The sequence below is a fragment of the Mobula hypostoma genome, chromosome 28, assembly GCF_963921235.1.
Source record: "Mobula hypostoma chromosome 28, sMobHyp1.1, whole genome shotgun sequence".
Classification (NCBI taxonomy): domain Eukaryota; kingdom Metazoa; phylum Chordata; class Chondrichthyes; order Myliobatiformes; family Myliobatidae; genus Mobula; species Mobula hypostoma.
In genome coordinates this window covers 20,695,496-20,821,612 of record NC_086124.1, presented here as the reverse complement: position 1 = coordinate 20,821,612, position 126,117 = coordinate 20,695,496, and the positions used below count along the sequence as shown (strand labels likewise).

Here is a 126,117-nt window from a genome sequence, read left to right as displayed (position 1 = left end):
ACAATAGAATCAATGAAAGCCCACACCCAACAGGACAGACAAACCAACACTGCAAATACAAAAGAAAAAAATAATGGTAAATAAATAAGCAAAAACCCCTCTCAGGCATCAGACCCGATGAAGATGGCGGAATTCGCCATGGAAATGTTGGTTATACTCGATACCCGCACCCGTCTGGGAGCCTGAGAAGAGTTTATTCATCATATGCGCTTGGAAAGCATCAGATCTTTTTTCAAATAAATAAGGAATTAATCTTTAGGCTGTGGGGACATTTCAATGATGGGGCGAGTGAAGGTGAGCGAAGTTATCTCCTTTGGTGAAGAGCCTGCTGCTTCAGGGGTAGTAACTGTTCCTGGACCTGGCGGTGTGGATCCGGAGGCTCCTGTATCTTCCTCCTGATGGCAGCAGCGAGAAGAGAGCATGGCCCGGCTGCTGGACATTGCTTTCCTTGGACACAGCCTCTTACCACAGTCGTGAGGTGGACGCGCCCCGACGCTGGGTCGACTGGTGGATGCTGTTTTTCATGGCAGCCGAGATCCAGTCTCATTTGCCCATGTTTGGCCCTTATCCTGTTAAACCTTTCCCATCCGTGTACCTGTTCAAGTGTCTTTTAAATGTTGTTCATGTACCTGCCTTAACCACTTCCACGGGCAGCTCGATCCATATACGGACCACCCTCCGGCTGAAAAAGTTTCCCCTCAGGTTCCAATTAAATTTCTCCTCTCTCACCTTAAAACTGTGTGCTCTAGTTCCTGATTCCCCAACCCTGGGAAGAAAGACTGTTGTGCATTCACCCTGTCTGTAAACCTTATGATTTTATACACATCTATAAGATCACCCTTCAGTCTCCTGTATTTGTGAATGAAATCCCAGCCCATTCAACCTCTCCCCGTAACTCAGTCCCTATCGTCCCGGAAACATCCTCATAAATCTCTTCTGCACTCTTATCAGCTGAATGGCATTGTTCCTACAAAAACTGAGCACAAAACTCCAAAACTGAGATCAAAACTCCAAAACTGAGCACAAAACTCCAAAACTGAGATCAAAACCCAAAACTGAACACAAAACTCCAAAACTGAGATCAAAACTCCTAAACTGAGCACAAAACTCCAAAACTGAAATTAAAAACTCCTAAACTGAGCACAAAACTCCAAAACTGAGATCAAAACTCCAAAACTGAGATCAAAACCCAAAACTGAACACAAAACTCCAAAACTGAGATCAAAACTCCTAAACTAAGCACAAAACTCCAAAACTGAGCACAAAATTCCAAGTTTGGCCTCACCAACTTCTTGCACAACTGCAACATGATGTCCCTCATCCTGCAGTCAGACAATGGTGTGAAAAAAATCATCCAGTGAGTGGCAGCTCTGTGGGCAAAAGCAAGGATGTAATGTTGAGGCTTTATAAAGCACTGGTGAGCCCGATCACGTGGCAGCAACTCACTGCATAAAAGCACGCATACACAGTCAAGAGGTTCTGTTGCTGTTCAGACCAAAAATCAGAATGGGAAGGAAACGTGATCCAAGTGACTTTGACCGTTGGTGCCAGATGGGGTGGTTTGAGTATCTCAGAAACTGCCAGTCATCTGGGGCTTTCATGCACAACAGTCTCTAGAGTTTACAGAGAAGGGTGCAAAAAACAGAAAAAAACATCCAGTTCTGTGGGCGAAAAAGTCTTGTTGATGAGAGAGGTCAGAGGAGAGTGGCCAGACCGGTTCAAGCTGACGGAAGGCGACAGTAACTGCTGAGGAGCATCTCTGACTATACAACATGTCAAACCTCGAAGTGGACGGGCCACAGCAGTAGAAGACCATGAATAGCGGGGGGTACCTAATAAAGTGGCCACTGAGTGTAAATTGCCGGTGCTGTGTTAACAATGATAGACATCAAGACGAGGAAATTAGGGAATCCGACAAGGGAAGGAGAAAGTTTATTATCTGAGGATTGAGCTGGAGAGTCTTGTTAGTTCCTGAATTCTGGAGTTAGGGTCCTGGTAGGGTCACCCAGGGTGGTAAGGCCAAGAGGGAGGTTCCAGACACAGAGCAATCCAACCAGGACCACAGCAGTGGAGCTGGTGGAAGACGACGACATGTCACAACGGCTGTGAAGGCGGACAAAGACTGTTCTATTGAAGGGTCCTTAGTCATCTTGCATTCCATGCCCCACTCCGTCAAGGGCTGTGTGATGACCGCCTGTGCATCAGCCGTCCCACGTTAAACAAAGTCACGCGCAGTGGCTCTCCGTTCAGGGAATAACGCCATACTCGACCCGAGCGATCGCACTACTTCTCACTGACCCAAGTCATCGCACTGCCCTGACTGGTGAAGATCAGCATGTCAAATCTTCCCCAGAATACTTGCTGCTAACCCTGGTGGTTTAGCACAGTGGAAGAAAGCGTCCGAAGTTCAAGATGCTTATTGTTAAATAGTTTAAGTTCCTACCTGGTACACCTTGCTCCTCGACCTGACCGAGATAAATAACACTGTGACCTAATCAGTAGTTGCTTATAATCTGAATCAAGATGTTCCATCCAATTGGCCCGAACAATGCACTAATGAAACATCATTCTAGGTGAGGTTGTTACTGGATGACTGGCTAAAATAAAATCAATAAAAATATTAACACACACAAAATGCCGGCTTGGGGAGCTGGACCCTCCTGTTGGTGCTGCCCTCCAGTGGCCGCTCGGTGCTGCCCTCCAGTGGTCGCTCGGTGCTGCCCTCTAGTGGCCGCTTGGTGCTGCTCTCCAGTGGTTGCTCGGTGCTGCCCTCTAGTGGCCGCTCGGTGCTGCCCTCCGGTGGCTGCTCGATGCTGCCCTCCGGTGGTCGCTCGGTGCTGCCCTCCAGTGGTCGCTCGGTGCTGCCCTCTAGTGGCCGCTCGGTGCTGCCCTCTAGTGGCCGCTCGGTGCTGCCCTCCGGTGGCTGCTCGATGCTGCCCTCCGGTGGTCGCTCAGTGCTGCCCTCCGGTGGCCGCTCAGTGCTGCTCTCCGGTGGCCGCTCGGTGCTGCCTTCCAGTGGTCGCTCGGTGCTGCCCTCCGGTGGCTGCTCGATGCTGCCCTCCGGTGGCCGCTCGGTGCTGCCTTCTGGTGTGCACTCAGTGAAAGAACAACTGTTCTAGAACAATCTACAGTCACGCTGCTCAGGGACTTGGGCTGTATTATCTTTTTTCTTTGTGACTGTGCATCATTCTGAAATCATAACCATATGAGTTATTTGTGCTGTGTGCTGTTGGTAATGTGTTTTGCACCTTGGTCCCAGAGGAACAGATTCATTTCGCTATATCCACGTATGGCTGAATGATAATTAAACTTGAACTTGGAACTTGCTGGAGGAACTCAAGTTCAAGATGAAGTCAGCAGGTCAGGCAGCACCTATGAAAATGAATAAACAGTCGACGTTTCAGGTCTGAAAATGAAGGGGGAAGATGCCAAAATGAAAAGGCAGGGGGAGGAGGAGGAGGGCAAGCCAGAGGGTGACAGGTGAAGCCAGGTGGGTGGGAAAGGTAAAGGGCTGGAGAGGAGAGTGGACCATAGGAGAAAGGGAAGGAGGGGACCCAGGGGGAGATGATAGACAGGTGAGAAGAGGTAAGAGTGGGGAATAGAAAAGAGGGAAGGGGAGAGGAAAAGAAAAAAAAATCACTGGAAGGAGAAATTGAATATTCATGCCATGGGGTTGGAGGCTACCCAAACGGAAAATAAAGTGATGCGCCTCCACCCTGAGAGTGTCGTCATCGCTGCAAAAGAGGAGGCCATGGACTGACATGTCGGAATGGGAATGGGGAAAGGAATTAAAACTGTTGGCCACCAGGAAATTCTGCTTTTTGTGGATGGCTATCAGCAGAGTGTTCGGAGTTACAGAGATCGGGATAAGAAACTGCAGAGGGAGGTGGACTCAGCCTGGTCCATCACAGCCACACGACTCCCCACGATCAGTGGTATCGACAGGTGGCGCCGCCTCACAAAGACAATGTTTACCATTAAAGATCCCCCACCACCCGGGCCACGCTATCTTCTCGCAGCTCCCATCGGGCAGGAGGTACAGAAGTCTAAAGTCCCACACCGTCCAGGAACAGCTACTTCCGTTCAACCATTTGGTTCTTGAACAACCAATGTCACTCCCACAGTATAGCAACGATGTGACCACCTTATTCTACATACCGATCTTTTTTTTTGGGCTCTGCATTCCGGTGTTCAGTTGGTGCTGCTTTCCAGTATTTGCTCAGTGGAAGAGCAAGCTGGACCAGGACAACTCAGCTTTGGCGATGGTACAGTTTTTTTTTCTGAAATTGTAACCATATGTGCTACTTGTGTTGTGTGCTGTTGGCAGTGTGTTTTACCCCTTGGCCCCAGAGGAATTTTGTTTCATTTGGCTATATTCATGCATGGTTGAATGATAATTAAACTTGAAAAGTGTTCTTTCATAATTTGGGCTCCTGGACCAATGTGGCTTCACTCACCTCAGCACTGAACTAACTCCAGAGCCTGTGAACTCACTTTTGGGGGCTCTGCATCTCATGTAAAGGCAACAGCACCTTTATTTCCTGCGGAGCATGAAGAAAGCTCACCTCTATCCCAGGATACTGGCGGACTTTTACCGCTGTACCATTGAGAGCATACTCACCAACTGCATCTCAGTGTGGTATGGCAATTGTCCCGTATCGGATCGCAAAGCACTCCAGCGTGTGGTGAAAACTGCCCAGCGGATTATCGGCACCCAATTGCCCACCATTGAGAACATCTACCATAAACGCTGCCTGGGCAGGGCGAAAAGCATTATCAAGGATGCATCTCACCCTAACCATGGACTTTTTACTCTCCTCCCATCCGGTAGGCCACTATAGGAGCCTCCGCTCCCGCACTAGCAGGCACAGGAAGAGCTTCTTCCCTGAGGCTGTGACCCTGCTGAACCTCACATCACAGCGCTAAGCAGTATTACATCCATATTGTACTGTCTCAGTACTTTCATATTTGTGTGCTGTAGCACTTTGTTTATTCACAGTTATTTTGTAAATAACACTATTCTTTGCATTTCTGGTCAGATGCTAAATGCATTTGCTTTGCTCGGCACAATGACAATAAAGTTGAATCTAATCTAATGTCCTCAGTATTATTCGTTTATTTTTTATTACTTGAACCATTTGTCCTTTTATTGAGCATTGGATGTTTCTCAGTCTTACGTGTGAATTGTATTGTTTTTCTGTAAGTGCCCGCAAGAAACAAAATCTCAAGATAAACCCCACTGAGCACATTCACATGGAGAATTGTTGTAGGAAAGCAGTATCCATCACCAGGGACCCCACCCCACTCAGTACGTGCTCTCTTCTCATTAGGAGGGAGGTACAGGAGCCTCAGGACTCACACCACCAGGTTCAGCAATTGTTATTACCCCTCAACTATCAGGCTCTTGAACCAAAGGGGAAAGATGATGAAGGATTGGAGGATAGCCAGTGTTGTTCTGCTGTTTAAGAAAGGGTCTAAAAATAAACCAGGAAATTATAGACTGGTGAGCCTGACATCAGTAGTTGGAAAGTATTCTAAGGGATCAGATATTTGAATATTTGGAGAGACACGGACTGATTGAGGACAGTCAGCATGGCTTCATGCGTGGTAGGTCATCCGAATCAATCTTAGAGTTTTTTGAGGAAGTTACCAGGAAAGTTGATGAAGGCAAGATGATGAAGTCTTTATGGAATTAGCAAGACATTTGACAAGGTCCCACATGTGAGGCCGGTCAAGAAGGTTCAATCACTCAGCATTCAAGATGAGGTAATAAATTGGATTAGACATTGGCTTTGTGGGAGAAGCAAGAGAGTGGTAGTAGATGGTTGCCTTTCTGTCTGGAGGCCTGTGACTAGTGGAGTACTGTAGGGATCGGTGCTGGGTTCATTGTTGCTTGTCATCTATATCGATGATCTAAATGATAATGTAGTTGACTGGATCAGCAAATTTGCAGATGACACCAAGGTTGGGGGATGTAGTGGATTGCGAGGAAGACTATTATGGTTTGCAGAGGGATCTGAAGCAGCAGGAAAAATGGCAGATGGAGTTTAATGCAGACAAGTGTGAGGTGTTGCACTTTGGTAGGACCAACCAGAGTAGGTCTTACACAGTGAATGATAGGGGACAGAGGAGTGCAGTAGAATACAGGATCGTAATTCATTGAAAGTGACCTCACAGGTTGAAAGGGTTGCAAAGAAAGTTTTTCACAACAGTTTCTCAATACAGGAGCCCCTCAGGGCTGTGTACTGTGCCCTCCCTTACTCACTGTAATCCCCTGACTGTGTCATCACCCACAGCTCTAATCTGCCAGTTAAATTTGCCGATGACAAATCGATTGGCCTAATCTCAAACAATAACGAGGTGGCCTACAGGGAAGAAGTCATCTCCCTGACACAGTGGTGTCAAGAAAATAACCTCTCCCTCAATGTCGCAAAAACAAAGGAGCTGGTTGTGGATTACAGGAGGAATGGAGATGGGCTAACTCCTATTGACATCAATGGATCTGGGGTCGAGAGGTCAAACAGCTTTAAGTTCCTCGGCATCCACATCACCGAGGACCTCACATGGTCTGTACACACTAGATGTGTGGTGAAAAAGGCACAACAGTGCCTCTTTCACCTAAGACGGTTGAAGAAGTTTGGCATGAGCCCCCAAATCCTAAGATCTTTCTACAGGGGCACAATTGAGAGTATCCTGACTGGCTGCATCACCCCCAGTATGGGAACTGCACCTCCCTTAATTGCAGGATCCTGCAGAGAGTGGTGCGGACAGCCCAGCGCATTTGTAGTTGTGAACTTCCCATGATTCAGGACGTTTACAAGAACAGGTATGTAAAAAGGGCCCGAAGGATCAGTGGGGACCCGAGTAACCTCAAACACAATCTATTCCATCTGCTACCATCCGGGAAATGGTACCACAGCATCAAAGCCAGGACCAACAGGCTCCGGGACAGCTTCTTCCAGCAGGCCATCAGACTGATGAACTCATGTTGATTTGAGCGTACTGTACGTCTATGTTACATTGACTGTTCTATTTATCATAAATCACTATTATTGCACATTGCACTTCTAGATAGAGACATAATGTAAAGAAATAAAGTCAGATCAGTTTTGGCCCATTAGCCTTTATAAATCAAAGTATTGAGTACAGGAGATGGGTTCAATACCATTATCCCGCAGAGACTAGTGGAGAAACTGTCACTGCTTGGCCTTAGCACTGCCATGTGTCGCTGGATTCTGGATTTCTTGACAGAGAGACCACAGTCAGTCCGTGTTGGCAGGGACATCTCTGACTCCATCACACTGAGCACTGGATCCCCACAAGGCTGTTTACACTGCTAACACATGACTGTGCGGTCAGATTCAAGGAGAACCTGATCATTAAATTTGCAGATGATAACCACAGTGGTGGGGCTCATCAGCAAAAATGATGAAACTATGTACAGGGAGGAGGTCAAACACCCTGAGAGCTGGTGCAGGGATAACAACTTAATGCTTAATGTCACTAAAACCAAGGAGATGATCGTCGATTTCAGACGGTCTCAGCCTGAGCACACACCCCTCGGCATCAGTGGCTCCACAGTGGAGAGAGTGGAAAACATCAAGTTCCTTGGGGTGCAGATCTCGGACAATCTCACCTGGTCCAGGAACAACACTAGGATTGTGAAAAGAGCACAACAGAGATTGCACTTTCTGAGGAAGCTTAAACAAGCACCACTTCCCACTAACATCTTAACTACATTCTACAGAGGCGTGGTTGAGACTGTGCTGACCTTTTGCATCACAACCCGGTACTCCAGCTGCAGTGCTGTCGACAAAAAAGCCTTGCAGAGGGTGGTTAGGGGAGCAGAGAAGGTTACTAAGGTCTCCCTATCTTCTGTCCAAGACCACTTTCAGAGTCGATGCCTCCAGAAGACACGGTACATCATTGAAGACCCCTCACACCCTCTCCATGAACTGTTTGTTCTTCTGCCATCAGGCAAACGTTACAGGAGCATCAAAACTAAAACCACAAGGCTACTAAACTGCTTCCTCCCACAGGCAGTCAGACTGCTAAATAGCTGCTCTACCTGACTGTGCTTTTGGACACTTTTGACTTGCACTGGACACTTATAACTTGATTGACATGTGGCTGTTGTGTTTTACTATTTATTGTTATGTTTATCATTTAGTGTTGTGTTTGTTATGTTATGATTGCACTGCTCCTGGGAAACGCTGTCTCATTCTGCCCTGCAGGGCTGATGTACGATTAAAATGACAATAACATTTTTTTGAATCTTTGAATTTGAATATTATTTTGAGGTTGTGTAAGACATTGGTGAGGCCTAATTTGGAGTATTGTGTGCAGTTTTGGTCACCTACCTACAGGAAAGATGAAAATAAGGTTGAAAGAGTACAGAGAACATTTACAAGCAGTTACGTGGAAAGATTGAATAGGTTAGAACTTTATTCCTTGGAAGGTAGAGGATTGAGAGGAGACTTGATAGAGGTGTACAAAATCATGAGGGGTACAGATAAGTGCCAGAAGGCTTTTTCCACCAAAGTTGGGTGGGACTACAACTAGAGGTCATAGGTTGAAGGAGAAAGGTGAAAAGTTTAAGGGGAACACGAGGAGAAATTTCTTCACTCAGAGGGTGGTGAGAGTGTGGAACGAGCTGCCAGCACAAGTGGTGCATGTGAGCTCGATCTCAACGTTTAAGAGACGTTTGTGTAGGTACATGGATGGTAGGGGATTAGAGGGCTATGGTCCATGTGCAGGTTGATGGGAGTAGGCAGTTTAAATGGCTCAGCATGGACTAGATGGGCTGAAGGGCCTGTTTCTGTGCTGCACTTTCCTGTGACTCTCACTTCACTGAACTCACCCCATCACCGAATTGTTCCCCCAATCGATCTTTCTTCCTAACTTTCAAGGATTCTTCATCTCATGTTCTCAACATTTAATGCTTATTTATTATGACTGTTATTATCATTATTATTATTCTTTTTTTGCATTTGTGCAGTTTGTTGTCTTTTGCACATTTGGTTGTTTGTCTGTGTCTGTTATTTACAGTCTTTCATTGACTCTATTCTCTTTCTTTGTATCCACTGTGAATGCCCGCAAGAAAACAAATCTCTTGGTTGTACATGGTGACATGTATGCACTTTGATAATAAATTTGCTGTGAAATTTGATATGATACACATACTTTGATAACAAATTAACTTTGAACTTTGAATCCTGATTTCTGATTCACTGATATTTTACTTGTGAAGGCTGTTGTCTCTTGGGCTCTGTGCCTGTGACACTCCTGCAAGTATATTTCTGCAGACATGGACTCTGACAGTAAACTTGACTTTGACATTGAAAACATAAATCTACTCCTTACCTTGGTTCTAGCAGAGAGTTCTGAAAAACAGGGGCACCTCAGTGTATGAGGGTAGGGCACACCGTCAATGGTGTGGAGTGTCGAGGGACAAAGGGACCTCTGTATACGAGGGTAGGACACACACTGTGAATGGTGGGGAGTGTCGAGGGACAGAGGGACCTCGGTGGACGAGGGCAGGACACGCATTGTGAATGGTGGGGAGTGTCGAGGGACAGAGGGACCTCGGTGGACGAGGGCAGGACACGCACTGTGAATGGTGGGGAGTGTCGAGGGACAGAGGGACCTCGGTGGACGAGGGCAGGACACGCACTGTGAATGGTGGGGAGTGTCGAGGGACAGAGGGACCTCGGTGGACGAGGGCAGGACACGCACTGTGAATGGTGGGGAGTGTCGAGGGACAGAGGGACCTCGGTGGACGAGGGCAGGACACGCACTGTGAATGGTGGGGAGTGTCGAGGGACAGAGGGACCTCGGTGGACGAGGGCAGGACACGCACTGTGAATGGTGGGGAGTGTCGAGGGACAGAGGGACCTCGGTGGACGAGGGCAGGACACGCACTGTGAATGGTGGGGAGTGTCGAGGGACAGAGGGACCTCGGTGGACGAGGGCAGGACACGCACTGTGAATGGTGGGGAGTGTCGAGGGACAGAGGGACCTCGGTGGACGAGGGCAGGACACGCACTGTGAATGGTGGGGAGTGTCGAGGGACAGAGGGACCTCGGTGGACGAGGGCAGGACACACACTGTGAATGGTGGGGAGTGTCGAGGGACAGAGGGACCTCGGTGGACGAGGGCAGGACACACACTGTGAATGGTGGGGAGGACTGAGGGATAGAGGGCAGAGAAGGAGTGCCAGCAGCCGGGGTGAGGGTGGGCTGTGATGTGGGTGCAGCCCTGAGACACCAGGCAAGGTCATTTGATTCCAAACAACTGGTTTATTGATCATTACAGAATGTCCCTCTGGTGCTTCCCGCTCCCTCCCCTCTCCCTTCCCCCTTTCCCAACCCTGATTCCCCTCTCCCTGCCCCCTTCCCACTCTCAGTCCACAATAGAGACCCAGATCAGAATCAGGTTTATCATCACTCACATCTGTCATGAATTTTGGTTTTTTTTGTGGCGGCAGTACAGAGCAATGCATAAAATTACTACGGTACTGTGCAAAAGTCTTAGGCACCCGAGCTGTAAATACGCAGTGCTTGTAAAAAGTATTCACCCCCACCCCCCCGGAAGTTTTCATGTTTTATTGTTTTACAACATCGAATCACAGTGGATTTAATTTGTCTTTTTGACACTAATCAACAGAAAAAGACTCTCCAGTGTCTTTTTCTCTCTCTTTCTCCGTGCAGTGGCTTTTGGTCTTTCTTTCTTTAAGTGGATTATTTGGGTTTCATGCCTTGTGGCTGTCCGCGAGTAGACAAAGCTCAAGGTGTATAAAGCCTCTGCATTATATCCTGCTGTTGTATTCCATTTCTCTGAAAACGAAGCTAGCGTTGCACTGGCCTGCCCGATTACCAATTTAACTTGCAAGCTAACCTTTAGGGGATCCGGAACGAAGGCGCGCAAGTCCCTTTGCGCCCCCAATTTGCTCCCCGCTACTAACCCGCCCTTCCAAATTGGGATGATTAACAACTAAACAGTGCAAGAAAAGGGATGGAAGTGGCAACACACACAGAACGCCGGAGGAACTCAGCAGGTCAGGCAGCGTCTACGGGAAAAAATAAACAGTCGACGTTTTGGGCCAAGGCCCTTCTTCAGGATTGGGAAAGAATGGGGAAGATGCCGGAATAAAAAGGAAAGGTGAGGGGAAGGAGGCGAGCTGGAAGGTGAGAGGTGAAGCCAGGTGGGTGGGAAAGGTCAAGGGCTGGAGAGGAAGGAATCTGATTGGAGAGGAGAGTGGACCAGAGGAGAAAGGGAAGGAGAAGGGGTCCCAGGGGGTTTGTGGGCAGGTGAGAAGAGGTAAAAGTTTAGAGAAAGGATGAGTGGGAGGGGGGGATTTTGGTTACTGGAAGGAGAAATTGATGGTTATGCCCTCGGGTTGGAGGCTACCCAGATGGAATACAAGGTGTTGCTCCTCCAAGCCGAGGGGCTGCCTCATCTTGGCACGAGGAAGCCACGGGCCGACACGTCAGAACGGGAATGGGAATGGGAATTAAAATGTCTGGCTGCCAGGAAGTCCCGCTGGCGACTTGTGCTCGACCAGGCGGCCCCCCGATCTTCCAAGGTGAAAGCAGTTACCGAAGTTTGCCTTCGCTGGCGGCTAGCGGTGTTCCATGGGGGTCAGCGCAGGGGCCACGACGACTCAGGTTAGGCCGCTGACGGAGGAGCTGATGGAACCGTGGCCGGGACTGCAGACGACACCAAGGGAAGGGGGAGTGCGCAGGGACGGGAGGACTTGGACGAGTTGGGAGGGTGGGCAAAGTAGAGACAGATGGAATAGAGTGTGGGGTGATGCACTGTGGCGGTGGGGAGAGGCTCGAGGTATCAATTATTTTGTTTCAATGGGGGGGCGAGAGAGGGAGTGGAGGGAGATGGAGAGAGGGATGGAGGGGAGGAAGAGGGAAGTTGAAGGGGAGGTGACGGAGTGAGGTGGATGGAGGGAGCGGGGAGAGAGGGTGAGAGGGGTTTGGAGAGGAGGGACTGTGGGGGGGAGATACGGAGGGGGTGGGGAGGTAACAAGGTAAGGATGGAGGAGAGGGGACAGAGGGAGAGGGAGAGAAGGAAGGAGAAGGGGAGAGAAGGAAGGAGAAGGGGAGAGAAGGAAGGAGAAGGGGAGAGAGTGAGGTGATAGGGTTAGAGATAGCGGGAGGGAACGTGAGGCAGATAGAGGGGGAGGGGGAAGGGAGAGGGAGAGAAGGGAGGGGGAGGAGGGAGAAGGGAGGGGGAGGGGGAGAGAAGGGAGGGGGAGAGAAGGGAGGGGGAGAGAAGGGAGGGGGAGGGGGAGAGAAGGGAGGGGGAGGGGAGAGAAGGGAGGGGGAGGGGGAGAGAAGGGAGGGGGAGAGAAGGGAGGGGGAGAGAAGGGAGGGGGAGGGGGAGAGAAGGGAGGGGGAGAGAAGGGAGGGGGCTGTTCAAAAGGAGGTGACACAGATCATCTCATCGCGCAGCTCATCCTCGGCAGGGCCGGGGGAGGCCTCCTCGTCAGAGCAGGGGTGTGGCCCACAGTCCCGGCGGCAGGGCACCCGTGGGTGGCTGGCGCCCGTTCCGTGCCGCCATCCCAGCAGGTCGCTGGCTGCGCTCTCCATCTCATCCACCGTCATGTGGCAGGCGTCCGCGATCTCACGCTTGGCAAATGCCACAAACTTGGGGTCCCGGGCGTAGAGTTCTAGCCCCTCAGAGATCAGCACCTGGGGAGGGGGTGTAGAGAGAGAGTGAGATTGAGTCTGGAGGGGGGAGGGTAGGGGGGAGAGGGGGAGCGAGGGTGGGGGAGGGGGAGAGAGATACAGGGAAGTAAAAAGGGGGAGAGAAGGAGGGGGAAGAGGAGAAAGGGGAAGATAGGAGAGATGGGGAAGATGGGGAAGAGAGTGGGTGAGAAGGAGGGGGAAGAGGGGGTTTCGGGGAGACGGCAGAGAGTTTGCAGACAGAAGGGGAGCAAGAGGGGAACAAGTTAGAGAGAGGACGGCTGAGGGGTGGGAGAGAGAGAGAACCTGGAGAAAGAGGAGGAAAGAGAGAGGAGAAAGGGTTGAGAGAAGGGGTGAAGAGAGGGGTATGGGGTATTGGGAATTAGATCGAATGGGGCATTATATGTGCAGGGCATTAAAGGGACGGGACATTTAAGGGATGTACACTCACTGCCTCCACCAGGCTGTCGGCGCTCCCTCGCTGCCCGTGGTAGGGGATGTCGGCGGCCCCCGGCACCCGGAGGGTGGGCGCGGCGTAGGTGCGGTAGGCGGGCGGCTCCGGGCTGTACCAGTGGCTGTGGGCCGGGGAGGGAGCGCCCAGCAGCCCCTTGCCCCAGGTCTCCTGGGGCTCCAGCAGCACCAGCGGGGCATACAGCAGTCGACTCCTCTTGGGCTGGGGAGGGGTGGCCCAGCCATGGGCGGAACCCTGGGAGGAGCTCTCACTGCCCACGTACCCCTGCGGGAAGGGAGGAGAGGTAGCTGAGGCAAGATTGACGTAAAGATCACCTTGCACGTTCAAAGTACATTTATTGTGGAAGTTTACAGTATATACTTTATACATCCTTACAGGCTGCCACAAAACCAAGAACCCATTAAAAGCAAGAGATGACCATCAGACACCCAATGTGAAGAGAGAGAACGAACAACCACTCGGAATTGAATTTCACGACACCAGGCATCACTGCAGCCGACCCAGGGGTTCGCAGAGACCGATTCAGAAGGCTTCAGTCCAGCTCAGAGATGAACAAACCCCGTGGAACAGTGAGTCAAATCTCGCCTCTGACCATTTCAATCTGACCTGGCGCTTAACTCGTCCAAACCTCGGGCCGTCCCTTCCTCTGTCACTTGATCAGACCTGACCTTTCCAATTTTGCTTGGCTCCTAAATCGAGCAAACCTTGGGTCATTTCTCGCCTTTGGGCTCGGGCTCTGTCACCTTAATAGGACCTGACCTTTCCAATTTGGCTGGCTCCGAAATTGACCAAACCTCGGGTCTTCCCTCGCCTCGGCACCGCCGCATTGCGTGGCCTCCAGGTCTGCTCCAGCAACTCCAGTCCGGACACGCTCTGACCATCCTGCCCCCAGTGAAAAGCTCTGGTCACATCTGCAAAAATGCCAGGTTGTACGGGCGATTCCGTTCAACTCCGACGGCGAAGCCGCAGGCCACCGTCCGCGGCAACCGGTCGCCAGAAAACTGGCGAACAGCCGAGTATTCAGTTGTCTCCTTTGTTTCATCGCCCGCCAGCAAGTTGATGGTCAAACCAGCAGGTGGCGCCATCTTAAACCGGAAGCCAACGACCAGCGCAGTCCGGGGACGTGCCGGGGGGCCGCCCGCAAGGATCGCCAAAATGGCAGGCCCACAACTTACTAGCCCCAGCTCGAGCGCTGTTGTAACGCGGGAGGAAAGCAGAGCACCCAGACGATACCCACGCGGTCATGGGGAGAGGGTTCACACTCGGTACGGAATCGAACCCTGACCGGTGGCTCGGCAAAGCGACGTGCTCACCGTTCGGGCGACCTTGTCTGAGCTGACCGCGTGGTCAGAATAACTCGCCTCTTCAGCCTGCACGCGGTCCATTTCCTGCGCATCCACGTGCCCATCCCCACCCAGGGCATCCTCTCGTCTCGCCGCTGCCATCAGGAAGGTGTTACAGGAGCCTCAGGACCCACAGCACCAGGATCAGGAACACTTAACACCCCTCAACCATCAGGCTCTTAAACCAGAGGCAATAACGTCACTCAACTTCACTTGCCCTCATTGGAATGTCCCCATGACCAATGGTCTCACTTTCAAGGACTCTTCATCTCACTTTCTTGATATTAATTGCTTATTTATTTATTATTATTATTATTATTATTCTTTCTTTTTGTATTTTCCCAGTTTGTTGACCTTCTGTACTCTGATTGAACACCCCAGTTGGGCAAGTCTTTCACTGATTCTGAATGGTGGCAAGAGAGGAGGTGTAGGGACGGGTGTCGTTTACAGGGATACGTGCTGGGTGGGAGGGATGTATGGACCAGGGAGTCGCGGAGCAAACGATTTGCCACCATTCAGGGCCCCAAACAGTCCTTCCAGGTGAGGCAACACTTCACTTGTGAGTCTGTTGGGGTCATTTATTGCATCCGGTGCTCCCAGTGTGGCCTCCTCTACATTGGTGAAACCCAACGCAGATTGGGGGAAGGCTTCGTCGAGCACCTCCGCTCCGTCCGCCAAAACAGACAGGATCTCCCAGTAGCCATCCACTTCAACTCTGCTTCCCATTCCCATTCGGATATGTCCATACATGGCCTCCTCTACTGCCATGATGAGGCTAAACTCAGGTTGGAGGAGCAACACCTCATATACTGTCTAGGTAGTCTCCAGCCCCTTGGTATGAACATAGAATTCTCCAACTTCCGGTAATTCCCTCCCCCTCCCTTCCCCTATCCTGATGTCACTCTGCCCCCTCCCCCAGCTGCCTATCACCTCCCTCATGGTTCCGCCTCCTTCTACTACCCATTGTGTCTTCCCCTATTCCTTCTTCACCTTTCCTGCCTATCACCTCCCTGCCTCCTCTCCCCCACCCCTTTATCTCTCCCCTTACTGGTTTTTCACCTGGACCTTACCAGCCTTCTCCTTCCCACCCTCCCCCCACCTTCTTAAAAGGGCATCTGCTCCTTCCCCCTACAGTCCTGATGAAGGGTTCCAGCCCGAAACGTCGACTGATCGTTTCCACTGATGCTGCCCGACCTGCTCAGTTCCTCCAGTGTGTTATGAGTGTTGCTTTGACCCCAGCACCTGCAGAGTATTTTGTATCCAAAAACTAATCTCTCTGCCCCACTCTCTCCCTACAGCCCTGTGTCCGTCCCCAAACTAATCCACCTGTCCCACTCTCTCCCCACAGCCCTGTGTCAGTCCCCAAACTAATCCCACTGCCCCACTCTCTCCCCACCCCCCTGTGTCAGTCCCCAAACTAATCCCACTGTCCCACTCTCTCCCCACAGCCCTGTGTCAGTCCCCAAACTAATCCCACTGTCCCACTCTCTCCCCACAGCCCTGTGTCAGTCCCCAGACTAATCCCACTGTCCCACTCTCTCCCCAGAGCCCTGTGTCTGTCCCCAATGTAATCCCACTGTCCCACTCTCTCCCCACAGCCCTGTGTCAGTCCCCAAAATAATCCCACTGTCCCACTCTCTCCTCACACCCCTGTGTCAGTCCCCAACCTAATCCCACTGTCCCACTCTCTCCCCACAGCCCTGTGTCAGTCCCCAAAATAATCCCACTGTCCCACTCTCTCCTCACACCCCTGTGTCAGTCCCCAAACTAATCCTACTGTCCCACTCTCTCCCACAGCCCTGTGTCAGTCCCCAAACTAATCCCACTGTCCCACTCTCTCCCCACAGCCGAGTCAGTCCCCAAACTAATCCCACTGTCCCACTCTCTCCCACAGTCCTGTGTCAGTCCCCACACTAATCCCACTGTCCCACTCTCTCCCCACACCCCTGTGTCAGTCCCCAAACTAATCCCACTGTCCCACTCTCTCCCCACAGCCGAGTCAGTCCCCAAACTAATCCCACTGTCCCACTCTCTCCCACAGTCCTGTGTCAGTCCCCACACTAATCCCACTGTCCCACTCTCTCCCCACACCCCTGTGTCAGTCCCCAAACTAATCCCACTGTCCCACTCTCTCCCTGAATGCAATGTCGGTCCATGGAGTTTGCAAGTTACCGGCTGTGACACTGTGCGTCGAGGAAGACTGTGTTGCTGGTAGGTCCCCGGAATAGGGATATCATCCTTACTTTCTTGCCGAGCGAGACACTGGATTCGGAAATTCGGTTTCCGACCTGTGTGAGTGTAAGGAGAAGTACTCTTTTCACTACTACGAACTAACAGCCTCTAGTAACGGACACGGACTGTGGAGAGAGAGTGGGGCAGTGGGATTAGTTTGAGGACTGACACAGGACTGTGGGGAGAGAGTGGGACAGTGGGATTAGTTTGGGGACTGACACAGGGCTGTGGGGAAAGAGTGGGACAGTGGGATTAGTTTGAGGACTGACACAGGACTGTGGGGAGAGAGTGGGACAGTGGGATTAGTTTGGGGACTGACACAGGGCTATGGGGAGAGAGTGGGACAGTGGGATTAGTTTGGGGACTGACACAGGGCTGTGGGGAGAGAGTGGGACAGTGGGATTAGTTTGGGGACTGACACAGGACTGTGGGGAGAGAGTGGGACAGTGGGATTAGTTTGGGGACTGACACAGGGCTGTGGGAGAGAGTGGGACAGTGGGATTAGTCTGGGGACTGACACAGGGCTGTGGGGAGAGAGTGGGACAGTGGGATTAGTCTGGGGACTGACACAGGGCTGTGGGGAGAGAGTGGGACAGTGGGATTAGTATGGGGACTGACGCAGGGACTGCGGGGTGAGTGTATGGCAGTGGAATTAGTTTTGCTTTTCCCGGAGATCTGGTCTAATCGCTCTCTCCCTCCCCACCCAGTGAAGAGCTCTGCTCAGAAGAGATCCCCCACCTGGCGGTGTTGGCGGCAGTAACCGCCTGCGGGGCCAGTGTTTCCCCTCTGTCTGGACGGCAACCGGCCTGTGATGATTCTCAGTGCGTTGGGCCGCCGGCGGTGTCTCCTGCGCGCCGCGGTACGCCTCGTTCTCATCCCAGTCCATCGGCCTGTTGCGGGGCAGGACATTTTCGTTTAGTTACGGGACTGGACGACAGGGGGCAGGAGAAGAAGAAGAGTGCGAGAGAGGGATAGAGGGATGGCGAGAGGGTGGGAGGGAAGTGGAGGGGTATTGGGAAGGGTTGAGTGGGGAGACGGGGGTGGAGTCAAGGTGGATATGGATGGGAGAGGTAGAGACGGGGAAGAGGTCGAGGGGAGGGGGAAAGCTGCTGATGGATGAGAGGGTTGGAGGGCAGTTGGGGAAGAGAGGTGGGCACAGATTAAGTCGGTGGGGGAGAGCGGTGGAGAGGAACAGAGGGAGGTGAGGGAGAGGTGGGTATGGGGAGAGACAGAGTTGAAGGGGGCGAGAGGTGGAGATGGGGAGAGAAGTGGAGAGAGGGGTTGAGGGGGAGATGCAGTTTGAGAGAGATAAAGGTAGAGACAGACAGATGTGAGGGAAGAAATGGAGGGAGGAAGACAGATGTGGCGAGAGAGGAAGGTGGAGAGAGACTGAGAGAGAGAGGTGGGGAGGAGGGAGAGACGTGGAGAGGGAAAGAGAGTGATCAGTTGTGGTCGAGTGGGGGCAGAGAGAGAGAGTTGGAGTGAGGTGGAGGAGGAAGAGACAGATAACAAGCTGCAGGCTGGAGGAACCCATTGACTCGGTGAGATTTCCAGAAGGCATATGACACGGTACCACATCGCAGTTTATTGGGGTAGATAAACACTTGAGTTGTCGGACCTAATGTGGACCTAACGATGACTGGCTGGGTAGGGCAGGGGCCCACAGTTGAGACAAACGTTGGTGTGTTGTGGGTAGCGAGGAAGGTCGAAGGATAGAGCAGGAGATGGATTAGCTGGAAAGCTGGGCAGAGAGCTGGCAGATGGAGATTAATGCCGATATGTGTGAGGGTTCAAATTCCATCTGCCAGCTCTCTGAGTTTAGGAAGACAAACCGGGGCTGGATGTGTACAGTAAGTGGTGGGGTGCCAAGGACAGGGGTTCAGGTCCATAGTTCCCCGGCAGTGTTAACTCAGGTCGATTCGGTTGTGGAGAGGCATATAGTTTTCATAGGTTGGAGCAATGGATCATAAGGGTTGGGATGTTGCATTGCATTTTGACAAATGCTGCAACTTCGGAAATGTGGTGAGGTAGGAGCATTGTGCTGTGGGAGGGGCCGGCAAGGAGGCAGACGACACCCCCGCTCTCACCTCTCCCTGGACGCTTCGCTCTCATTGTCCTCGTCCCGGCTGTAGTAGCCCTGCTCGCCAGAGAGGTGGTCCTCCGCTGACCCCTCCGCTGGTGCCGGGTCCCCTTTCCGCAGAATCGGCGGGACGTCCTTCCCCAAGGAATCTCTCCTGGAGCTGGAGAGGGACGGGAAGACGTTCAGAGGATCAGGAGACCCCTCGAGCCCACCCACCTCCTCTTCCCACCCCTTCCCCAACAAAGGGGGAACAAAGGGGGAAGGGGGGTGTGGCTAGTCTGGGAGGGAGCGATGCCTAATGGAGTCGAACAGCCCCGTTGATCTGAGGCTTCTGAGGGAGAGGGTGAAGGGAATGGGGGGGGTGGGTGGATACACACTGACCTATTGGCGCTTCCCTTCTTGTTGGGGCTGTTCAGAGGCTCCTTGTCGTTCCCCTCGTGGTCCCCAGCCTGCCCCTCCTGAGGCGGGGAGCCACTGCTGATATGGTGGGGAGTGGCCTCGTTCCCGGCACTGGCACGAGCTAGGCTCACGACGGAGTGTGTGGAGTCTGCCGAAATCTGGGAACACCGCCTCTCCAAGTTCTGAAGGGTCGAGACAGAGTAGACACAGAGAGAAGCCCCCAACACACCATCCCATCACACACTCCCAGGGTCAGACACAGAGTGAATCTCCCTCCGCACCATCCCATCACACACTCCCGGGGTCAGACACAGAGAGAAGCCCCCAATACACCGTCCCATCACACACTCCCGGGGTCAGACACAGAGTGAATCTCCCTCCGCACCATCCCATCACACACTCCCGGGGTCAGACACAGAGTGAATCTCCCTCCGCACCGTCCCATCACACAATCCCGGGGTCAGACACAGAGAGAAGCCCCCAACACACTGTCCCATCACACACTCCCGGGGTGAGACACAGAGTGAATCTCCCTCCACACCGTCCCATCACACACTCCCTCCACACCGTCCCATCACACACTCCCAGGGTCAGACACAGAGTGAATCTCCCTCCGCACCGTCCCATCACACACTCCCGGGGATGACACACCTGGTAGGGAGCATCCTCCTCGTGTATCTCCTCCTCTTCCATCTCTTCCTGCAGGTCACATGATATTGCCCGGCGTATCTCCGGTCCAATGTCCTGCAGAGTCCGCAGACCAGCCTGCTCCCGGGGAGAGTGGGGGGGGGGGGTCGATGGGGGTCAACAAGATGGTGAGTGGAATCTTTCTCTGCTGCACCCACCTGTCTGTGGACTGTAGGCACAGCCCTTCATCAAATACACTTCTTGTTCCTTTGAGGATATCTCCTTCCCCACCCTCACCCCAAGACCATAAGACACAGGAGCTGAATTAGGCCATTCGGCCCATTGATTTATTTTCCCCTTCAACCCTGTTCTCCTGCCTTCTCCCCCTAACCCTTGATGCCCTGAATAATCAAGAACCTATCAACCTCTGCTTTAAATATACCCAATGACTTGGCCTCCACAGCCGACTGTGACAATCGGTTCCAAAGATTCACCATCTGGCTGAAGAAATTCTTCCTCACTCTCCATTCTAAATGGACATCGCTCTATTCCGAGGCTGTGCCCTCTGGTCCTAAACTCTCCTAGCAAAGGAAACATCCTCTCCACCACCACTCTATTGAAGCCTTTCAATGTTCGATAGGTTTCAATGAGATCCTCCCTCATTCTTCTAATCTCCAGCAAGTACGGGCCCAGAGAAATCAAACGCTCCTCGTATGTTAATCCTTTCATTTGTGATATCGTTCTTGTGAATCTCCTCTGAACCCTCTCCAATGCCAGGACATGCTTTCTTAGATACGGGGCCCAAAACTGCTCACAATACTACAAGTGCGCTCTGACCAACACCTTATAAAGCCTCTGCATTACCTCCTTGCTTTTACATTCCAGTCCTCTTGAAGTGAAACATCTACCTGTCCCCTCTATCTACTGCACTCAATACATGCTCAGTTAACTCCAGTACGATCGTCAAACATGACCTGCCCTCCAAATCCAAACCTCCACCAACTTTTGTGTCTGCGAAGCTACTGGTCAGTTCACCGATGTTCTTGTCCAAGTCACAGTAAGCAACAGGTCCAACCATCGGTTACAGCCGGCCGCGACGACCTGGCTTCAGTTGACTTGAGTAAACAGGGAGGAGTGCACACCCCGTCTGTGTCAGTGGTGCAGAGGGCGAGAGGGTCGAGAGCATTGAGACCCAGAGCCGAGAACGTCACCGATAACTTCTCCTGATCCGACCACGTAGACGGTGTGGCCAAGAAGTCTCGCTAGCGCCTCTACGTCCTCAGGAGGTGAGGAAATTCGGCCCGTCCCTGACAGCTACAGACGCGTCGCTAGCCTCCCCTCCATGGACTCTTCCTGCTGTCTCAGTAAAGTAGCCAGCACAGTCAAAGACCCCACCCACCCCGGACATTCTCTTTTCTCCCCTCCCCATCGGACAGAAGATACAAAAGCCCAAAAGCACATCCTGCCAGGCTCAAGGACAGCCTCTAACCCGCTGTTGAATGGACCTCTCATAGATTAGAAGGTGGGCGCATGATCGCCCAGTTTACTTAGTCGTAGCCCTTCACCTTGTCTGCCTGCACTGCACTTTCTCTGTGACTGTAACACTTCATTCTGTGCTCTGTTTTCCCTTTGTACCACCTTGATATATTGACGTATGGAATGATCAGTCTGGATGGCAATAGTGAACCCATCTCTCCTGACTTCTGGACAGACAGACAGAGGTTGGCATCGAACTGGGGTACAGTTAACACGAAGGTTGTTGATAGTGTAGAAAGCGTGGCACCTACTTTCTCAGGAGTTTACAGAGATTCAACACGACATCTATAACTTTGACAAACTTCTCCAGATGTGTGGTGGAGAGTATGTTGGTTGGTTGTATCTCGGCCTGATGTGGAAACATCAATGCCCTTGAACAGAAAATCCTACAACAAGTAGTGGATTCAGCCCAGTCTATCATTGGTAAAGCCCTCCCTCCTACTGAGCACATCTACGCAAAACATCATCAGAGACCACTCCACCCACCCAGGCCATGCTCTCTTCTCGCTGCCGCCATCGGGAAGAAGGTACAGGAGCCTCAGGACCCACACCACCAGCTATTACCCCTCAACCATCAGGCTCTTGAACCCAAGGGGATAACCTCAACTTCACTTGCCCCATCTTCGAAATGTTCCAACAACCCTGGACTCACTTTCAAGCTCTCTCCATCTCACATTCTCGATTTTTATTGCTTATTGTTGTTGGTTCTTCTTTTTGTATTTGCACAGTTTGGTGTCTTCGTCCCTCTGGATGAATGCCCAGGTTGATTCTGTTACGGTTATTACTCTACAGGTTTGTCGTGTTTGTCGTTCCTTTCCCTGCCTTGTGGCGCATCGGGGCAACCTTGCCGTTTCTTTAGAATTTGTATGTAGCTTACGAGGCTGAGTTGCTACCTCGACGCTCGACCCAGCACGGATGGAAAGCACGCAAGGTGCCGGCCCAGTTCGAACCCGGGGCCACTTGCCATCCAAGTCCGGTTTAGATGTGACTAAACCAGCCTGTTGTTTTGAAAATAAATCTCAGGGTTGTAAATGGTGACACGTATGTAGTTTGATAATAAATTTACTTTGAACGTTGATTGTGGAAGGTTACTATGAAACACTGACAGGACGCAGAGCTGGGCTGAGAAGTGGCAGATACAGTTTAACCAAGGAAAGTGTGAACTGATTCATTTTGGAGGGTTGAGCTTGAGGGCAGATTATGGGGTCAATGGCAGGATTCTTAGCAGCGTGGAGAAACAGAGGTCCATGTCCACAGATCCCTCAAGGTTGCCGTGCAAGTGGATAGGCTGGTTAAAAAGGCGTACGGTCTGTTGGCCTTCTTTAGTCAGGGAATTGACTTCAAGAGCCACAAGCTAACGTTGCAGCTCTATAAAACTCTGGCAGAACCACACTTGGTGTATTGTGTTCAGTTATGTCGCCTCATTATAAGAAGGATGAGGAAACTTTAGAGAGGGTGCAGAGAAGATTTACCAGGTCGTTGGCTGGATTCGAGAGAATGTGTCATAAGGATAGGTTGTGCAAGCTGGGACTTCTCACTCTGGAGCGAAGGAGGATGGGAAGAGACGTGTGTAAGATTGTAAGTGGCATCAACAGAGCGGACAGCTAGCACCTTTTCCCCAGAGCGGAAATGGCTCATACACGAGGGTGTAACTTTAAGGTGATTGGAGGAAAGTATGGGGGGGGGATGTCAGAGGTAGATTCTTAACAGAGAGTTTTGAGTACGTGCAGTGAACTGCCAGAGGACATTTTAGAAACTCTTAGATAGGCAAATGAGGGCTACATAGGAGGGAAGGGTTAGATTGCTCTAAGAATAGGTTAATAGAATAGGCTTTGTCTGCTGCTGGCGACCAAGGCTGAGGTCGAAGTGTTCGGCAGAGATGGTGCTCAGTACTCGGTGTCGGAGGGGTGATCGGAGGCTCAAAGTTTTCGGACGACTCAGAGTCGGACTGTGGTCGGGTATGGCAGGAAGAGTATTCTTCCTTCTCCCGTCTGCGTGAGATGTGGGTCATTTGAGAGACTTTGAACTTTTTTACCGTGCCCATGGCCTGTTCTTAATCAAGTTATGGTATTGTTGCACTGTTGTAACTATATGTTATAATTATGTGGTTTTTGTTAGTTTTCAGTCTTGGTCTGTCCTGTGTTTCTGTGATATCACACCGGAGGAATATTGTATCATTTCTTAATGCATGCATTACTAAATGACAATAAAAGAGGACTGTGTGTCCTCATGATCTAATCTAATCTAAATGGTTGCACAACATTGCGGGCCAAAGGGCCTGTATGTTCACCTGTTGCTCCCGGGAGAGGAAGGTGGGGAAGAAGATTGTGGGACCCTCCCAGGTCAGAGATGACCCACAATCACAACCAGACCCCTAGTTTTTGCTCCATATATCCTGTACCATCATTCCGGAATCCTCGACTCGCGAGGACGGCTCCAGATCCCGGATCCTGGGAGGGTGGAAAGGAGGGGTGGCAGCTGAAGTCTCAGCTGTTCGACTGGGAGCAGTGGAGGACCCACCTGCAGCGTTGTCGAGTTGCAGAGCTCGGAGTGGCTCAGCATCCCCTTCTCCTTCCTCTTCCTGAACTTCCGGAAGTAATCCTGGATCAGGAAGGTGGCGTAGAACTTCCCAACGGTAACTTCCTCGTCTGTGGGGCGGGGGGGGGGGGAGAGAGACAGAAAGAGAGCGCACCGAGAGAGTATAGAGGTTGAAGGGAGAAGGGGAGAGGAGAGAAGTGGAGAGGGGTGAGAGGAGGGAGGAAGAGGGATGTAGAGGGAGACAGGAAAAATGGAGAGTGCATGAAATGGACAGAGAAGGGAGGAAGAGAGAGGGGAAGGAGAGAGAGAAAGAGAGGGGAGCAGAGGGAGAGAAAGTGAGAGGGAGAGAGAAGGAGAGAGAGTGTGAATAGAGGGAGGGAGGGAGAGAGAGGGTAAGAGATTGAGAACGGGGAGAGTGAGGAGGGATAAAGAGAAAGGGGAAGAGAAAGTGGATGAGGGGCAATATAGAGTAGAGAAAGAAGGACAGGGAGAGAAGGGAGGAAAGGAGAGAGAGGAGGAGAAAGGGAATGTGAAAATGGTGGGTGAAAGAGAGTGATGGTGGGGGCAGAGAGAGGGGGTGGAAGAGAGAGAAATGGAGAGAATGAGATATATGGGAATGGATGAGGAGAGAGTGGTGGAGACAGAGACTGGCAGAGAGTGAGAAGGGAAGATGGGGAGGTGAACCCTGACCAGTGACCTCAGTCTTGATCCCAACCAGTGATGGGTGGAGAAGTGCAGAATGATTGATGGACAGCTGCCCAATGACTGGTGGAGATCTAGACAGGAATTGGTGGACTTGCTCAGTGATTGGTTGAAAGTGACCCAGAGTTATGTGGAAGTTGAATTCCAGTAATTTGTTCCAATAAGACTCTTAAATTTATCCAAAAGGGTTGAATTTTAAAACAAGACCAAGTAGAATGTAAAAAAGTACCAATTTCTTGATTACACCGAAAACATTTTTCAGATAGATTTGAATTTAATCTATTTATTTTTTGTGGTGTAATATATAATTGGTGTAAAAAATTATATTGTACTAATCTAAGTCGAACATTTATTGTATTTGTCATACTGTCCAGACAAAGTCTTGACCAATTTATTTCATCAATATTAATATTCAGATCTGTTTCCCATTTTTGCTTTGACTTATGGGTTCCTTGTTTAATTGTCTGTTCTTGAATCAAATTATACATACAAGAAATAAATTTTTAAATTTTCCCTTTTTGAATTAAAATTTCAATTTCATTAGCTTTTGGCAAAAACATTGTTTGACCCAGCTTACCTATTAAGTAAGCCCTTAACTGAAAGTAGCAAAAGAAAGTATTATTAGATATTTTATATTTATCCTTTAATTGTTCAAATGACATCAATATACCTCGCTCAAAACAATCTCCTATAAATTTAATCCCTTTTTGGTACCAATTATATAAAAGTTGATTGTCCATTGTAAAAGGAATAAGTCTGTATTATTTCTATTAGGTGATATTGAAGGGATAAAACCGAAACTTAAATTGAATAAATATCAGAAAGAATTTATAAAAATTGCATTGGCAGTAGCTAAGAAGACTGTAGCAGTTACTTGGAAATCTGATTCGTATTTAAGTATGGATCGTTGGAATAATGAAATGGCTAGTTCTATTCCACTTGAAAAAATTACTTATAATTTAAGAGATAATTATCTAACATTCTTGAATATTTGGCGCCCTTATTTACAAAAGATAGGATGTCATATTTAAGTGCTCCGACAAAGAATTTGGTTACTTGGGGAAAATAACGAATAATTATACCAAATTTATTTTGAATCCCATGGAGCGTGTGGAAACCTTCCAATACCCAGGCGGCTCTTCTTTTTTTTTCTCTTTCTTTCTTTTAGGTAGGACTATATATATGGGGGGGGAGGGTTAAGGGGGGGGTGGGTAGATTTTATCTTTTCATGTATTCTTTTTGAAAACTCAATAAAAATTATATATATAAAAAAAGAAAGTGACCCAGAGATTGGTGGAGAGCTGCCCAGGATTGGTGGAGGGCTGCCCAGGATTAGTGGAGGGCTGCCAAGTGATTGGTTGAGAGCTATCCAGGAATTGGTGGACCTGCTCAGTGATTGGTTGAGAGCTACCCAGTGATTGGTGGACCCGCCCAGGATTAGTGGACCTGCCCGGGATTGGTGGAGGGCTGCCCGGGATTGGTGGAGGGCTGCCAAGTGATTGGTTGAGAGCTATCCAGGATTGGTGGAGAGCTGCTCAGTGATTGGTTGAGAGCTACCCAGTGATTGGTTGAGAGCTACCCAGGGATTGGTGGACCTGCCCAGGATTGGTGGAGAGCTGCTCAGTGACTGGTTGAGTGCTGCCCAGGGATCAGTGATTAGTCCAGGGATCATTGGAGAGAGCCGCACAGCAAGTGGGCAGGGATTAGTGAAGATCCGCGTCGCGACTGGTGGGCCCCAGGAGGCAGAGTCTGAGCTACTGACCTTCAGGCGGCGGAATGATCTCGTCCAGGACCTTGGGCTTGGTGCGTTTCCAGATCTTACGGATCACGGCCCTTAGCTCGGTGTTCGCCTGCTCCAGGTTACCTACCCCATGAGTACAGACAGCAATGAGGCCCTTCTGTCCCAGGACATGGGTCCATCCCGCTCACTGAGACAGGGAGAGGTGTGGGGCGGGGGTCACAGAGACAGGGAGGGGTGTAGGGGAGGTGGGGGGGGAGTCACAGAGACGGGGAGGGGTGTGGGGGGGCTCACAGAGATGGGGAGGGGTGTGGGGGGGGCTCACAGAGACGGGGAAGGGTGTGGGGGGTCACAGAGTCAGGGTGGGAGGGGGTCACAGAGATGGGTAGGGATGTAGGGAGATAGGGGGGGTCACAGAGTTGGGGAGGGAGGGGGTCGCACAGACAAGGAGGGATGTTGGGGAGGGAGGGGGTTCACAGAAATGGGGAGGGGTGTAGGGGAGAGAGGGGGTCACGGAAATAGGGAGGGGTGTAGGGGAGTGAAGGGGTCATGGAAATGGGGAGGGGTGTAGGGGAGGGGGGGTCACAAAGACAGGGAGGTGTAAGGGATTACAGAGACAGGGAAGGATGTAGAGGAGGGTGGGGGGGGGAGTCACAGACCCACCTTCGGTTTTGATCTTCAGTGCAGTCCTGACCAGAGCGAAGAGGGTGGCGTTGAATGAGACTGTCCCGTCCGAGTTTAGGGGCATGTTCATGGCAACCAGTCGCTGCGTGGTTGAGGGACAAACAGTTGGTGCAGAAACAGGCCCTTCAGCCCATCATATCTCTGCCAACCCATCTGCACACATCTCGTTCCCCAGCACTGGGTCCGTCTCTTTCTTTGTCTCAGCAATTCAAGTGCCTGTCCTGATCCTTCTTCAATGTTGTGAGAGTCTCTGCCTCCCACCACCCCCCTCAGGCAGAGTGTTCCAAATGCAACCCCCCTTCTGGGGGGGGTAATAATCCCCTCTCAACCCCTCATCCTGAAGCCATGCCCCCTGGGTTTGGACACCTCTGTCACGGGGAGAAGTTCCCTACTGTCACACCCTGTGTTTGCCCCTTGTCATTCTGTCCACCTCTATCCCCCCTCAGCCTCATCCGCTCCAAGGAGAACAGACCCAGCCTCTCCGGTCTCTCCTTGTAACCGAAACATCCTGGGGAATCTCCTCTGCATCGTCTCCATTGCAGTACCTCCTTCCTGTAGTGTGGAGACCAGAACTGGACACTGAACTCCAGCTGTGGGCTGACCAATGGGTCATGAAGTTGTATCATCACCTCCCTGCTCTTGTACTGGGTCCCGGCTAATGAAGGCAGATACTGTATCCCAGACACACTCCTCACCACCTTAGAGAAGAGAAACGACTCGCTGTTCTTTGGTTCTGGGGTCAGAGACCCCCGCTCTGGGTTCCTGGGACCCCGGGGAGAACGTGACTGGAGTACTGTGGACAAATCTAGTCTCCTTCACCCTCTTCCCTCCCTCTCTCCCTCCGATCCTTCACCTTTCCCCCTGCTCTCTTTCATCCCCTCTTCCCTTGATCTACCTCTCCCTCTCTCTCTTTCCCCCTCTATCCCTCTCCTCCTTTATCCCAACTTACCCTCCTCTCCTACTCCCGTCCCCTCACTCCCAATCCCCCCTTTCTCCCTCTCACTCTCCTCTCCTCCTCCCTCTCCTCTTTCACTCCATCTTACCCCTCTTCCCTCTCTCCCCCACTCCCTTCCCTCCCTCCTACCCTCCCATCCCTCCCCTCCTCCCCTCCCTCTCCCCCCCCCCACCAACACTCACCTTGCAGGCCACCCGGTGGGGACACAGCTTCCCGAATCCAAGGGGGGGCTGGATCCTCCGGAGAAGTGTCACCACGTCCAGGTGCTTGATCCGGCCCCTGAGGTGGAGGGAGGGAGGGAACCAGGAACGCTCAGGTCCCGGGATAAACCACTGGGAGCTGGCCGGCGGCCCCCTCTCCCCCGCCCCCGACAACAGCAGGCGAAGGCACGACCCGACCAGGGCCCCGGGCAGCATCCTGAACTCTGCCCCGTCTCCGGGATTATCCGGGCAGCGGGATGGGTCACCTTCCCAACAGGAGGAGCCGGGAATCTGGAACGTGCCCCAGTACGGCGATGCTGTGCACACAGCAAGATCCAATGGGGGTTGGAGTCAGGAGGGGGAGGAACATCTTCACCTTGGATCCCTCCTGCTGCCTGGAGCTCATTCCTTGCCGCCCCTCCTGAAGTGCAGCACCCCCTCGACACTCCCTCCTTGCAGCCCCTCCCACACCATGACCCTTGACCTCCCCAACTCCCAGGGGTCGGTTCTAACCTTTTGTCCTGCTATTATGGGATCTGACTGTGCAGTAACCACCCCAAATCGTCGGCCCTGGATTGCCCTGGACGCGGAGGAGAATGTGGCCCCCCCCCCCACCCGGCTCCATCCCTGCCACCAAGCCGCGCAGCCCCCTCCCCCTCCTGGCGGGGTCTTACTTTGCCTCGGGGTCATACTCGGACCAGATCCTCTTGAACTCGTCCAGGTGGTGGGGGCCCAGGATGGACCAGTCACGGGTCAGGTAGTCGAAGTTGTCCATGATGACCGCCACGAAGAGATTGATGATCTGGGGAGGGGGGGACGATGCACAGAAAGAGTCCACAGGGTCAGGGAGTAAATGGCTCTCCCCTTCCCTCCAGTGCCCACCTCTTCTAACCGGCCTCGCCCTCCCAGGGCAAACGTTTAAGTTTTCAGGGATTAATTAGATCCGTTGCAGATTACAGTTCCCTCTCGCAGATTAATTTTTATTTTGAGATTTGGCACAGTAACGGGCCCCTTCCAGCTCAAGGAACCCACGCCGCCCAAGTAGTGATTAACCCAACCCACGAGTTCAGACTGTGGGAGGAAATCGGAACGCGCGGTCACGGGGAGAACGTACAAACTCCTTGCAGACTGCGGCGGGAATCGAACCCGGGTCTCTCACCACTGCGCCTGCCTTTCCCCCCCCGCCCGTACAGTACAGGCTTTTGGCCTATCTAATTCATCCAGTCCTGGCTTTCTGCCTTGACCCATCCACCCGCACCGAGACCGTACCCCACCTATCCATGTACCTCTGCAATCGGACCACTGCAGCCGGTAGCTCGTCCCACGCTCTCTGGGTGAAGTCAAACATTTCACCCTTCACCCTTAACCCACGACCTCTCATTCTCGCCTCACCCACCCTCAGCCGGAAAAAACAAACCCCCTCTACACTGGAGAGCAGGCGTTGAAGGTGAGATGGGGCAAGTTCGGGGGAGACGTGCGCGGAGCAAGTAGTTTTATACGGAGAGTAAATTGCGCTGCGAGAGGCAGCTACAATACCGACGTTTAGGAGGGTCTTTAGATAGGCATGTGAGTCTTCAGAGAGTGCAGGGATTATGGGCCACGTGCAGAAGGGTTTTATTTATCAAAATATTGAAAGGGACAGTGAAATGTGTTTGAGCGGGGCGATCGATGCGGTCTGGGGGTGCTTTGCGGAGGATGCTCTACCCTGCGGCCTGCAGTGGGCGACTGGCGCGACGCTGAACTGAACCCAAGCGAATACTCCTGGGCTTCCGGCTTTAAGTTTGATATTCTAGGCATTGTCCACCTGCTTTTTGCCGTTGGCGCTATTGGCGCATTGGGGGGTTTGATGTTTCCTTTGAGCGGGTTCTATGGTGTCCCCTTGTTACGGGAGGACGCACCTCAGAGCTGTATCCCGTATACAAACTTTGGCAATCAATGTACGTTGAATCTTTGCTTGTGTCAACGTTAATGCAGTCCGAGGATGTGCCGAGGTTGGGGTGGGGGGGAAGCCCACAGGCGTCGCCACAAATTACTAATCCGTACGTCCGTGGGATGTGGGAGCAGACCGGAGCACCCGGAGGAAACTCGCGCGGTCGGGGGAGGCGGGAACCGAACCCCGACAGCGGATCGATGGCGCTGTAAAAGGCGATGCGCAAACCGCTAAGGTACCGTGCCACCCCAGGCAGAAGGGATGAAGTGCCATTGGTTCAATTAGCTCAGCACAACATTATGGCCGAAGGGCCTGTTCCTCAACCTCCGATCAAAAGTCCTGTGACTTGGACATGGGGATGAAGGGCATTCATTGTTGTCAGCCTGTCCCAGGTCAGTGAATGCCCATCTGAGCAGAAGGCCCGGTCAGTCAGCTTGCTCAGAGTTAGGGTTGCCAACTTTCTCACTCCCAAATCAGGGACACTGGTGTTTACCCTGAGAAAGACTACCATGACCATGAAGCCTTGCACGGGCACCTGTGTGCGCATGCGCGTACGTGCCGATTTTTTTCTACAAATCAGTTTTGGTTTAATCTTCCCAATTCTATTAAGTGAAACTACACTGTACTTACATTATTTCTACTTTATATAGGCTGCGTATTTATCATATCATTCCTGGTTTTACTATATGTTAGTGTTATTTTCGGTTTTATGTGTTATTTGGTATGATTTGTTAGCTTATTTTTTGGGTCTGGGAACGCTCAAACGTTTTTCTGATATAAATTAATGGTAATTGCTTCTTCGCTTTACGACATTTTCGCTTACGAATAGTTTCATAGGAACGCTCTACCTTAGCGGGGGAAATACGGGACAAGGGTGGTCCCGTATGGGACAAACCAATTTAGCCCAGTATACGGGATGTCCCAGCTAATACGGGACAGTTGGCAACCCTACTCAGAGTGCAAGCCGTGAGGTCCCATTGTCAACTAGTCTGGAGGTGAATACCGAAGATCGAGGCCCAAAGGCCAACCAAAAGTCCGAAAGTTATAGCCTGGTGGTTTGAGCCCTGAGGTCTGGAGGCCCTTCCTGGAGACTGGACACCTGTCTGGGAGCTGGAGGCCTGTGCTGGAGTAGACACGTGCCCTGGAGACTGGACACCTGTCCGGGAGCTGGAGGCCCATCCTGGAGCTGGAGACCTGTCCGAGTGTGAGGGTGTGAGGAAGGGAAGAATGGGACCTGTTTTGCTGCTGTTGTTTTGTTGCTTGTATTCTCCATTTTGTTGTGTTCTGTGCTGTCGTGCCGAGCTCGAGGGGTGCCGGAATGTGTAGCAACACTTGTGGCTGCCCCCAGCGCATCCTTTGATGCGTTTGTCGTTGACACAACTAGTGCATTTCACGACATGCACTCAGAGTCTCCTTTAGTAGCTACACCTGTACACCCGTTCGTTAATGCAAACATCTAATCACATGGCAGCAACACAATGCATAAAAGCATGCAGGCATGGCCAAGAGGTTCAGTTGTTATTCAGACCAAACATCAGAATGGGGGAAGAAACGTGATCGAAGTGACTGTGGAATGATTGTTGGTGCCAGGCAGGGAGGTTTGAGTATCTCAAAAACAGATACTCTCACAAAAGTCTCTAGAGTTTACAGAGAATGGTGAGGAAAGACCAAGGAAAACATCCAGTGCGTGGCAGTTCTGTGGGTGAAAACACCTTGTTAATGAGAGCGGTCAGAGGAGAATGGCCAGACTGGTTCAAGCTGACAGGAAGGTGACAGTAACTCAAATAACCACACGTTAGAACGGTGGTGTGCAGGAGAGTTTCTGAACGTACAACACGTCAAACCTTGAAATGGAGGGGCTACAGCAGCAGAAGACCACGTTGAATTCCACTCCTGTACCCAATAAAGTGGTCATTGGGAGTACAGTCCTGTGCAAAGATCTCAGACACATATATGTACGTAGCTAGGGTGCCTAAGACTTTTGCACAGTACTGAATTTGTCAATGTGGAACGGAGAGCGAGTTTTAAATATGGCATGTTGGGAATGGCGAGGGTGGGGTGCTGCGGGAGGGGTGTGGGGGCAGCTGGCAGAGATGTTAAACCTGAGATGGAGTCTTTTTCAGAGACAATGTAATGGAACGGGTGAGTGGTCTTGAAAGGAGAGAACAGGCCGAACTTGTCTCCTAGAGGGGTTTAGACGAGGGGACTCGATCAGAGTCCAAGATCCTGAAGGGTGGGTGTGGGGGGGATTGGACCATACAAAATCTGAACAGAATCGGGCCATTCGGCCTATCAAATATGCTAGCCCATTCAACTACGACTGCTTATCGCACATTCGACCTGTAACCGTTAACCCCCTCAGCTGTGTTCAGTTCCGGCCACCCCATTACAGGAAGGATGTGGGAGCTTTAGAGGATTCACAGGGGATTTACCAGGATGCTACCTGGATTAGAGGGCGTCTCTTATGAGGAAAGGTTGAGCGAGTCCAGGCTTTTCTCTTTGGAGCGGAGGAGGATGATTTGATAGAGGTGTGACAAGACAATAAGAAGCAGAGATGGGTTGGGCAGCCAGAGACTTTTCCCAGAGCATAACTTCAAGGTGCCTGGAAGAAAGAGCAGGGAGGATGTCAGAGAGATTTTTGGACACAGCGAGTGGTGGGTGCTGCCAGGCAGATATATCAGGGACAGTTAAGAGACTCCTAGATAATCCTAGAGAGGTACGTGGCCAAGTGGTTAAGGCGTTCGTCTAGTGATCTGAAGGTTGCTAGTTCGAGCCTCAGCTGTGGCGGTGTATTTGTGTCCTTGAGCAAAGCACTTAACCACGTATTGCTCTCGTGTCTGTGCAAGGAGTGGCGCCCCTCACAGACTTCCAATCTGCGCCTTGTAAGGCATGAAAATGCCTGATGCAGGCCTCTCATGGTCTGAGTCGACATTCCCTCCCCTCCCCTCCCCTCCCTCCTAGACGGGTACATGGATGAAAGAAAACTGGAGGGTTAAATTGATCTTGAAGCAGGTTAAAAGCTCGGCACAACGTTAAGGACCAAAGGACCTGTACTGTGCTGTGCAATGTTCAAGATTCAATCAAGAAACTGTCGACCTCCGCTTTAAATACTCCCAGGGACTTGGTCTCCACGGCCGTCTGTGGCAATGAATTCCACAGATTCATCACCGTCTGGCTGAAGAAATTCCTCCTCATCTCTGTCCTAAAGGGACGTCCTCGTATTCTGAGGCTGAGCCCTCTGGTCCCAGACCCTGCCCCCACCCCAGGGTGGCATGGTGGCATCGTGGGTCACACGACGCTTTACGGCACAGGCGACTCAGGGGTTCGATTCCTGCCACTGTCCTGGAAGGAGTTTGCACGTTCTCCCCGTGACCGCGTGGGTTTCCTCCGGGTGCTCTGGTTTCCTCCCACAGTCCAAAGACGTACCGGTCGGTTGGTTAATCGGTCATTGTAAATTGTCCCGTGACTGGGCTCGGATTAAATCGGGGGATTGCTGGGCGGCGCGGCTCGAAGGACTGGGGCCTGTTTCACGCTGTATCTCAATACACAACCAAACAAATAAATAAATACCGGAAACATCCTCTCCACATCTACTCTATCGAGGCTTTCAATATTCAATAGGTTTCAATGAGATCCTCCGCCCGCCGTCCATTCCTTTAAACTCCGGGAGTGCAGGCCCAGAGCCATCAAACACTCCTCATGCATTAACTCTCTCATTCCCGGGATCATTCTCATGAACCTCCTCGGCACCCCCTCCATCCTTCCTTAGATAAGGGGCCCAAAACTGCTCACAATCCTCCAAGTGCGGTCTGACCAGGGCCTTATACAGCCTCAGCATCACATCCTGGCTTTTACGTTCTAGGCCTGTGGAAATGGTTGCCGACACTGTCTTTGCCTTCCTCAGCACTGATTCAGCCTGCTGCATGAGGACTCCAAAGTCCCCCTGCACCTCTGATTTCGGAATTCCCTCCCCAGCGAGAGCGAGGGGGGACCGGACTGAGAGGTGTAGCGTGCAACACTCCTCATGTGGGTGAACTTGGGGCAAGGGCGTCCCCCACTTAGTGATGAAGGGTGGGTCTCTGTCTCACATGGGGGAGATCCCTTCTCAGGAGTGGCTGGAACGCTCTCCCTCGAGGGGATGTGAGAGCGCGGTTTGGGAATGTGGAAGGGGATGGATTTGGAGGGGGATGGGGGAGGTTAAGGTTATCAGGTGGGGGGTGGTGATGGACAATCAAGAGGGTTATCGTCAGATATTGTAGAGTGGGATAGCAGGGTGTAGAGGTGCTGACTGGCCTCTTCCTGCAGATACAGATAGTTTTCACCGCTCAGTCGTTGAAAACTACAGCACAGAAACAGGTCCTTCGGTCCATCTAGTCTGTGCTGAACCATTTAAACTGCCTACTCCCATTGACCTGACCTGGACCGTAGCCCTCCATACCCCTCCCATCCATGTACCTATCCGAACTTCTCTTAAACATCGGAAATTGATCCCGTATCCACCACTTTCACTGGCAGCTCGTTCCACACTCTCACCGCCCTCTGAGTGACGAAGTTTCCACTCATGCTCCCCTTAAACTATTCACCTTTCACCCTTAACCCATGACCTCTGATTGTAGTTCCACCAAACCTCAGTGGAAAAAAGCTTGCTTGCATTAACCCTATCTATACCCTCATATTTTTGTAAATCTCTGTCAAATCTCCTCTTAATTTTCTACATTCTATAGAATACAGTCCCAACCTATTCAATCTTTCCTTATCACTCAGATCCTCCAGACCCGGCAACATCCTTGTAAATTTCTCTGAACTCTTTCAACCTTATTTACACCTTTCCTGTAGGTAGGTGACCAAAACTGCACACAATACTCCAAATTAGGCCTCACCAATGACCTACACAATTTCAACACAATTCTGGCAGTGTTTACAGCTCCTGTGCGAGAGGGTTCCTCTGGAGGTGGGGAAAGATCCCGGACTATCTCAGATGGTTGGAGTGCCACAGTCGGGGACTGGAGGGAATAAGGCTCGATCCCAGATGGATCAGGGAGGGCTGTGATGACACATCTCAGCCGTATCCCGCTGGGAATACTGTGCACTGTTCTGATCTGGTATCACTTTCAGAATACCGTGCACAGTTCCGGTCTCCGTATCCCACTGGGAATCTCGTGCACAGTTCGGGTCTCCGTATCCCACTGGGAATCTCGTGCACAGTTCGGGTCTCCGTATCCCACTGGGAATCTCGTGCACAGTTCCGTATTGCATCATTGCATTGCCCCTCCCACAGCACGATCCTCCCTCCTCATCACCCTTCCCACCACAGGGCCCTCCCTCCTCACCACCCCTCCTGAGAAGGCAGTCACCCGTACCGGGAGCAGGATACTGTCCTTCCGGGGAGAGGGAGAGAGAAAGAGTGTAAAAGGAAAAAAAGAGAGGAAGAGGGAGAGGGGAGAGCAGCAGGGAGAGGGAGAGAGAGAAAGGGGGGGAGGGATGGAGGGAGGGGGAGTGAGGCGGAAAGAGGGAAAAGAGGGAGAGAGGGAAAGGAAGGGGAGAGAGAGAAAGGGAAAGAGGGAGGGAGAGGGAGAGAGGGAGTGGAGAGGCAGAGAGAGAAAAAGAAAGAGAAGGGAAAAAGAGAAACAGAGTGAGGGAAAGAGGGAGCGAGAGGGGGAGAAAGGGAGGAAGGTTGAGAGAGGGGGGAGGAAGAGGGAGAGAGACAGAGAGAGAAAGACAGACAGAAAGAAAGAGAGAAAATAACAGAGAGGGAAAGAAAGAGAGAGAGAGAAAGAAAGGAGTTAATGAAAGAATTTGGGCCAGTGTCGTTGGGAAGTCAGTAGCACACACTCACCAGGAACGCGCACAGCATGAAGAAGCTGATGAAGTAGATAATGGCGAAGTTGCTTCCGCAGGTGAACTCCTCCCCCGGTGCAAAGTCGGACTCCGGGTCACACCTTTTGCCTGGAAGACTCGCCAACATTATCTCCTGCCAGGCCTCTCCTGTCGCACATCTGCCCGAGGCAAGTACAATGGGAGTTTCAGTACATCCTGATCCCGATGCCAGTCCCAATCCACAGATCCCTCACAAGGGATCCCGCGCAGGTTGATGGGGTGGTTGAGAAGGCGTTTGGTGTGTTGGCCTTCATTAGTCAGGGGACTGAGTTGAAGAGCTGTCAGGTAATGTTGCAGCTCTATGAAACGGTTAGACCACACTGCAGAATTAGGTTTACCATCACGATGTAGGTCGTGAAATTTGTGGTCTTGCAGCAGCAGTACAGTGCCAAGACATAAAACTGACTAAAATTTACAAAGATAAATACTTTGTTCCCAGACTGAACATCACCAATAGCCCACTCTGATCCAATCACGTTGTCATCACGGCCAGGAAATCTCAACAACGTCTCTACGTCCTCTGGAAGCGGAAGGAATCCATCATGTCCCCATTGACCCTCACCAATTTTCACTGACACACCACAGAAAGCATCCTATCGGGATGGATCAGGGCTCGGCACGGTAACCGCTCTGCCCGAGACCGCGAGAAACCGCAGAGAGTGGTGGACACAGCTCAGCACGTCATGGAAACCAGCCTCCCCTCCATGGACTCTGTCTGCACTTCCCTCTGTCTCGGTAAATCAACCAGCAGAATCAAAGACCCCTCCCACCCCAGACATTGTCTTCTCCCCCCTCTCCCATCAGGCAGAAGATACAAAGGCCTGACAGCACCTCCAGAGTCTCGAGCAGAACCTCTTGTACGATAGGATGGACTCTTGGCACCACAATCAACCTCGGTATGATCTTGCACCTTATTGGTTACCTGCACTTTCTCTGTAACTGTGACACTCTACTCTGCATTCTGTTATTGTTTGACCTTGCTCTACCTCAATGCTCTGTGTAATGATCTAATCTGTATGAACAGTGTGCAAGACACGATTTTCACTGTACCTGAGACAATAATAAAGCAATTCTAAATCCAAGTTCCTCTAGGCTACCGTAACTCCTGCCTGATGGTAGTGACGAGAAGATGACATGTCCCAGACGGTGAGGGTGCTTGACGGATGCCAACCGGGACAGGCTTTCGATGATTGTAGACCGGATATTGAACTTTTTACTGTTGGACTTCAGCCATATTCCACTGAGATACAACACTTGGCGGCGCGGGAGGTCGTTCCTGCCTGTGGCCATCGAACTTTGCAGCTCCTCCCGTGGAGGGTCAGACACCCTGAGCCAATAGGCTGGTCCTGGACTTATTTTCCATCTGGCATAGTTTGCATTTTGTTGTTTGATTGTTTGTGGTTTTTGTATTGCTATATTTATGCTCTATTCTTGGTTGGTGCGGCGGTAACAAAACCCAATTTCCCTCGGGATCAATAAAGTATATCTATCTATCTATATTCGTTCCAAGGAACCTGATGTTCTCAACCTTCTGGACCTCAGTACCGTTATGTCCATAGGAATGTGTGCACCGCCAAATGTGTCCCCCCCCACCACCTTCCTGAAGTCAATGACCTGCTCCTTTGTTTTTGCTGACCTTGAGGGATAGGTTGTTGTCATAACGACGTGATGACCTGAAAGAACTAAATTCTTCAGGTCAGCGAATATTGATGAGCCGAGGGCGATCGAAGCAGATGGAGCAAAGGTCTTTGCTCTTCAAAGTTCAAAGTAAATTTATTATCAATGTACGTATATGTGACACCGTATATCGCCCTGAGATTAATTTTCTTGCAGGATTTCTTGCAAGATACCTGCTGTGCAGTCGAAGGACTGGAGGCAGCCATTTTGTGAGACTGTTCTTGCAGCCACCATTTTGTGAACTGTTCAGAGCATCAAAGGTTTCTGGGAGAAGGAAGGAGAATAGGATTGAGAAGGATAATAAATTAGCCATGAAGACTCAATGGGCTGAGTGGCCTAATTTTACTCCTATGTTTTATGGTTTTTAAGGTCTTAAACTGAACTAGTTCTTAGTCATGGATGGGCCAATCAGTATTCATTGTATCTGTATTTTACACAAGAAAGTCTGCAGATGCTGGAAATCCAGAGCAACACACACAAAATGGTGGAGGAACTCAGCAGGTCAGGCAGCATCTGTGGAAACGAATAAATGGTCAACGCTTCAGGACTGGAAAGGAAAGGGGAAGATACCAGAATAAAAAAGTTGGGTGGGGCGAGGGGGAAGGAGAACTGATAGATTGCTTGGCGAAAGCAGGTGAAGATCAAAGAAGGTGTGGATCCATTGACCTCCGGGCTATTGGCTCCTGGTTATTGGTTTCCTCTGTGCCATTCTGTTAAAGTTAATACACCTTGTGACAGGTCCCTTAGGATGCTGACCCAGGTCAGTCAGATGTGTCCGAGCCAAAAAAATCGGAAGACAGCAGACTGAGCTCATCAGGAAAGCGATAAGAATGGAGGATTTCTGGAGGACAGGCAGCGACAACCCCGTGGAGGCCACTCAGTGCAGAAGTGATGTCCCCTCACCAGAAACGTGAAGCTTGTATTGGGATTAAGGGAAGCCCCTGGCCAGTGTAGACTCCCTGTGCAACAGGATCTTCGATTTCCACACTGGCAGACCCCAGTCAGTTCGGTTTGGCAACAACACCTTTTCCACAATCTCCTTCAGCACAGGCACTGCACAAGGCCCCCTGCTCTACTCGCTTTACACTTCGGACTGTGTGGCTAAGCACAGCTCCATTGCCAAATTCAAGCTTGCTGACGACAGCATCGTCGTCGGCCAAATCAAAGGCAGTGAGGAAGCAGCAGATGGGAGAGGGATTGAAATTCCGGCTGAGTGGTGCCACAAAAACAGCCTCTTCCTCGACGTCAGTGGTCGCACAACCAGGACTTGTGATATGCACCGTCTGCTCAAACAACCATCCGCCACCTGCTCCCATAGCTTCACGCCACCCAGATCGGTGGGGAGGGGGAGTGGTGGGGTTAAGTACATGCGACACCTTGCCCAAGGGTGACCTGCAGGCTAGCGGAGGAAAGGAACACCTTACACCTCCTTTGGTAGAGACCCATCTCCCACATGTATTTAGTTTAGTAAATTCAAATGTAGATTGTTAACTGGGCCAATTTATCTGTCAGTAAATACCAATTCTCTCTGTGACCAACTAACCACTATTATGGAGGATTAATACCTGTAACCCTCCAAGAGGACCTCAACCTCATTGTACGGTTTGGAGGCTTGCATGCCTCAACGACCCAGAGAGCTGTGTTGGCTGGAGTCAGGGCTTTACGGGTCACCAGTGCCTGACAGGTCAAAGGGTAGAGGTCAGACTGAGAGTGGTCCACCAATTCTTCCAGGTTCGGGGGTTCATCAGGGCTAACAAACCCGACTGGTCAGACAAAATTGTGTCCAACGAAGGATCCTTCTCCATCTGAGTGTGACGGTATTCCTGAGTCTCCACCCAGGACTTGCGTGTCTGACAGCAGTGAAAACCGAGAGGACGGTGAAGGAAGCCCTGAGTGCCAGCGGAGATGGAGGTCCCTCATTGCTGCTCTAAACACCAACGGTGTAACGGGCAGAAAGTAAGAAACACCTGTAACAACCACGTCACTAGGGACTCCATTTCCTACCCCTCCTCTGACTCGTCATCACCAGAGATACGACCCACTACGGTGAGTGCCATCTGCAAACTTGCAGATGGAGTGAGAGCAGAAACCGCCGAATCATTCAAAGATTAAACAGGGAATTGGTAGGTTTACATTGATTTTGTTGAGTATCTTTGTTCTACTGTGAATGCCTGGAAGAAAACTAATCTCAGGGTAGGGCATGGTGACTTTGTACTTTGTTAATAAACTTACTTTGAACGTTGAAACTGCTGAATCATTGAAAGGTCAAGACCATAAGACATCGGAGCCAAATAAGGCCCATCGAGTCTATCATGGCTGATTTATTATCCCTCTCAACCCCATTCTCCTGCCTTCTCCCCTTTGACACACCCTGTCCAATCAAGAACCTATCAGCCTCTGCTTTAATATACAATGACCTGGCCTGCACAGCCGTCTGCGGCAATGAATTCCACAGATTCACCACCCTCTGGCTAAAGAAATCCCTCCTCATCTCTGCTCTAAGTGGACATCCTCCTATTCTGAGGCTGTGCCCTCTGGTCCGCGACTCTCACAGATCGGAAACATCCTCTCCACGTCCACTCTATTTTAATATTTGACAGGTTTCAATGAGATCCTCCTTCGTTCTTCTAAACTTGAGCGGGTACAGGCCCAGAGCCATCAGACACTCCTCGTACATTAACCCTTTTATTCCCGGAATCGTTTTCATGAACTTCCTCTGGACCCTCTCCAATGCCAGCACGTCCTTTCTAAGATAAGGGGCCCAAAGCTGTTCACGATATGCCAAGAGCAGTCTGACCAGTGCCTTATAAAACCTCAGCATTACATCTTTGCATTTAGATTCCAGAATCAGAATCAGGTTTAATATCACCAGTGAAATTTACGACAGCAGCACAATGCAAAAAAAACCCCCCTATGAATTACAGGAAGTATATCTATATTAAATAGTTAAATTAAATAAGTAGTGTAGAAATAGAAACAAAAGAAGTAGTTTTGGTGCTGTTCATGGGTTCAATGTCCATTCAGAAATCAGATGGCTGAGGGGAAAAAGTTACTCCTGAACCTCTGAGGGTGTGTCCTCAGGTCCCTGGACCTCCTCACTCAAAATTAATGCTAACATTGCATTTGCCTTCCTTACCAGGTGAGCGTGACCGGCTGACGGATGTTAAGTTGCATGTCAGCAGGGCACGCCATGAATTTACGTTCCATCGCAAGAAATAGTGGCGCGTGGCCAAGTGGTTAAGGTGTTGGACTAGCGACCTGAAGGTCGTGAGTTCGAGCCCCAGCCGAGGCAGCGTGTTGTGTCCTTGAGCAAGGCACTTAACCACACAGTGCTCCAGTCCACCCAGCTGGGGGTTAACCTCGCGATAGACTGGCGTCCTATCCGGGGGAGAGTCTCGTACTCTCAGTCGCTTCATGCCATGGAAACCGGCATAAACAACGGCCTGGTGGGCCTTTAAGGCTCAGGACAGACTTTAAATTTAACTAGCACTCCTGTCAACTCCTCACCCTGGTACTCCCCGACCTGTTGGCCTCAGTACCTGAAGAGGAGGAGGACGGCCTGGGGGAACGTTTGAAAGTTGTTGTTCATGTTGATTGCTGTGTTCTCCTGTAAGGCGATCTTCCCGAAGGTCTGTAGGGGGGAGTGAGGGGTGGGGGGGTGATAAGGAGATGTTTAAAGGATCAGTTAGACCATTCAGCCCATCCTCACTGCTGTGCTAACCCACAGTTTTTCAAAAAATATTTATTTTTATTTGGAGATACAGCACAGTAACAGGCCCTCCGGCCCAATGAGACTGTGCTGCCCGATCACTCCCATGTGACAATTAACCCACCAACCGGTATGTCTTTGGACTGTGGGAGGAAACCAGAGCTCCCGGAGGAAACCCACACGGCCACGGGGACAACGTACAGACAGCGGCGGAATTGAACCGGGGCCGCTGGTGGCACAATAGTCATTTGCCCAGCTAAATGGCTTCCAGAAGAGCACGAGATAAAATAGGCGATCCCTCCTCACCGCCCCTCCCACTGCACGACGCCCCCTCGCCGCCCCTCCCATAGCGTGACGCTCCCTCCTCGCCTCCCATCCTGCAGCGTGGTGATCGCTCTTTGCAATTTACCTGCATTCCGATCACTGCGTAGATGAAGAATATCATAGCGATTAACAGAGCGACATATGGCAGGGCCTGTAGCAGGAGGGAGGAGGGGAGAGGGAGAGTGGGGAGAGGCAGGGGGAGGGGAGAGGGAGAGTGGGGAGGAAAGTAAAGAGGGAATGGCAAAGAGATGGAAAGAGGGAGGACAGCGAGGAGGGAGTGAGAAATAGAGAGTGGGAGATGGAGGGAGGGGGGATAGGAGAGAGAGCAGGATGGAGAGGGAGAAGGAAGGTAGAAAGATTGGGAGAGGGGAGATGAATAGAGAGGGTGAGAGATTTTGACTAACACAGAATCATCCAGGACAAAGGCAGGCCCTTCGACCCATCGAGCTTGTGATACCATTTAATTCCCTCCCACATTCCCCCCCCCCATTCCCACATTCACCCTACATTCCAGGTTGAACTCATTGCCCACACACAAGAGGTGGTGTTGGTCTGAGGGTGTATCAGTCCCTCTCTGATTCCGACGAGGCCAGAAGTCTGATGGAGGGTGTGTAGTTTCTGTAAGGAGGTTCTATACGTCTCCTAGTGGAATGGCTGGGGTTTTCCTGGGTGCTCTGGTTTCCTCGCGCTGTACAGGGCAGCTTAGCTGATGGTTGTAAATTGTCCTGTGATTAGCTTTGGGTTAAATTGGAACTGGCTGGAGGTCGCTGCGACAGCTACTCTGTGAGGCATCGTTAAATAAATTAATTAATCTCAATACACTCTCACTATATGATGTCAGGATTCCAAACCCAGCCCGAACGCTACTCCTCAGCTCTCCATGTTTATGAGTTAGAGATTCCCGGCAGCCAGTAGGGAGTGAGGAGAGGGGCTATTGCATTTCTTGGAACAGGTTAGGTGCACATCCTGGAACATTTCCCTTAAACTGACCGGGAATATCTTCCCATGGCTGCATTCGGAATAGAGAGCCAGGATCTGAAGCCCAGGTCAATCAAACTGTAAAAATGCACTCTCCCTTTCCATCTCCTCTCTCACGCTCTTTGATGTTTTCTATCTCTATCTCCCTTCCCTCGTTCTCTAAATATCCCACAATCTCTGAGCACCTCTATCACAACACCGTCCCATCACACACTCCTGGGGTCAGACACAGAGTGAAGCTCCCTCCACACCGTCCCATCACACACTCCCGGGGTCAGACACAGAGTGAAGCTCCCTCCACACCGTCCCATCACACACTCCCGGGGTCAGACACAGAGTGAAACTCCCTCCACACCGTCCCATCACACACTCCCGGGGTCAGACACAGAGTGAAGCTCCCTCCACACCGTCCCATCACACACTCCCGGGGTCAGACACAGTGTGAAGCTCCCTCCACACCGTCCCATCACACACTCCCGGGGTCAGACACAGAGTGACACTCCCTCCACACCGTCCCATCACACACTCCCGGGGTCAGACACAGAGTGAAGCTCCCTCCACACCGTCCCATCACACACTCCCGGGGTCAGACACAGAGTGACACTCCCTCCACACCGTCCCATCACACACTCCCGGGGTCAGACACAGAGTGAAGCTCCCTCCACACCGTCCCAGCACACACTCCCGGGGTCAGACACAGAGTGACACTCCCTCCACACCGTCCCATCACACACTCCCGGGGTCAGACACAGTGTGAAGCTCCCTCCACACCGTCCCATCACACACTCCCGGGGTCAGACACAGAGTGAAACTCCCTCCGTACCGTCCCATCACACACTCCCTGGACGGGGTGGGGGGACACACTCAGCTGAACTCTGACCTGGAAGGACTTGATGAAGGTCCAGAGCAGGGTCCGAATCCCTTCGCCCTTGCTGAGCAGCTTCACCAGACGCATCACTCGGAAGAGGCGGAAGAAGGTGATGGAGATGCGTGAACTGTCCTCCGAACTCTGGGTGGGGAAAGGGCGAAGGTCAGAGCGGGGAGGGGAGCTGGGTCTGGGATTAGAAAGGTTCCCGGCCCAGACATCAGATATGTACGGCGTTTGCAACCCCTTACACTGGTTCCGAGGGAGCGCTGCGCTGCGGGAGGGATAGTGAGGAGGGAGTGCAATGGGAGGGGAAGAGAGGTGGAACTTCACGTGGTGGGAGAGGTGGCGAGGAGGGAGTGCTGTGCCTCTGGGGAGGTGGTGAAGAGGGAGCACTGTGCTGTGGGAGAGGCGGTGAGGCGGAGGGAATTCCATGGGGTGGGAGGGGCGTTGAGGAGGAAGCATCACGCTGCAGGAGGGGTGTAAGGAGAGGGAACTGTGGGAGGGGCAGCAAGGCGAGCATCGTGCTGCAGGAAGGAGCTCTACTCTGTGAGAGGAGAAGTCAAGTGGGAGCGTCACCCTCTGATGCTCCATTGAGACACCAGTCCGGGATGGGCCAAATTGATTCGGGACGTTGGGGGTAGAGAGCCCCCACCCCACTGAGAACCCCACAGCCAACAACGGCAAGAAACGCACTGCAGATTCCCGTCGCGGTGTCCCGCCATGCGAATACACCCGCAACGGTCACAGGGACCCCACGCCAATGCAGCCGTGACTGGCCGAGAGGTGCGGGCGGCGAGGGAGGTCCCGAAGTTTGGGGGGCGGGGGGGTAACCCAATCCCAGTCGCTGAGCCCGACAACAGGGTATCCCACGGGGTGACTCAGAGGGTCTATGACAGCGCCGGGCGCAAGGTTTACCTCCCCGAGGTGCCCGCCGTTCTGGAGGAGGAGATGATGGAAGACAGCAGGTGATTCCGTGGATGATGAATGTGTCACGACGATGGTGGTGAGAGACAAATACGATGGAATTTAGCACGATACATCATCAGTATGAAGTTCACAGCGGCAGATTAAACAGTGGACACACATGACGTGAGAAGGTTACAGAACAGATCTGATCCGGGGGTTTGGTGGGGGGGTTTATATATAGGATAACAGATCCCCAGGAGTGGGTTACAGACTGGGATCTAATCCAGGGATTCAGGGGGTTTATATATAGAATAACAGATCCCTGGGAGTGGGTTACAGGCTGGGATCTAATGCAGGATACTCACATTGATCTCAGTAACTGCAATATCAACGACACTTCCCACCACAATCAAAGCATCAAAGGTGTTCCAGGCATCAACAAAGTAATGCTGTGTCCACGTAGTTATGGGAGGGAGAGGGGGAACGAGGGTGGAGAGGGGGAACGAGGGTGGAGAGGGGGGAACAGGATTGGAGAGGGGGAATGTGTTTGGAGAGGGAGGGAGAGGGGGAACGAGGGTGGAGAGAGGGGGAGAACAGGATTGGAGAGGGAGGGAGAGGGGGGAGAATAAGTTTGGAAAAGGGAAATGTGGTTGGAGTGGAGGGGGTGTGGGGGGAGGATGATACACCACCATTCAGAGAATGTCAGAGGCAAAATAAATTAGAGACAGAAAAAAAAGAGGCAGAGAAAGCCAGCAGGTTATTCTCAGCCAATGGTGGATTGTCCCTCCCTCCACCTCTGTAACCCCTCCCTCCCCTACACCCCTCCCTGTCTCTGACCCCCTCCCTCCCTACACCCCTCTCTGTCTCTGTGACCCCCCCTTTCTGTCTCTGTCACCCTCTCCATCCTCTACACCTCCCCCCGTCTACCAGATCCCCACCCTCCCCGTCTCTGTAATCCCCTAACTCAACCCCTTCCTGACTCCGTGACCCAATCCTCCCCTCCGTCTTTCCCCGTCTCCATCACGACCTCCCTGTCTATGTGACCCTCTCCCTCCCCGTCTCCGTGACCCCTCCCTCTCCAGACGGGGAAAGCCTTACCCTGGGTTTGAAGGCGGTAATTTTCAGGAACATCTCCACGGTGAAGAGGCCGGTGAAGACCATGTTCAAGATGTCCATGGCGTAGTTAAAGGGGTCGGACTGCTCGTAGTGCTGGGAGAGGGACGAAACGGCAAGCAACGTTACCCAATCCAGGGCCCGGTAGGGAAGATGAGGAGGAAGGGAGGGGGGAGAGGCCGGGGGAGGTGGGGTGCAACAAGGAGAATCGTGCAGGAGATGAGGGAGGGGTAGGGGAGGCGGAGTGTAGGTGAACATCCCGGGACAGAGTGGGGCTGAAAAGTTTGCTGGTGTATGGAGGACAAGGCTTCTCTTCTCCACCCTCTGTGTCGTTCTCACCACCGCCCACCCCCCCATTCATCTTGTGGGGTGGGGCAAAGAGAGGGAGGTGAGTGGTGCAAGAGAGGGGAGAGGGCTGACAGAAGGTGAGAGAGGGGGAGACAGGAGAAGCGTGAGGGATAGAGGAGAGTGTAGAGAGATGGGGGCCAGGCAAGGGGAGAGAGGAGGGAGAGTGGGGGTTAGTTTGGGAAGGGGATTGAGGGGGAGGGAGCAGGAAGAGTGGAGGAAGAGGGAGCTGAGAAAGGCGGTTGAGGAGGAAGAGGGAAGAGGGGGAGGAGAGAGGAGAGGGGGTTAGAGGGAGGGAGAGGGAACAGGGGGAGGGAGGCGGAGAAAGTGGAGAGTGAGGAGGAAGGGGGACTGAGGAGGTAAAGTGAGGGAGACAGAGAGAGAGACAGTACAGAGAGAAGGGTAAGAGGGGTGATGAGATAGGGTAGAGAAAGGGGGAGTGAGGGTGGGAGGGGGAGAAGGGGGCAAGGAGGGGAGGGGAAGAAGGGGAGCAAGGAGGGGGAGAAGGGGAGTGAGGAGGGGGAGGGGGAGTGAGGAGGGGGGAGAAGGGGAGCGGGGAGTGAGGAGCGGGAGGGGGAGAAAGGGAGTGAGGAGGGGAGGGGGAGAAGGGGAGTGAGGAGGGGGAGGGGAGAAGGGAAGTGAGGAGGGGGAGAAGGGGAGCGGGGAGGGGGAGAAGGGGAGCGGGGAGGGGGAGAAGGGGAGCGGGGAGGGGGAGGGGAAGGGGAGCAGGGAGGGGGAGGGGAATGGGAGCAGGGAGGGGGAGGGGAGAAGGGGAGCGGGGAGGGGGAGAAGGGGAGTGAGGAGGGGGAGGGGAGAAGGGGAGTGAGGACGGAGAGGGGGAGAAGGGGAGCGAGGAGCGGGAGCAGGAGAAGGGAAGTCAGGAGGGGGAGAAGGGGAGCGGGGAGGGGAGCAGGGAGGGGGAAAGGGAGAAGGGGGCGGGGAGGGGAAGGTGGAAAAGGGGAGAAGGGGCAAGGAGGGGGAGGGGGAGAAAGGGAGTGAGGAGGGGAGGGGGAGAAGGTGAGTGAGGAGGGGGAGGGGAGAAGGGGAGTGAGGAGGGGGAGGGGAGAAGGGGCAAGAAGGGGGAGAAGTGGAGTGAGGAGGGGAGGGGAGAAGGGGAGTGAGGAGGGGAGGGGAGAAGGGGATTGAGGAGGGGGAGGGGGAGAAGGGGAGTGAGGAGGGGGAGGGGGAGAAGGGGAGTGAGGAGGGGGAGGAGGAGAAGGGGAGTGGGGAGGGGAGAAGGGAAGTGAGGAGGGGGAGGGGGAGAAGGGGAGTGAGGAGGGGGAGGGGAGAAGGGGAGTGGGGATGGGGAAGGGGAGTGAGGAGGGGGAGGGGAGAAGGGGAGTGAGGAGGGGGAGGGGAGAAGGGGAGTGAGGAGCGGGAGGGGAGGGGGAGAAGGGGAGTGAGGAGGGGGAGGGGAGAAGGGGAGTGAGGAGGGGGAGGGGAGTGAGGAGGGGGAGGGGAGGAGAGTGGGGATGGGGAAGGGGAGAAGGGGAGTGAGGAGGGGGAGGGGAGAAGGGGAGTGAGGAGGGGGAGGGGAGAAGGGAAGTGGGGATGGGGAAGGGGAGAAGGGGAGTGAGGAGGGGGAGGGGAGAAGGGGAGTGAGGAGGGGGAGGGGAGAAGGGGGTGAGGAGGGAGAAGGGGAGTGAGGAGTGGGAGGGGGAGGAGGGGAGTGAGGAGGGGGAGGGGGAGAAGGGGAGTGAGGAGGGGGAGGGGAGAAGGGGGTGAGGAGGGAGAAGGGGAGTGAGGAGGGGGAGGGGAGAAGGGGAGTGAGGAGTGGGAGGGGGAGAAGGGGAGTGAGGAGGGGAGGGGAGAAGGGGAGTGAGGAGGGGGAAGGGGAGAAGGGGAGTGAGGAGGGGGAAGGGGAGAAAGGGAGTGAGGAGTGGGAGGGGGAGAAGGGGAGTGAGGAGGGGAGGGGGAGAAGGGGAGTGAGGAGGGGAGGGGAGAAGGGGGGTGAGGAGGGAGAAGGGGAGAAGGGGAGTGAGGAGGGGGAAGGGGAGAAGGGGAGTGAGGAGGGGGGAGGGGAGAAGGGGAGTGAGGAGGGGGAAGGGGAGAAGGGGAGTGAGGAGGGGAAGGGGAGAAGGGGAGTGAGGAGTGGGAGGGGGAGAAGGGGAGTGAGGAGGGGGAGAAGGGGAGTGAGGAGGGGAGGGGAGAAGGGGGTGAGGAGGGAGAAGGGGGTGAGGAGGGGAGGGGAGAAGGGGAGTGAGGAGGGGGAAGGGGAGAAGGGGAGTGAGGAGTGGGAGGGGGAGAAGGGGAGTGAGGAGGGGGAGGGGAGAAGGGGAGTGGGGAGGGGGAAGGGGAGAAGGGGAGTGAGGATGGGAGGGGGATAAGGGGAGTGAGGATGGGAGGGGGATAAGGGGAGTGAGGAGGGGGAGGGGAGAAGGGGAGTGAGGAGGGGGAAGGGGAGAAGGGGAGTGAGGAGTGGGAGGGGGAGAAGGGGAGTGAGGAGGGGGAGGGGAGAAGGGGAGTGAGGAGGGGGAGGGGAGAAGGGGAGTGAGGAGATATAGTGGGGAACACAGTGAGAGAGAGGGAGAGACAGTACAGAGAGGCTGGTGAGAGGGGTGATGAGACGGGGACAGACCCGTGTCCATACCTGCATAGCCAGGGTGATGGTGTTGAGGAGGATGAGGACAAACATGATGTACTCGAAGCCAGTACTGTTCACCATGTACCACACCTTGTACTGGTAGCGGTTCTTCGGGATGTACAGAAGCAGAGGCTGTGCCTTCATGGCGTATTCCACACACTGCCTCTGCACGGCACAGGTTGCAGGTCGCAGGTCACAGGTCGCAGGGCACGGGACAGAGAACATATAACAGAGAGCGGAGTCAGCAAGTCACTTTACAAATGCGGAAAGGTCTGCACAGGTCTCATCTGGAGTATTGCATGTGGTTCTGGTCGCCCCGTTATGGAAAGGGTGTGGATACCTTGGAGAGGGTTCCAAACAGGTTCAGCGGGTTACTGCCTGGATTAGAGGGTGTGAGCTAAATTGAAAGGTTGGACAAACTTGGGTTGCTTTCTCTGGAGTGGCGGGGCTTAGGGGGAGACCTGGTAGAGGTTTATAATATTATTCGAGGACATAGGTCAGGTGGACAGCAGAGATCATCGCACACACGCTGTGTAACGTCCCCCAGCTTCACTCTGTCTGACCCCGGGAGTGTGTGATGGGACGGTGTGGAGGGAGATTCACTCTGTGTCTGACCCCGGGAGTGTGTGATGGGACAGTGTGAAGGGAGTTTCACTCTGTATCTGACCCCGGGAGTGTGTGATGGGATGGTGTGGAGGGAGTTTCACTCTGTGTCTGACCCCGGGAGTGTGTTATGGGACAGTGTGAAGGGAGTTTCACTCTGTATGTGACCCGGGAGTGTGTGATGGGATGGTGTGGAGGAAGTTTCACTCTGTGTCTGACCCTGGGAGTGTGTTATGGGACAGTGTGGAGGGAGCTTCACTCTGTGTCTGACCCCGGGAGTCTGTGATGGGACGGTGTGGAGGGACTTCACTCTGTGTCTGACCCCGGGAGTGTGTGATGGGACGGTGTGGAGGGACTTCACTCTGTGTCTGACCCCGGGAGTGTGTGATGGGACGGTGTGGAGGGAGTTTCACTCTGTATCTGACCCCGAGAGTGTGTGATGGGACGGTGTGGAGGGAGCTTCACTCTGTGTCTGACCCCGCGAGTGTGTGATGGGACGGTGTGGAGGGAGCTTCACCCTGTATGTGTCTCTCTCCCCTGCCTTTTAGGTGGAAGAAGTATGGTTGACACCTCCACCCCTCGGACTGCAGCCTGCTCGGGTGTCCCAGCTGTGCCAACGAGATGACCGTGCGTGCAGGTGCGACGCCTGACGGGGCGGAACACCCAGCGGAAAGCCTGCATGGGGGGACGGACCTGATTCTTGTCGAGCTCGCAGTTCTGGTATTCCTTCTCGCCCTGCTCGCGGAAGGTGATAATGACGAAGCCCACGAAGATGTTCATCATGAAGAAGGCGATGATGATGATGTAGACGATGAAGAAGATCGAGATCTCCACCCGGTGGTTATAGATGGGGCCCACATCCTCTGCGTTGGCGTCAATGGCGCGGTACAGGAGACTGGCAGTAAGATGGGGGGTTGGTGATCACGGTACAGGAGACTGGTGGTATGATGGGGGGGGGTTGGTGATCACGGTACAGGAGACTGGCGGTAAGATGGGGAGTTGGTGATCACGGTACAGGAGACCGGCGGTATGATGGGCGTGGGGTTGGTGATCACGGTACAGGAGACTGGCGGTAAGATGGGGGGGGTTGGTGATCACGGTACAGGAGACTGGCGGTATGACGGGGGGGTTGGTGATCACGGTACAGGAGACCGGCGATGTGACGGGGGGAGAGGGTTGGATCTTCAATGAGCACAGTACAGGGGACGGTCGGTGTCACGGGGGGAGGGGTCACAGCAGAGTGGGGAGAGGGTATACACACTCACCCTGAGACATCATGTCTGCCTTTCTAGACAGGAGGGAGACGGGGGGGGGGGCGTGTGTGGAATGGAGGGGAGGTTTTGCAGAACTTACGCCGGCCACCCCTCGAAGGTGGAGACGGTGAACAGGGCCATCATTCCGGCTAGCACACTGTCGAAGGTGAAGTCGTTGTTATGCCAAACACGCTGCCGGACCATGGGCCGCGTCACGTCCCCGTCCTTGAACACGATGAAGGTGCCCCTGTGGGAACCGAGGCCAGAAGTGGGCAGTGTGAAGGCAGGCAGTCCGAGACGTGGCGTGGGGGTGGGGATTGTGGTGAGGAGGGAGCACCGCGCTGTGGGAGGGGGTGAGGAGGGACGCGGTGGGAGGGAATGTTGTGGGAGGGGATGAGGAGGGAACACTGCGGGAGGGGATGAGGGGAGAGCACTGTGGGAGGGGATGAGGGGAGAGCACTGTGGGAGGGGATGAGGGGGGAGCACTGTGGGAGGGGATGAGGAGGGAGAGCTGTGGGAGGGGATGAGGAGGGAGCACTGCGGGAGGGGATGAGGAGGGAGAGCTGCGGGAGGGGATGAGGAGGGACTGCTGTGGGAGGGGATGAGGGGAGAGCACTGCGGGAGGGGATGAGGAGGCAGAGCTGTGGGAGGGGATGAGGGGGGAGAGCTCTGGGAGGGGATGAGGGGGGAGAGCTCTGGGAGGGGATGAGGAGGGAGCACTGTGGGAGGGGATGAGGGGGAGAGCTGTGGGAGGGGATGATGGGGAGAGCTGTGGGAGGGGATGAGGAGGGAGCACTGTGGGAGGGGATGAGGAGGGAACGCTGCGGGAGGGGATGAGGGGGGAGCGCTGTGGGAGGGGATGAGGAGGGAGCACTGTGGGAGGGGATGAGGGGGGAGAGCTGTGGGAGAGGATGAGGGGGGAGAGCTGTGGGAGAGGATGGGGGGGAGCTGTGGGAGGGGATGAGGAGGGAGAGCTGTGGGAGGGGATGAGGTGGGAGAGCTGTGGGAGGGGATGAGGGGGAGAGCTGTGGGAGGGGATGAGGAGGAAGAGCTGTGGGAGGGGATGAGGAGGGAGCACTGTGGGAGGGGATGAGGAGGGAGAGCTGTGGGAGGGGATGAGGAGGGAGAGCTGTGGGAGGGGATGAGGAGGGAGCTGTGGGAGGGGATGAGGGGGAGAGCTGTGGGAGGGGATGAGGAGGGAGCACTGTGGGAGGGGATAAGGAGGGAGCACTGTGGGAGGGGATGAGGGGGAGAGCTGTGGGAGGGGATGAGGAGGGAGCACTGTGGGAGGGGATGAGGAGGGAGAGCTGTGGGAGGGGATGAGGAGGGAGCTGTGGGAGGGGATGAGGGGGAGAGCTGTGGGAGGGGATGAGGAGGGAGAGCTGTGGGTGGGGATGAGGAGGGAGAGCTGTGGGAGGGGATAAGGAGGGAGCACTGTGGGAGGGGATGAGGAGGGAGCACTGTGGGAGGGGATGAGGAGGGAGAGCTGTGGGAGGGGATGAGGAGGGAGAGCTGTGGGAGGGGATAAGGAGGGAGCACTGTGGGAGGGGATGAGGAGGGAGCTGTGGGAGGGGATGAGGGGGAGAGCTGTGGGAGGGGATGAGGAGGGAGAGCTGTGGGAGGTGATGGGGGGAGAGCTGTGGGTGGGGATGAGGGGGGAGAGCTGTTGGAGGTGATGAGGGGGGAGAGCTGTGGGAGGGGATGAGGGGGAGAGCTGTGGGAGGGGATGAGGAGGGAGCACTGTGGGAGGTGATGAGGGGGGAGAGCTGTGGGAGGGGATGAGGAGGGAGAGCTGTGGGAGGGGGAGGGGGAGAGCTGTGGGAGGTGATGAGGGGGGAGAGCTGTGGGTGGGGATGAGGGGGGAGAGCTGTTGGAGGTGATGAGGGGGGAGAGCTGTGGGAGGGGATGAGGGGGAGAGCTGTGGGAGGTGATGAGGGGGGAGAGCTGTGGGAGGGGATGAGGAGGGAGAGCTGTGGGAGGGGGGAGGGGGAGAGCTGTGGGAGGTGATGAGGGGGGAGAGCTGTGGGTGGGGATGAGGGGGGAGAGCTGTTGGAGGTGATGAGGGGGGAGAGCTGTGGGAGGGGATGAGGGGGAGAGCTGTGGGAGGTGATGAGGGGGGAGAGCTGTGGGAGGGGATGAGGAGGGAGAGCTGTGGGAGGTGATGGGGGGAGAGCTGTGGGTGGGGATGAGGGGGGAGAGCTGTTGGAGGTGATGAGGGGGGAGAGCTGTGGGAGGGGATGAGGGGGAGAGCTGTGGGAGGGGTGATAAGAAGGGAGTGCTGTGGAAGGGGGTGAGAAAGGAGTGCTGCGGGGGGGGGGGTGGTGAGGAGTGAGTACCGTGGGAGGGGTGGTGAGTGATGAGGAGGGAGAGGGGTGATGAGGAGGGAGTGCCATTCAGCAGGAGTGGCGGTCAGCGGGGAGCTTACTTACTTGCACTCCTCTGGAGTATGCTTGGCCTCGTCTGTACACCGATAAAATTTACCCTGTAAAAACACCAACAAACTTTGAGTTGGAATGAGACAGAGTGAAGCTCCTTTCACAGCGCCACGTGCTAGCAAGGGTAGGAACGAAAAATCAGAGCAGATTCACACACAAAGTGCAACGGTTCGAGCAGCATCGATTGGAGAGGAATAAACAGTCGACTTTTCAGCCCAACTTGATGAAACTTCGATTCTCTATTCCTCTCCATCCATCTGGCTTCACCTATCACCTTTTAGTTTGTGCTTCTTCGCTCCCCCTCCCCCGCCCTTCTTTCTTATCCTTCCCTTTCCCTTTCCGGTCCTAATGAAAGTTCTCAGTCCAAAACATTGACTGGTTATTTGTTTCCACAGATGCTGCAGACCTGCTGAGTTCTTCCAGCATTTTGTCTGTGATGCTCAATGTTACCGCTTCCTTCTCCTTGCCGGCAGCCATGAGACAAAGAAACCCAAAAGACCCCGTTAAAAAGAAGATCGTCAAACACCCGGTGTGCAGAAAGAGACAAAAACAAATCATGCAAAACAATGATCGCAAGCAAGTCGCATATCTGAACTGAAGTCCCAAAAAAAACCATAGTTCGGCACACAGTCGAGTAAACGTTGCAGAGCAGTGATCTGAACCAGCCCATTCCTCGCCTCAGGCCCTGACACCTTCAGTCTGGCCCAGCACCTAAATCGTTGTCTGAACATTGGCTTCAGTCGCTCCAATCTGCTCTGGGGCCTGGACCCCACCGCCTCAGTTTGGCCTGTGCCCGATCTTTCTGATTCATCATGGCGCTTCAATCGATCGGACCTCGAGTTTCCCTGGCTCTCAGTGACAGGCCTGCTCCCTCTCATCGCCTCGGTTCTGCCACGTTAAGTTGCCTCCAAGTCCAAAGGGAGGTTACTGGCTATTTTTTTTAAAGATTATGAGGACACGCAGTCCTCTTTTATTGTCATTTAGTAATGCATGCATTAAGAAATGATACAATTTGTTCCTCCAGTGTGGTATCACAGAAACACAAGACAAACCAAGACAAAAAAACTGACAAAAACCACATAATTATAACATATAGTTACAACAGTGCAAGCAATACTGTAGTTTGATAGAAGAACAGACCATGGACATGGTAAAAAAAAGTCTCAAAGACTCTCGAAAGTCCCATCATCTCATGCAGACGGTTGAAGGAAGAAAACTCTCCCTGTCATGAGCTACACACATCAAAGTTGCTGGTGAACGCAGCAGGCCAAGCAGCATCTATAGGAAGAGGCGCAGTCGACGTTTCAGGCCGAGACCCTTCGTCAGGACCAACCGAAGGAAGAGTGAGCAAGGGACCCGAAAGCTGGAGGGGGAGGGGGAGATGCAAAATGATAGGAGAAGACAGGAGGGGGAGGGATAGAGCCGAGAGCTGGACAGGTGATAGGCAAAAGGGGATACGAGGGGATCATGGGACAGGAGGTCCGGGAAGAAAGACGGGGGGGGGGGTGACCCAGAGGATGGGCAAGAGGCATATTCAGAGGGACAGAGGGAGAAAAAGGAGAGTGAGAGAAAGAATGTGTGCACAAAAATGAGTAACAGATGGGGCACGAGGGGGAGGTGGGGCCTAGCGGAAGTTAGAGAAGTCAATGTTCATGCCATCAGGCCGGAGGCTACCCAGACGGAATATAAGGTGTTGTTCCTCCAACCTGAGTGTGGCTCCATCTTTACAGTAGAGGAGGCCGTGGATAGACATGTCAGAATGGGAATGGGATGCAGAACCAAAACGTGTGGCCACTGGGAGATCCTGCCCTCTCTGGCGGACAGAGCGTAGATGTTCAGCAAAGCGGTCTCCCAGTCTGCGTCGGGTCTCACCCAATATATAAAAGGCCACATCGGGAGCACCCTGTCATGAGCTTCTAGCGCCGCAAACTTGCCAATACAGCATCCTGGAAGCACCCGACCACAGTCCGTCCGAAAACTTCAAGCCTCCGACCAGCTCTCCGACACCGAGCACCGAACACCATCTCTGCCGAGCGCTTCGACCCCGGCCCCGGCAACAGGCAATAGGCAAAGCTGAGGATCAGGGGCCTTCCCCTCCGGAGATCCTGGACCACACAGTAGCAGCGGCAGTGAAGCGGGCATTTCAGAAGTTTCACCAGATGTTCCTCCGTGCTCTCATGTCCGTCTCCATCAAATCAGGATTGTGCACAGCCCCTATTTAACAAATACGATATCATTTCGGAGCAGCCGCGCGCGCCGCCATCTTCTGTTTGCCAGAAAAAGAGCGAATAATAGAGTACTTGTTTTCCTTGTTTCATCAGCCAACGGCCTGAAGCCGCTGACATTCACCACCGCCATCTTAAACCCCAAGTAAAGGCACTGCCCAGAAGGCGGCAATGGCAAACCATTTCTGCAGAAAAATTTGCCAAGAACAATCATGGTCATGAGACCATGGCCACCCACGTCGTACAATATGACACATAATGATGACTGATTTCAAGATTCCAGATTGCTTAATGCCCTTTCCTGCACACAAGTGTAAAGGAGAACGAAATAATCGTTACTCCAGATCCGATGCAGCACAAAAAAAAACACAACATGAAGAGCACAATTACTTCCTGCAATTCATGTTTTTTAATCTATTATTATGTATTGCATTGTACTGCTTCCACAAAGACGACAAATTTCTCAGCACACGCCGCAGTAATTAAACCTGATTCTGATTTTCAAGAGTCAGGAAGTTAAACGCTGCAGCTTTATCAAACTCCGGTTTGGCCGCATCTGGGGTATTGCTTTCAATTCCAGTTGCCCCATTACGGGAAGGATGAGGAGGGTGCAGAAGAGGTTCACCAGGGTGCTGCCTGGAATAGAGAGTGTGAGTTGCAAGGAGAGGGTGGACAAACTCGGGTTGGCGGAGGCTGAGGGGAGACCTGATACAGGATATATAAATTACAATGAAGTGGAGATAGGGTAGACAGCTGGTGACTCTTTCTCAGGATTGAAGTACAGAATACGAGGAGGCATGCATTGAAGGTGAGAGAGACAAGTTCAAAGGGGATATTCAGGCATTTTTTTTACACAGAGTTCTGGGTGCCTGGAACGTGCCGGGTGGTGGTGGAGGCAAATACAATACAGACATTTAAGAGGCTTTCAGACAGACGCATGGACGTTCAGGTAATGGAGGGAGATGGGCATTGTGTGGGGAAAAGGGAAGAGATTAATTTGCAATCGTTGGTTTAATTAGTTTGTCACAGGTGTGGTGGGATGAAGGGTCCGTTTCTGAGCGGTACTGTTCAAAGTCCCAAGTTCCACACCGTCCCGTCTCACACTCCTGGGGTCAGACACAGAGTGAAACTCCCTCCACACCGTCCCATCACACACTCCCCGGGTCAGACACAGAGTGAAGCTCCCTCCACACCGTCCCATCACACACTCCCGGGGTCAGACACAGAGTGAAGCTCCCTCCACACCGTCCCATCACACACTCCCGGGGTCAGACACAGAGTGAAGCTCCCTCCACACCGTCCCATCACACACTCCTCGGGTCAGACACAGAGTGAAGCTCCCTCCACACCGTCCCATCACACACTCCCGGGGTCAGACACAGAGTGAAGCTCCCTCCACACCGTCCCATCACACACTCCCGGGGTCAGACACAGAGTGAAGCTCCCTCCACACCGTCCCGTCACACACTCCCGGGGTCAGACACAGAGTGAAGCTCCCTCTACACCGTCCTGTCACACACTCCCCGGGTCAGACACAGAGTGAAGCTCCCTCCACACCGTCCCATCTCACACTCCTGGTTGCAAATTGAAAAAAAGGGGTGAGCGGGTTTAGAAGCTGAACTGACCTTAAACAGCTGGACCCCAATGCAGGCAAACATGAACTGCAGCAACGTTGTGACAATCATTATGTTCCCAATGGTTTTAATGGCCACAAAGACACACTGGACTACATGCTGGGTTAGAGAGAGAGAGGAGAGAGGGGTGAAGGAGCGGGGTAGGGAGGGGGCGAGAGAATGAGGGAGAGACAGAGAGAGAGAGAGAATGAGAGAGAGAGAGAATGAGAGAGCGAGAGGGGAGAGGGAGAGGGGAGAGGCAGAGGGGAGAGGGAGAGGGGAGAGGCAGAGGGGAGAGGGAGAGGGGAGAGGCAGAGGGGAGAGGCAGAGGGGAGAGGGAGGGGGAGAGGGGAGAGGGAGAGGGAGAGGGGAGGGGGAGAGGGGAGGGGGAGAGGGGAGAGGGAGAGGGGAGAGGCAGAGGGGAGGGGGAGAGGGGAGAGGGAGAGGGGAGAGGCAGAGGGGAGAGGGAGAGGGGAGAGGCAGAGGGGAGAGGGGAGAGGCAGAGGGGAGAGGGAGAGGGAGAGGGGAGAGGGAGAGGGGAGAGGGGAGAGGGGAGGGGGAGAGGGAGAGGGGAGAGGGAGAGGGGAGAGGGAGAGGGAGAGGGGAGAGGGAGAGGGGAGAGGGGAGAGGGGAGAGGGAGAGGGGAGAGGGAGAGGGGAGGGGGAGAGGGGAGAGGGGAGAGGGAGAGGGGAGAGGGGAGAGGGGAGAGGGAGAGGGGAGAGGGAGAGGGAGAGGGAGAGGGGAGAGGGAGAGGGGAGGGGGAGATAGAGAAAGCGAGAGGAGAGTATGATAAGGAGAGAGTGACTCAGAGCAGGAGGAACAGAGAGAGGAAGTGAAAGCAGGAGGGAGTGAGGAAATGAAAGAGAGGAGAGAGAGGGGATGAAATAATAAGTCAATCAGACATTATGTACAACTCCAGATCATTACAGCCCTCACTCCGCCTCCAAACCAACACTCAACCCCCCAACTCTCTAACACCCAGAAACCTCCTCTTCACCTCCCGACTCCTCACCCACCTACCTCCCCTCCTTTCCATCCCCACCCCTCCTATTGCCCCCCCAAACCACTGCAACTACCTCCATCCTCCCTCAGAACCCCACACAGCTTCTGCCTTCTTTCCCCCAGCCTTCACACTCCCTTCCCATCACCTTTCGGCCTTGCCACACTCCCCTCCTCGCGCCCTCCAACCCCTTCTCTCCCATCCTCCCCCCTCCTCCCTTCCCTACCACCCGTTGCTCTCCCCTGCTTCCCCTTCCCCCTCCTCTCCCCCCACCCTCCAGTTTCATTCTCCCACTCATTAACCCCCCTTCTCCACCAGACCCCGCTCTCCATCGTGCCCCAAGCGTCTCCTCCTTCACCCCTATACTAACACACTCCCCACCCTGGAAACCAGCCCCTCCCAGTCCCTTCCCACCCACCCTTCCTCACCCTCCGTCTCCTCCCCACCCCTACCTCCTCTCTGTCGCGCACCAAACTCTCCCCATCCTTGCTCTCCCACTGGCCCCCTCCTTCCCCTCCCTCCCCCTCCCCTGCCCTACCTTCAGCCCCTTGGCTCTGTTGATGGCCCTCAGGGGCCGCAGCACTCGCAGAACACGGAGGATCTTCACCACCGAGATGGCACTCGACCTGCGGGCGAGATGGCGACCCGGCCGTCAGCGGCTCGGCTCAAACCCTACCCCACCCTTCGAGCTTTCCCGTCACCTCCCTCCGACAGCGTCGCTGACCCCACACAACTCCCACCGCTCCGCTACCTCCGGGAATTCCGACTCCCTGCCCATTCCTGTTGCTCCGTCAACAGCAGTTCCGGGATTTCTCCCTCCTTCCCCTCCTCTGCCTTCCACCCTCCCCACCTTTCCCCTTCCTCGATCCCTGCCCTCGCCTTCCTCTTTACTATTTACTTTGGGATCAATAAAGCATCTGTTTATCTATCTATCTATTTATTCTCCTTCGCCCTCTCCCCTCCAGCGTGCCCCCTCCCTTTCTCTTTCCCCACCCTTCACCTAGGGGAGAGAGAGGGGTAGGGGTAGAGGGGGTAGAGAAGGGGGCGAGGGTAGGAGAGGGAGGATATAGGGGAGAGAGGGAGGGGATAAGTAGGGGGGAGGGAATATAGGGGAGAGGGAGGGGATATGGGGGAGCGGGAGGTGATGTCGGGGGAGTTGGGGGATATCGGGGGAGTGGGGGGATAGGGGAGGAGGAGAGGAGGGAGAAGGGAAGGGGAGGGGGAGGAGAGGAGGATATAGAGGGAGGATAGAGGGGGAGAAGGGGAGGAAGGGGAGGAGAGGAGGGTAGATGGGGGTGGGGAGAGAGGAGGGTAGATGGGTGTGAGGAGAGGGGAGGGTAGATGGGGGTGGGGAGAGGGGAGGGTAGATGGGGGTGGGGGGGTACTTACTGTAGCCAGAAGGAGATGAGGGAGACGCTGACCACCAGCAGATCCAACATGTTGAATGCGTTCCTGCAGAACGAACCCTGATGCATAAAGGCTCCAAACGTCACCATCTGTCCCACACAGAGGGGGGGGGGATGGTCAGTGGGTTCCCGACACCCCCACACCCTCCCCCTCACCCCTCACCACACCCCTCCATGATCTTGCTTCATAGACCCCACCATCTCCTCCTCGTCCCAAAACCACCACACCCTTCCTTTGCCCCTCTCCCTCCTTTTGACCCCCTCTGCAATCCCGTGTTCCTGTTCCAGAAGCACCCACATCCTCCTTGTCCTGACACCCCCACACCCCTCCTCTTCTTCAATCCTGACTCTCTCTCCATTCTCTTCCCCTGTCTTTCTCCATCTCTCCCTTTCTCTTCCACCTCCCTGTCTCTCTCTCCTCCACTCTCTTTGACTGTTACTCTCTCTCTTTCTATATGTCTGTCTCCCTTTCTATATCTCTCTGCCCATCTCCCTTTATAGCCCTCTCTCTCTTACCCCTTTCTCTCCTTCTCTGTCACTTTGTCAGCTGCTCTCTCTGTTGCACTCTCTGTCTGCCTGTCTGTCTCTTTCCATCTCTCTCTCTCTCTCTCTCTCTCTCTCTCTGTAGCTATCTATCTACCTGTCTCTCTCTGTCAATTTCTGTCTGTCTGTCTGTCTCTCTTTCACCGGCTGATCTCATTAATTTGAGCACCAACACATTTGAAGGCTCTGACCCACACCCGATATTTCATCCGTCCCAGTGCTGCGGGAGGGGCAGTGAGGAGGGAGCGCTGCTGTGGTGGAGGGGTGACAGGGAGAGAGCGCGGGGCTGCGGGTACAGTAGTGAGGAGGGGGTGCCGTATTGTGGGACGGCTGTCGAGGGGGGAGCGCCGCCCCGCGGGGGGAGGGGTGTGGAGGGAGCGCTGCGCCGTGTTAGGAACATCCAGGAACGAGTGCACCGGCGAACTGCAAGCCAGATACCACCCCCCCCATTGGAAATTTACCAGAGGGATCCCAGAGGAAATGGGTTGTCGATATCACAATACCTTAAACAGGATCTCCACGGTGAAAATGGAGGTGAAGGCATAGTCAAAGTATCCAAGCACCTGAAAGAGGGAGTGTGGGACATGTCATCTACAACACCAGGGAGAGTATAACACTGATCTGGACTCCCTCTGAAAAAATGTCCTAATGGCGGGGAGACTCTCTCTGTAATGGGGTCCCTGACGGGAGGAGAGACTCCCTCTTTAACAGGGGTCCTGACGGGGGAGAGACTCCCTCTGTAACAGGGGTCCTGACAGGGGAGAGACTCCCTCTGTAACAGGGGTCCTGATGGGGAGAGATACTCCCTCTGTAACAGGATTCCTGACAGGGGGAGGGACTCCCTCTGTAACAGGGGTCCCTAATGAGAGGAGAGACTCCCTCTGTAACAGGGATCACCGATGGGGGAGAGACTCCCTCTGTAACAGGGATCACTGATGGGTGAAGAGACTCCCTCTGTAACAGGGGTCCTGACGGGGGGGAGAGACTCCCTCTGTAACAGGGGTCCTGACGGGGGGAGAGACTCCCTCTGTAACAGGGGTCCTGATGGGGGAAGAGTCTCAATGGACAGAAGTCTCAATGGACACACCAGTCTTTAGGATGGCTCCCACTACACAGCGGGGCGGGGGGGGGGGTTGGTTGGCGTGGTGATGCCTCCACCTCTCTACGACTGCCCCCACCCTCCACCCCACCTCACCAAGCAGCTCTCACGTGGTTGCGGAAGGAGTGTGCGCGAATGGGGTCCTCGGCCGCCAGCGAGACGCTGCTGAAGATGATGAAGACCAGGATGAGGTTTGTGAAGATGTGGTGATGGATCAGGTGATGACAAGCGACTCGGATCCTGCGATGGAAACAGAAGGGGGGGGGTGTACGTCAGGGAGGGGGTCATTCGTAGCCGATTCAGACCCAATGTGGGAGAGTCTCCCTCCGTAACAAGAATCTCTATAACTCAGTCCCTTGAGTCCCTTAATAGCATCTTCCCTTTAGCAGGGTGACCAAAACTCAACACAATACCCCAAGACAGCACGCACAAAACACTGGAGGAACTCAGCAGGTCAGGCAGCATCTATGGAGATGAACAAACAGTCAACGCGTTGGGCCGAGACCGTTCCTGAGGACCGGAAAGGAAGGGGGAAGAAGCCAGAATAAGAAGGTGGGGGGAGGTGAAGCCAGGTTTGTGGGTTGAAGTAAGAAGAAGGGAGGGATTGGTGGGAAAGGTAAAGGGCCAGGGAGGAAGGAATCAGATAGGGGAGGAGAGTGGACCATTGGAGAAAGGGAAGGGGGGGGCACCAGGGTGAGGTGATTGGAAAGTGAAGAGAAGAGGTAAGAGGCCAGAGCGGGAAAGTAAGTGAGGGAAATGGAGGGGGGAACAATACAGAAAACCTACAGCACAATACAGGCCCTTTGGCCCACAAAGCTGTGCCGAACATGTCCTTACCTTAGAACTACCTAGGCTTACCCATAGCCCTCTGTTTCTAAGTTAGAGAAATTGATGTTCACACCATCAGGTGGGAGGCTACCCAGATGGAATATGAGGTGTTGCTCCTCCAACCTGAGAGTGGCCTCATCGTGGCAGAGGAGGAAGTCACGCACCGGCATGTTGGAATGGGAATGTGGATGGGAATCCCCACAGGAAACACCTGCATCCACAACTGCAATGTAACATCCCAACCCCTGTACTCAAATCCCTGACCGATAAAGGCCAGCGTCCCAAACACCTTCTTCATGGCCCTGACTACACATGACACCAATTTCAGGGAACCACGTACCTGTACTCCTGGGTCTCTCCATTCTACAACACTCCCTAGGGCCTGACTGTTCACTGTGAAAGTCCTGTCCAGCATTGTCTTCCCAAATTGCGACACCTCACACTTATCTGAATTAAACTCCATCTGCCATCACTCGGCCCATCTGATCAAGATCCTCCTGTAAATCCTGACAACTGTCTTCACTGTCAATGAAATCACCCATCTTAATGTTGTCTTTAAGCTTACCAAACATGCCTTGGACATTGCGATAGGAAAGGTTCAGTTTGATATGAACCAGCTTGAAAGGTTATCTTGCTCAGCATGACCAGATGGGCTGTAGGACCTGCTGTTCTGCTACACAATGCTCTTCTCCCACTCACGCACTCCAAGGAAAAGCATCCCAACCTGTCCAACCTCTCATCATTCAGTCCCTCGAGTCCCGGCAACACCCTCATAAATCTCCTCTGCATTCTTTCCAGCTCAATGTCATCTTTCCTACAGTAGGGGTGGCCAGAACTGAAAACAATATTCCAACTCCAGTTTCACCAACGTCTTGTCAATGTAACGTCCCAACTCCTGTACTCTGTGTCTCATCCAATGAAGGTCAGTGGGACAAGTGTCTTCTTCACCGCCCTGCCTACCTGTGATGCGACTCTCAGGGAACTATGTACCTGTACCCCAGGTCTCTCTGTTCTGCAACAATTCAACCATTCACTGTGAAAGTCCTGCCCTAGTTTGTCTTCTCAAAATGCAACACCTCACACTTATCCAATTAAACTTCATCTGCCACTCCTTGGCCCACTTACCCTCTGCAAATCCTGAAAACCATCTTTACTGTTTGAGCTTCATCTTCAAACTTACTAACCGTGCCTTGCACATTCTCATCCAAATCACTGATATAAGGTGCCCCTCTATAAGGTCACACCTCAGCCTCCTACACTCAAAGGAATAGAGTCCCAGCCTGCTCAACTTCTCTCCCTCAAGTGCTGGTTCATTCCGAAGACAGATCACCCCCTGTGTTTAAAAAAATGTCCCTCAGGGTCCTATCAAATCTCCCCCCCTCACATTAAACCTGTGCCCGCTGGTTCTTGATTTCCCCAACCCTGGGGGAAAAGACTGAATTTACCCCATACCCCTCATGATTTCATACACCATTATAAAGTCACCCCTCCGTCTCCTAGAATCCAGTGAATAAAGTCCCAGCCTACCCAACCTCTCTCCATAACTCAGTCCCTCGAGTCCCAGGAACATCCTCGGTAAACCTGAGGCTGTCTACAAGAAGGGTCAGAGCCGTCTCTACTTCCTGAGGAGACTGAGGTCCTTTAACATCTGCCGACGATGCTGAGGATGTTCTATGAGTCTGTGGTGGCCGGTGCTATCATGTTTGCTGTTGTGTGCTGGGGCAGCAGGCTGAGGGTAGCAGACACCAACAGAATCAACAAACTCATTCGTAAGGCCAGTGATGTTGTGGGGATGGAACTGGACTCTCTCACAGTGGTGTCTGAAAAGAAGATGCTGTCTAAGTTGCATGCCATCTTGGACAATGTCTCCCATCCACTACATAATGTACTGGGTGGGCACAGGAGTACATTCAGCCAGAGACTCATTCCTCCGAGATGCAACACAGAGCGTCATAGGAAGTCATTCCTGCCTGTGGCCATCAAACTTTACAACTCCTCCCTTGGAGGGTTAGACACCCTGAGCCAATAGGCTGGTCCTGGACTTATTTCCTGGCATAATTTACATATTACTATTTAATTATTTATGGCTTTATTACTATTTAATTATTTATGGTGCAACTGTAACGAAAACCAATTTCACCCGGGATCAATAAAGTATGACTATGACTAAACCTCCTCTGCACTCTTTCCAGCTCAATGGCATCTTTCCTACATCAGGGTGACCAGAACTGAGCACAGTACTCTAAGTGTGGTCTCACCAACGTCTTGTGCAACTGAAACATGATGTCCCAACTCCGATGATGGCCAGCACGCCAAACGCCTTCTTCAGCAAGTCATTCCACGCCCCCGCCCCCCAAACCTCATTGTCAAGACCCCATAATTGGTGGGGAGATCTCAGGTGGGACACAGAGAGGTGTCAATGCCGAGGGCTACGTACGGGTTGGTGGAACTCAGGATGAAGAAGGCGCTTCCATCCGGAATGGGGATGATCTTCTCCTTGGGGGGCACGAAGCTGGATAGCTGGTCGGCAGCGGACTCCACCAAGCTCTCCGCCCGCTCTTCCTCGGTCTCCTCCTCGTCCTCGGCAGGCCCTGTGGAAGGAGGGAGAAGAGTGGTAGGGTGCTGGGCCTCCCTCGCAGCACGGCACTCCATCCTCGTGGCCCCTCCAGCAGTGCGGCGCACCCTCGACTACACCCTCCACGCCTCAGAGCAGAGCTACCTCGTTGTCCCTCCCGTAGCGTGGCGCCTCCTCTTCGCCGCACCTCCGGCAATGTGATGTTCCCCCAACTGCCCCACCACAGCAAAGAGTTCTCTCACCACCCCAAAGCATCGTGCTCAACGACACTCACACCCTTCAGTGTGTAGCTCCCTCACCACAGCTGCTTCAGTGCTGAGCTCCCTCGTTGCCCCTCCCACGACAAGGAGCTCCTACCTCACGACCCCTCCCCCAGAGTGGTGCTCCCTCCTCACCGCCCCTCCCACAGCACAGCACTCCCTCCTCACCACCCCTCCCACAGCACAGCACTCCCTCCTCACCACCCCTCCCACAGAGCAGTGCTCCCTCCTCACCGCCCCTCCCACAGCACAGCACTCCCTCCTCACCACCCCTCCCACAGAGCAGTGCTCCCTCCTCACCGCCCCTCCCACAGCACAGCACCCCCTCCTCACCACCCCTCCCACAACACAGCACTCCCTCCTCACCTCCCCCTCCCACAGTGACACTCCCTCCTCACCACCCCTCCCACAGCGCAGTGCTCCCTCCTCACCACCCCTCCCACAACACAGCACTCCCTCCTCACCACCCCTCCCACAACACAGCACTCCCTCCTCACCTCCCCCTCCCACAGTGACACTCCCTCCTCACCACCCCTCCCACAGTGCAGTGCTCCCTCCTCACCACCCCTCCCACAGCACAGCACTCCCTCCTCACCACCCCTCCCACAGAGCAGTGCTCCCTCCTCACCGCCCCTCCCACAACACAGCACTCCCTCCTCACCTCCCCTCCCACAGCATGGTGCCCCCTCCTCACCGCCAACTCCCCCCCCCATAGTGCGGCGTTCCCTCCTCACCACCCCTCCCTGTCAGCTCTGCGTCTCCGTGCTAACGGGGAGTCCCCCCGAGCCCCGGGACTCATGGATATTCCCGGAACACAGGGCCTGCATACTCGGACACCCGTGCCTGCACCGTAACCGCGGCAGTCACTGGCCCCCTCACCTTCAGTGTCACTGGTATTCACTCCGGCTTCCGAGTCTCCGCACGGAACCTCGGGAAAACACACACAGCACGCGTAGAATACAGCAGTATTACAGGTAGTACAGCGAAGAAACAGGCCTTTCGTCCCACTGGATCTGTGCTGAACACGATGGCAAATTCTACCCTGGCGTGGTCAGTACCCCATCATCTCCTGCATAGTTACATGACAGTCCAAGGGCATCTCCAACACCTCTGTTGTATCTGCCTCCATCACCATCCCTAGTGGCACATTCCAGATACCCCCCACTCTCGCTGTAAAGGAACCTGTCCCACGCATCTCCTTTAAAGTTACCCCCCCCACACCTTAAATGCAGGTCCTCAGGTATTGGGGAAGAGATATGGGCTGTCCGATCGATCTGCACCTCTTGTATTCTCAGCAAAGGCAGAGGGAGCTTCACTCTGTGTCTGACCCCGGGAGCGTGTGATGGGATGGTGTGGAGGGAGTTTCATTCTGTGTCTGATCCCAGGAATGTTTGATGGGATGTAGTAGAGGGAGCTTCACTCTTTGTCTGATCCTGGGAGTGTGTGAAGGGACAGTGAGGAGGGAGCTTCACTCTGTGTCTAATCCCGGGAGTGTGCGATGGGACGGTGTGGAGGGAGCTTCACTCTGTGTCTAATCCCGGGAGTGTGTGAAGGGACAGTGAGGAGGGAGCTTCACTCTGTGTCTAATCCCGGGAGTGTGTGATGGGACGGTATGGAGGGAGCTTCACTCTGTGTCTGACCCCGGGAGTGTGTGATAGGACGGTGTGGATGGAGCTTCACTCTGCGTCTGACTCCAGGAATGTGTGATAGGTCAGTGCAGAGGATGCTTCACTCTGTCTGATCCTGGGAGAGTGTGATGGGATGGGATGGAGCGAGATGGTAGTCATGAGACATTTTAACATCCAGGTCGATTGGGAAAATCAGGTTGTAATGGATCTCAAAAGAGTGAATTTGTTGAATGCCTAAGAGATGGCTCTTTAGAGCAGTTTGTCATTGAGCCTACTACGGGATCAGCTGTACTGGATTGGGTATCATGTAGTGAATCGGTGGCAATTATGGAGCTTAAGGTAAAAGAACCTTTAGGAACTAGTGATCACAACATGATTGCATTGAACTTGAAATCTGATAGGGAGAAAGTAAAGTCTGATGTAACAGTATTTGTGGGGTAAGGGAAATTACAGTGCTATGAGGGAGGAGTTGGCCAGAGTAAATTGGAAGGAGCTGCTGGCAGGGATGTCAGCAGAGCTGCAATAGCGTGCATTTCTGGGAAAAATGAGGAAGGTGCAGGACATGCGTATTCTAAAAATGAAGAAATACTCAAATTGTAAAATAGTACAGCCGTGGCTGACAAGGGAAGTTAAGCGATTATAAAAGCAAAAGAAAGGACATACAACAAAGTAAAAATTAGTGGGAAGGTAGAGGATTGAGAAGTTTTCAAAAACCTACAGAGAGCAACTAAAAAACTTTAGGAGGGAAAATTTGAAATATGAAAGCAAGCGAGCAAATAATATCAAAGTAGATAGTAAAAGTTTTTTCAAGTATGTTAAAAATAAAAGAGAAATGAGAGTGGATATAAGACCGCTAGAAAATGAGGCAGGAGAAATAATAACAGGGGACAAGGAGATGGCTGATGAACTAAATGAGTATTTTGCATCAGTCTTCACTATGGAAGACACCAGCAGTGTGCCCGATGTTGTAGTGTGTGAAGGAAGAGAAGTGGGTGCAGTTACTGTTACAAGAGAGAAGGTGGTCAAAAAGCTGAAAGACCTAAAGGTACATAAGTCACCCAGACCAGAGGAACTGCACCCAAGGGTTCTGAAAGAGGTAGCATTGGAGATTGTGGTGGCATTAGAAATGATCTTTCAAAAATCATTGTCTCTGGTATGGTCCCAGAGGACTGGGAAATTGCAGAAGTCACTCCACTCTTTCAGAAACGAGAAAGGCAGCAGAAAGGAAATGATAGACCAGTTAGCCTGACCTCAGTGGTTGGGAAGATGTTAGAGTCAAGTGTTAAGGATGAGGTGATGGAGTACTTGGTGACACAGGACAAGATAGTACAAAGTTAGCGTGGCTTCCTTCAGGGAAAATCCTGCCTGGCAAGCCTGTTGGATTTCATTGAGGAGATTACAAGTCGGATAGATAAAGGGGATGCAGTGGATGTTGTATATTTGGCCATTCAGATATATTGGCCTTTGACAAAGTGCCACACATGAGGTTGCTGGCCAAGTTAAGAGCCCATGGTATTAAAGGAAGGTTACTAATATGGTTAGAGCATTGGCTGAATGGTAGGAGGCAGTGAGTGGAAACAAAAGGAACCTTTTCTGGTTGGCTGCCAGTGACTTGTGGTTTTCCACAAGGGTTGGTGTTGGGACAGCTTCTTTTCATGCTGTATATAAATGATTTAGATGATGGAATAGATGGCTTTGTTGCCAAGTTTGCAGATGATACGAAGATTGGTGGAGGGGCAGGTAGTGTTGGGGAAACAGGTAGGATGCAGAAGGACTTAGACAGATTAGGAGAATGGGCAAGAAAGTGGCAAATGAAATACAATGTTGGAAAATGCATGGTCATGCACTTTGGTAGTCGACATAAATGTGCTGACTATTTTCTAAACGATGAGAAAATCCAAAAATCTGAGATGCAGAGAGACTTGGGAGTCCTTGTGCAGAACACCCTGAAGGTTAACTTACAGGTCGAGTCTGTGGTGAGGAAGGCAAATGCCATGTTAGCATTCATTTCAAGAGATCTAGAATACAAGAGCGAGGATGTAATGCTGAGGCTTTATAAAGCACTGGTGAGGCCTCACCTTGAGTATTATGAACAGTTTTGGGCTCCTCATCTCAGAAAAGATGTGCTGGTATTGGAGAGGGTCCAGAGGAGGTTCACAAGGATGATTCCAGGAATGAAAGAGTTATCATTCGAGGAACATTTGAAGGCTCTGGGTCTGTACTTGCTGGAATTCAGAAGGATGGCAGGGGACCTCATTGAAACCTTTCAAATGTTGAAAGTTTGGACAGAATAAATGCGGAAAGGATGTTTCCCATGGTGGGAGAGTCTACGATAAGAGGGCACAGCCTCAGGATACAGGGACGTCCTTTCAAAACAGAGATGTGAAGCAATTTCTTGAGCCAAAGGGTGGTGAATTGGTGGAATTTCTTGCCACATGCAGCGGTGGAGGCCAGGTTGTTGGCTGTATTTAAGGCAGAAATTGACAGGTTCTTGATTGGACATGGCATCACAGGTTATGGGGAGAAGGCCGGGAATAGACTTGAATGGTGGTGCAGACTTGATGGGCCAGATGGCCTAATTCTGCTCCTATGTCTTATGGTCTTATGGAGATACACCCTGTGTCCGATGCCGGGAGTGTGTGATGGGACGGTGTGGAGGGAGCTTCACTCTCTGTCTAACTCTGGGAATGTGTGATGGGACGGTGTAGATGGAGCTTCACTCTGTGTCTGACCCCGGGAGTGTGTGATGGGATGGTGTGGGGGAGCTTCACTCTGTATCTGACCCCGGGAGTGTGTGATGGGATGGTGTGGAGGGAGCTTCACTCTGTGTCTGACCCCGGGAGTGTGTGATGGGACGGTGTGGAGGGAGCTTCACTCTGTGTCTGACCCCGGGAGTGTGTGATGGGACGATGTGGAGGGAGCTTCACTCTCTGTCTAACTCTGGGATTGTGTGATGGGATGGTGTGGAGGGAGCTTCACTCTGTGTCTGACCCCGGGAGTGTGTGATGGGACGGTGTGGAGGGAGCTTCACTCTGTGTCTGACCCCGGGAGTGTGTGATGGGACGGTGTGGAGCGAGTTTCACTCTGTGTCTGACCCCGGGAGTGTGTGATGGGACGGTGTGGAGGGAGCTTCGCTCTGTGTCTGACCCCGGGAGTGTGTGATGGGACGGTGTGGAAGGAGCTTCACTCTGTGTCTGACCCCGGGAGTGTGTGATGGGACGGTGTGGAGGGAGCTTCGCTCTGTGTCTGACCCCGGGAGTGTGTGATGGGACGGTGTGGAGGGAGCTTCGCTCTGTGTCTGACCCCGGGAGTGTGTGATGGGACGGTGTGGAGGGAGCTTCACTCTGTGTCTGACCCCGGGAGTGTGTGATGGGACGGTGTGGAGGGAGCTCCACTCTGTGTCTGACCCCGGGAGTGTGTGATGGGACGGTGTGGAGGGAGCTCCACTCTGTGTCTGACCCCGGGAGTGTGTGATGGGACGGTGTGGAGGGAGCTCCACTCTGTGTCTGACCCCGGGAGTGTGTGATGGGACGGTGTGGAGGGAGCTCCACTCTGTGTCTGACCCCGGGAGTGTGTGATGGGACGGTGTGGAGGGAGCTCCACTCTGTGTCTGACCCCGGGAGTGTGTGATGGGACGGTGTGGAGGGAGCTCCACTCTGTGTCTGACCCCGGGAGTGTGTGATGGGACGGTGTGGAGGGAGCTCCACTCTGTGTCTGACCCCGGGAGTGTGTGATGGGACGGTGTGGAGGGAGCTCCACTCTGTGTCTGACCCCGGGAGTGTGTGATGGGACGGTGTGGAGGGAGCTTCACTCTGTGTCTGAGCCCGGGAGTGTGTGATGGGACGGTGTGGAGGGAGCTTCACTCTGTGTCTGACCCCGGGAGTGTGTGATGGGACGGTGTGGAGGGAGTTTCACTCTGTGTCTGACCCCGGGAGTGTGTGATGGGACGATGTGGAGGGAGCTTCACTCTGTGTCTGACCCCGGGAGTGTGTGATGGGACGATGTGGAGGGAGTTTCACTCTGTGTCTGATGCCGCTCCTTATAGCTCACCCTCTATAATCCAGGTAGTGTCCTGGTGACCCTCGTTTACTGTCTCCAAAGCCCGCACAAATCACAAGTTGGGCAACTGGAAATACAGTCCGTAAACAGGTTGAACAGAAATCCCAATGACCTTTGGGCATATCTGACCAAAGGTATGTTGTCCAAGTTAAATTGGGTATGGGTTAACCCACTGGAGATACAGGAACGCACCTGCGGATCAAAGCACAGGTAATAGATATCCCAAAAAATATCCTGCCGGGAATTCTGTGCACAATTCCAGTATCTATGTGTTAATTCTTTGTGAACATAAAAGGTGTTGTGGATGGAGGGGGTCAAATAGACGGGAACGTGTGTAGGGGCTGGTGGGGGCGATGGGGGTCACAGAGATGGGGAGGGGTGTAGAGGTGGGGGAGGGTCACAGTCGGTGAAGGGTGTAGGGGAAGGAGGAGGTCACGGAGACGGCGAGGGGTGTAGGGAAGGGAGTCGGTCACAGAGACAGGGAGGAGTGCAGTGAGGGAGGGGAATCACAGAGATGTAGGGGAGGGAATGGGTCATGGAGACGGGGAGGTGTGTAGAGGAGGGAGGGGACAGGTGTAGGGTCTGGAAGGGATCTCAGAGGTGGGGAGAGGCCCTTAGAGGTGAAGGAGATGGGGTGACGCTGGCAATGGGGTGAGACGACACTCCCTACCTTGATGTGCTCCTGCCCTTTGCCCAGATCTGTGCTGTTCGAGCTAACGGGGAGACACAGAAAGGATCACTGTCTGGGCAAGGCCTATCCAGAGGCCTCAGGCTTTGTCCATTTCTAGGCCACCCTCAGCCTCCGATCTCCCTCCCTCACACCACCCCCCACGAAATTCTGTCCTGGGACACGGTAAAGACTCCTCCCAAATTCCGTCACCACGGCAACCTCCGAACCCCCACCTATGGCTGCTGGCTTGGGCCTTTTCTGTGAATTTCAGTGTTGACACTTAACACAGTGCAACACAAATGCTTAGCACAAAGGACAAGCCTTTCAATGTTCACTGATCGTTAAATAGTTTATGATTTCCTACCAAGAGTGTAGATGTGGCCTAGGACGGCAACTTGGATGTGCAAGAACGTAGGGAGCTGCAGAGTGTGGCGGACTCAGCCCAATGCATCATGTGCCCGTCCCTCCCCACCATCGAGAGTATCTACAGGAGGGTGCTGCCTCAGGAAAGCACTGGTCATCGAAGAACCCCACCATGCAGGCCTTGCCACTGACTCACAGCTCCCGTCGGGCAGGAGATACAGAAGCCTGAAGCCCCACCCGCCAGGTTCAGGAACAGCTACTTCCCGTCAACCATTCGGTTCTTGAACCAACCAGTAAATCTTGAAGTTCAAAGGCGAAGGCGGAGTACAAGGTTAATGATAGGATTCTTGGCAGTGTAGAGGAACTCAGGGATCTCGGGATCCATGTCCACAAATCCCTCAAGGATGCCGCAGAAGGTGATGGGGTGTTTAAGAAGGTATATGGCCAGTTGGCCTTCGTTAGTCAGGGGATTGATTTCAAGAGCCATGAGGTAATGTTGCAGCTCTATAAAACCCTGGGTCAGACCACACTGGGAGTACTGCGTTCAGTTTTGGTCGCCCCATTATTGGAAGTATGTGGAAGCTTGAGAGAACATGCAGAGGCGATTTACCAAGATGCTGCCTGGATTAAAGAGCATGTCTTGTGAGAGTACGTTGAGCGGGCTGGGGCTTTTCTCTTTGGGGCGAAGGAGAACAAGAGGTGACTGGATAATGGGCTACGAGATGATTAGAGTGAGCGGACAGACAGAGACTTTTCCCAGGACGAAAATGGCTCCAACAACAGGGCATAATTTTAAGGTTATTGAAGGAAGGTATTGGGGGAAAGTGCCAGGGCTAGTTTTTTGTTTCCCACACAGAGTGGTGAGTGTGTGGAATGGCCTGCTGGGGGTGATGGTAAAGGCAGATACATTGGGGAATTTAAGAGAGTACATGGATGATAGAGAAATGGAGGGCTACGTGGGAGGGGAGGGTTAGATTGATCTTTGAGTAGGTGACAGGGTCAGCACAACATCATGGGTTGGAGGGCCTCTACTGCACTGTTCCATATTTAATTGAGGGCGTCGGTCAGAGTTGACCATGGATATTGTGTCCTAGCTCTCTAGATACGCAAGCCTGGGCAGTACGATATGGAGAACAAGGTGTTGCCCATGCATCTGGCTCCCCCTCTCCACGCATCTGATGAGCCCAAAGGAGCGGCAGAGACCGAGACAGTTTGGCACCAGCCGCGTTGCAGGAGTTGCCAGTCAGTGTTGAACTCAGCGTTGGATTGCCTTAGGGACTTCAGCTCCAGATTTTTCCCTCAGGGTTTACTCCCGAAGCCCTCCCCATGAGTGGGTATAGCCGCAAGGCAGCGGAGGTTTGAGATCAGAGTTTTCCTTCCCCTCGAGGAACCACGGCTGACGGGCCTCATCTGCCCAAAGCGACTGGTTTTAAGGTGCCAGTGACCCACCTTTGCCCCTTCTCCTGTCAGTAGAAATGGTTCCTCCGGGCTTAGTAGCTAAGCCACATGTGAAGGCCAGGAGCTGGACTTGGTTGTCAGAGGCTACTTGAGGTGCACACCATTGGGAGCATCTAATAGGTAGTGGGAGCTTGTCCCCATTACCACCCCCTGGCTATAACAATAGTAACCCTAATTAATCCTGCAGTCTAGCAACACTATGCAGGCTGGTGGCATAGTGGCATCAACGCCGGACTTCGGAGCGAGGGCTCCCGAGTTCGAATCCAGCCGGCTCCCTTGCATGCTTTCCATCTGTGCTGGGTTGAGCGTCAAGCTAGCAACTCAGCCTCGTAAAAATAAGAGAGCCTGCTAAAAAAAACATCGTCATGACGGCGTCCCGATGACTCCACTCGGAGTTAAGGGTTTTCTTCTTTTTCTTCTTCTATAGCAACACTATGATCACTTTGTGCTAGAATGGAGTTATTATTTAGTCTAATTATGTCCTTTCTTATAAAAATCATGAATAGTTATGAACACGAGTAAGTCTCCAGATACTGGAAATCCAAAGCAACACACACAAAACCCAACACTATCTCATTATGGTTGCCATCTACAGATACCAGTGATCTTGAGGAACGCACAAAAATTGCTGGAGCTCAGCAGGTCAGGCAGCATCTATGGAAGTGAATAAGCAGTTGACGTTTCAGACCGAGGCCCTTCATCAGGACTGGAAAGGAAGGGGGAAAACTCCTGAGTAAAATGGTAGGGGGGAGGGGAAGGAGGACAGAGGGAAGGTGATAGGTGAAGGTAGGTGGGTGGGAGAAGTGAAGGACTGGAGAGGGAGGGATCTGACAGGAGAGGAGAGGATAGGTAGGAGAAAGGGAAGGAGGAGGGGACCCAGTGGGAAGTGGGTAAGGAGAAGTAAGAGGCCAGAGTAGGGAATAGAGAGGGGAGGGGGGAGGGAATATAATTTTTTTTTACCGGAAGAAGAATTCATGCCATCAGGTTCGAGGCCAGCCAGACGGAATATAAGGTGTTGCTCCTCCAACCTGAGAGTGGGGCAAGAGAAGGCCCAAGACCGACATGTCGGATTGGGAATTAAAATGCTGGGCGACCGGGAGGTCGGGAATCATGAATAACTGATGCCTTTCTTGTGAATGCTGTGTCTCTGATACTGCTGCTGCAGGTAAGTTTTTCATTGTGCCTGTACAGACGTGAACTTGTCTGACGTTGCCGAGCTTGGCAATGAGATGGCATCACCGGTCGAGGGGACCATCCTCAGCATGCAGTTGTTGGCGTTTCTCCCTTCTTCTTCTATTTCCGGCTCTTTAGACGCATCTCGGCGTACTTCAGCCCTCCGCAGGATGTATAATTAATCATAGAACTTCAAGGAACTCAGATTCTCGAATACAACCTAGTCTCACGTATAAACTGAATGATAGACTCTTCAATCAGATGTTGATTCTCTTGATGGCCAAACAAAGATTGAATAGAAAACCAAAATAAATTTAAGCCAGATAGCATCTTGAACAGCATGCTTCGTTCAAATTTGTATCGATCACCGCTCAGCAAAACATGCTGGACTGTCTCTGGACTACCACAGTCACATAATCCAGTAGGATGTTTTCCTATTATCTTTAAATAATAGTTTAGTCCACAATGCCCCAACCTAAGTCTTGTTAATTTCACCATATCTCTACGACTTAAAAGATAACCTTTTTAACTGGTGGATGGTAACTGGTAGAAAAATAATGCCTGCCCCTTAATTTATTTTCCCAATCCTCCTGCCACTTCTTCTCCATACCTTTTTTAATCCTACTTCTCAATTCTTGTTTCTCTCTGGGACAGCTTGTGTTTATATAGACCCCCCCCACCCACCCACCCCGTTAGCCTCAGTCCTGATTGGCTACCCCTTCAGTTGACCTTTGAACTCTATCGGCTCACGTCTCCATGGCTCTTATTTAAGAGAGCACCACCAAACTTTGGTCAGGGAACAGAAGCACATACTTTATTCAAAGTAATCCAAATCAGTGGTTGCCCACAGAACTTCATCAGGAGACGCTTTAAAGAGATAAAGTCATGCTGACCTTACTCAACGCGCAGCCTTGCTCTACATCAACAATATCTCGACCGCTCGAACCCCACTGTGTCACAGTCGCTCACAAACCAACGGCAACTCTCCTCTGAGGAAGCTTGTCTCAAGAACCAAGGCAGCAGTAAAGACAACCGGCCAAAGCAATGCGGTGTATGGGACCGCCTGTGGAGACTGCAGCAAGAACTTATGTCGGCCAGACAGGACGTCATCTCGCAACCCGGCCATAGGGGGGCACAAACCGGCGGTACGGAGACATAATCCACTGTCGCTGGTCTCGGTACACGAAGACCGAGGAGGACTTCACTTTTACTGGGACACCGCGGAGGTTCCGGCGCAGGCACGGGAATTTTTAGAGGCGTCCTTCTCTTCTGATAACTCTGTAAACAAACCGAAATAGATGCCATCAAAGTGCCTCACCAGCATCCTAAACACGGAGCTGTGGATCTGACAATGACTCAGACACAGAAACAAGCAGATTTATCACTATTTTATATATTTTTTTATTTTCTGTAGAGATACTGTGAGGAGTAGGCCCTTCGCACCGCAGCGCCTGCAACCCCAGACATAACCCTAACCTATAATGGTACATCAATGATCAATAAACCGATTGTTTGGAATAGGTGACCCTGCCTGGTGTCTCATGGTTGGGTGTGTCTGCAACCCATCACCACCCTGGCACCCCTTCTCTGCCACCTGTCCCCACCCCCTCCCTCGCCATTCCCAACATCCTTTGCTCCTGCCAGATGGACAAACTCGTCCTCTGCTCCACATTGACAAGTACAGCACCGTGCAAAAGTCTTGGGCACCCTAGCGCGATGTTTGGGGACGCCACAGTAACGTAGGGATTCACACAATGCTCGATGGTACAGCTGACGCAGGTTCAATTCCCGCCGCTGCCTTTGAGGAGTTTGTACGTTCTCCCCCCTGACTGCGTGGGTTTCCTCCGGGTGCTCCGGTTTCCTCCCACAGTCCAAAGGCGTACCGGTTGGCAGATCAATTGGACATTGTAAACTGTCCTGTGATTAGGCTAGGGTTAAATCAGGAGATTGCTGGGTGGTGTGCTGTATCTCAATCAATCAATCAATAAATAAACAGCAAGAGACCATAAGACAGCGGAGCAGAATTAGGCCATTCAGCCCATCGAGGACTTCCTGCCATTTCATCAGGGCTGACTTATCATCCCTCTCAACCCCATTCTCCTGCTTTCTCCCCGTAAAATTTGACGTCCTGACTAGTCAGGAACCTGCCATCCTCCTCCTTAAATATACCCAATGACCTGGCCTCCAGCCGTCCGTGGCAATGAATTCCACAGGTACATCACTCTCTGGCCAAAGAAACTTCTCATAAGGAAGAAATAAAAGGTAGTAACACACACACCAAGTCCTGGAGGAACTCGGCAGAATCAGAGTCAGGTTTACTATCACTGGCATGTGTGGTGAAATTTGTCGTCTTTGTGGCAGCCTGATATTACAATACATAATAATACAAACTGTGAATTGCAGTAAAGTTAAATGACATAAGAAGAGCAAAAAGGTAGTGAGGCAGTGTTCATGGATTCAATGTCCATTCAGAAATCGAATGGCCAAGGGGAAGAAGCTGTTCCTGAATCGTTCAGGCTCCTGTACCTCCCCCCTGACGGTAGCAATGGGAAGAGGGCACGTCCTGGGTGACTGGGGTCCTTAATGATGGACGCCGCCTTTTTGAGATATCGCTCCTTGAAGGTGTCCTGGATGCTGGGGAGGTTAGGGCCCACGGTGGAGATGACTGTGTTCACGACTCTCTGCGACTTTTTCTGACTCTGTGCAGAGCCCCCCACCCCCCCCATACCAGACAGCGATGCAGCCAGTCAGAACGCTCCCCATGGTACATCTGTAGAAATTTGCGAGTGTCTTTGGTGAAAAGCCAAACCTCCTGAAACTCCTGATGAAATATCGTCGCCATCGTGCCTCCTTTGTAGCTGCATCAAGATGTTGGGTCCAGGACAGATCCTCAGAGATGTTGACTCCCAGGAACTTGAAACTGCTCACTCTTTCCACTTCTGATCCCTCAGTGAAGACTGGTGTGTGTGTGATCCCTTGTCTCAGTCTTTCTGAAGTCCACAACCGGTTCTTTGGTCTTACTGACAGTGAGTGTAAGGTTGTTGCTCCAAAACCACTCAACTAACTGGTATATCTCGCTCCTGTACGCCCTCTCGTCTGCATCAACAGAGAGGAGAAAACCATTTACGTTTCGGGCTTAGACTCTTAGGTCTTGAAGAAAGGGCTCGGCCCAAAACGTCGACATTCATTTCCATAGTTGCTGCCAGACCTGTTGAGTTCCTCCAGCATTTGTGGTGCATTCCTCAAGATTACCAGTACCTGCAGAATGTGACTATAACCATAAGACCATAAGACAAAGCAGCAGAAGTAGGCCATTCGGCTCATCGAGTCTGCTCCGCCATTTTATCATGAGCTGATCCATTTTCTCCTATTTAGTCCTACTCCCCTGCCTTCTCACCATAACCTTTGATGCCCTGGTTACTCAGATACCTATCAATCTCTGCCTTAAATACACCCAATGACTTGGCCTCCACTGCTGCCCGTGGCAACAAATTCCATAGATTCACCACCCTCTGACTAAAAAAATTTCTTCGCATTTCTGTTCTGAATGGGCGCCCTTCAATCCTGAAGTCATGAACTCTCGTACTAGACTCCCCCATCATGGGAAACAACTTTGCCACATCCACTCTGTCCATGCCTTTTAACATTCGAAATGTTTCTATGAGGTCTCCCCTCATTCTTCTAAACTCCAAGGAATACAGTCCAAGAGCGGACAAACGTTCCTCATATGTTAACCCTCTCATTCCCGGAATCATTCTAGTGAATCTTCTCTGTACCCTCTCCAACGTCAGCACATCCTTTCTTAAATAAGGAGACCAAAACTGCCCACAGTACTCCAAGTGAGGTCTCACCAGCGCCTTATAGAGCCTCAACATCACATCCCTGCTCCTATACTCTATTCCTCCAGAAATGAATGCTAACATTGCATTCGCCTTCTTCACTACTGACTCAAACTGGAGGTTAACTTTAAGGGTATCCTGTACAAGGACTCCCAAGTCCCGTTGCATCTCAGAACTTTGAATTCTTTCCCCATTTAAAAAATAGTCTGCCCGTTTATTTTTTCTGCCAAAGTGCATAACCATACACTTTCCAACATTGTACTTCATTTGCCACTTCTCTGCCCATTCTTCCAATCTATCCAAGTCTCTCTGCAGACTCTCCATTTCCTCAGCACTACCGGCCCCTCCACCTATCTTCGTATCGTCAGCAAACTTAGTCACAAAGTCATCTATTCCATAATCTAAATCGTTGATGTACAATGTGAAAAGAAGCGGCCCCAACACTGATCCCTGTGGAACACCACTGGTAACCAGCAGCCAACCAGAATAGGATCCCTTTATTCCCACTCTCTGTTTCCTGCCAACCAGCCAATGCTCTATCCACGTATGTAACTTTCCCGTAATTCCATGGGCTCTTATCTTGTTAAGTAGCCTCATGTGTGGCACCTTGTCAAAGGCCTTCTGAAAATCCAAATATACAACATCTCCCTTGTCTAGCCTACTGGTAATTTCCTCAAAAAATTGTAATAGGTTTGTCAGGCAGGATTTTCCTTTAAGGAATCCATGCTGAGTTCTGCCTATCTTGTCATATGCCTCCAGGTACTCTGTAACCTCATCCTTGACAATCGACTCCAACAACTTCCCAACCGCCGATGTCAAGCTAACAGGTCTATAATTTCCTTTTTGCTTCCTTGACCCCTTCTTAAATAGCAGAGTGACATTTGCAATCTTCCAGTCCTCCGGAACCATGCCAGAATCTATCGACTTTTGAAAGATCATCACTAATGCCTCCGCAATCTCCACAGCTACTTCCTTCAGAACATGAGGGTGCATTCCATCTGGTCCAGGAGATTTATCGACCTTTAGCCTATTCAGCTTCCTGAGTACTTTCTCTGTCGTAATTGTGACTGCGCATACTTCTCTTCCCTGCCACCCTTGATTGTCCAGTATACTGCTGTCTTCCTCAGTGAAGACTGATGCAAAATACTTGTTCAGTTCCTCTGCCATCTCCTTATCTCCCATTACAATTTCTCCAGCATCATTTTCTATCGGTCCGATATCTACTCTCACCTGTCTTTTACTCTTTATATACTTGAAAAAGCTTTTAGTATCCTCTTCGATATTATTTGCTAGCTTCCTTTCATAGTTAATCTTTTCTCTCTTAATGACCTTCTTGGTTTCCTTTTGTAAGGTTTTAAAAACTTCCCAATCCTCTCTCTTCCCACTAATTTTTGCTTCCTTGTATGTCCTCTCTTTTGCTTTAACTTTGGCTTTGACTTCTCTTGTCAACCACGGTTGCATCCTTTTTCCACTCGAAAATTTCTTCTTTTTTGGAATATACCTGTCTTGCACATTCCTCATTTCTCGCATAAACTCCAGCCACTGCTGCTCTGCTGTCTTTCCCGCCAGTGTCTCTTTCCAGTCAAGTTTGGCCAGTTCCTCTCTCATGCCACTGTAATTTCCTTTACTCCACTGAAATATCGACACATCAGATTTCGGCTTCTCTTTTTCAAATTTCACAGTGAACTCAATCATGTTATGATCACTGCCTCCTAAGGGTTCCTTCACCTCAATCTCTCCAATCACCTCCGGTTTGTTACATAATACCCAATCCGGTACAGCCGATCCCCTAATGGGCTCAACAACAAGCTGTTCGAAAAAGCCATCTCGCAGACATTATACAAATTCTCTCTCTGGAGATCCACTGCTGACCTGATTTTCCCAATCTACTCACATGTTAAAATCCTCCACAATTATCATAACACTGCCCTTCTGACAAGCCTTTTCTATTTCCAGTTGTAATTTGTAGTTCTCATCCCTGCAGCTGTTTGGAGGCCTATAAATAACTGGCATCAGGGTCCTTTTACCCCTGCTATTTCTTAGCTCAACCCATAAAGATTCTGCACCTTCTGATCCTATATCACCTCTTTCTAATGATTTAATATCATTTCTTACCAATAAAGCCACGCCTCCCCCTCTGCCTACCTTCCTATCCTTCCGATACACCATGTATCCTTGGACGTTCAGCTCCCAGAGACATGCATCCTTTAGCCAGGTCTCAGTGATGGCCACAATATCACACCTGCCGATCTGTAGCTGTACAACAAGATCATCCACCTTATTCCTTATGCTGCGTGCATTTAAGTATAACACCTCAAGTCCAGTATTTGGTACTTTTTGCTTTGATTTCACTGCAACTTTATTGCACTGCAACTCATCCCAATGGCTACAAATTTGCCCCATCACCTGCCTGTCTTTCCTGACATCTTTACTGCTCACTATCTTGGATAACAAGATGGTTTGCGGTTCATTGACTGCTCAGAAATCCCAGGGTGGAGGGGAAGAAGCTGTTCCTGGGTCTCCAGGCTCCTGTACCTCCTCCATCATGATACTACCAACCCCACTCATCGTCCTCAGCCTTGGCCGAGGGGTTAAGCAAAGCCTACCTTTCCTTGCGAGACTTCTCCTCCTTCTGGTTCGACCCGCCGTCTGCGTCAGCCAGATTATCCACTGCGATGGCCAAGAAGACATTTAACAGGATGTCTGAGAGCCAAGCGTCAGGGAAAACTCCAGGGAGACACTGCCCTCCCTCTGTCCCGGTTTCCCCCTGCTCAGTCGCTCCTATACTGGATCCCTCAGGCACCCACATTACCCTGTTCATTTCCCACTACGCCACTCTTCATCTATGAACCGTTCCCTCCCTCCTCATCTCTGTGACCCCTCTCTCTCCCCTACACTCTTTCCCATCTCTGTGACCCCTCTCTCTCCCCTACACTCTTTCCCATCTCTGTGACCCCTCTCTCTCCCCTACACTCTTTCCCATCTCTGTGACCTCCCCGACACCCCTCCCTGTCTCTGAGCACCTTGTACCCCTACACTCCACCCCTGTCTCTCTGACCCCCTCCCTGCCCCACACCTCTCCCCATCTCTGACCCACTCCCTCCCCTACACCCCTCCCCATCTCTCTGACCCCCTCCCTCTCCTACACCTCTCCCCATCTCTGACCCACTCCCTCCCCTACACCCCTCCCCATCTCTCTGACCCCCTCCCTCTCCTACACCTCTTCCCATCTCTGACCCACTCGCTCCCCTACACCCCACCCCATCTCACTGACCCCCGTCCCTCTCCTACACCCTTCCCCATCTCTCTGACCCACTCCCTCCCCTACGCCCCTCCCCATCTCTCTGACCCACTCCCTCCCCTACACCCCTCCCCATCTCACTGACCCCCGTCCCTCTCCTACACCCTTCCCCATCTCTCTGACCCACTCCCTCCCCTACGCCCCTCCCCATCTCTCTGACCCACTCCCTCCCCTACACCCCTCCCCATCTCACTGACCCCCGTCCCTCTCCTACACCCCTCCCCATCTCTCTGACCCCCGTCCCACCCCTACGCCCCTCCCCATCTCTCTGACCCACTCCCTCCCCTACACCCCTCCCCATCTCACTGACCCCCGTCCCTCTCCTACACCCCTCCCCATCTCTCTGACCCACTCCCTCCCCTACGCCCCTCCCCATCTCTCTGACCCACTCCCTCTCCTACACCCCTCCCCATCTCTGACCCACTCCCTCCCCTACACCTCTCCCCATCTCTCTGACCCTCGTCCCTCCCCTACACCTCTCCCCATCTCTCTGACCCACTCCCTCTCCTACACCCCTCCCCATCTCTGACCCACTCCCTCCCCTACACCTCTCCCCATCTCAAACCTCCTCCCTCCCCTACACCTCTCCCCATCTCTCTGACCCACTCCCTCTCCTACACCCCTCCCCATCTCTGACCCACTCCCTCCCCTACACCCCTCCCCATCTCTCTGACCCAATCCCTCCCCTACACCCCTCCCCATCTCTGACCCACTCCCTCCCCTACACCCCTACCCATCTCTCTGACCCCCGTCCCTCCCCTACACCTCTCCCCATCTCTCTGACCCACTCCCTCTCCTACACCCCTCCCCATCTCTGACCCACTCCCTCCCCTACACCCCTCCCCATCTCTCTGACCCCCGTCCCTCCCCTACACCTCTCCCCATCTCTCTGACCCACTCCCTCCCCTACACCCCTCCCCATCTCTCTGACCCCCGTCCCTCCCCTACACCTCTCCCCATCTCTCTGACCCACTCCCTCCCCTACACCCCTCCCCATCTCTCTGACCCCCGTCCCTCCCCTACACCTCTCCCCATCTCTCTGACCCACTCCCTCTCTTACACCCCTCCCCATCTCTGACCCACTCCCTCCCCTACACCCCTCCCCATCTCTCTGACCCACTCCCTCCCCTACGCCCCTCCCCATCTCTCTGACCCACTCCCTCCCCTACACCCCTCCCCATCTCTGACCCACTCCCTCCCCTACACCCCTCCCCATCTCTCTGACCCCCGTCCCTCCCCTACACCTCTCCCCATCTCTCTGACCCACTCCCTCCCCTACACCCCTCCCCATCTCTCTGACCCACTCCCTCCCCTACACCCCTCCCCATCTCTCTGACCCACTCCCTCCCCTACACCTCTCCCCATCTCACTGAACCACTCCCTCCCCTACGCCCCTCCCCATCTCACTGACCCACTCCCTCCCCTACACCCCTCCCCATCTCTGAGCACCTTGCACCCCTACACCCCACCCTGTCTCTGAGCACCTCACACCCCTACACCCCACCCCGGTCTCTCTGACCCCCTCCCAGCCCTACACCTTTCCCCATCTCTCTGACCCCCTCCATTCCCTACACCTCTCCCCATCTCACTGACCCACTCCCTCCCCTACGCCCCTCCCCATCTCTCTGACCCACTCCCTCCCCTACACCTCTCCCCATCTCACTGACCCACTCCCTCCCCTACACCCCTCCCCATCTCTCTGACCCCCGTCCCTCCCCTACACCTCTCCCCATCTCTCTGACCCACTCCCTCCCCTACACCCCTCCCCATCTCTCTGACCCCCGTCCCTCCCCTACACCTCTCCCCATCTCTCTGACCCACTCCCTCCCCTACACCCCTCCCCATCTCTCTGACCCCGTCCCTCCCCTACACCTCTCCCCATCTCTCTGACCCACTCCCTCTCTTACACCCCTCCCCATCTCTGACCCACTCCCTCCCCTACACCCCTCCCCATCTCTCTGACCCACTCCCTCCCCTACGCCCCTCCCCATCTCTCTGACCCACTCCCTCTCCTACACCCCTCCCCATCTCTGACCCACTCCCTCCCCTACACCCCTCCCCATCTCTCTGACCCCCGTCCCTCCCCTACACCTCTCCCCATCTCTCTGACCCACTCCCTCCCCTACACCCCTCCCCATCTCTCTGACCCACTCCCTCCCCTACACCCCTCCCCATCTCTCTGACCCACTCCCTCCCCTACACCTCTCCCCATCTCACTGAACCACTCCCTCCCCTACGCCCCTCCCCATCTCACTGACCCACTCCCTCCCCTACACCCCTCCCCATCTCTGAGCACCTTGCACCCCTACACCCCACCCTGTCTCTGAGCACCTCACACCCCTACACCCCACCCCTGTCTCTCTGACCCCCTCCCTGCCCTACACCTTTCCCCATCTCTCTGACCCCCTCCATTCCCTACACCTCTCCCCATCTCACTGACCCACTCCCTCCCCTACGCCCCTCCCCATCTCTCTGACCCACTCCCTCCCCTACACCTCTCCCCATCTCACTGACCCACTCCCTCCCCTACGCCCCTCCCCATCTCTCTGACCCACTCCCTCCCCTACACCTCTTCCCATCTCTGACCCACTCCCTCCCCTACACTCCTCCCCATCTCACTGACCCACTCCCACTCCTACACCCCTCCCCATCTCTCTGATCCACTCCCTCTCCTACACCCCTCCCCATCTCTCTGACCCCCTCCCTCCCCTACACCCCTCCCCATCTCACTGACCCCGTCCCTCTCCTACACCCCTCCCCATCTCTCTGACCCACTCCCACTCCTACACCCCTCCCCATCTCTCTGATCCACTCCCTCTCCTACACCCCTCCCCATCTCTCTGACCCCCTCCCTCCCCTACACCCCTCCCCATCTCTCTGACCCCCTCCCTCCCCTACACCCATCTCTATCTCTCTCTGGCCACCTCCTTGCCCGTCTCCCTGACCACCTGCCTCCCCTACACCCATCTCTATCTCTCTCTGGCCACCTCCTTGCCCGTCTCCCTGACCACCTGCCTCCCCTACACCCCACATCTCTTTACACCCCTCCCCACCTCCGTAACATCCTCTCTCTCTCTTTACACCCCTCCTTGTGCTAGTGAACTCCTCCCTCCCCTACACCCTCCTCCCTCTTTGTGGCCACCTCCCTCCCCAGTACCCTCCCTCCGGGTCACCGTGACCCCCAGCTGCCCCAGCAACCTTCCTTACCGGTTTCACACACGTACACATACCAACACTCTCGCGCACAAACACAGTCACTCTCACACACCAGAACACACAGATACACACCAACACTCTCACACACCCACACACACACACACAGCTACAGACACGGTTAGACGTGTCAACACTCACTCACACCCAGACACACACATAGACACTAATATTCCCACACCCCTCCCAGGATACAGTTCCCACAGATGAAGAGGATGATGAAGTAGATGGACACCAACATGCCGGGGAAGTATGGCCCCCCGAAGGCCATGATACCGTCATACATCACCACGTTCCAGTCTTCGCCCGTCAGGATCTGACCACCAACCACAAGGGTCAGCAGGGTTGACGGCAGGGTGGGGGTGGGGGCCGCACTGCCTCACCCACCAGTCAGCTTGGCCCAGTGTGGCCGAATATCCTCCTTACACCCAACCCTCCCTACTCCCTTCCTCCTCCTCATACACATCCCTCCTGTTGCATACTGAATATTTCAGCAATGTTTGAGTAATATTGTAAATGTATTGTTTGGTTAAGCATTTGTTTAAGTAATTCATTACAGGTTATATGTAAAAGTACGTGAATGGCAAACATCATCACGGCACCAAGTCATGCGTGTGTGCCTGGCTTATCGTAAACATGAACATAAATGAGTTACCCTCAGTTCTCCCTGTGTATTTCTTTCAATTAGTTTCTGGAGTTTGGAACATAACACCTCCCTTCCTCTTTCTTGCCCTGCCACTTTTCTCCCTCTCTCCCTCCCGCACTTTCTCTTCCCTTTTCCCTCTCTCCCTCCCTTCCTTCTCTATTTTCATCCTGGCACATTCTCTCTCTCTTGTTCACTCTCTGCCCTCCTTCCCTCCTTTGCTCCCTCTTTCCCCAACTCACCTTTCCTTTCTCCCTCTCCCCTCCCACCCCTTCTCTCCCCCTCGCCATCCCTCTCTGAGTACCCATTCACTCCCCTTTGCCCTTCTCCTCCCTCCTATCCTCTCCCTCCCTCCTGAAGTCTGGGAGTTGGCTTCGCACCCATTCAACAGCTTCTGGGGCTTCCACCACCCGAGAAGGGATATTGAGAATCCCCCTCCTGCTCCCTCCCTGAAACCCTGCGATAACCAACAACCCCACCCTCTCCCTTCCTCTCCCCCATCTCCCTCTCCCTCACTTAACCTCTTCTTCTCTCTCCCTCTCTCCCCACTTCCCTTCTGTGACTTTCCCTCTATTTCCCCCCTCTCCCTCCCTCTCTTTCTTTCTCCCATCTCCCTCTCACCTCTACCTGCCTCTCTCTCCTTCCCTTCCCCTCTCCCTCCCTCCTTTTCCCTCTCTCCCCTCTCCTTTCCCTCCCCCTCATTCCCCCCTCTCCTTCCCTCCATCTCTCCCCTCCCCTCTCCCTGCTCCCGGAGCCTGACCTGGAAGACGGTGAGCAGGGCCTGTGGGAAGGTGTCGAAGGTGCTGCGTTTGGTCTGCGTGTCGTCGAAGTTGAACTTGCCGCCGAACACTTGCATGCCGAGCAGGGAGAAGATGATGATGAAGAGGAAGAGGAGGAGCAGCAGAGAAACGATGGACTTCATGGAGTTCAGCAGCGACGCCACCAGGTTGCTCAGGGCCGCCCAGTGCCTGGGGAAGCAAGAGGCCAGGCTCAGATCTCAAACCCAGGCCTGAGGGCTAGAGGACTACCTTGTTGCCCAGGCAACAGGATGGGTGAACTACCTCACACTTAGGCATTGGGATGTCTCAGGCCAAGAACTCAGGGTAGGGATGAGGGCCTACCTGGAGCCCAGGCCTTGCAGTGAGAGGCCTACCTCAGGCCGGGGCATTGGGAAGGGCAATTTACTTTAGGCCTCAACTTCAGGGCGGGGAGCCTACCTCAGGCCCGGGCCCCAGGTCCGGACTTGGGGCCAGAACACAAACTCCAGGCTGTGCTCCGGGGATGATGCTGTCAGTAGGCCCTTTGGCCCATTTCTCTGAACACCTTCACCCAACCTTTCCCCTTCTCTCAAGGAATCACTTGGCCCAACACTTCACCTGGTTCCATGGACTGGGTTGCGGGGAGGGGGGGCGCTAGGAGAGAGAGGGGGAGAGGAAGAGAGAGTGAGAGAGGGAGGTAGGAAGGGAGGGAAAGGGGAGAGGGAAGGAGGGAAAGGGAAAAAACAGGAGAGGAGGAGGGCGAGAGAGTGTGGGGAGAGGGAGAGGGAAAGAGGCAGAGAGGCAGACAGATAGGGGGAGGAAGTGAGGGGGGAGGGTGGGAAAGGAAAATCCAAGAAAAAAACTGAAGCCATTCGTCCACTTCATAAAATTGGGGGCTGATCGCATCTCCCTGGGAGACATCACACACAGTCAACCTCACACGTTTGCAGGAGGAGTCTGCTGCAAATACCACCCTCCCCTCGGTCCATGCCCCCAGACCCACCAACCCCCCTCCCCCCATTCTGCATTTCAGCTTCTGGAAACGGAGACCTGGGACGGAAGGGCAGGAAGTGGAGTATGGGGTAGTGGAGGTATAATTTGTTCATCTCTGCCGATCACCCCATCCTTGACTAAGCTGTTCCACCATGAACACGATCTGTTATGAGTCAACATGATGCTTTCAGATCAGGTCATGCATAGCACGTACCTCCGCTGCACCGCTGAGGTGTGTTTGTGGGGTACAGGGGCTAGCGACCCTCGTGCCTGTTCTATGTACTTGACGTGTGATTTTTTTGTGTTCTATCGCTGAGCAGCAGTGAACCATCTGATTGGCCTATTAGAGTTCTCTCTGGGAACTAGCTGACTTGATCAGCATTTCTGATCTGGCTATTGTTCACGATTGCACTTAATTAAAAAAAAAATGTATTTGACAGTAAGGAGGAGGCTAGGAGGTGAGGGATGGTAGAGAGAGAGACAAGGGGGAAGAGGTTAGAGGGGAGGAGGTTAGGAGGTGAGGGACGGTAGGGAGGGGTGAGGGGGAGGTATTAGGTTAGGAGGTGAGGGGGAAGGAGGTTAGGAGATGAGATGGTAGGGAGGGCCGGGGGAGGAGGTTCGGAGGTGGGATGGTGGGGAGTGGTGAGGGATGAGGAGGTTAGAAGGGGGTGGTAGGAGAGATCGAGATTTAGGAGAGGTGGTGGGAGAGATGGAGGTTCAGGAGGGGTATTGGGAGAGATGGAGGTTCAGGAGGGGTATTGGGAGAGATGGAGGTTCAGGAGGGGTATTGGGAGAGATGGAGGTCCATGAGGGGTGGTGGGAGATGGAGATCCAGGAGGGGTGGTGGGAGAGATGGAGATCCAGGAGGGGTGGTGGGAGAGATGGAGATCCAGGAGGGGTGGTGGGAGAGATGGAGGTCCAGGAGGGGTGGTGGGAGATGGAGATCCAGGAGGGGTGGTGGGAGATGGAGATCCAGGAGAGGTGGTGGGAGAGATGGAGGTTCAGGAGGGGTATTGGGAGAGATGGAGGTTCAGGAGGGGTATTGGGAGAGATGGAAGTTCAGGAGGGGTGGTGGGAGAGATGGAGGTCCAGGAGGGGTGGTGGGAGATGGAGGTCCAGGAGGGGTGGTGGGAGATGGAGATCCAGGAGGGGTGGTGGGAGAGATGGAGGTCCAGGAGGGGTGGTGGGAGATGGAGATCCAGGAGGGGTGGTGGGAGATGGAGATCCAGGAGGGGTGGTGGGAGATGGAGATCCAGGAGGGGTGGTGGGAGATGGAGATCCAGGAGGGGTGGTGGGAGAGATGGAGATCCAGGAGGGGTGGTGGGAGAGATGGAGGTCCAGGAGGGGTGGTGGGAGATGGAGATCCAGGAGGGGTGGTGGGAGATGGAGATCCAGGAGAGGTGGTGGGAGAGATGGAGGTTCAGGAGGGGTATTGGGAGAGATGGAGGTTCAGGAGGGGTATTGGGAGAGATGGAAGTTCAGGAGGGGTGGTGGGAGAGATGGAGGTCCAGGAGGGGTGGTGGGAGATGGAGGTCCAGGAGGGGTGGTGGGAGATGGAGATCCAGGAGGGGTGGTGGGAGAGATGGAGGTCCAGGAGGGGTGGTGGGAGATGGAGATCCAGGAGGGGTGGTGGGAGATGGAGATCCAGGAGGGGTGGTGGGAGATGGAGATCCAGGAGGGGTGGTGGGAGAGATGGAGATCCAGGAGGGGTGGTGGGAGAGATGGAGGTCCAGGAGGGGTGGTGGGAGATGGAGATCCAGGAGGGGTGGTGGGAGATGGAGATCCAGGAGAGGTGGTGGGAGAGATGGAGGTTCAGGAGGGGTATTGGGAGAGATGGAGGTTCAGGAGGGGTATTGGGAGAGATGGAAGTTCAGGAGGGGTGGTGGGAGAGATGGAGGTCCAGGAGGGGTGGTGGGAGATGGAGGTCCAGGAGGGAAGGAGGAGAGCCGCTGGCACTCACCTGGTCACCATAAAGATGTAGAGGAGACGGACACAGCAGAGTACAGTGATACAGAGGGGTGGCGGGACCTGGAGGATGGAGATACCAAGAGGCAGTAGGATGGGAGGTTCAGGACTGGTGGTAGGAGAATGCAGGGTAAGGCGTGAGGAGGGGGGATGGAGGTTAATGAGGAGTTTGGAGTGCCGTCTGTACTCACCTGGTCACCTTAAAGATGCGGAGGAGGCGGACACAGCGGAGCACGGAGATACCGAGGGGCGGCATGACCTGGAGTTCGACCAGGACCGTCTCGACGATGCCCCCACACACTACGAAGCAGTCGAACCGGTTGAAGAAGGAGAGGAAGTAGGCCTCGAGCCCCAGGCTGTATAACTTCAGCAACATCTCGGCCGTGAACAGTGACAGCAAAACCTTGTTGGCGATGTCTGTCCGGGAAGAGGGTGCAGGTCAGAGGTCAGCGGCTAGCTGGGGTGAGGGCACGCAGCCTCAGCGCCTGCTCCTACCCTCCCTACCCCCTTGCCTTCCCTCTCCCCTCTATATTCTCCTTCCTCTCCTTCTCCCTCCCCCATCTTTCAATCTCCTTCCCTCCCATCCTCCATTTTCCTATCTCTTCCCTCCCTCCTCCTGTCCCACCCCATCTTCGCTCTCTCCTCACCTCTCTCCATCTCCCCCTCGCTCCCTCCCTCCTTTTCTCCCCCTCCCGTAATGAGAACGTGGTCACCCCGATGGGGGGTAGTGAGTGAGGAGCAGAGGAGCAGGATGGGGGGGAGGGAGGAGAGGATGAGGAACAGCAGAAGAGAGAGAAAGAGGGAAAGAAAGAAAAGATTGGGGGAGGGAGGGAAGCAGAGAGATGGAGGGAGGATGGGCAGAGAGAGGGAGAAGGGAAGGAGGGACAATCGGAGAGAGAGAGAGAACATGGGGAGGAGAGAGAAGGGTGGAAGGGGGAAGAGATGGAGAGAGAGGGAGAGGGTGGGAGAAAGGGTGAAAAAGAGGAGGAGAGGGATAGAGTGTGGCAAAGAAAGCAGAGAGGGAGGGAAGAAAGGGTGGAGAAGAAAGAGGGAGGGAGAGGGTGGAAAGGAGGAGGAGAGTTGGGGGAGAGGGAGGGATGAGGGGGAGGAAATGGAGGGAGGGAGTGTCCTTTTCTGAATGGTCAGCAGCACACAGTGACCTTGCTCTAGCAGAGGTTGGGGTGGGTGTGAATCTGAGGGATTTGCAGGATGAGGGGGAGTCCCAGCAAGGGAATCCACTCCCCTCATGCTCTGGAACCCCCTCCCCTCCCCCCAGTCCACCCCAGACCCTAATCTGCCTGATCCTGACCCAAACACCCTTCCCCCTTCCTTCCCACTCAATGTGGAAGAGGCCCTTCGTTCCATCCAGCCCACACTAGCTCCGTCGTCCCCAAGGCCATCAGAGCTCGCTGTCCACTCTGGTGAAGATTCACCCAGGTTGCTAGTCAGTCTGGATCCAACTCCCCCCACCTACCTCAACACCAAAACAACCTCCCCCCAACCCTGATAAATCAATGAGGGGCAGGGAAAGGCCACTCTGCCCATTCATCAGCCTGCTAGCCCTACTCTACAAGATCTGATAATCTCCCTGCACCCGCTACCCCCTGGAAACCTCCCCCTCACCCCCAAATCCATTTTCCTCCTCCTTGGTAACGCCGATAGGGAAACCTCTCCACTCTCAAGGGAACGCTCCCGCTAACCTGACCCTGGTTAAGAGCAAGTTATTACCACCTCCACCAATTGACTAGTGTTACAAAGGAGAATACCCCTCCACTTTCCTTGCCCCCCAAGATCTATCTGTGCTCTCAAACAAACCCCGAGAACCTCTCACCCTTCCCTCCCTGGAGAGATGTTGGGCCTTCATTCTTTGGAGGGTGGGAGACCAAAGGGTGACCTTACAGAGATGTATAAAATCATGAGGGGCATAAATAGGGTAAATGCACACAGTCTTTCCCCCCAAGATTGAGGAATCAAGAACCAGAGGGCACAGGGTTAAGGTGAGAGGGGAGAAGTATAACAGGAATCTGAGGGGCAACTTTTTCACCCAGAGGGTGGTCATCTATGGAACGAGCTGCCAGAGAAAGTGGTTGAGACAGGTACATGGACGACATTTGAAAGACACTTGGACAGGAAAGGTTTAGAACATGGGCTCCCAAACTTTTTTTTTATGCCATGGACCAATCCAGGACTCCAGTTTGGGAACCCCAAGTCTAGAGAGATACGGACCTAACACGGGCAAGTGGGATGGGATAGCATGGATCAGAAGGGCCTTTCTCCCTGCTGTCTGACTCGGTGACTTTACCCCAGAATCGTGATGTAACTGGTCAGACAAGTTAAAAGGATAATCAAAATGTCACCGAGAGTCTAAGTAAGTTTATTATCAAAATACCCCAAACTACCCTGAGATTCATTTCCTTGTGGGCATTTTCAAGAAAATAAAGAAATACAAGTGAATTTATGAAATATTATACATAAATAAAGGACTGAATAATTGAATCCAGAAACATTTCTAAATCTTTAGTGTTTTATCCTCCTGTGATAATCCGAATTTTCCCAATATCTAATATCTGTATTTTTTAAAATCCCAAACTACCGGTTTAAAATCCCTACCGTTAATATCTCCCTGAATATAGCTTCCCTTGCGTCTGTGGGACTCGCACTGAGAAATTAGTGTTTCCTTGCTCGTGAGTTGGGATGCTTCAACCCAAGGGTGCTGGGGGCTTTCAAACTCACCGTCCGAGAGGGAAATAGGCAGACTTGACGGGCTGAATGGCCCAATTCTGCTCCTATGTCTTATGGTCTTATGGGGGGTGGGGTGGGCTTGTTGCATTGAAACAGGAGCTCAAGAGCAGAGGAAGAGGACAGACACAGGAAGACAAGATCTGATAATCTCCCTGCACCCGCTACCCCCTGGAAACGCCGATAGGGAAACCTCTCCACTCTCAAGGTAGAGGGGAAGAGAGCGAGACCGACTGAGAAAGATATGGAGAAAGGGGAGAGAAAAGGAGGGAGGGAGGGGGAGGGAGGGAGATAGAGACAAAGAGAGACAGAGAAAAGGGAGAAAGAGGAAGACAGACAGTCAAAGAGAGAAGGAGGAATCAGGGAGGTAGATTAGAGACAGACAGAGGGAGGTCGGGAGAGACAAAGAGAGAGGGAGAGAGAGGAGAGACAGACAAGAGGGTCAGAGAGAGAAAGAAAAGGGAGAGAGAGACACAGAGACAGACAGACAAAGAGAGAGGTAGATGAGAGAGTGAGAGAGACAAAGAGAGAGAGGTGGTGGGGAGAGAGAGGGGGTGGGGAGGAGAGAAGGGGTGGGGAGAGAAGGGATGGGGAGAGAGAGGGGGTGGGGAGAGAGAGGGTGGGGAGGAGAGAAGGGTGGGGAGGAGAGAGGGGGTGGGGGAGAGAGGGTGGGGGGAGAGGGGCTGGGGAGAGAGAGGGTGGGGAGAGAGAGGGTGGGGAGAGAGGGGGTGGGGAGAGAGAGGGGGTGGGGAGAGAGAGGGTGGAGAGAGAGAGGGGGTGGGGAGAGAGGGGATGGGGAGAGAGAGAGGGGGTGGGGGGAGAGAGAGGGGATGGGGAGAGAGAGGGTGGGGAGAGAGAGGGTGGGGAGGAGAGAGGGGGTGGGGGGAGAGAGAGGGTGGGGAGAGAGAGGGGGTGGAGAGAGAGAGGGGGTGGGGGGAGAGAGGGGTGGGGAGAGAGAGAGTGGGGAGGAGAGAGGGGGTGGGGAGAGAGGGGTTGGGGAGAGAGAGGGTGGAGAGAGAGAGGGGGTGGGGAGAGAGAGGGGGTGGGGAGAGAGGGGATGGGGAGAGAGAGAGGGTGGGGAGAGAGAGGGTGGGGAGGAGAGAGGGGGTGGGGGGAGAGAGAGGGTGGGGAGAGAGAGAGGGTGGAGAGAGAGAGGGGGTGGGGGGAGAGAGGGGTGGGGAGAGAGAGAGTGGGGAGGAGAGAGGGGGGTGGGAGGAGAGAGGGGGTGGGGAGAGAGAGGGTGGAGAGAGAGAGGGGGTGGGGAGAGAGAGGGTGGGGAGGAGAGAGGGGGTGGGGGGAGAGAGGGTGGGGAGAGAGAGAGGGTGTGGGGGGAGAGAGGGTGGGGAGGAGAGAGGGGGTGGGGAGAGAGAGGGTGGGGAGAGAGAGGGTGGGGAGGAGAGAGGGGGTGGGGGAGAGAGAGGGTGGGGAGAGAGAGGGTGTGGGGGGAGAGAGGGTGGGGAGAGAGAGGGTGGGGGTGAGAGACGGTGTGGGGGGAGAGAGGGTGGGGAGGAGAGAGAGGGTGGGGAGAGAGAGGGTGTGGGGGGAGAGAGAGGGTGGGGAGAGAGAGGGTGGGGAGGAGAGAGGGGGTGGGGAGAGAGAGGGTGGGGAGAGAGAGGGTGGGGAGGAGAGAGGGTGGGGAGGAGAGAGGGGGTGGGGAGGAGAGAAGGGTGGGGAGGAGGGAAGGATGGGGAGAGAGAGATGGATAGAGAGAGATAGTAGATAGGGAGAGAGGATGGGGAGTGCGGACACTTGCCGTGGACCTGGGTAAGCCATTCGGGCTGGTTGTGGTGCTCGGAGGCGATGGTGGCCGTGTTGAGGAAGACCAGGAGCAGCACGATCCAGTAGAAGGTGACGGACTTCACGGCCGCCCGGCAGTGTCGACGGCAGTGCCTGTTCCATCGGCGCAGGCGCTTGCTGTGGATTGTCAGAGACACGGTGCGTCAGGGCAGCACGTTATCTCAGCCCAGGGTCATTGTCTAAACTCCCCCAGGATTGGTGTGTAAAGTCTTGCAGGTCAGAGTGCAAAGACACCTCGGGACCAATGTGCAAATTCCCCCAGGGTGAGTGTACAAGTTTACACAGTCAGCGTGTAAATTATCCCAGAACGAACGTGTATAGTCACACAAGATCAGTGTGTAAGTTGTCACAGGAATGTTGTTTAAAGTCACCCAGGGTCAGCAATATATAAAGACAAACAAGGTCAGTGTGCAAATTCTCCTTGAATCAGTGTGTAAAACCGCTTGAGTTCTGTGTGTAAAGTTACTTCAGATCAGTGTTATCAATTCACCAGGTGCACTCATCTCTTCTAGGGTGAATGTGCAAATTCACCACACACCACTCTGTAAATTCTTTCAAAACGAGTGTGCAAATTCACCAGAGATGATTGTGTAAACTCTCTTGGAGTAAGCAAGCACATTCACCCCAGGTCATTGTTTAAATTCAATCAACATCATTGTAAACTCACCCCAGGTCAGTAAGCAAATTGTCCTGGGATCAGTGTGACAATTCACAGTGCCGGGTTATCACATAGGATCAGTGTGCAAATCCAATACAACACTGGATTATTACAAGGAATCAGTGTGTCAGTTTACTGTACACTAGATTATAACACACACTTAGTTAGTAAATTCACTGCACACTATCACACCCTGCACTAGATGATCGCAAAAGATGAGTGTGTAAATCACCCCACGGTGTATCGGATGGGAACAGTAGGGGGATTATCCTACGCATACTCACCAGATCCGTGTCTTTGACAATTTTCCTCTGTAAAGGAACAGAATTTTTGTTAGATAATGTCTTGTCTTGTCCATGCTGCACCTTGGGTTGTGGGTTGATGGCCAATATTCCTGACCCCAGGAGACTGTGATGGGACGGTGTACAGGGGACTTCACTCTGTATCTAACCACAGGAGTGTGTGATGGGACTGTGTGGAGGGAGTTCACTCTGTGTTTGACCCCGGGAGTGTATGATGGGATGGTGTGGAGGGAGTTTCACTCTGTGTCTGACCCCGGGAGTGTGTGATGGGACGGTGTGGAGGGAGATTCACTCTGTGTCTGACCCCGGGAGTGTGTGATGGGACGGTGTGGAGGGAGTTTCACTCTGTGTCTGACCCCGGGAGAGTGTGGAGGGACGGTGTGGAGGGAGTTTCACTCTGTGTCTGACCCCGGGAGAGTGTGGAGGGACGGTGTGGAGGGAGTTTCACTCTGTGTCTGACCCCGGGAGAGTGTGGAGGGACGGTGTGGAGGGAGTTTCACTCTGTGTCTGACCCCGGGAGTGTGTGATGGGACGGTGTGGAGGGAGTTTCACTCTGTGTCTGACCCCGAGAGTGTGTGATGGGACAGTGTAGAGGGAGCTTCACTCTGTGTCTGACCCCGGGAGTGTGTGGAGGGACGGTGTGGAGGGAGTTTCACTCTGTGTCTGACCCCGGGAGAGTGTGGAGGGACGGTGTGCAGGGAGTTTCACTCTGTGTCTGACCCCGGGAGTGTGTGATGGGACGGTGTGGAGGGAGTTTCACTCTGTGTCTGACCCCGGGAGAGTGTGGAGGGACGGTGTGGAGGGAGTTTCAGTCTGTGTCTGACCCCGGGAGAGTGTGGAGGGACGGTGTGGAGGGAGTTTCACTCTGTGTCTGACCCCGGGAGAGTGTGGAGGGACAGTGTGGAGGGAGATTCACTCTGTGTCTGACCCCGGGAGAGTGTGGAGGGACGGAGTGGAGGGAGATTCACTGTGTGTCTGACCCCGGGAGAGTGTGGAGGGACAGTGTGGAGGGAGATTCACTCTGTGTCTGACCCCGGGAGTGTGTGGAGGGACGGTGTGGAGGGGGTTTCACTTTGTGTCTGACCCCGGGAGAGTGTGGAGGGAGAGTGTGGAGGGAGATTCACTCTGTGTCTGACCCTGGGAGAGTGTGGAGGGACAGTGTGGAGGGAGATTTACTCTGTGTCTGACCCTGGGAGAGTGTGGAGGGACGGTGTGGAGGGAGTTTCACTCTGTGTCTGACCCTGGGAGAGTGTGGAGGGACGGTGTGGAGGGAGATTCACTGTGTGTCTGACCCCGGGAGAGTGTGGAGGGACGGTGTGGAGGGAGATTCACTCTGTGTCTGACCCCGGGAGTGTGTGATGGGACGGTGTGGAGGGAGTTTCACTCTGTGTCTGACCCTGGGAGAGTGTGGAGGGACGGTGTGGAGGGAGATTCACTCTGTGTCTGACCCCGGGAGTGTGTGATGGGACGGTGTGGAGGGAGTTTCACTGTGTGTCTGACCCTGGGAGAGTGTGATGGGACGGTGTAGAGGGAGCTTCTCTCTGTGTCTGACCCCGGGAGAGTGTGGAGGGACGGTGTGGAGGGAGATTCACTCTGTGTCTGACCCCGGGAGAGTGTGGAGGGACAGTGTGGAGGGAGATTCACTCTGTGTCTGACCCTGGGAGAGTGTGATGGGATGGTGTGGAGGGAGATTCACTCTGTGTCTGACCCCGGGAGAGTGTGGAGGGACGGTGTGGAGGGAGTTTCACTCTGTGTCTGACCCCGGGAGTGTGTGATGGGACGGTGTGGAGGGTGATTCACTCTGTGTCTGACCCCGGGAGAGTGTGATGGGACGGTGTAGAGGGAGCTTCACTCTGTGTCTGACCCCGGGAGTTTGTGGAGGGACTGTGTGGAGGGAGTTTCACTCTGTGTCTGACCCCGGGAGAGTGTGGAGGGACGGTGTGGAGGGAGATTCACTCTGTGTCTGACCCCGGGAGAGTGTGGAGGGACAGTGTGGAGGGAGATTCACTCTGTGTCTGACCCTGGGAGAGTGTGATGGGACGGTGTGGAGGGAGATTCACTCTGTGTCTGACCCCGGGAGAGTGTGGAGGGACGGTGTGGAGGGAGTTTCACTCTGTGTCTGACCCCGGGAGTGTGTGATGGGACGGTGTGGAGGGAGATTCACTCTGTGTCTGACCCCGGGAGAGTGTGGAGGGACGGTGTGGAGGGAGATTCACTCTGTGTCTGACCCCGGGAGTGTGTGGAGGGACGGTGTGGAGGGAGATTCACTCTGTGTCTGACCCCGGGAGTGTGTGGAGGGACGGTGTGGAGGGAGATTCACTCTGTGTCTGACCCTTGGAGAGTGTGGAGGGACGGTGTGGAGGGAGTTTCACTCTGTGTCTGACCCTGGGAGAGTGTGATGGGACGGTGTGGCGGGAGCTTCACTCTGTGTCTGACCCCGGGAGTGTGTGGAGGGACGGTGTGGAGGGAGTTTCACTCTGTGTCTGACCCCGGGAGAGTGTGGAGGGACAGTGTGGAGGGAGATTCACTCTGTGTCTGACCCCGGGAGAGTGTGGAGGGACAGTGTGGAGGGAGATTCACTCTGTGTCTGACCCTGGGAGAGTGTGGAGGGACAGTGTGGAGGGAGATTCACTGTGTGTCTGACCCCGGGAGAGTGTGATGGGACGGTGTGGAGGGAGTTTGACTCTGTGTCTGACCCCGGAAGAGTGTGGAGGGACAGTGTGGAGGGAGATTCACTCTGTGTCTGACCCTGGCAGAGTGTGGAGGGACAGTGTGGAGGGAGATTCACTCTGTGTCTGACCTCGGGAGTGTGTGGAGGGAGATTCACTGTGTGTCTGACCCCAGGAGAGTGTGGAGGGACAGTGTGGAGGGAGTTTCACTCTGTGTCTGACCCCGGGAGTGTGTGATGGGACGGTGTGGAGGGAGATTCACTCTGTGTCTGACCCCGGGAGAGTGTGGAGGGACGGTGTGGAGGGAGATTCACTCTGTGTCTGACCCCGGGAGTGTGTGATGGGACGGTGTGGAGGGAGTTTCACTCTGTGTCTGACCCTGGGAGAGTGTGGAGGGACGGTGTGGAGGGAGATTCACTCTGTGTCTGACCCAGGGAGAGTGTGGAGGGACAGTGTGCAGGGAGATTCACTCAGTGTCTGACCCCGGGAGAGTGTGGAGGGAGATTCACTGTGTGTCTGACCCCGGGAGTGTGTGATGGGACGGTGTGGAGGGAGTTTCACTCTGTGTCTGACCCTGGGAGAGTGTGGAGGGACGGTGTGGAGGGAGATTCACTGTGTGTCTGACCCCGGGAGAGTGTGGAGGGACAGTGTGGAGGGAGTTTCACTCTGTGTCTGACCCTGGGAGAGTGTGGAGGGACAGTGTGGAGGGAGTTTCACTCTGTGTCTGACCCCGGGAGTGTGTGGAGGGACAGTGTGGAGGGAGATTCACTCTGTGTCTGACCCCAGGAGTGTGTGGAGGGACAGTGTGGAGGGAGATTCACTCTGTGTCTGACCCTGGCAGAGTGTGGAGGGACAGTGTGGAGGGAGATTCACTCTGTGTCTGACCTCGGGAGTGTGTGGAGGGAGATTCACTGTGTGTCTGACCCCAGGAGAGTGTGGAGGGACAGTGTGGAGGGAGTTTCACTCTGTGTCTGACCCCGGGAGTGTGTGATGGGACGGTGTGGAGGGAGATTCACTCTGTGTCTGACCCCGGGAGAGTGTGGAGGGACGGTGTGGAGGGAGATTCACTCTGTGTCTGACCCCGGGAGTGTGTGATGGGACGGTGTGGAGGGAGTTTCACTCTGTGTCTGACCCTGGGAGAGTGTGGAGGGACGGTGTGGAGGGAGATTCACTCTGTGTCTGACCCAGGGAGAGTGTGGAGGGACAGTGTGCAGGGAGATTCACTCAGTGTCTGACCCCGGGAGAGTGTGGAGGGAGATTCACTGTGTGTCTGACCCCGGGAGTGTGTGATGGGACGGTGTGGAGGGAGTTTCACTCTGTGTCTGACCCTGGGAGAGTGTGGAGGGACGGTGTGGAGGGAGATTCACTGTGTGTCTGACCCCGGGAGAGTGTGGAGGGACCGTGTGGAGGGAGTTTCACTCTGTGTCTGACCCTGGGAGAGTGTGGAGGGACAGTGTGGAGGGAGTTTCACTCTGTGTCTGACCCCGGGAGAGTGTGGAGGGAGATTCACTGTGTGTCTGACCCCAGGAGAGTGTGGAGGGACAGTGTGGAGGGAGTTTCACTCTGTGTCTGACCCTGGGAGAGTGTGGAGGGACAGTGTGGAGGGAGTTTCACTCTGTGTCTGACCCCGGGAGTGTGTGGAGGGACAGTGTGGAGGGAGTTTCACTCTGTGTCTGACCCTGGGAGAGTGTGGAGGGACAGTGTGGAGGGAGTTTCACTCTGTGTCTGACCCTGGGAGAGTGTGGAGGGCCGGTGTGGAGGGAGATTCACTGTGTGTCTGACCCCGGGAGAGTGTGGAGGGACAGTGTGGAGGGAGTTTCACTCTGTGTCTGACCCTGGGAGAGTGTGGAGGGACAGTGTGGAGGGAGTTTCACTCTGTGTCTGACCCCGGGAGAGTGTGGAGGGAGATTCACTGTGTGTCTGACCCCAGGAGAGTGTGGAGGGACAGTGTGGAGGGAGTTTCACTCTGTGTCTGACCCTGGGAGAGTGTGGAGGGACAGTGTGGAGGGAGTTTCACTCTGTGTCTGACCCCGGGAGTGTGTGGAGGGACAGTGTGGAGGGAGTTTCACTCTGTGTCTGACCCTGGGAGAGTGTGGAGGGACAGTGTGGAGGGAGTTTCACTCTGTGTCTGACCCTGGGAGAGTGTGGAGGGCCGGTGTGGAGGGAGATTCACTGTGTGTCTGACCCCGGGAGAGTGTGGAGGGACAGTGTGGAGGGAGTTTCACTCTGTGTCTGACCCTGGGAGAGTGTGGAGGGACAGTGTGGAGGGAGTTTCACTCTGTGTCTGACCCCGGGAGAGTGTGGAGGGAGATTCACTGTGTGTCTGACCCCAGGAGAGTGTGGAGGGACAGTGTGGAGGGAGTTTCACTCTGTGTCTGACCCTGGGAGAGTGTGGAGGGACAGTGTGGAGGGAGTTTCACTCTGTGTCTGACCCTGGGAGAGTGTGGAGGGACAGTGTGGAGGGAGTTTCACTCTGTGTCTGACCCCGGGAGAGTGTGGAGGGACAGTGTGGAGGGAGTTTCACTCTGTGTCTGACCCTGGGAGAGTGTGGAGGGACAGTGTGGAGGGAGTTTCACTCTGTGTCTGACCCCGGGAGAGTGTGGAGGGAGATTCACTGTGTGTCTGACCCCAGGAGAGTGTGGAGGGACAGTGTGGAGGGAGTTTCACTCTGTGTCTGACCCTGGGAGAGTGTGGAGGGACAGTGTGGAGGGAGTTTCACTCTGTGTCTGACCCTGGGAGAGTGTGGAGGGACAGTGTGGAGGGAGTTTCACTCTGTGTCTGACCCCGGGAGAGTGTGGAGGGCCGGTGTGGAGGGTCGGAGTACGGGGACGACACACTCACAGTATTACTGTGCAACACGCCGCTTGCTCCTCCTCACCGCCGAGCTCGGTATTGATGGATGCCGTTTCGCTGGCGGGGAGACTAGCTGTGGGCGGAAAGGGAGCACATTAGAGATGGTCGGTGGAGCCAAGAGGAATTTTCCCCCCCCCTCGCCACCCTTCTCCACCCTCCCTCCCTGACGTGGCTCGACTCACTGTGGGTCTCGTTGGAGGAACTGAACCATCCCAGCTTCCCTCGTTTCTTGTTGGCAAGATCCACCATGGTAACGCCTTGGAAACGGGAGCAGAGGCAGAGACGGGCAGCCAGGGAGGGAGGGAGAGAGAGAGTGAAAGAACAAGGGTGAGAATCGGAGACGGATTGAGGGAGGGAATGATTGAATGAAGAAAATCGGGGAGAATGAGGGAGGGAATCAAGGAGCAAAGGAATGAAGTAGGAATAGAGGAAGGGAATGAGGGAGGAATAGAGGAAGCGTTATTGGAGGGAAGGAAAATATGCGGAGGCATGGGAATCAGGGAGAGATAGAGAGGGAATGAGGGAAGGAGGGAGTGAGTGAAGGTGATGGGGTTGAATGACGGAGGAAGGGAATGACAGATGGAGGGAATGCATGTGAAGGATAAGAGTGAGGGAATGAGGATGTAAGGAGGTGAATGAGGGAGGGAGAGAGGGAAGGAGGGAGTGAGGAAAGGTAGCGAGAGGAAATGAGGGAGGAATGGAATGTGAGGGAGCGAAGGAAGGCAGAGGGCGAGAGAGAGTGAATGAGGATAGGAAGGGATGGAAGAGGACAATGAGGGACGGAGCGAATGAAGGAGAGAACGGAATAAGGGAGGTAATGTGGAAACCAAGGAAGTATGAGTAAGGTGAAGGAGGGAGGGAGGGAGAGAGTGAGGGGATGAGAGGAGAGTAATGGACAGAGAGGGATGAGGGGATGAGAGGAGAGTGAGGGAGTGGGAGAGAGTGAGGGGATGAGAGGAGAGTAATGGACAGAGAGGGATGAGGGGATGAGAGGAGAGTGAGGGAGTGGGAGAGAGTGAGGGGACAAGAGGAGAGTAATGGACAGAGAGGGATGAGGGGATGAGAGGAGAGTGAGGGAGTGGGAGAGAGAGAGGAATGAGAGGAGAGTAATGGACAGAGAGGGATGAGGGGATGAGAGGAGAGTGAGGGAGTGGGAGAGAGTGAGGGGATGAGAGGAGAGTAATGGACAGAGAGGGATGAGGGGATGAGAGGAGAGTGAGGGAGTGGGAGAGAGTGAGGGGATGAGAGGAGAGTAATGGACAGAGAGGGATGAGGGGATGAGAGGAGAGTGAGGGAGTGGGAGAGAGAGAGGAATGAGAGGAGAGTAATGGACAGAGAGGGATGAGGGGATGAGAGGAGAGTGAGGGAGTGGGAGAGAGTGAGAGGGAGTGAGAGGAGAGTGAGAGGAGAGTGGAGTGGGAGAGAGTGAGGGGATGAGAGGAGAGTAATGGACAGAGAGGGATGAGGGGATGAGAGGAGAGTGAGGGAGTGGGAGAGAGTGAGGGGATGAGAGGAGAGTAATGGACAGAGAGGGATGAGGGGATGAGAGGAGAGTGAGGGAGTGGGAGAGAGAGAGGAATGAGAGGAGAGTAATGGACAGAGAGGGATGAGGGGATGAGAGGAGAGTGAGGGAGTGGGAGAGAGTGAGGGGATGAGAGGAGAGTAATGGACAGAGAGGGATGAGGGGATGAGAGGAGAGTGAGGGAGTGGGAGAGAGTGAGGGAATGAGAGGAGAGTAATGGACAGAGAGGGATGAGGGGATGAGAGGAGAGTGAGGGAGTGGGAGAGAGTGAGGGGACGAGAGGAGAGTAATGGACAGAGAGGGATGAGGGGATGAGAGGAGAGTGAGGGAGTGGGAGAGAGTGAGGGGATGAGAGGAGAGTAATGGACAGAGAGGGATGAGGGGATGAGAGGAGAGTGAGGGAGTGGGAGAGAGTGAGGGGACAAGAGGAGAGTAATGGACAGAGAGGGATGAGGGGATGAGAGGAGAGTGAGGGAGTGGGAGAGAGAGAGGGAATGAGAGGAGAGTAATGGACAGAGAGGGATGAGGGGATGAGAGGAGAGTGAGGGAGTGGGAGAGAGTGAGGGGATGAGAGGAGAGTAATGGACAGAGAGGGATGAGGGGATGAGAGGAGAGTGAGGGAGTGGGAGAGAGAGAGAGGAGAGTAATGGACAGAGAGGGATGAGGGGAGAGAGAGAGTGAGGGATGGAGAGAGGAGGAATGAGAGGAGAGTAATGGACAGAGAGGGATGAGGGGATGAGAGGAGAGTGAGGGAGTGGGAGAGAGAGAGGAATGAGAGGAGAGTAATGGACAGAGAGGGATGAGGGGATGAGAGGAGAGTGAGGGAGTGGGAGAGAGTGAGGGGATGAGAGGAGAGTAATGGACAGAGAGGGATGAGGGGATGAGAGGAGAGTGAGGGAGTGGGAGAGAGTGAGGGAATGAGAGGAGAGTAATGGACAGAGAGGGATGAGGGGATGAGAGGAGAGTGAGGGAGTGGGAGAGAGTGAGGGAGAGAGAGTGGACAGAGAGGGATGAGGGGATGAGAGGAGAGTGAGGGAGTGGGAGAGAGGGATGAGGGGATGAGAGGAGAGTGAGGGAGTGGGAGAGAGTGAGGGATGAGAGGAGAGTAATGGACAGAGAGGGATGAGGGGATGAGAGGAGAGTGAGGGAGTGGGAGAGAGTGAGGGGACGAGAGGAGAGTAATGGACAGAGAGGGATGAGGGGATGAGAGGAGAGTGAGGGAGTGGGAGAGAGTGAGGGGATGAGAGGAGAGTAATGGACAGAGAGGGATGAGGGGATGAGAGGAGAGTGAGGGAGTGGGAGAGAGTGAGGGGATGAGAGGAGAGTAATGGACAGAGAGGGATGAGGGGATGAGAGGAGAGTGAGGGAGTGGGAGAGAGTGAGGGGACGAGAGGAGAGTAATGGACAGAGAGGGATGAGGGGATGAGAGGAGAGTGAGGGAGTGGGAGAGAGTGAGGGGATGAGAGGAGAGTAATGGACAGAGAGGGATGAGGGGATGAGAGGAGAGTGAGGGAGTGGGAGAGAGTGAGGGGATGAGAGGAGAGTAATGGACAGAGAGGGATGAGGGGATGAGAGGAGAGTGAGGGAGTGGGAGAGAGTGAGGGGATGAGAGGAGAGTAATGGACAGAGAGGGATGAGGGGATGAGAGGAGAGTGAGGGAGTGGGAGAGAGTGAGGGGACGAGAGGAGAGTAATGGACAGAGAGGGATGAGGGGATGAGAGGAGAGTGAGGGAGTGGGAGAGAGTGAGGGGACGAGAGGAGAGTAATGGACAGAGAGGGATGAGGGGATGAGAGGAGAGTGAGGGAGTGGGAGAGAGTGAGGGGATGAGAGGAGAGTAATGGACAGAGAGGGATGAGGGGATGAGAGGAGAGTGAGGGAGTGGGAGAGAGTGAGGGGATGAGAGGAGAGTAATGGACAGAGAGGGATGAGGGGATGAGAGGAGAGTGAGGGAGTGGGAGAGAGTGAGGGGATGAGAGGAGAGTAATGGACAGAGAGGGATGAGGGGATGAGAGGAGAGTGAGGGAGTGGGAGAGAGTGAGGGGATGAGAGGAGAGTAATGGACAGAGAGGGATGAGGGGATGAGAGGAGAGTGAGGGAGTGGGAGAGAGTGAGGGGATGAGAGGAGAGTAATGGACAGAGAGGGATGAGGGGATGAGAGGAGAGTGAGGGAGTGGGAGAGAGTGAGGGGATGAGAGGAGAGTAATGGACAGAGAGGGATGAGGGGATGAGAGGAGAGTGAGGGAGTGGGAGAGAGTGAGGGGACGAGAGGAGAGTAATGGACAGAGAGGGATGAGGGGATGAGAGGAGAGTGAGGGAGTGGGAGAGAGTGAGGGGATGAGAGGAGAGTAATGGACAGAGAGGGATGAGGGGATGAGAGGAGAGTGAGGGAGTGGGAGAGAGTGAGGGGATGAGAGGAGAGTAATGGACAGAGAGGGATGAGGGGATGAGAGGAGAGTGAGGGAGTGGGAGAGAGTGAGGGAGTGGGAGAGAGTGAGGGGACGAGAGGAGGGTGACAGACAGAGATGGGGGAAGGGAATGGGGAGAACAGGGAAAGAAGGGAAAGTTTAGAAATGGTTTCTCAAGCTCAGGTTAATTTTCTCCCTCTGTCTCTCCCTCTCTCTCTCTCTCAGACCGAACCCAATGGCCGGTGTCCACCCCACGTCACTTGGTCTCCGAGCTTCACCCTCCGTTGGCGCCGCCTGACCTTCTGGGTAAAGTCCCTCAATGCCTCGTTCCCCTCTAGCAGACCCACCATCCTGCCCCGGGTCCATCAGGAATAACCCATTCGAGGAACAGCAGAGGGAGATTAATCCAGATAGGGGGAAGGTGTTGGAGTTTGGGTACACTAGTCAGGGCAGGACCTTGAAAGGCAAGGACCCTGGGGAATGTTGCAGGACAGAGAGACCCAGGGGTTCCCTGTAAGTGTGGATATGGGTGGACAGGGCAGTGAAGAAGATGTTTGATATGTTGGCTGTATCGGACGGGACACCAAACACAGGAGTTGGGATGTCCTGTTACACCTGTACAAGACGTTGGTGAGACCGCACTCGGAGTATTGTGTGTAGTTCTGGTCACCCAGCTATAGGAAGGATGCCATTAAGCTGGAGAGGGGGCAGGAAAGATTCACCAGGATGTTCCCGGGACTGGAGGGATTGAGAGGCTGGACAGGCTGGGACTGTTTTCCCTGGAGTGAAGGACTCTGAGAGGTGACCTTATAGAGGTTTACAACACCACGAGGGGGGTAGACAAGGTGGATGGTCAGTCGTTTTCTCCAGGGGAGGGGAGTCTAAAACTAGAGGGACCAGGTCTAAGGTGAGAGGGGAGAGATTTAATAGGAACCTGAGGGGGCAACTTTTTCACCCAGAGGATGGGCCAAATATGGAATGAGCTGCCAGAGGAAGTGGTTGAGACAGGTACGTGAACATTTAAAAGACACTCAGACAGGTACAGGGGTAGGAAAGGTTTAGAGGGATACAGGCCAAACATGGGCAAATGGGACTGGCTTCTTGGTCAGCACTGACAAGATGGGCTGAAGGGTCTGTTTCTGTGCTGTGTGACTCTGTCCTGGTTTTGAGTGAGGACCTCAGACGTGAAACCACCCTGCTCCTCTCTCTCTGAACTTCGGTGTTCACCCATCTTGAGCACACACGCGTTCTCTCTCCTCCTCTGCCCATCCGATACCCTTCTGAGTCCTGTCTCCGCGACTCCCTCTCCCCAATCTCCCTCCCAACCTTCCAATCCCCCTCCCTTTCTCCTTCACTCATCCCACTTTCTTCCTCCTCTTCACCCCCTTCTCTCCCCTCTCCCTTACCTGTCACCTCTTCTCTCTCTCCCCTTCTGCTCATCCAATACCCTTCTGAATCCTATCTCCTCTCCCCCAATCTTCCTCCCAAAATCCCAATCCCCTCACTCTTACATTTACTCTTCACCCTCTCTACCCATTATTCCTCAATCTCTCCTCTTTCCACCCTTCTATCTCTGCCCCTCTCTCTTTCTCTACCCTCCACCTCTCTGCCCCTCTCTCACCCCTGTCACCTCCACCCGCTCTCTCCCCTTCCGCTCATCCAATACCCTTCTGAATCCTATCTCCACGACTCCCTCTCCCCCAATCTTCCTCCCAAAATCCCAATCCCCTCTCTCTTCCACTTACTCTTCCCTCTCTCTAATCATTATCCCTCAATCTCTCCTCTTTCCACCCTTCCATCTCTGCCCCTCTCTCTTTCTCTCCCCTCCCTCTACCCTCCTCCTCTCTGTCCCTCTCTCTCACCCCTGTCACCTCCACCCGCTCTCTCCCCCCTCTCTCAACCTTCTCCCTCTCACCCTCTGTCATCCCCACTCTCTCCCCAATCTCAATCTCCTCTCTCCCGCTCCCCCCTCTCTCCTACCCCTCCTCTACTTCTCCCCCTCTCTGTCACCCTATCCCTCTCTCCACTCTCCTCCCTTAACATCTCTCCCTCCCTCTCGCTTCACATCTTCTCCTCCCACTCCCCTCTCCCTCCCCTCACCTCTAGGAGATACAGGATCTCTTAGCCCTACTCCCCTCTCCCTCCCCTCACCAAACCTCTTCACCACTTCCCCCTCCCTCTTTCCCATCCCTCTCCTGCTTTCTCACTCCCCCATTCTCTCCCCCTCGCCCCATCTCCCGCTCTCACCTCCTCCCTCACCCCTCCCTACTCCCCATCCCGCTCCCTCCATTTCTATCCCCACCTCTCCTCCCTCTCCGCCCCTCCCACTGTCTCACTCCCCTTTCCCTCGTCCCCCCGTCTCTCATCCTCTCTCACTCTCTCTGTTGCCTCTCTCCCTCAATATCCTTGCCGCCTCTCCCCTCCTGGACTTCCCTCCGCCTCGCCGGGGGAGGCCTGGGACTCACGTTTGTGCTTCTCGCCCGCCTCCTGGTCCTCCTCGTCGGGGTCGATGTCCTCAGCCTGGGTGATCCAGTCCAGGTAGCCCCTCAGGTCCTCCTCCATCTGCTGGCGCTCCCTCAGCTTCTGGAAGTCCCCGCGCGCCTTCGCCTTCTCTCGCTCCTTGGAGAACTCGCTTCATGCGGTGGGTCCGGGGGAGGGGGAGGAGTGGGCAGAGGGGGGTCTGTCACGTCATGTCACGTTCGCGGCCCCTCCCGTACCTCACGCCCCCACCCGAGAGAGGAAATGGGAAAGGGGGAGAGGTTGAGAGAGATTGAGTTAAAAGAGGGAGTGGGGGGGATAGAGAGAGGGTGCGATTGAGGGGAGAGGGAGAGAGGGGTTTTAGGGAGGGGAGAAGGGGAGAGAGGAGTGGAGAGTGTGAGAGGGAGAGAGAATAGGGGAGAGAGAGGGGGAGAGAGAGGAGAGAGGAGGAAGGGGAGAAAGGGGGAAGGGGAGAGGGGGCAGAGGGGAGATGAGGAGGAGAGGGAGAAAGAGAGATGGGAGGGGTGAGAAGGGAGAGAAGGAGGGGAGAGGAAGAGTGGGGGACTGGGGCAGAGAGAAGTAGAGGGGGAGTGAGGGAGGGAGAGAGTGTTTGAGAGCAGGACACAGGACAGATAGTGTGGAGAAGGAAGAAAGGAAGGAGGAAGGAGAGGTGAGGGAGGGATCAGGATTAGTCGAGGAGAGGGGGGAGAGAGATGGGACAGGTGGAGAGAGGGAGGGATGGAGGGAGAGAAATGAAAGGGGGAAGAGAGGGACAAAGGGTGAGACAGAGGGGGAGAGAAGGGGGAGAGAGGGGTAAACTGGGCAGGGGAAGTGGGAAGGGGTAGGGAGGTGAAGGGGCGAGGAAGGAGGCAATAGACCGATGTTGGAGGAGAGGGGGAAGGAAAGGGGACAGAGATGGGCAGGGGGATTGGCTGCAGTACCTGAGCGGGGTGTAGGGGGAGGGTCCCAAGAGGGAGGGGGGGTGCAATATTGGGACAGAGCGTAAGGGAGGAACCTGAGAGGATACTCACCCACTCAACACTCCCAGCACCAGGTTGAGGACGAAAAACGAGCCGAAGATGACGAGGCTGACGAAATAAACCCAGGGTAGCTCGTAACCCATGGCATCTTGAGTCTGAGGGGCGAGGCAGGGTGGGGGGAGAGAGGAAGGGTGAGAGAAAGAGAGAGGAATGGGGGGGAGAGAAAGAAGGGAAGACAGCGTGAGAGGGGATAGACAGAAAAAGAGAGGGGAGGTAGAGGGGAAAAGAAAGAGGGAGACATGGGGAGAGATGGAGAGAGGAGACAGGAGAGGAAGGGAATGAGAGAAAGATGGGTAGCAGAGAGAGAGAGAGTAGAAGAAATGGGAAGAAGATAACAGAAAGACAGAGGGAGCTGTCTAGGCATGAATGAGATGTGAGTTAGAGTACTCCCTCCCCATCTCTGCCTCCCTTCCTATCTCTCTCACGCGCCTCCCCTCCCGTTCCCTCTCTTTTCTCTCCTTCTCTCTCCCTCTCTGTCTTCACTATCACCCCTCTGTCCTTTGCCCCCTCAATTTCCCTCCTCTCTCTCTTTTCCCCCTCAGAACTTTCTATAGGGGTACGATTGAGAGCATCCTGACTGGCTGCATCACTGCCTGGTATGGGAACTGTACTTCCCTCAATCGCGGGACTCTGCAGAGAGTGGTGTGGACAGCCCAGCGCATCTGTAGTTGTGAACTTCCCATGATTCAGGACTTTTATAAAGACAGGTGGGTAAAAAGGGCCCGAAGGATCATTGGAGACCTGAGTCACCTCAAACACAAACTGTTCCAGCTGCTGCCATCCGGGAAACGATACCGCAGCATAAAAACCAGGACTAACAGGCTCCGGGACAGCTTCTTCCACCAGGCCATCAAACTGATTAACTCACACTGACACAACTGTATTTCTATGTTATATTGACTGTCCTGTCGTACATAATATTTATTACAAATTACTATCTGTCTCTCTCCTTCCTCCCTCTCTCCCCTCCCTTTCTCTTTCCCTCACCCTCTATCTCCCTTTTCTCACTCTCCCTTCCTGTCTCTCTCTTCCCCTCCCTCTTTCCCCTCTCACTCTCTCGCCACCTCCCCCCCTCTCTCTCCTCATCTTCCCTCTCCCTCCCACCCTCTCTTCCTCCTCACTCCTCCCCAGTGAGAGATGGGACCCGGCGAGGGACGAGAGATGGGAAACCCTCCCTTTACCCTGTAGTGTGGGGGGCAGCGAAAGGCCACGAGGGAAAGAGTGAGGGGTTGCAGGAAGGGAGGGCAGAGTTGCGGGGAGGCAGGGGAAGGTAGGAAGGGAGAGAGCGTCAGGAGGGAGGGGAGGGGAGGGAGTGATGGGTGGACGGGGAGAGAAGCAAGTGGTGAGGGAGCAGGAGAAGCCAAGGGAGAAACGGAGTGGAGCGAGAGGAGGGAGAGTGATCCTCACCCAGTACAGGATGTTGCTCCACCTCTCCATGGAGGGGAGGGAAGGATGGAGGGGTGCAATGGGTAGGGAGGGGATGAAGGACAATGGGGAGGGGGTCTCACTCTCACCCAGTACAGGACATCGGTCCACCCCTCCATAGTGATACACTGGAAGGAGGGGAGTGAGGGATGGAGGGGTGTAGGGGGGTATGGAGGGGAGAAGAGAGGATGGAGGATGGGGAGGAGAGAGGATGGAGGATTGGGAGGGGAGGATGGAGGATGGAGGATGGGGAGGGGGTCTCACTCTCACTCAGTACAGGACGTCGGTCCACCCGTCCATGGTGATACACTGGAGGAAGGGGAGGGATGGATGGAGGGGTGTAGGGGGGGAGGGAGGGGAGGGAGGGTTGGAGGATGGGGTAGGGACGGAAGGATGGAGGATGGGGAGGGGAGGATGGAGGATGGGGAGGGGGTCTCACTCTCACCCAGTACAGGACGTCGGTCCACCCCTCCATGGTGATACACTGGAGGAAGGGGAGGGAGGCATGGAGGGAGTTTTAGGAGAGGAGGATGGAGGATAGGGAGGATAGAGGATGGGGAGGGGAGGGGGTCTCACTCTCACCCAGTACAGGATGTCGGTCCACCCCTCCATGGTGATACACTGGAGGGAGGGGAGTGAGGGATGGAAGGGTGTAGGGAGGGATGGAGGGGAGGGAGGGATGGAGAATGGGGTAGGGACGGGAGGATGGAGGATGGGGAGGGGAGGAGGGAGGATGGGGAGGAGAGGAGGGAGGATGGAGGGTGGGGAGGGGGTCTCACTCTCACCCAGTACAGGACGTCGGTCCACCCCTCCATGGTGATACACTGGAGAGAGGGGAGTGAGGGATGGAAGGGTGTAGGGAGGGATGGAGGGGGGTAGGGAGGGGAGAGGATGGAGGATGGGGAGGGGGTCTCACTCTCACCCAGTACAGGACATCGGTCCACCCCTCCATGGTGATACACTGGAGGAAGGGGAGGGAGGGATGGAGGGGGGTTGGGAGGGGAGGATGGAGGATAGGGAGGAGAGAGGATGGAGGATGGGGAGGGGGTCTCACTCTCACCCAGTACAGGACGTCAGTCCACCCCTCCATGGTGATACACTGGAGGGAGAGGAGTGAGGGATGGAGGGGTGTAGGGGGGTATGGAGGGGAGGGAGGGATGGAGGATGGGCTAGGGACGGGAGGATGGGGAGGGGAGGGGGTCTCACTCTCACCCAGTACAGGACATCGGTCCATCCCTCCATGGTGATACACTGGAGGAAGGGGAGGGAGGGATGGAGGGGGTTTGGGAGGGGAGGATGGAGGATAGGGAGGAGAGAGGATGGAGGATGGGGAGGGGGTCTCACTCTCACCCAGTACAGGACATCAGTCCACCCCTCCATGGTGATACACTGGAGGGAGAGGAGTGAGGGATGGAGGGGTGTAGGGGGGTATGGAGGGGAGGGAGGGATGGAGGATGGGGTAGGGATGGGAGGATGGGGAGGGGAGGGGGTCTCACTCTCACCCAGTACAGGACATCGGTCCATCCCTCCATGGTGATACACTGGAGGAAGGGGAGGGAGGGATGGAGGGGGTTTGGGAGGGGAGGATGGAGGATAGGGAGGAGAGAGGATGGAGGATGGGGAGGGGGTCTCACTCTCACCCAGTACAGGACATCAGTCCACCCCTCCATGGTGATACACTGGAGGGAGAGGAGTGAGGGATGGAGGGGTGTAGGGGGGTATGGAGGCGAGGGAGGGATGGAGGATGGGGTAGGGATGGGAGGATGGGGAGGGGAGGGGGTCTCACTCTCACCCAGTACAGGACATCAGTCCACCCCTCCATGGTGATACACTGGAAGACAGTCAGCATGGCGAAGAAGAAGTTGTCGAAGTTGGTGATGCCGCCGTTGGGACCCTCCCAGCGGCCCCGGCACTCCGTCCCGTTCACCGTGCACTGTCTCCCGTTACCGGAGAAGGCGCAGGGCAGCGGTTCCTCCTCCGCCAGGATATCTTTTGGAGAGGCAGGTGGGGGGGGGTGGTGGAAAACAGGGTCAGGGCTCAGGAGGATTCCAGCCACCATCTCTGGGAGTAAAGGATTTCCGCTCCTCCCCTCCCCTCCATCCTAAATGCCTCTCGTCCAGTGGTCCCTCACTGCCCCTCCGCCCCCTCCCTCCTTACTGCCTCCCTTCCCTCTCTCCCTGCACCCCTCTCACTGTCCCCTCCACCCACCCCGGCAACAACACTCCCTCCCTCTCCTTCCCCCTCCCCTCCACACCGTCCTCTTCCTCCTTCCCCACTCCTACGTTCTCGCTGCCCCTCCCCTCCTGCCTCACTCTCTCCTCACAGCACCTCTGCCCGCTGCTCTCTCCCCCTCCAACCTTCTTTCCTACCCCTCCCACCTCTCTCTCCTCGTCATCCCCGCTCCTCCTCTTCTGGTGTAGTAACACGTCCTGTGCAGTCTTCACCTTCGCCTCAGCCCTCCCCACCTCCACCCTTCGCCTCTCCCCTCGCTGCCAGACTCGCACCCACTCACCCTGTCCAATGTAGTAGCAGGTCTTGTGGAGCCTGCCGATGAAGAGCTCGAGGCCGATGATGGCGTAGATGATGATGACGAAGAGCACCAGCAGTGCGATGTGGAGCAGGGGCACCATTGCCTTCATGATGGAGTTCAGTACGATCTGCAGACCTGGGGGACAGCGCGGAGTGGTCAGAACCCCAGGCACCATACTGGCCTGGCACTTCTCTTAAACATCGAAATCAAGCTCACATGCACCACTTGTGCTGGCAGCTCGTTCCACTGTCTCATGACCCTCTGAGTGAAGAAGTTTCCCCTTCACGTTCCCCTTAAACTTTTCACCCTTAACTCATGACCTCTTGATGTAGTCTCACCCAATCTCCATGGAAAAGGCCTGCTTGCATTTCCCTATATATACCCTTCATAATTTTGAATACCTCTATCAAATCTCCTCTCAACCTTCTATGTTTTAAAGAATCAGTCCTAACCTATTCAATTTTCTCTTCACGTCAATCCTTCCCTCTCCTCCCCTTTGCTCCTCCTCCACCCTTATAATTCAGGTCCTCCAGTCCCGGCAACATCCTTGTAGATTTTCCCTTCACTCTTTCAACCTTGTTTACATCTTTCCTGTAGGAAGGTGACCAAATCTGCACACAATACTCCAAATTAGGCCTCACCAACGTTTTATACTATTTCAACATAACATCTCATCTCCTGTACTCAATACAATGACTTATGAAGGTCAATGTGCCAAAAGCTTTCTTTACGTCCCATCTACCTGTGACACCACTTCCAACATATTATGGACCTGTATTCCCAGATTGCTTTGCTCTACCACACTCCTCAGTGCCCTCCATGTCACTGTGTAAGAGCTACCCTGGTTGGCAAAACATTGTACTTGTCTACATTAGATTCTCTTTGCTATTTTTCAGCTAGCTTTCCCAGCCGACGCAGATTCCTCTGCAAGAGGAGAAGATGGCGGTGTGACGCAGCTCGCAGCGGCCACTCCGGTGGTTATGTCTGTTATCTGTCAAGTAGGGTGCCGTGCACAATCCTGATTTGATGGAGACGGACGTGAGAGCACAGAGGAACATCTGGTGAAACTTCTGAAATGCCTGCTTCGCTGTTGCTGCTACTGTGTGGTCCAGAATCTCTGGAGGGGAAGGCCCCGAGTCCTCGGCTTTGCTTGTTGCTCGGCGGCCGGGGCGGGGTCGAAGCGCTCGGCAGAGGATGGTGCTCGGAGAGGCTGGTCAGAGGCTCGAAGTTTTTGGTTGGACTTAGAGTCAGCTGAGGTCGGGTGCTTCCAATGCATCGGCAAGTTGTCGGTGCTTGGAGGTTCATGGCAGGGAGAGTTTCTCCCTTCTGCCGTCTGTGTGAGATGGTGAGTCGATCAGGACTTTGAGACTTTTTTTTAAACCGTGCCCATGATCTGCTCTGTATCAAATTACGGTATTGCTTTGCATTGTTGTAACGATGTTATAATTACTGTACGTGGTTTTGTCAGTTTTAGTCTTGGTTTGCCCTGTTTTTTTTGTGATATCATTCTGGAGGAACATTGTATCATTTTTTAATGCATGCATTTCTAAATGACAATAAACGAGGACTGAGTGTCCTCATAACCTGATCTAATCTAATCTAATCTAAACCATGATAGACTTCCTCACTGTCCACTGCACCCCCAATCTTGGTGTCATTTCCAAATCTGTTGATCCAGTTATCTACAGTATCATCCAGATCATTGATATAGATGGTGAATAACAAAGGACCCAGCACTGATCCCTGCGGCACACCGCCTATCACAGGCCTCCATTCAGAGGGGCAACCATCTACTACCACTCTCTGGCTTCTCCCACAAAGCCAATGTCTAATCCAATTTACTACCTCATCCTGAATGCTGAGTGATTGAACCTTCTTGACCAGCCTCACATGTGGGACCTTGTCCATGCACACAACAACCACTCCCTTGCCTTCATCCACTTTCCTGGTAACTTCCTTGAAAATCTCTATAAGATTGGTTAGACATGATCTACCATGCACAAAGCCACGCAGACTATCCTTAATCAGTCCATGTCTACTTGCATATTTGATCCATTAGAATATCTTCCAATAACTTTCCCACAACGGATGTTGGACTCACTGGACTATAACTTACTGGTTTCTGTTTAGAGCCTTTTTTAAACAGCGGAACAACACTGGTTATCCTTCAATCTACTGGTACCTCTCCTGTTGCTAAGGATGTTTTAAATATCTCTGTGAGGGCCCCAGCAATTTCTGCATTTGCTCCCTTAGAATCTGAGGGAACACCTCATCAGGCCTTGGGGGTTTATCCACCCTGATTTGCCTCAGTGTAGCCTCCTCTGTAATCTGTATGGGGTCCATAAAGTTGATGTTACTTTGCCTCACTTCTATAGACTCTGTATCTGTCTCCTGAGTAAATACAGATGCAAAGAATGCATTGAAGATCTCCCCCATCTGCTTTGGTTCCAACATGGATTACCGTTCTGCTAACCAGATCATATGACTTATTAACTTCAAACTTCCTGCATAATCACTCAAAGAGTTGAACTGCATGTGCATATAACGAAAGCTGTATAACTCATCTCCTTCTACTTTAGGCCACAAACTTATCAATCACCCCTGCTGTGGACCATCTGGAGGTCCAAGACGCCGACTTCAACAAAGAAGGATCCGTTTGCTCCACGACCGCTGGACTAAGCGTGTAAGTGTAGGAGGGGACTAAATGCAAAATAACAAGGAAAAAAAGTAGTGAGTTAGTGTTCATGGGTTCAATGTTTGTTTAGAAATCAGATGGCAAAGAGGAAGAAGCTGTTTCTGAATTGCTGAGTGTGTGTCTTCACCTCTCTGTACCTCCTTCCCCATGGTAACAATGTGAAGAGGACATGTCCTGGGTGGTGGGGGTCCTTCCAGAAACCATCCTGACACAATCCACACTTACCAGACTATTTCTGGTACATCGAAATTGGCCTTTCTCCACTTTAGAATCTTGACCCACAGACCAGACCTGTCTCTTTGCATATTTACTTTGAAACTAATGACACTGTGATCACTGGATGCAACATGTCCCCTACACAAACATCTGTCACCCGCCCTGTCTCATTCCCTAATGGCAGATGAAATATCACACACTCTCTTGTTGGGACTTCTATGAACTGATGAAGGAAACGTTCCTGAACGCATTTGATAAACTCTATCCTGTCTAGTCCTTTTACAGTATGAGAGTCCCAGTCAATATGTGGAAAGTTAAAAATCACCCACTATGACAATCTTATCTTTCCTACAACAATCTGCAATCTCTTTACAAATGTGTTCCTCTAAATCCCTAGGATTTGTTGTGTGCTCTATAATTACGGCCCCATTAACGTGGTCATACCTTTCTTATTTCTCAGTTCCACCCATAACACTTCACGAGTTGAGTTCTCCAGTCTGTCCTGACAGAGCCCTGCTGTGACATTTTCTCTGACTAATAACACCACTCCTCCTCCTTTAATCCGTCCCACTCTGTCATGTCTAAAACAACTGAACCCCAGGGTACTGAGCTACCAGACCTACCCCTCCTGTAAACCAAGTCTCAGTAATGGCTACAACGTCATAATTCCAGGTGCTGATCCAAACCCTGAGCTCATCCGCCTTTCCTACGATACTTCCTGCATTGAAATATACACAGCTCAGGAGACTAGTCACACCATGCTCAACCTTTTGATTCCCGACTTTCTCTGAGATCTTACCAACATCTGCCTCCACAACCTCTCCACTAACTGTTCTGGTACTCTGCTTCCCATCCCCCTGCAATTCTAGTTTAAACCCCACCTTGCAGCACTAACAAACCTTCCCACTGAGATATTAGTCCCCCTCCAGTTCAGGTGAAAACTGTCCCTTCTGTACAGGTCCCACCTTCCCTGGAAGAAAGCCCAATGATCCAAAAGTCTTATGCCTTCCCTCCTACACCACCTCCTTAAATATATTGTTGTTTTTACATTTTTTTTATGTATTGTGCTCAACGTTCCCCCTAATTTTTGTATAACTGTGCAGATCAACCGTTCCTCTGCGGAGGAAATTTTGACACAGCCTGAACCCTGCACAGCTCTTTAATACAACATTAAGGAGAAAATTCCAGCTGCATGGCAACGAAGGCTACGTGTGTGGGGGCACCTCAGCCACTGTGTGGCCGCGAGGGAACAGTGATTGCACTGTACCGCTGCCGTAAAACCAGGATGGGACTTACACAGTGAACAGCAGGACTTTATAGTGAGTGCTGTAGAAGAGAGAGAGACCCAGGGACATGGTTTCCTAAAAATTTAGACATTGTGGTGAACGAAGTGTTTGTCAGGCTGGCCTTCATCGGACGGGACACTGAGTGCAGGAGTTGGGACATCCCGTTACACCTGTATAAGATGTCGGTGAGGCCACACTCGGAGTATTGTGAACAGTTCTGGTCACCCAGCTATGGGAAGGATGTCATTAAGCTGGAGAGGGGGCAGGAAAGATTCACCCGGATATTCCCGGGACTGGAGGGATTGAGTTATAAGGAGAGGCTGGACAGGCTGGGACTGTTTTCACTGGAGAGAAGGAGGCTGAGAGTTAAACACAGGAACAAGGCCCTTCAGCCCACAATGTTGTACCAAGCCAATTAATTTAGTAATCAAGTGGCCCTTCACAATATTCCACCATTTTCCTCACATTCATGTGCCTATATAAATGTCTCTTAAAAGTCCTTAAAGTATCAGCCTCGACCACCACCCTCTCTGTAAAACACTTGCCCCTTATAGAGGTTTATAAAATCCAGAGGTCACAGTCTTTATCCCCCAGGATAAAACACAAGTTTAACGTGAGATTTAAAGGGGACCAGAGCGGCTGATTTGGCACATGGGAATTGAGTAGAGGGGGTGACGTAGGCCAAGGAACTCTGGATAGAGTTTTAACGGAGGAGTGGGAGAGAGTGGGCAGACTTACTGGGGACCCCCGAAACCAGGCGGAGGGGTCGCAGCACCCGGAACGCGCGCAGGGCCTTCACGTCGAAGCCTCCGGCCTTCCCCGCCATGTGGTGGCTCTGCCCTGGGGTGTGAGTCAATTTCTCCAGGGCAACGCTGAATAACCTGTGAGGTGAGGGGGGGAGTGGTGAGAGGGGAGAGGGAGGAGGAGGAGAGAGGGGGAGGGAGGAGGCAGTGGAGGGGAATAGTGAGGGGAGGAGGAGAGGGGAAGGGAGGAGGAGAGGGGAAGGGAGGAGAGGAAGAGGGGAAGGGAGGAGAGAAAGAGGGAGGGGAGGATGGAAGGAGGGGGAGCAGGGGGGAGGGGAGGGAGGAGTGGAGGGGGAGAAGGGGAGGAGAGAGAGGGGGAGGCAAGGGGGACGGAGGTGAAGGAGAGGGGAAGGAGTGGAAGGGAGGGAGGAGAAGGAGTGGGATGCAGGCGGGGGGTGCGGAGAGGGAGGAGAAGCAGAATTAGAAGCAGAAGTCCACTCATCCCCTCTCTCTCCTGCTACCCCCTCTTTTCCTATGTAGAAACATTCCCACTGCTGGAAGTGGAGAGGAAAGGAGGGAATTCCAGAGCAACCCGGAACAGTGTGGAGGTGGGGGTGGAGGGACCGTCGGGGCAATGGAACCACCGGGAAGTTCGAATCCTCCAGGAGATGCCTCACCCGACGATGACAATGACGAAATCCAGCAGGTTCCAGCCGTTCCTCACGTAGGCTGTGGGGTGCATGACCAGTCCATAGGCGACGATTTTCAGGAAGGTCTCCACCGTGAACACGATCAGGAAAATATACTCCACCTGCTCCTGGAGAGAGGCGAAAGGAAGGAGTCAAAGAGTGTTCCCTTATCGCCACCCCTCCCGCCGCGTGGCACTCTCTCCTCAACACCCCTGACGTCATTGAGAGAGTACCGTTTCCGAAACCAGAGGACGTCCCTGTTAAAAGGTCTCGGTGCCGATGCTGGGAGGCGGATTTAATTACAGTGGGGAAGGATTGTCTTCAGAAATTGGGTCAACGTTGTCCTAGCCTCCTGAGCTGCCCCCTGCCCCCGCTAATCTCCAACTGTCCGCACTGTTTGTTAATCCGCTTAACCACTTAGCATCCGAAATGTCAATTCCCCTCTCCCGGAATTGCGTGTCTGGGGATCACAGAGGGAGCCCCATGTTGTGCAAGGGAGCTCTGCTCTGTGGGATGGGTGGTGAGGGAGCCCATACTGTGGGAGGGGTGGGAGCGAGCCCTGTGTAGTGGGAGGAGAAATAAGGGAGTCCCATAGTGTGTGAGGAGCGGTGAGGGAGCCTCACACTGTGGGAGGGATCATGAGGGAGTCTCACACTGTGGGAGGGATGGTGAGGGAGCCTCACTATGGGAGGGGCAGTGAGGGAGCATCACACTGTGGGAGGGGCGGTGAGGGAGCCCATACTGTGTGAGGGGTGGTGAGGGAGCCTCACACTGTGGGAGGGATGAAGAGGGAGCTCTGCACTGTGGGAGGGAAGGAAGTGTCACACTGTGGGAGGGGTGGTGAGGGAACCTCACACTGTGGGAGGGATGATGAGGGAGCCCCACACTGTGGGAGGGATAGTGGGGGAGCCCGCACTGTGGGAGGGATAGTGGGGGAGCCCGCACTGTGGGAGGTATGATGGGGGAGCCTGCACTGTGGGAGGGGCGGTGAGGGAGCCTCACACTGTGGGAGGGGTGGTGAGGGAGCCTCACACTGCGGGATGGGTGGTGAGGGAGCCTCACACTGTGTGAGGGATGAGGAGTGAGCCTCACACTGTGGGAGGGGTGGTGAGGGAGCTCTGCACTGCGGGAGGGGAGGGGAGGGAGTGTCATACTGTGGGAGGGAGCCCCGTACCGTGGAGGGGTGAGGAGGGGGCCCTGTACTGTGGAGGGTAGTGATGGAGCCCCGTACCTTGGGGGGTACTGATGGATGCCTGTGCCATGGAGGGGTAGTGATGAAGCCCCGAGCTGTGGGAGGAGTGGGGAGGGATCCCCGTGCTGTGGGAGGGGTTGTAAGGAGGGAGACCTGTCAAAGGTGACGTGAGGGAGCTCTGCCATGGGATGGGTAGCGAGGGAACACTGTGGTGTGGGAGGGGAGGTGAGGAGGGAGCACCACGCTGTTGGAGCGGTGGCGAGGAGACAGCATCGTGGTGTGGGACAGGCGGCGAGGATGGAACGGGGTGAAGGGTCAAGGACAGGGTACGCATGGGGTGGAGGGTGTAGCTGAGGAGCCCCACCCACTCCTGTCTACATCAATGGTGCTGAGCTCGAGAGGGTGGAGAGCCTCAAGGTCCTCGGTGAAAATCACAAGGAAGCCTGCCTCGGCCCAACCACATACACATCATGGGCTAGAAAGCTTGCCGACGTCTCTGCTAAAGGTTAACGAAATTTGGCATGTCCCCATCGACCTTTAGCAATTTTTATCGATGCACCACGGAAAGCATCCTATCCAGATACATCACGTCTCAGCACAGTAACCGCTCTGCCCGAGATCGCAAGAAACCGCAGAGAGTTGTGGACACAGCTCAGCACATCACAGAAGCCAGCCTCCCCTCCATGGACTCCATCTACATTTCCCTCTGTCTCGGTAAAGCAGCCAGCAGAATCAAAGACCCCACCCACCCTGGACATTCCCTCTTCTCCCCTGTCCCATCCGGCAGCAGATACAACAGCCTGAAAGCCCGTCCCACCAGGCTCAGGGACAGCTTCTACCCCTCTGTTATGAACATTAAAATGGATTCTTGCCCTCATAATCCCCCTCGTCATGATCTTGCACCTTACATTTACCTGCTCTGCACTTTCTTTGTGACTGTGACACTTTATTTTGAATTCTGTTATTGCTTTACCTTGTTCTACCTCAATGCTCTGTGCAATGATCAGATCGATATGAACAGAGTGCAAGGCAAGATTTTCACTGTGTCTCAGTACATGTGACAATAATTAACCAATACCAATCAAGGTTCAAAAGAAGGGTGGCCAGGAGGATTAGGGGTCAAGTGTAGGTTAACCATGGGGTTAGGGGTCATGTGGATTCACAAGGTGCTAGGGGTCATGTGGGTTCACCATGGGGGAAGAGTCAAGTGTAGCTTGACCTTGGGGTTATCAGGGTAGGGGTCATGAGGGGTCACCACAGGGTTAGGGGTCAACTCAGGGATCAGGAGTCATGTGGGTTGACTGTGGAATTGGGGAGTTGCGTGGGTTCATGAAGGGTTGGGGGTCCTGGGTTCACCATGGGGTTAGGGGTCGAGTGTGGGATGAGAGTAGGGTTAAAGGTCAAGTGCGTGCACTCACCAGGGTGTGGTTGACATTGTTGGAGTCGTCCTCGGGGAAGGGGATGTGCACAGCGAGGGCCACACAGTTAGCGAAAATAGTCAAAAGGATGAGGATGTCGAAAGGTCTGTGGGTCGGTCAAGGAAAAGCAAAGGCAGACGAAGAACAAAGGGGAGGGATTCTGAAACACACACACACACACACACACACACACACACACACACACACACACACAGAGCTAAAGTCTTCCCTTGTCTGACCCCGGGAGTGTGTGATGGGACGGTGTGGAGGGAGCTTCACTGTGTGTCTGACCCCGGGAGTGTGTGATGGGACGGTGTGGAGGGAGCTTCACTGTGTGTCTGACCCCGGGAGTGTGTGATGGGACGGTGTGGAGGGAGTTTCACTGTGTGTCTGACCCCGGGAGTGTGTGATGGGACGGTGTGAAGGGAGCTTCACTGTGTGTCTGACCCCGGGAGTGTGTGATGGGACGGTGTGGAGGGAGTTTCACTCTGTGTCTGACCCCGGGAGTGTGTGATGGGACGGTGTGGAGGGAGCTTCACTCTGCGTCTGACCCCAGGAGTGTGTGATGGGACGGTGTGGAGGGAGCTTCACTCTGACCCCGGGAGTGTGTGATGGGACAGTGTGGAGGGAGTTTCACTCTGTCTGACCCCGGGAGTGTGCGATGGGACAGTGTGGAGGGAGTTTCACTCTGTCTGACCCTGGGAATGTGTGACAGGAGGGTGTGATGGGACCGTGTGTCTGACCCTGGGAGTGTATGACGGGACGGTCCCGCAGTGGTGCTGAAGGATTCTTCCACTCGACGAGGCTGATGCAGGCTCTCCGGATCGGGTTGTTCAGGGTGAGGCAGTAGAGGGCGCGGGGGGCTCGGTTCCCTGTGGAGCCCCCCTGCGACTTGCTCCGACCGTGCTGGAGGCGCCTCCGGTGGGCGGCCGCGGTGCTGCCCGGTGATCCGTGAGGGTCCGACATCTCGGCTTCCAGGGGCCAATCGCACAGGGATCCCTCGCTGGGGTCGGGGGAGTCCACGGGGTCCTGGGAAGGGCTGGGGGACTGATCGCCTGTGGGGAGGGGAGAGGGTGTGGTTAGTGACCCCACTAGCATCTGTCCTTGTCTCTGTGAGCCCCCCCGCTCCCCTGCACCTCTCCTTGTGTCCATGACCTCCTCCCTCCCCATCTCTGTGAGCCCCCTCCCTACACTACACCCCTTCCATCTCCGTGACCCCCTCCTTTTCCTGCACCCACCCCATCTCCATGACCCCCTTCCCTCCCCTGCACTCATCCCCATCTCCGTGACCCCCTTCCCTCCCTGCACCCGTCCCCATCTCCTTGATCCCTTCCCTCCCCTACACACCTCCCCATTTCCGTGACCCCCTCCTTCCCCTGCACCCGTCCCCATCTCTATGATCCCCCTCCCTCCCCTGCACCTATTCCCATCTCTGTGACCCCCTCCCTCCCCTGCACCCATCCCCTTCTCCTTGATCCCTTACCTCCCTCAGACCTCTCCCGGTCTGTGTGCCTCCCTCCAGCACGGATCCAGTTCCCCCTCTGTCTTTAGCTCTGCTATGAAGCTGCCCCCACCCCACCCCAGACTCACCTTTCTGCCTGTGATCTGCGGGATCACTCCTGTGCTCCGCTTGGCGATCCCACTGGGGACCCTTGGAATGCCTTAAGGGTCCAGGCTCACCCCTGCCCACTGAGGCCCGTTGCTCGAGTCCAGCCTGAGACTGGATCCTGGCGGGAGAGACCCTGGTCTGCAGGAATCACCTTTCCCAATCCCCTGGCTAATTCTGGCTAATTCCGGCTGCTTGATCCGGCTCAAGGGAACTTGACGGCCAAGGAGGCCCCTCCCTAGTCCCACAGCGTCTCTGGGGGAGGCACGGGGAGGGGCAGAGGGTGAAGGCTGAGGAGTGGGTGTGGCGTTGGGGGGAGAGAGAGGAGGCAGAGACCAGAAGACACAGGGGCAGAATTAGGCCATTCGGCCCATCGAGTCTGCTCCATCATCACATCATGGCTGATTTATTATCCCTCTCAACCCATTCTCCTGCCTTCTCCAGGTGACCTTTGACACCCAAACACTTGGCCTCCACAGCCGTCCGTGGCAATGAATTCCACAGATTCACCACCCTCTGGCTAAAGAAATTCCTCCTCATCTCTGTTCTAATTGAACATCCCTCAATTTTTGAGGCTGTTCCTTCTGGTCTTGCATCACCTCTCCCCCGCCATGGGAAATACCCTCTCCACATCCACTCTGTTTAGGCCTTTCAACATTGGATGGGTTTCAATGAGATCCTGACTCTCATTTTTCTAAACTCCAGTGAGTACAGGGCCTGAGCCATCAAACACTCCTCATACGATAACCCTTTCATCCCGAGGATCATTCTTGTGGAGGGGGAGGAAGAGGGGAGACGGAATAAGAGTTGGAGGGGAGGACAGAGGGAGGACTGGAGGCGAGGAGAGGGGAGAGAGCAGCAAAGTTGGAGGTGAGGAGGTACCGGCAAGAGATGGAAGGTGGGAGGTGAAGACGGGGGAGGACGGAGAGGGAGGGGAGAGGGTGTGGGGCAGCAGGGTTGGAGGGGAGGAGAGGTAGGGGTGTTACAGAAGGAGAAAGGGATGGGAGGAGTGGCGGGGGAGGAGAGAGGGCAGAGGATGGGGGAACCGAATTTGGAGGGGTGAGATGCAGAGTTGAGGGTGTGAAGAAGGGGAGGGAAGAGAGGGGAAGGTGAGGGAGGAGGGGAGGGGAGTGTGTGGGGTGAGGGGCAGCGTGATGCGGAGAGTAAGGGGAGTTGGCGATGGAGGGTGTGGGGTTTACAGAGGGAAGGAGGAGGTGAGAAAAGGGAGGTGGGAGAAGCAGAGGGGAGGGAAGGGGAGGTGATAATGGGAAGAGATGAAAGAGGAGAGAGGACCCACCCTACACTATCCAGCTGATCCTTTTCCCTCCCCATCCCCCCCGCAATCGTCCTCCTTTAACAGACCACCCCTCCCACCCCACACACACTCACCGCTCTCCCTCCTTGACCGGAACATGTCTGTAAGAACCTTCCTGAATTTCGATGTGGGGAGACGGATCTCTCGCTCGAGCCTCGAGCGTTAACTTGCACATCCTACGTATATTGATGTCTTGTCTCCGTCCCTGCTCCAGGGATGGCCAGCCCACCCCCTCCATTAATCCCACTCTTATAATCCGCCCGCCGCCTGGGAATACGGCTCGGCAGCAGATTAATCCTGTCCTAGGGGAGGAGGGTGGGGGGTGTGCACGATTCTTCACCACCGGCTCCTCTCCCGGTTCCCATGTTCAGTGCACGGACTGGATTCTAATCCATCTGCAACTGGGATACGTCAGTGCATCTGTGGTCCACATTCCCAGCTCAGTGTTCTACCCTGCATAATTCTCCTCTCCATATTTCTTATCTCCCTCCTTCTCTCGCTCCATATTTCTTTTCTCCCTCCTTCCTTCACTCTGTATTTCTCTCTTTCTCTTTCCCTCGCTCCATACTTCTCTCCTTCCCTCTCCATATCTCTCCTGCATCCCCTCTCTCCCAATTTCTTCCTACATCTCTTCATATTTCTCCTCTCCATCCTTCAGTCTCCATATTTTTCTCCCTCCTTCCCTCTCTCCATATTTCTCCTTTCTCTCCTTCCCTCACTCCATGGCCCTCCCTCTATATCTCTCTACTCTCCTTCCCTCTCCATGCATCTCCCTCCCTCTCTATTTCTCCTCTCCTTCCCTCTCTCCATATTTCTTCCTGTATCTTTTCATATTGCAACTCTCCCTCCTTCTCTCTCTCTCTGCTTTGTCTCCTCCCTCTCTCAGTCCCCTCTTGCCATCTTTCTTCCCGCTTTCATCCCAGGGATCTATCCTGGGCCCAGCATATCCATGCAGCTACAGAGAAGGCACGACAGCGACTACATTTCATTCGGAGTTTGAGGAGATTTGGTATGTTACCAAAAACACTTGCAAAATTTCTACAGATGTACCTTGGGGAGCATTCTGACTGGCTGCATCACCGTCTGGTACAGAAGGGCCACTGCACAGGATCGAAAGAAACTGCAGGAAGTTACAAATTCAGCCGGCTCCATGAAAGTCATGATCCTCCCCAGCATCCAGGACACCTTCAAGGAACGATGCCTCAAAAAGGGAAAGGACTGCGCTCTCCCTTTCTCCCCTCTCCGTTTCCCTCCCCCCTTCCTTCACTTTCTGCTGCTCTCCCTCTCACCCCTCACTGTTTTTTTTTATTATTAGGTGAGTGAGAGGGAGCCCGGAGAAGGTTTACCAGACCCAGGCCTGGTTTGACTTGCAAGGACAAGGTTCAAGAGGCTGCACTTGAACCTAAATTGAGATTTGGAGATGTCATAAGGCAGTGGCTGGGAACAGACTCAAGTGCAAGACACAAACACTGAAGTACTAGGGACAAGACTAGGATACAGGGTGAGAGCAAGGGCATTGACACGAAAACCGGGAACCTGGAACAGGACTGGACAAGAGAGCTAGGAGCCCGGGCTTGGACTCCGAGTCAGAGACTGGACAAGGACCCAGTACCTGGGTCTTGCCTCTGGCTCAGACCCCAGAACTAGGCGAGGCTTGGCAGGCAGGCAGGATGAGGCTGGAGTCTTCAGGCTTGAGGTGAGGCTTGGCAGGAGGCTAGAGTCTTCAGGCTTGTGGTTAGAGGCGAGGCTTGGCAGGAGGCAGGAGGCTGGAGTCTTCAGGCTTGAGGCTAGTAGTGAAGCTTGGCAGGAGGCAGGAGGCTGGAGTCTTCAGGCTTGAGGCTAGAGGTGAAGCTTGGCAGGAGGCAGGAGGCTGGAGTCTTCAGGCTTGAGGCTAGAGGTGAAGCTTGGCAGGAGGCAGGAGGCTGGAGTCTTCAGGCTTGTGGTTAGAGGTGAAGCTTGGCGGGAGGCAGGAGGCTGGAGTCTTCAGGCTTGAGGCTAGAGGTGAAGCTTGGCAGGAGGCAGGAGGATAGAGTCTTCAGGCTTGTGGTTAGAGGTGAAGCTTGGCAGGAGGCAGGAGGCTGGAGTCTTCAGGCTTGAGGCTAGAGGTGAAGCTTGGCAGGAGGCAGGAGGATGGAGTCTTCAGGCTTGTGGCTAGAGGCGAGGCTTGGCAGGAGGCAGGAGGCTGGAGTCTTCAGGCTTGAGGCTAGGCAGGAGGCTGGAGTCTTCAGGCTTGGGGCTAGGCAGGCTCCTCCTGGGCAGGGCGTGGTTCACCTGGGCAGGGCGCAGATCACCACCCGACGGAGGCAAGGGACAGGAAGGGACAGAACCAACCACAGGTAACAGCAAGACGGCCTGGCTTACCTGATGGAGGCAAGGGACAGGAAGGGAGCTAGGTACGGGGTGGCTCCAGGACAAGACAGCAAGACAAGGCAAGGCTTCAGGCAATGCAAGGCAAGACAGAACTTCAGGCGAGGCAAGAGTTACCAGCAAGACGAGGCAGGACTTCAGGCATTGTGAGGTGAAACGAGAACTTCAGGCGAGGCAAGAGTTACCGGCAAGGCTTCAGGAGAGGAAACAGAAGGCAGAGGAAGGGATACAAGGAGTAAGGACAAGAACAATCCAGCATCCACGCCCTGGTCTCTGAAGGTATTTGGGCAGCCAGTCCCAACGAGCATCAGCTACCTCAATTAGAGCTCGACAAGAACAGAAACAGGGTAGACTGGAAAACCTGGAGCAAGGGTCGATGGACCGGACCGTGAACTGGAATATGGACTTCACGGACCGGACCATGACAGAAGAGCCTACTGGGGGTCTCAACTCTCAGGCTGCACAGTTTCAGATAACATGCCATTCCAGTTTTTTGAACTGGGGCCAGTTCTGGTGTCGGAGAGGGGAGTGCTGGGGGACGGGGAAAAGGGCAGTATTGGCTCTTTGCTATGGAGTCAGGCTTAAGGGGAAAATCCAGAAAAACCTTGAAACCCTCTGTTGATCGGGGTGGACCATGGATGTTGCACCTCAGCTGTCTACATGATAAGCAAACTAGGGCAGTACGACACGGAGAGCAAGCTGTTGCCTATGTAGCAGGCTCCCCCTCTCCATGCAGCTGATGAACCCAAAGGAACGGCAGAGACCAGTACAGTTTGGCACTGACGGCATCGCAGGAGTTGCCAGTCAGCGTTGAATTCAACGTACGACTCCCTGAGGGAGTCCAGCTCCAGATTTTTCCCTTGAGTGCGTATTAGATTAGAAATTAGATTATGAGAACACTCAGTCCTCTTTTATTGTCATTTGGAAATGCATACATGCATTAAGAAATGATACAATGTTTCTCCGGAGTGATATCACAGAAAACAGGACAAACCAAAGACTAATACTGACAGAACCACATAATTATAACATATAGTTACAGCAGTGCAAAGCAATACCATAATTTGATGAAGAACAGACCATGGGCACGGTAAAACGAAAGTCTCAAAGTCCCGAGTCCCCGATAGCAGGGGGCAAAAGGGAGAAACTCCCTGCCATTAACCTCCAGGCACCGTCAACTTGCCAATACCTCGAAGGCAGCTGACCTCAGCCGACACTGAGTCCATCCGTCCGAAAATTCCGAGCTTCCGACCAGCCCCTCCGATACAGCCTCCCGAGCGCCATCCTCTGCCGAGCGCCTTCGTCCTCTCCCTGGCCGCTGAAATACGCAAAGCTGAGGATTTTGGGGCCTTCAACTCTGGAGATTCCGGTTACCACACAGTAGCAGCGGCAGCGAAGCAGGCATTTCAGAAGTTTTCCAGATATTCCGCTGTGCTGTCACCTCTATCGCCATCAAATCAGAATTGTGCACGGTCCCCTACTTGACAGCTAACAGATATCATCACCGAAGCAGCCGCGCGCGCTGTCGTCGCGCCGCCATCTTTTCCCCCCTCCCAGGAAGGTATAGCTGCAAAACAGTGGGGGCTTGAAATCAAGAGTTTTTCTTCTCCTAGATCTTCTCGCACGGTTGGCGAGACCTATCTGCCTGAAGTGACTGATTTTAAGACAGCCGTCCTTGCCCCTTCTGTCAGTAGAAATGGTTGCACTGGTCTTAGTAGATAAGCCACGTGTGAAGGCCAGGAGCTGGACTTGT

The 126,117-nt window shown here is 53.9% G+C and overlaps 1 protein-coding gene across 1 annotated transcript; it reads right to left on the bottom strand.

The window, feature by feature from the left end:
• Positions 1-12,428: 12,428 nt before the first annotated feature.
• On the bottom strand, positions 12,429-122,172 carry LOC134338746 (voltage-dependent L-type calcium channel subunit alpha-1D-like). Its single transcript, XM_063034788.1, is given in 48 exon segments — positions 12,429-12,704; positions 13,150-13,434; positions 16,686-16,801; positions 17,484-17,635; positions 18,833-18,985; positions 19,207-19,406; positions 19,876-19,989; positions 23,908-24,035; positions 26,390-26,491; positions 27,029-27,131; positions 28,187-28,283; positions 28,879-29,006; positions 35,971-36,130; positions 41,228-41,319; positions 41,807-41,872; positions 43,580-43,708; positions 44,483-44,503; positions 44,839-44,922; positions 45,572-45,682; positions 48,522-48,680; positions 49,812-50,013; positions 50,472-50,618; positions 52,801-52,853; positions 56,657-56,764; positions 58,183-58,270; positions 59,034-59,140; positions 60,097-60,156; positions 60,803-60,932; positions 63,958-64,094; positions 79,313-79,334; positions 80,110-80,248; positions 84,255-84,375; positions 85,463-85,670; positions 88,610-88,835; positions 92,911-93,071; positions 93,897-93,923; positions 99,425-99,510; positions 99,605-99,693; positions 105,794-105,996; positions 106,874-106,977; positions 110,100-110,296; positions 110,820-110,972; positions 115,773-115,915; positions 116,455-116,594; positions 119,077-119,180; positions 119,865-120,131; positions 120,667-120,803; positions 122,072-122,172. Coding segments are annotated over 48 exon segments (6,336 nt in total).
• Between the last annotated feature and the right edge of the window lie 3,945 nt (positions 122,173-126,117).